We start from the raw sequence: 144,179 nt of genomic DNA on the forward strand, positions 1-144,179 counted from the left end.
AGCTCATCCTGACTCTGCTTACACTTGTACAAGTGGTATGTCAATATGAAATCACTAAGAACAACAATAAAACACACTCATATATGAGAGCACAGAGGGCTCTCTGCATTCTTTGTACTGTATACCTCAAACCATCATTTTTTTTAAATTTCTCCCTCCATAGCAGCTTTCCACAGTGAATACTGAAGCTGGAACCTTTGGTAGATGGCTTCCAAATTTTTCATATAATTATCTTTATCAATAGCTGTAATGAAGATATCACCAAGTTAAAAAAGAAATATGCCATAAAATCCTTGAAAATGTGAACCATTATTATTTGAACTAAAATTATCCTTAGTATTTGCCACACCGTCACTGTGAAGCATTGGCTGTATCAAATCAGTCTACTGCCTGACTGTTACAGGTCAAATAACACTTTTGACTGCTCCAAAAATGCCACCTACTGGTAAATTTGTGGAAAATCCATTTTCATTCAGAACAAAACCGAAGTTCCTCCTCAAGGCTTGCCAAACAGGCTTTGAGTATTAGTCGTTGTGTATCTGAGGATTTACAAACTCTTTGTCATCTTTGCAAATGTAGGTCATATCATTATCCTTTGAAAGGCATCCAGTAGTTCAAACAATTCAACTCACCTCCAGGTTTTTCTGCTTTAGAAAACAATAGAACAACAATAGAGTTTAACCTTTAAAATCATTGGGGGCTGTTCTTCCACAATCTGAAGTATAGTCTACAGTATAGCTATTTGCTGGCAAACTCTCCTAGTGTGTATATGCAGCATATACTGGCAAAAAAAAAGTGCTTTTGCCAAGATAGCTGTACCAGTTCCCTGAGTGAAATAAGCTATTACAGCAGAAGCATTTTTATAACAGTATTACTGCATCTATACAAGGGTTTTTGCTGATACAGAAAATATCCAGGGCCACCCAGAAGATTCAGGGGGCCTGGGGCAAAGCAATTTTGGGGGCCCCTTCCATAATCAAAAAATGCAATACTATAAAATACTATATTCTCATGGGGGCCCCTGCAGAGCCCAGGGCCTGGGCCAAATTGCCCCACTTGCCCCCTCCGCCCCACCCCCCTTCCCCGGGCAGCCCTGGAAATATCACAAAAATCACAATCCTAACCAACACTGGTATATGAGCAAAAGTTTTTAGTGTAAACCTGACCTCAGTGTATATATTCCCAATCTGACCTTTCAGTACTTGGAATCTGAGCCCAGCATCCACATACAGCAGAACAATTATGCTTTTAAAGAATAAAAGTTCATCATCACTTAATTTTGTTTTTCAAATAACTAAACTGACATTTCAGAAACACTGCTTATTTAACATAAAAAATAACATTATTTAAAGAATCTTGAGATTGCCATTTTAGCAGGAAATGATAGAATTGAACTACAGGAAAGTCATTCTGCATTTCAAAGAACACAGACAACTGAGAAGGCAACTTTCAGGTATGTTTCTGGTATCTGACTTCTTGCACCTTTCACTAATCTTAAAGAAAAAGGAATTTAAAATATATATACAGAGCTCTTCAATCAGGCCTCATCGTTAGTCTGACTAAAATGTTCTTGCTGTAAAGTGAGATCACTCATTTATTATTCATCTACATTTTTAACCATTTCAATCCAGTGTTATCATGGGGATAATAAGAATGCTGGGGAAGGCACAGCTTTAATTAAACTTCATGAACTAAGAGGTTCAGAACTAATGCATCCGATCCCATGAAAACTTCCATTAGATATAATGTAAGCTGCTCATAAATTGCCCTAATTTACCATTAGTGGCATTCTTCAACTTCAGACAAGCACTACTCTGTTACAGCGATTATCAAAGGTGTGCTGATCACTAAATCTCTTGCTAGCTGCCTGCTACAAGACCAATTTTCAGGAATTTTCAATCTGTAGTATAATTTGGTTGAGATGACTTTTTCACCTACTAACAGGATTTACACCAGAGGGGGGCAAACTATGGCCCGTGGGACCCTCCTGCCTGGCCCCTGAGCTCCTGCCCTGGATGCTCGCCCCTGGCCCTTCCAGAGCCGGTGCAACCCATTAGGCAACCTAGGCGGCCGCCTAGGGCACTAACATTTGTGGGGCGGTGACCACGGAGGCCTGATCTTCGGCCGCCCGGATTGTAGGCAGTATTTCAGGGGCGGGAGCTTCCACCGCCTCTGTAGGGGGCGCCATTTCGGGGGTGGGAACTTCCACCACCTAGGGCTCCAAAAAAGCTGGTGATGCTCCTGGGCCCTTTCCCTGCTGTTCCCCCTCCCCCATGGCCTCAGCTCACTCCGCCACCGGCACAATGCTCTGGGCGGGGGGACTGTGAACTCCTGGGGCAGCATAGCTGCAGAACTGGGGCCTGACCTGGTGCTCTGTGCTGCACAGTTAGGGTGACCAGATGTCCCAATTTTATAGGGACAGTCCTGATTTTTGGGTCTTTTCTTATATAGGCTCCTATTACCGCCATCCCCAGTCCCGATTTTTCACATTTGCTGTCTGGTCACCCTATGCTTGGTGGCGTTGCTGGCTCCAGCCGGGTGGCATGGTTGCCTGTCCTGGTGCTCTGGGCGGCGCAGCTGTAGTGCCACCAGCCACCGTGCTCCAGGCAGCGCAGTAAGGGGGCAGGGAGCAGGGGGGTTAGATAGAGGGCAGGGAAGTTTGGGGTGATGGTCAGGGGGCAGGGGTGTGGCTGGGGTCGGGCAGTCAGAAGGCAGGGAACAGGGGGGTTGAATGAGGGCGGGAGTTCCCAGGGGGCAGTCAAGAAGGAGGGGGGGTTGGATGGGGTGGCGGGGGGCAGTCAGGGGCAGGTAGGGTGACCAGATGTCCTGATTTTATAGGAACAGTCCAGATTTTGGGTTCTTTTTCTTATATAGTCTCCTATAACCCCCAGCCTCAGTCCTGATTTTTCACATTTGCTGTCTGGTCACTCTAGGGGCAGGGGTTCTGGGGGCGGTCAGGAGACAGGGAGAAGGACTGGTTGGATGGGGCAGGGGTCCCCGGGGGACAGTCAGGAATGAGAGGAGGGGTTGGATGGAGCGGTGGGGGGGCAGTCAGGGGCAGGTGTTCTGGGAGTGGCCAGGGAGAAGGGGTGGTTGGATGGGGCAGGGGTCCCGGGGGGGGCAGTCAGGAATGAGAAGAGGGGTTGGATGGGGTAGCAGGTGGCAGTCAGGGGCTGGGGTTCTGGGGGCTGTCAGGGGACAGGGAATGGGGGATTGGATGGGGCAGGAGTCCCCGGGGTGGGGCCTTCAGAGAGCGAGAAGCGGTAGGGGTCGATAGGGGATGGGGACAGGCCACTCCTGGCTGTTTGGGGAGGCACAGTCTCCACTAACTGGCCCTCCATACAATTTTAGAAACCCAGTTGTGGCCTTCTGGCCCAAAAGTTTGCCAGCCACTGATCTACACAATCAGCAGTTGCTTTATCAACTTTTCCTTACCTTACTTTGTTTGGTAATCCATCAATTGTTTCTTCTTTCTCTCATTGTAGTCATAGTACAACTGTGAGAAAGCTCCACAACAAAACTCCTATGACATCTTATCCTCTAGCAAAAGATTATATTATTGGGGTTTAATACTGTTTACCTTCTCATTATGTTACCCCATCCACTCCTCACTGGTGGAAGGAATTCTTTGTACTTCAAGCAAAAAAACAATAAAATATATTGTTTGCTAGGGTTTTTCCCCTCAAAGTGTAAATTTTACTAACTAATGTTAATGATAACTAATCATAAGTAGTACGATAATTATAAACAAGTGTATGGTAATTAGTTTGTATATGTTATATGGTATTTATTGATATTACATAGAAAATAGATGTGATGCACTGATCAATAACTTGTATGTGATATAGACCAGAAATACTGGTAAAAGAAGATTATACAACGTTTTTAAACCAATTGCTTTAAAAACCCACTGAGTTTGACTCTAGCACCTCTAATCAGGGTCAGCTGACATGCAAACTTAGATCCAGACACCTTGATCCTTAGGCTAACAAAGGTGTAGACCAGAACAAAGGGGTATTTGGAATGCTAGTTTTTGAGAGGCCACGTTGAGATGTTGAAACACCTTTGGGGGAGTGCAGGTGGAAGGTTATTAGAAGATACAAAACTCATTGTACAGAGAGCAGAGACTATTACACAAATGGTAAACCTAATCAAAACAATACGTTGTTAAAATGCTAATGTAAACTCCACCAGTTTGCCTGATATGACCATGAAATGAGTCACATTTTCAATGTAAAAAATAATCAGACCAAGAATCATAGAATATCAGAGTTGGAAGGGACCTCAGGAGGTCATCTAGTCCAACACCCTGCTCAAAGCAGAACCAATCCCCAACTAAATCATCCCAGCCAGGGCTTTCTCAAGCCTGACCTTAAAAACCTTTAAGGAAGGAGATTCCACCACCTCCCTAGGCAACCCATTCCAATGCTTCACCATCCTCCTAGTGAAAAAGTTTTTCCTAATATCCAACCTAAACCTCCCACACTGCAACTTGAGACCATTACTCCTTGTTCTGTCATCTAGTACCTCTAAGAACAGTTTAGATCCATCCTCTTTGGAACCTCCTTTCCGGTACTTGAAAGCAGCTATCAAATCCCCCCTCATTCTTCTCTTCTGCAGACTAAACAATCCCAGTTCCCTCAGCCTCTCCTCATAAATCATGTGCTTCAGCCCCCTAATCATTTTTATTGCCCTCCGCTGGACTCTCCAATTCTTCCACATCCTTCTTGTAGTGTGGGGCCCAAAACTAGACACAGTACTCCAGATGAGGCCTCACCAATGTCAAATAGAGGGAAATGATCATGTTCCTCTATCTGCTGGCAATACCCCAGCTTATACAGCCCAGAAATGCCATTAGCCTTCTTGGCAACAAGGGCACACTGTTGACTCATATCCAGCTTCTCGTCCACTGTAACCCCTAGGTCCTTTTCTGCAGAACTGCTGCCTAGCCATTCAGTCTAGTCTGTAGCAGTGCATGGGATTCTTCCATCCTAAGTGCAGGACTCTGCACTTGTCCTTGTTGAACCTCATCAGATTTCTTTTGGCCCATCCTCTAATTAGTCTAGCTCCCTCTGTATCCTATCCCTACCCTCCAGCGTATCTACCACTCCTCCTAGTTTAGTGTCATCTGCAAACTTGCTGAGGGTGTAGTCCACTCCATCCTCCCGATCAATAATGAAGATATTGTACAAAACCGGCCCCATGACCAACCCTTGGGGCACTCCACTTGATACCAGCTGCCAACTAGACATGGAGCCATTGATCACTACCCTTTGAGCCCGACGATCTAGCCAGCTTTCTAGCCACCTTATAATCCATTCATCCAGCCCATAATTCTTTAACTTTCCGGCAAGAATACTGTGGGCGATCATAACAAAAGCTTTGCTAAAGTCAAGGAATAACACATCCACTGCTTTTCCCTCATCCACAGACCCAGTTATCTCGTCATAGTAGGCAATTAGGTTAATCATGCATGACTTGTCCTTGGTGAATCCATGGTGACTGTTCCTGATCACTTTCCTCTCCTCTAAGTGCTTCAGAATTGATTCCTTGAGGACCTGCTCCATGATTTTTCTAGGGACGGAGGTAAGGCTGACTGGCCTGTAGTCCCCCGGATTCTCCTTCTTCCCTTTTTTAAAGATGGGTACTACATTAGCCTTTTTCCAGTCATCCGGGATCTCCCCAGATCGCCATGAGTTTTCAAAGATAATGGCCAATGGCTCTGCAATCACATCTGCCAACTCCTTTAGCACCCTCAGATGTAGCGCATCTGGCCCCATGGACTGGTGCTCGTCCAGCTTTTTTAAACAGTCCTGAACCACTTCATTCTCCACAGAGGGCTGGTCACCTCCTCCCCAAGCTGTGTTGCCCAGTGCAGTAGTTTGGAAGCTGACCTTGTTCGTGAAGACAGAAGCAAAAAAAGCATTGAGTACTTTAGCTTTTTCCACATCCTCTGTCACTAGGTTCCCTCCATCATTCAGTAAGGGGCCCACACTTTCCTTGACCTTCTTGTTGCTAACATACTGGAAGAAATCTGTCTTGTTACTCTTAACATCTCTTGCTAGCTGCAACTCCAAGTGTGATTTAGCCTTTCTGATTTCACTCCTGCATGCCTGAGCAATATTTTTATACTCCTCTCTGGTCATTTGTCCAATCTTCCACTTCTTGTAAGCTTCTTTTTTGTGTTTAAGATCAGCAAGCATTTCACTATTAAGCCAAGCTGGTTGCCTGCCATATTTACTTTTGTTTCTAGACATCTGGATGGTTTGTTCTTGCAACCTTAATATGGATTCTTTAAAATACAGCCAGCTCTTCTCCAAGAGAATGGGATCTAAGCTGGGAGGAAGACTTAGAACACCTGAACCAGATATGGCATCTGTGAGACTTGTTTGGCCAAAGACAATCATGAGAAGTTAGAGGGTGGGAGGCTTAAATGGCCTAGGAAGAAGAAGAAAGCACTTTCTACACAAGTAAAACAGTTATTTTTTGTAATTCACTGCACTGAAACCTAAATTGAGCCTAATGAGATTAGTCTGAAACTATGCAGAGCTCAATATGTCCTACACACTGTTTCTTTAACGTTAATGTCAGTTTCACTCTTTTATTATAAAAAAAAAGTGTTTTAATTAGACTGCTTGAACATCAGACCTGTCCTGGTAAAGGCAAAACAAGCTTCAACCTCTAAGAAAAAATAGTGAAGGAATCCAGCAATATTCAGGGCACAGGGGCCTGGCTCCACCAATATTCTGGGATGGGTATCTCCCTCAGCCCCACCTGCCGCCCCCATGTGCCTCCCCCAAACGTCCCTGCCTGCGCCCTGGGAAACGGGCGGCTGTCCCTGCAGCTCTGAGCTGCGCTGTGCTCTGCCGGCTTCTGGCATCAATTGCTGCAGCAGGGTCCTAGTGCATCCCCAACCACTAGTGCCAGGGCAGGCTGATCCTGACCCTGCCCTTCCACCTCAGATGGATGGACCCTTCCCTTTTCCAGCGGGACCCTCCACCTAAACAGGGGACCCCCCCCACCTGCGTCACCACTCCTGCCCCACACTGGGCAAGGAGCAGTACCATCCCCCACACCCAGTGAGGCTTCATCGAGGGGCAGCAGCGGAGGAGGAGGTGCACATGTGATGGCAGTTTTCCCCACATCGACCACAGGGGACATGAAGGGGCTTCTTGGACCTCCTGGGAGGGGACCTAGGAGCACATTCAGTGACAGTAGTGAGAGGTGAGTGTGCTGCCAGTGGGGGGCGGGGAGAGGGACCCCTCTTCCAGAGCTCGCTGCTGCCATCTGGGGGAGGGCTGGGGGAGGGTCCTCTTCTCTGTCTCCAGCCAGGGGCAGCCTTCCTGCACCCCAAACTCCTCATCCTTGGCCCCGCCCCACCCCATAGCCCGCACCCCCAGCCAGAGCCCTCAATCACCACCCCCTGCACCGCAACCCTCTGCTCCATCCCTGAGCCCCCTCCTGCACTGTTAACCCCTCATCCCTGGCCTCACCCCTGTACCCCAACCCTCTGCCTGAGCCCCTCCCACACCCCAAACCCCTCATCCCCAGCCCCTCCCCAGAGCCCTCACATTTTTACAGTATTTACAAAAATATATATTGGCTTACAAGGCAAGAGGGTGGGGGGCAGGACTTAGACCTATTCTGAGCACCACTAAAAATTATACAAACCTGCTACCCATGCTTAGTATTCACCATCTAACAGACCCGAAGAACCATGAACAAGAATGGAATTTAATAAGTGAAAGGCGGCAGAATTAATGATAGGAGATAAACTAATTAAGAACATAACTAATTAAAAGTTAATTATAGCATATTAAAGGACTGGTAATTCCACCTATTATTAACATTGCCTGACACTTTCCATTATAACATCTTGTTTCAGTTGCTCATATCTTTATCAAACTCTAACCATTTAGATTGAAGCTTTCCATGCCAGGTGTCTACCTTAGACTTTTTTTTCCCCCTTGAAATTTCAGCAAAGATAGTTTAGCTATTTCTGAGAACAAGACTAGAGAAAAATACATTGTTTTGCCCATGTTAAAAAAATTCTGGCAACCTTTTATTTGAGAAGCTCTAGCACTCCCATGCTTTGGAGCAGGAACCTGATATGTAGTATGGTGTGACCTTTGTGTCAGACGTGCCCTGGCCATCTCCATGAAAATCCACCCAAATTTCACCAAGACTTTGAAAAATTGCAGTTCACAGGTGCTTGCTAGAGCAGGGGTCAGCAACCTTTCAGAAGTGGTGTGCTGAGTCTTCATTCATTCACTCTAATTTAAGGTTTCGTGTGCTGGTAACACATTTTAAAGTTCTTAGAAGGTCTCTTTCTATAAATCTATAATATATAACTAACCTATTATTGTATGTAAAGTAAATAAGGTTTTTTAAATGTTTAAGAAGCTTCATTTAAAATTCAATAAAATGCAGACATCCCCCCCTCCGGACCAGTGGTCAGGACCCAGGCAGTGTGAGTGCCACTGAAAATTAGCTCACGTGCCGCCTTCGGCACCTGTGCCATAGGTTGCCTACCCCTGTGCTGGAGTTTTGCAGCTAAATTCCCCAAAGATTCCCTGCATCCTGTGTATGCTTCAGCCCTAGGTTTAGCAGGATATTGCTTGCAATTGCTGCTGTAGGCTGAATGGAGTTTATTTAGTACTGGAATTGAGAACGGGGTGTTTGTATCTCCTGTGTTCTTTGTTACCCTACTTCTGGGACCAAGCAGCATGAAGGAGGAAGCTGTCTGACTTGAATGTGGTGGGACAGGAACTGAACTGGGGCGGGGGAAATAGGTTGGGACATGGTACTGTGGGAAGGAACTGGGACTGGAGGCTGGCAGGGTTGGAGGAGAAGGACACTGGGAGCTGGGATGTGGGAAGACTGGAACTCTCTGGGCAACAAAACTGAGACTGAGAGCTGGGGGCAGAAATAAACTGTGAGGAGACTGACTGTCTGGATGAGGAGACTGGGACTGACAGCCAGCAGGGGAGACTGAGTCTGGCAAGCCTAGGAAACTGCAATGAGGACCTAGGGAAGGAAACAGGGGAGGGACTTGGATCCAATGTGCGGGGGGGAGGGTAACATCTGATGAAAAATCAGAGAGTGGAAACTGGGACTGGAAATCAGTAGATCAGAGGAAGAGAGGTGATGGGGAGGGGAGACAGATCAGATGAGGAACCAGTATGTGGGTAAGAACTGGGACTATCTGGACAAAGAGACAGTGACAAGGAGATGAGGGTGAGGATACAGAGATTGGAGAAGGAGCTGGGGAAGGGAGGCTGGGGCAGGAAACCAGTGGGGACAAGGAAAGTGGCTGTGAGGGAGATAGACCCATTGGAAAAGGAGCCAGAAGGTAGGGAACTGGGACTGGCTGGACAAGGAGCTGGGGCTGGGGATTAGGAATAGCTGGGTAAAAAGGCTGGGACTCATATGAGAAACCTGAGAAGTGGAGAATGGGACTGGTAGTGTGTGGGAGAGGGAATGGGACTTGGGCTAGGACTCAGGAGTGGGGAAGAGATAGGATTGAACAAAGACAGGTTGGAGAGAACAGTGCAGGAGTCAAGGCTGTGCAGGAGTCAAGCTAGTAGGGAAGGGACAGAACGGTATGTGCCCACTAGAGCACACTTCCCTCAATAGCCTGAAATGGAATGCAATATTCCTAAGTCTCACCATCCCTCTGCTATCAGCAGATATCTGTGAAACCCAATAAGGTGTCCCATACACCTCTAATGTTGGTCCACATAGAAGATGACAACCTACTATTGTTACCAGTTTACTCTGTTCCTTCAAATGACAGAAAATTAAGGTTCCAACCCCGCTGATGACCAATGTGGGTGCCAAAATGATACCACACAATCTAATTTCTGTTTTTTCAGTTATATTTTTAACTAGGTAATTAAACACTAACAAACTAAAGAACATTATGAAGGATGTAAAGTCAAGCACTCAAAAGATTAGCAATGCCAAAATTAAGGTTACCCGTGCAACTGCAATTTACAGTAACTCCTCACTTAACATCCTCCCACTTAATATTGTTTCACAGTTACGTTGCTGCTCAATTAGGGAACATGCTCATTTAAAGTTGTGCAATGCTCCCTTATAACGTTGTTTGGCTGCCTGCTCTGTCCACTATATGTAAGATTCTGTGGAAGAGCAATGACTTTACAAGGGAGCATTGCACAAGTTCCTCTTCACCGCCTCCTCCACCTCCCTCCCAGCGCTTCCCTCACCACCAAACAGCTGTTTGGTGGCGCTTAGGACTTTCTGGGAGGGAGGGAGGGGGAGAAGCGAGGAAGCACTGTGTCTCCACTACTCCTTCTGCTCCCTCCCAGAAAGTCCTAAGCGCTGCCAAACAGCTGTTTGGCGGCACTTAGGACTTTCAGGGGGGAGGGGAAGGAACGCGGAAGAGGCATGCTCCAGAAAGGAGGTGGAGTGGGGGTGGGAAGAGGTGGGCCTGGAGTGAAGCGGGGACAGGAAGAGGGGGGCCTGGAGCATCCCCTGGCAAAATCAGCGCCTGTTCTTCTCCAGGGGAGCTGCTGCTGCTGTGAAGATGCTTCCTAATGTCCTTGCCTGCAGAGGGCTGTGCCTGTGTGAGGTAAGCCAGAGGCGTTTCCCAACCACAGTCCAGTCCAATACTATACAGTATATAATGCCTTTCGTCTGCCCCCAAAAAATTTCCTCGGAACCTAACAGCATTTACATTAAATCTGTTGGGAAAATTGGATTTGTTTAACATCGTTTCACCTGAAGTTGCATTTTTCAGGAACAGAACTACAATGTTAAGTGAGGAGTTACTGTATGTGTATGGATTACGATAAGGTCTTCTAATTACATGATCACCTATTATTTTTTTCCACAGGACTTCTGCCTCATTCAGTGCAATTCTTCAAAACATTAAGTCAAATATTTCCCTTTCTATATTTCATCCTAGTTTTAGTCACTTGTAATACATGTATAATTCTCCACTGTAAGGTTTTTTGTTCTTATACAAACTGATAAATTCTTATCTGCCTTCTTAATTGTTGCTGATATCTTTTAATCCTCCCTGGTAAGTGCATCCCTCCAGTCCCCTAATTGTAGGCCAAATTATTTTCTCTGATAAGCATGCAAAATTTTCACTGAAGGTAATGAAGATGTCCTACATATATATGGCATAAGAATCCAATCTGGCCTTATGTTTGTTACCCTTCTCTGAACTGCTTCCAGATTGCCAGTATCTTAATGGTAAAAATCAACTGCCTACTCCAAGATGTGATGGCTCTGTGTACGCAACCCAAAACGGCATTGGTCATTTGTGCTGTCATATAAAACTGATTTGCTAACAGTATAATCTGTAAGTGTTTTTCAATAATACTGCTTCCCAGGTTTACCATTCCCACAGAACATCTGTGTTTCAGATTACTTTTCTCCAAGTGTGCTATTTTATGTTTTTCCAAAATAACTCTCCTTTTATTGTTGTTTATCTTTGTTTCTAATCTCTTATTGTGTCCTAATCTATGTCTGTGTATCCCATGACCAGTTTGCTCATTCAAAAACAAATGCACTTTATATTTCAGGTTTGAAAGAAAAAGGGTAGCAGGTGACTAACAGAAACCAGTTTCTAATATCAGGACGAATGCGTGGATGTTGTGAATCTCTAACCTTCCATGTAACTTGTCAAGAAATACCCAAACAAAGAGGGATGCCAAATAAATAAATCAGACCTTGCAAGCCTCACTCAGTTGAGGTATATTCTTTCATTTTGAATAGTTTTAAGGCATTCAGATTAGTCTTATATCCTGGGGGTGGAGGACATTTGATGTGTATGAGACATTTAAAAAATATCACTTATTTGAAATTGTCCCAGATGGAGACATAGTCCACAGGTGGCCTTTCAGGGGCCAGGCTGATCATACAGACCTCGCATTAGATTCACAGGGGGATTTAGGTGTGGCAATGCTGAGCCTAAACTTAGGTTCTAACTTCTGAGCATGCCTACCTGATGAGATGCTTAAGGTGAGACAGGTGGGGGAATATGCAGTTTGTGAGTCCTGCCAATGCTTAGGTGTAAGTTACATGCCAAAGAGCTCGGTGGTGTCAGAACATAGGCAGTTTTGTGCATGCCCACAGGCAGAAGATACCATGAGAATTAAGCAGCAGCTGAGCAGTGGTGTTATGAATGCCAGTGACACCTCAATGTTGGATTTAGGCACCTAAATCCCTCTTGTGAGTCTAGTCCAGTGTAGTCACATTAGTGCAAACTTCTAGTGTAGATGTACTGCACCTGTGTAAAGTGTCACAGCCTTTCAAAGAGTGGAAGACTTTCCTGAGTGTCTTTCAATTAAATATTTTTACTCTCGCTATTAATTTTTTGGAAGATTTTGTGAAAGTGATGTGGGAGAGGTGTGTTAATGATATCCAGCTAGGGTTACCAACTTTCTATTGGCACAAAACTGAACACCCCCACCACTTTCCTGAGGCCCTGCACACTGCTCACTACATTCCTCCTCTCCCGGTGGCTCACTCCCCCACACCCTCACCACTTTCACTGGGCAGGGGCAGGGGGTTGGAGTGTGGGAGGGGGTGAAGGCTCTAAATGGAAGCGCAGGCTCCAGGGTGGGGCCAGAAATGAGGGGTTTGGGGTGCGGGAGGGAGCTTCGGACCGGGACAGGGAGTTGGGGTACAGGGGGGAGTGAGGGCTCTGGCTGGGCGTGCAGGCTCTGGGATGGGTCTGGGGTTGAGGGGTTTGGGATGCAGAATGGGGCTGGGGAGTGGGGCTAAGGGATTCAGAATGTGGGAGGAGGCTGCAGGTTGAGGCAGGGGGTTGGGGTGTGGGAGGAGATGAGGGCTCGGGACTGGGAGTGCTGGCTCTGGGGTGAGACTGGGGATGAAAGGTTCAGGGTATGAGAGGGGACCCTGGGTTTAGAGGGGCTCAGAGCTGGGGCTGGGGATTGGGGCACGTGGTTGGGGCACAGGCTTATTTCCGGCAGCTCCTGGTCAGCGGTGCAGCGGGGGTGCTAAGGCAGGCTTCCTGACTGTCTTGGCACTGTGGACTGCGCTGTGCCCTGGAAGCGGCCAGCAGCAGGTCCGGCTGCTAGAGGGAGGAGTGCAGGCGGCAGGGCCGTCTTTACCCATACACAAAGTACGCAGCTGTGTAGGGCACCAGGAAATTTGGTGCCTCAAATTTCCTGGTGCCCTGTGCAGCTGCATGCTGCTCCAGCCCCTGCTCTGGCTCTTCCCCAGGGCCCTGGACTCTGCCCCAGCCCCACCCCCACTTCCCTGAGGACTTCAGAAGTGGTCGGGCCTGCTCTCACTGGTAAGTAGAGCGATCCAGCCCCAGCCTGCTCTGCTCCCCCGGCACCCAGCCAAGCCCAATGTTCCCCCCTACTCCCAAGCCTAGGAGCCAGGGGAGCAGTGCGGCTGGGGCGGGGTCACTTCACTTCCCGCAGGAAGTGGCCAGCCCCCTCCCTCCTGGAGGCCTGGGGCCATCCCCCCCACCAGTTCCCCCCAAAAAACAGACACCTGGTCACCCTATATCCAGCTTTTGCCACTAGCAACTCAAAGAAATTTCAACGCCTCTGCACACAGAGGTGCACTGTATCCCAATTTGCCAGTTTTACCTTAAACCACCATTCTTGTAAACCACACAGTACTTGTGAGCATGTATAATAAAATATAAGTAGGTTTATTTGAGAAAGATAAAGAGTTAACTAGAAAAGAGAGAGAGTGATCAAAACAACTGGTTACACAAAACAAAACCATAAAACGCAAACGTGGATCCATATTTGTCAATAGTTCCCTTTCATCTATAATAAAGTAGTTCTGTCTTTTGCAGAGCTGGCTTGTTTCACAAGAATCAGGATCCAAATGTTCATGAAAGCACCCTTGCTCACCAAGGGGTTTCGTCAATTCATGATTCCAGAGTGCTGCTTCCTTTTCTGTTCTACTGAAAACAGTCTTTTGTTTCTCTTCACTGACAAAACAAAGCTCTGTCTGTTGTAATGCTCCTTTTTCATGACTAAAAGGTTTTGATTGTTTGGAGGTGCCTCTGATGGTTTTCTAGTGATAGTTATGGGAGTGACCAAAGCTAGTCATTTGAGCTGGCATTACCTCCCTCTTGCGTGAATGGGTACATCACATCCTGGTGACTAATTTCTACTCCACGTCCATAAAGCCTACTTTCAACATAAATACATTAATTTATTCCTTAAATATTACTCATACATACCACTCAAAATCATCCTGTGTCTTGACAATTTACCAGCTTACTGTAAGTACCTCACATGACGTCACTTATGGATAAATATCCTGCAAGATATGTGTTTGGTGTAATGAGTTTGTCAGGTCTGAGGTGAGAACTGTTTACAAAAAACAGGGGAATCTTTGCCAAGGGGTCACAGATTGCCAGTGACTATTGAGAGGGGGCAGGGACACAGGGCCATGTGACCCCCCCCCCAGGTCACTGGGAGACGGTAAGGACATGGGGCTGTGTGACCTGCCCCATTCGCTGTCACTGAGAGGGGCAAGGGAAACAGTGCCGTTTGACCCCTCAGTTACTAGGTGGGTAGAGATGTGACCCCCTCATGCAGCCACTGTGGGAAGGGTAGAGATGCAGGGCTGTGTAACCCCCAGTCACTGTCACATGGTGGGGGTTAGGACATGGGGGGTTGGATTGGGCAGGAGTCCCCGGGGAGGGGGCACGATCCCATGCTGAGGGGAGGAGAGAACCAGTTGTTAATATTTTGGCAGCTCATCACTGCCTCAGCCCCACCCCACCACATGAATTTTGTTATGTGCACCAATATGGAGGTGATGTGTGACACATCACCAACAAAATTAATTCCACACATGGACATAAAAAATTAAAGGACATAAAAAACTGGTAGGGTCGTCTGAACCCCTGCCATGGGGGTCAGAGACATGTGACCCTGTGACTCCCCCCAATTGGGGAGGAGGATGGTTGTCCGACCCCTGCCTGTCATCCACACTTGGTGTCACTGGGGAAGCAGAGATGCTGCCACCCCTCTCCAGCGAGGTTGGGCCGTTCCTTGGGGCTCCCCGCCTACCCATCATGCCTGAGGACTGGCAGAGACCAGCATCGGAGAGGGGCGGAGAGCTGCCCAGGCTAAGAGGAGGGCGCTGGGTCAGCACCTCACTGGAGCTAGGGCGGCGTACAACAAGAGGAGGTGCCCTACATCTCCCGCGCTTTCCCTCTCCTCCCTCCCCCGCCCATTAAGCGCTTACACGCTCTATGCTCTCTCCCTCCACTACGCATCCACACAATTGACCAATCACAACGGGGCTGTCAGCGGCTTCCGCCAATGACTACTTCTCTCTCCTCGTCCGAAACAGCCCAATTACAAAACAGGAGACGGACCTGCCGGTAGTAGGTTTCCCCCAATCAGCAGCTCGATTTAGGCCACGGCCCAATCAGAGAGGAAGTCTCTTCGGTCTAGAACCAAAGGGCGCTCTGGAGCGGGGCGGTGGGGGACGGGCTGTGAGAGAAGCTCGGACAAGAGCGCGGCTGTGGCAGCTCCGCCTTCTTTTAGTGGGTGCGCGGCCGGCTCCCCCTCCCCTCCCTGCCCGGCCCGGCCGGTCTCTGTCGCTCGTTCCCTCTCGCAGCAATGGCGGCGGAGCAGGAGCAGCAGCAGCAGCAGTTCTATCTCCTCCTGGGCAACCTGCTGAGCCCGGACAACACGGTCCGCAAACAGGCCGAGGTGAGGGACTCCCGCTCGCGCCGGCCTGTTGGCCTCCCGGCGCCGCCGGAGGGGAACAGACAGCGGGGCTGGACCAGCCCCACGTGTGAGCAGCAGCTGGAGCGGTGACTCGCGGACGCGGCTGGTCTGCTCTGGCCGCGGCGGCCGTTTCGGCCGTTAGTTCGGGGGCGGGTTCAAATGGCAACTGTCCGAGGGTCTGCGCCCCACCCCGCCGTCCCCAGGGCCTGTGCCGCCGCCTCAACCCCCGGCGTGTGTTGTGGCCGCGCTGCTCCCCCTTAGGCCTCGCAGGGCCAGGGGCCTCCGCGGTTGGTGTCCCTGGCGGTCACCCTCTGCCCGGACTGCTCAGTCCGGCGGGGTAGGTCCCTCGGCGTGGCTGGGCACCGAGAGCGGGTACCGGCCCCGCCCCGCGTCCGTGACCTGCCCGCGAAGGGGGGCGGCGGGGCGGTTTGGAGGGTGTGTGTGTGTGTGTGTGTGTGTGTGTGTTGGGGGGGGAGGCAGCGGACACGGTGAAGCGCCGCGAGGGGCTGTGCTCTAGGATGAGGCCCGGGCTCTGAGAGATGCAAACAGGAGCCATTCACTCAGCTCGCCCCATCCAGCGCTTTGCACCCAGGAGCTCTTCGGGCAGCCGGGTCTTGTCGTTACTTCAGCTGCTGTCTCTCCTCCACTCCCCCGGTCCCCTCTTGTGGTGTAATCATCTTGTCTCACTACTTTGGAACTGGTCGTCTGTGGAGGGCCAGTAACGTCTAAGTGATGTTCTCCTAAACAAAGCGGTTTCTATGTAGTGAACGTTATTATCAGACACAACTTTTCACGTGTCGCTTCAGCAAAAATGCTTTGTAATTCGTAAACTCGGCTAATTCTCTCCCCCTCCCCGTAGTACTTAGAGTCACTATTGTCAACCTAATGGGAAATTTCTCTTCTATTGAATTAAATACCAGCATCAGGTTTAGACCATGAATTTCCATTGGATGGCTGTGCTGGGTCTTTTATCTCTTACATTACTTTAGCGGTCAGCAGAGTTCAGCACATTCTTTCATAAAGAATAATTGTGTTTATCCCCACATACCAAAAAGAAAATTCAGTCTATGATTATTTTTATTTCTGTTCATACATATTAAGAGCTCATTGAAGTTGAAAACTGTTTGTAAGTAGCAAAGCCACCAAATTTACAGTGAAGCAGCAGATGATCCCCCCACATTCTGGAATGTTGTGGTAAAATAAAGACTTTAAAGACATCATTGTGGGATGTGACTTTCCCATTTTGATGCCCAAAAGTATAGCAAAATTACACTTGTGCCCTAATTAGGTTTAAAAAAATTGACAAAGTATATTTGTTGCACAATGTATTAAAACCAATTAAAAGACAGTGGAAAATTGTGTAATAATTATAAAATAAGTCCTTTTTAGAATGGGATAAATAAAATTATTGGTTTGTATAGTTTACTTTGTGAAAAGTTTGCTTTGACTTAATGTGGGAGTTGACAAATGTGCAGTTGACACATGTAGTTAATCAAAACAAATATACTTATTTGATGTGACTAACTATACCAAACTGTTGAAAACTGTTGCTTTTGTATTCAAATACAGCAGAAACAGAGTAATACCCTGTACTTTTTTATTTAGGTACATTGATCTTGATGTTTGGTTTCTCTGTTTAGTCTAGACATAGCTGGATAATGAGTATTTCGTTTCTTATACCTAAAACAAATTTCTCTTCCCAATGTTGATTTATAAATTTAAAATGTCTTAATCTGTACTGTCTCAAAAATCAATCTGTGTCCAAAAATACACTCCCCAAATATGCTTTTGTTTGGGAATGAGTCATGTTTCTCTTGTGAATTTTTTTAGATTTTTTTCCTAATAAACGTACCCATAATTTATTTCTATCCTAAAATGATAATCTCAGCCTTGCAATATTTAGTTTGTTTAGTTTAAACAGTTAGAAATTCATCTACTGTTGGCAAACTGAACTGGTTACTAAGAGGTTAGGTAACTGTGAAAATACACTGAGTAGTATGATTTGATTTTACTCCAGGGAATGATGTTTCTGGTTTCATATTCTAGTTAGTTTACTTTTAGGGTCAAGATTTTGATTAATTCTAATAGGTAGATTTTTAAGTGACATTATGCATATTCCAGGAAAAAGTGTAGAGCAAGTGTATTCTTGCTCTATACAGAACTCTCATTAATGTCAGTTAGTTATGTGCTTAATATGACCATATTATTACCCTGAAAAATGGCTGTATCCTTAATTTGTCTTTATAGCTTAGACACAAGTAACAAAACCTTTTCATTCTTGAGCCCAAGTATGACACTTGTTCTTAAATTCCAGAACCTATGAAGGACAGCCATTTCAAATAAATGGGCAGGAGCTAGTGCTTAATTGCTTGTTGAATCTCTTATGACTGCTCTCTTAGAATTCATTGTTCCAGAATTTAGCCAGCCTAGATACCTTCAGCCTTTGTAAGTAAAGTGTGATTACATATGGTGTTGCAAGTTTGTTGCACTAATATCAGGTGTCAGTGGCTTGAAATTAGCGTAGAATGGGACTGTTTAGCTAATGTGCAAACCTAGTAAACTCTTAAAGACAATATCAAAAGCTTCTTATTAAATTTATTTCATAAAATACATGATTGAACACTTATTGGTATACAGCAGGGGTAGGCAACCTATGGCACGCGTGCCAAAGGCGGCACGCAAGCTGAATTTCAGCGGCACTCACACTGCCCAGGTCCTGGGCCCAGGTTCTGGGCACCGGTCCGGGGGGCTCTGCATTTTAATTTAATTTTAAGTGAAGCTTCTTAAACACTTTGAAAACCTTATTTACTTTACATACAACAATAGTTTAGTTATATATTATAGACTTAGAGAAAGAGACCTTCTAAAAACATTAAAATGTATTACTGGCAGGCGAAACCTTAAGTTAGAGTGAATAAATGAAGACTTGGCACACCGTTTCTGAAAGGTTGCCAACCCCTGGTATACAGTAACTCTTTGCTTAACGTTGTAGTTATGTTCCTGAAAAATGCAACTTTAAGTGAAATGATGTTAAATGAATCCAGTTTTCCCATAAGATTTAATGTAAATGGAGGGGGTTATGTTCCAAGGAAATTTTTGGGGGGCAGACAAAAGGCATTATGTACTGTACTGCGATGGTGAGGTGCCCCTGGCTTACCCGTGGAGCTCAGGGCTGGGAGTGCAGGGTCTGGGAGGAGTCAGGGTGTTGGGAGCATGCTCAGGGTGGGGGTGCGGGGTCTGGGTGGGAGTTAGGGTGCAGGAGGAGGCTCAGGGCTGGGGCAGGCAGGAGGTCTAGATCACTTACCTGGGGCAGCTCCTGTTTGGTGCAGGTGGCTCTGCGCAGCGCGGCACTGCCGGTCTGCAGCTCTAAAGCCCCTTTTGAAATGCGGCCCTGCAAGCATGGGCTGGAGGAGCAGGGGCAGTCCTCTGGCCCGTGCTCATAGGGCTGCATTCTGCAAGGGGCTTTAGAGCTGCAGGCCAGGGTCCTGGGGCCCCTAAAGTGCCTGTGTTCCAGGTGTCTCTGCCTGCTGGGAGGTGGGGGGACAGCTTCCCCACTCCCTCCCAGAAAGTCCTAAGTTCTGCCAAACAGCTGTTTGGTGGGGGGGGAAGCACTGGGAAGAAGGGAGGGGGAGGAGGCAGAGAAGAGGAACTTGTGCAAAGCTCCCTTATAAAGTCAGCCAAATGATGTTATAAGGGAGCATTGCACAACTTTAAACGAGTATGTTCCCTAATGGAGCAGCGACATAACTTTGAAACAATGTTAAGCGGGAGGACAGTAAGTAAGGAGTTACTGTACTATGTATCATGAATAGCTAGAACTTTTGAGTGCAAGTACTAGTAGCAACTGACTTGCTTTGTGGCTCAGGCAAGTCACTTGAGAACTTTATGCCACCATTTCTCTGTGTACAAATGGGAATAATTTTATCTAAAAGGAATGTTGAGGATTAACTGGTTAGTGTTATAAATATTTATAAAATTATGTTACAAATGAAAAGTACAGTTCAATGCACCAAGCTTATGTTTAGCATGTTTGTACTTACTAGCATGCAAAATTTAGTGCAGTCACTTTCCCTGTCATTAATTACTTTTTATTGTGTTACTACTGAGTAGTAATAGCTGTTAGAACTAAACTCTTAAATCAAACTGGATGCTTTAAAGAGGGCACGAGGACTGCTTGAGATTAGTTGCACAGCAAAATCCAGGTGCTTGGTACTATGTTAGTCTTCTGAATAGTGTGTATGATTTAAAAACTTATTTAATTCAAAATTTCAGGAAAAATATAACTGTCCCAAACTGATAACATTCTGTTATAATACTTTGCATCACTTATGCAATTGACTCAAACCATCTTGCTAAGAACTGGTTCCTTCGCTTCTTTCATCCAGTCTCAAAGAATAATGGACAGTTATGTTTATTGACTGCAGACTAAACTCCATAATATTTCCTTCCTTTGAATTTGGATCTCTCTAGTTTACATTTGACAAGTCTGCTAACTTATTTGTCTTGCTGCATCTAAGATTGTCATTGGACTATTCCAATGATTGGGATGTGGAGGATAGGCAGCAAATGTGAATTATAGAATAATAAAAAGCTCACAGTCTAAAAGAACAAATAATGTGAAGAGTATAACAATAGTAATGTAAATATTTCTTTTCCCCATGACCTTCCTCCTTGTTTTTATTTGGCAGCATTTTTAGAGCAGCGCAGTAGAAATGAGAGATTTGAAGGAAAAGGATTTTGTACTGGTCTCACAGTTTTTAGTTCAAGGAGGGCATTGCACTTATAAGGGGTGGTGTGATAGATGATTGTAGGTGAAGTGGACAAATGGAAGGTGGAGCTTGGTGCACTGGTGAGATGGGGGTGAGCTGGAGATGTTTGAAGAATAAAAAGAGGGGAGGGATAACGTTTATAGGTCATTAAAATGAGGACAAGATGCTTGAACCTAATGTAGTACAGTAGAACTTCTGTAGAACCAGAATTACAAACTGACCAGTCAACTACACACCTCATTTGGAACCAGAAGTATACAAGCAGGTAGCAGCAGAGACAAAAAAATAGCAAATACAGACGAGTCTCATCTTATGCACATTTAACATGCGTGAATTCAGCTTTGCACAATCAGCAAAAAAAAAGAGAAAAATAACAATTTAAATACTGTACCTGTAGTGCGGGCAATTCCACTGGCCATTACACTCAATGTAATTTTGACTATATGCAATTTTCACTTCACGCGCTGACAGCGGAACGTAACCCCAGCGTAAGATGAGACTTGCCTGTATAGTACTGTTAAAAGTAAACTACTTAAAGAGGAAAAGCAGCATTTTTCTTCTGCATAGTAAAGTTTCAAAGCTGTATTAAGTCAATGTTCAGTTGTAAACTTTTGAAAGAACAACCATAAAGTTTTTTGTTCAGAATTCTGAATGTTTCAGAGTTACAGTCAACTTCCGTTCCCGAGGTGTTCATAATTCTGAGGCTCTACTGTAGAAAGGGGGAAGTCAGTAGGAGTTCAGAGTGCAAATGGGAGGGAGTGGGGAATAGTTGCCCAACTCTAAAGGCACCACCACTGCCAGCAGCAGCATAGAAGTAAGTAAGGGTGGCAATGGGGTGCTAAGTCTGTTGTGAAAAGTGATGACGGTTTCTTCTCAAGCTCCCCCAGTATTAAACAGTAATTTTTTTTAAAAGTTTCTGCTTATAACATTTTAATAAAAAAATGTGTTAGTCTTAATTTAAAAGCGGTGAGAAAAGGTAAAGAAAATAAGGTTATCGATTTCTTTTTATACTGAACATTATTTAAATCCTGTGTTTTTAATTTATATGGGAGATGGCACTCTGAGGCTTGCTGTGTGAAAGGGGTCACCAATACAGAAAATTTGAGAACCACTGGTTTAGAGTGAAGGGACAAGTAGTTATGGACTGTAGTTATGGAGAGCAGTCACAGATAGAGTTGTTGGGAATGGGGCTGATGAGAACAGCTTTGTATTTTGTGCAGAAGTTATCTAAAAGTTTGTGTTAGGTGTTTACATGTGTGAACTTTGTTAGGATTTGAGTGGAAAAATGGGTAAAATATTTTAAAGGGATTACCTAACTTTTCTTTCTGAAAAATCTTACTACAAAGATGAAGTTCATTCTTATAAATAAAACTTGCTCACACATCTGAAATCTCAGTTGAAAATTCACACTTGGGTCACATTATTCTTCTGTCTAGAAAAGCTTCTGATATTTGGTCCCAGTCTTAACTTAGGTCTTTGAAATAAATCTTCATTACAGGCCTGAGTTAGAGATACAGTACAGTCTTTCTGAAAGTGTATTAGCCAATTTCATTCCAGGTGGTAGGATTCATATTACCAAGCCTTTTTTAATTTTACAAAATAGTCCAAATATTTACTATATTTGTCACAATGTACTCTGTCAGCTTAATTTTATGTATATGATGCACTATCCTTTTATTTAATAATTTGCAATGGATTCGCCGACTGGAGCAATTAAGGTACTTAATGTTAATGCCTTTTGTATGTTTTCCAGCAGTCACTTGCTGGTAGTAACCTCTACTCTTTTCTTTGTGTAGGAAACATATGAGACTATTCCAGGCCAGTCCAAGATCACATTCCTTTTACAAGCCATCAGGAATGCTGCTGCTGCTGAAGAGGTTTGTGTTAAGAATCATTCTGCAAAGTGTTCAGAAGGTTACTGGGTGGGGAGGTAAGGGTTTGGAGAAGGAGGGGTGTGTGTGAGAGCTGTTTTATTGCAGGGATGAGTGACTGAGTGACAAATCTAGCATTGTGTTTTTTTTGTTGTTTTTTTAAGTAGTGAGTCATCCTGAATTCAGCACATTTAGAAAGAGCTGGGTTTAGATTTCATTCATATGTAGCTCATTGTATATATGTATCTGTGGATTTGTTGTACATTCTTTCTAAGTTTCCTAATTACTAATTCTGTTTTGGGGATTTACAATGGCTGCCTGTACCTGCCTTGCTTTCTCTGTGTACATTATTTCAAATGAATTAACAAATGGTCCTTTTTCTTAGAAAAGCTTATCCACAATATTTATTACATGAACTTATATGTACGTATTACAGTAGTGTTGCCTATATCTGGTTGACAAATTACACTTAAAAACAAGGCCTTAGAATGAAGTAACCCTTGGGCTGACATTTCTAACATTTTAGACAAAAAGTGAATTGCTTGGAAAGAATGCTTAAGTTCTGTTTGACTACTTAAGGTAGCTGACCATGAGGGAAAGGTGTTTTTAAAGTGTTAACTATTCACATATATTTTGTGCTGTACTGGGGGAAAAAATTCTATAATTGATCAGAAAGTCTGGCATTAGTTTAGAACTTGGGTTTGTGTAACTATCAAACACTAAATGAAGTTGGCTTGTGTACTATAACGTAAAAAAGTTTACCAAGTGTGTCTCTCAGGTACTCCCTTTGGGAGTGTTTACACATTGCAGAATGTCCTGCAGTTCAGAAGTAATCAATCTTACAAGAAGTACTTATCCTTTGATACCTGGACACGTAAAGTGGAGAACCACTAACTTAACATCAGAAAATTCAAAATCATTTTAGAAATGTAAAAGAGTACTTAATTTTTCAATATGGAGCTTTAATTAGAAACTTATTGCTGAATCATGAAAGATATTATCATTTAGAATTCCTCTATAAATATTGGAAGAAAAACATGAGAGCAGCAGTGTTATCCTAGTCAGGCAATGATCCCCTTTATATATAATCACATTTTTTCCTTAGCTTAAAAACTTTACATATTTAATGGTACTGCTAATCTCCCAGATGCCAAACCACCTTCCTTTTACATGCTTTCTCAATATTAAGCACCTCTGATCTTGGACGAGAATTAAGCATCTTATGAGTCTGAATCTATTATTGCTGGTTGCTAGCTGCATAAAGCTGAGAGTGCTTAATTCTTGTCCAAGATCAGAGATGCGTAAAGCCTTGTGCTTCAGAGATGTCTTCTGAGTTCAGAATATTATGGAACCCTCTTTCATGTGTTTATATCTGTCAGGGAAAATGAGGTACTTTAGAAAGTTGCCTTGGGCTCTAGATGCCATATTTATATATATGTGTATGTATATGTATATGTATGTGTATGTATAATTAGAGAACTTGTGCAGATTGAGCAGCTTTCATGTTATTTGTCTAAACTTGTGCTCATAAAATCCCATTTGATTACATTCTCCATAAAGTATTATTTTATTGCTTTTCAAATCTCTAATAAATGGTAAATTGGCAAGAATCAGGGTGGTCTTGGGTTTTCAGGAACTCCACAGTCCTGATGCTGATCAACCTTGTGGCCTTTGGGTGAGTAACAGCACTTTGCCCCCCCCTGTAAAATAAGAATAATACTTCCACTCTTTAAGGGATGTTGTGAACATTAATTAGCTAATGTTAGTCCTTTAGATCCTCAAAGCTATGTATAATGTCCTGATTATTTTGAATCCATGTTTAGTATGGGCTGAGGGGTGAAAACATTATCTTCTAAGGTAGTTATTTATCAAATTTTAATGTAGAGTTGAGAGTGTATATATAACTTCTGCTTAACTACAAAAAGTAGTTTGTTTTTAAAAAAAAACAAAAGATAGTTGAAAACAGTTAAAGAAGAGTAGAATGAGAAAGTGTCCATTTAAAAGTGAGGCAACTAGGTTCAATTTTTTAATTGACAGCTATTTTAGAAATTACTGTAAGCCCTTTTAATAGTATGCTGACATTTTAAAGAAAATTAAAATATTTAGGGGGGTCCTGCCCCCATTTGTTGTTTAGAAGGGTCTTTTTCTGAGGCTTCAGGATGCTATCACCAAACATTCAGGTTCACCTTCTTCCTCTCCCTCTTTTTCCCTGTGCGCGCTTGTGCCAGCTTCCTGTTCAGTTTCATCTTTGATTCTGCTGGTACCAGTAATCACTTTTTCTTTTTTAAAGGGGATTAATATTTCATAAGTCCTCCTCATTGTGCACTCTGTTGACTAATGGATCTTGGATTACTGGTTTCAGCAACTAGGGATATTGTGATCTTAGAATACTGGATCCACAGGCAGGATCCATGGCAGGATTTTGTTTGATCCAGTTATGGATTTGTGGATGTTTTCCTTTACAGAACATGGATTGCATTATGAAATATACGCTTCCCTGAAATTCTTGTCCGATTCCCCAATGAATGTGGATGATGATGTCTGTAAATCCAAAGTGGGTCCTGTCTAGTTGCATGCATGAATGAGCAATGTAGTAAATCATTTTAAGAGTCTCTCTAGCACCCATCAACATAGTAGCTTATTTCTGAAGCAGTGTGGGGCAGAGCACTAGGCTGGGACTTGGGAGACCTGGATTCTGTTCCTGGTTCTGTGACTGGCCTGGTGGTGTGATCTTATGCCTTAGTTTCCACATCTTTAAAATGAGGGTGATAATACTTACACCTCCTTTATAAGGGAGGTTTGAGATCTACTTATGAAAAGTTATGAGCTAGATATTTGTATTGGCTTTATATTTCTTTATTAATTTATCTTTGTGTTATGTATTTGTGGGGTTGGACACTTGACCAGTTTGAAAATAATTGGTCAGTTGACCAGTCAAATACTGGTCAGACAATGTCTCGTGTCAGTAATAGTAAAGGATTTTAAAGCACTAATTTATTAAAACAACAGTAAGGGGAAAAAAACCTTTGATCTCCAATAAGTTTAGCTTTAGATACTTAAGCCTAATTACAAAAAAGCAAATTACTCAGCTGAGTTATTTCAGTTGAGAATAATGTGAAGCACAGTGAAATTACTTTCTAAAAAGTGAAAGAATTGTTACCTTTTTTAGCGATGTTAGCTTAGTATTTACACGTGAACTTTATTCAAGGCTGAACAGTTAGGGGGAAAAAAATCTAAACAGAAATAAAACACACAGCAACTATCAAAAAGTCATTTTTAAATGCACTTATTCTAGGTGGGCAGCAGAGCAACCCTTAAATTATCTTGCTTTACATTATCAATATCTTTAGCAGAATCTCCTCCATTTGATGCATATTCAGTCAACTCTTCATCTGTTGTTTTCTTTTCTAATCTTAATATAGTCTTGATATGTACAGTGGTATTGTAACTTTGTCTGAGGATATTAGAGAGACAAGTTGAAAGTGATCTCTCTATATCTAACCTATCAGTCCTCATCCCCCAAGGAACCCTGCACAACACTTTCAAAAGACAAGCCTCGGAGCTTAAATTCATAACCTTGTGTGACACTAAAAATCATGGCCTTAAATAAAGACACTGGTGTGACGGGATCCCTGGGATATAACTTGGCACTGGGGTACCGCTGTGCTCCCTTAACTCTCCAGCCTGGGCTCTCTCTCAGTGCTTTGTTAGTGACAAGCAGCAAACTCCTACAGGTGCTGCTATCACTCCACACAAGAGCATGTGGAGTCCCACACCCAGTTAGATTGCATAAATGCTCCCAAAGCACTCACGAAACACAGAGAAAGGCACCTGCCAATTCCCCCCGGCTCCCTAGCGTGGCACTCCACGGACTATGCTGTCTTGCCCTGGTCAGAAGCCTGACCAGCATAAGTTTATTACCCAGTCCGCTCCTCCTTCAGTGTGGAGAGGACATGTACCAGCCTTTGTACCTGAGCTGAGATTTCCCATGAACTTCAACCAAACCACAGTTTTAGGTAAAATATAAAACAGATTGTAAGTGATTATACATGGTAGGCATTAAAGGTCAGATAATTACCAAAGAAGAAAAAAGTAAATACATAGTCTAAATCTTAAAACTTATTAGATTAGGCAATATTTAGAGCAAGCAGTCCCGTCCGTCCCCCCCCCCCCCCGGATGTTACAGTTCTTAATACACAGACTTCTCCAAGAAGCCTGGGCTAATCTCCTCAGATGAAGTTTTTGTCTTCTCATGGTTCGTGTTGCTTCCAGCATAGGTTGGGGAGGAGAAAGGCAAAGGAATGTTGCTTTGTTCCCTATTTTATATCCTTAGTTCGTGTACCTAGAAGACACTTGCCCAGATGTGCCCTAGTGGGTTTTGCTGAGTCACTGGGTTGAGCAGTCCCCTTAGTCTTCCGCAACTATCATTGAATTGTAAATCTATTTATTACAACTCTCCTGCTGATTAATGGTCATTGAGAACCCCTCTGGGAGCAGTTTGCCTTTTTTATATGTTCCTAACAATCTTCCAACCTATTTCAGTAACAACCATGCAGCAAAATACACACTAATGTTACACATATTTGGGTAGAACAATGGGTTTCATCAGATCATGACCTTTCATATGGTATCTTACGTGGCGTACTTTGTATGAAATCTATCATAACTATGTGATGGTGTGAATATGGGGGTGCCAGGGTGCTGCTTTGAGGTACAGAATGCCACAAGTAGATTTATGGCTTATTAAAACAATCTAACTAAGCCCCCCCTTTTTTTTGGTCCCATGACTGCAGGGGTGTTACTAGCTACTTCACCTTGAAGGTTCCCTTAAAATACATGCTAATTGCTTATGCTGAACTATCTGTTCAGTCTTGTATTTAGCTGTGATACTCATAGTACCTTTTCCAGACCTGGAGAAGAGCTCTGTATAGCTTGAAAGCTTCACTCACCAGCAAAAGTAGGTCCAATAAAAGGTATTACTTCACCCAGCTTGCCTTTTTAGTCCTGAAACACTGTTTCCAGCTTCCAGTTTATTTCTAGGTTTTAAAAGTATGATTCTCCAAACCATCCAGTTTTTTTTTGCATGTTCAGTAGCACACAGAAGGACTAAAATAACTTATGCCACTGTAGCTACATTGCAGACACACAACCTTTTTCACTGTCATGGAGCAAACTGTTTCGATTCAACTCCTGGGACAACACTCCATGTTGTCTTATTACTTGATGGGCTGCTGCTTGTTTTATAATTTGCTGCCTCTGTCAGAATTGTTTGTTCATTTGTATATCCTTGAAAGTATGCAACAGCTGCAATGAAGTCATATGCTGAATCAGTCATTATCAGCAAGGTCTTGGCCCTGGAAGCATGGATCAAGAAGATAGGCAGCATTTGTGCCAGAGTGATCACTGGATTTTCTGTGATACTATTTTGTCTGTCTGTTTTCAGCTTTTGTAAGTGGACTTTGTTCAGTATTCTCACAGATGTTTCTTAATGTTCAGGAGCTTGTTTTTCACATCAGACAATGCCGAACTATCATTTCATAATCTGAATGGACTGTGCTATGGGTTCAAGCAATGAAGTTAATTTTGAGTTGTGCATCCGAAAGATTGACAAGAATGTCAATGCAGATTACTCTGGGGTAACACCTGTCTGCTCTTTCTTTAGCAGTGGCCGACTGAAATCTTCTTGCATATATGAAGATTTTTGATACATTTAATAGAAGATGCGCCTCAAGTATGATACGGCAAGTGCTATATTAAATGTTGCTCAGAAATGACTGCGGCACTCATTTGTTTTGGGGAAAAATTTGGCAATGCTTTTCACTTTTTACATGTAATGAGAAAATTTTCAGATCTGCAACATAACCAATGAAAAGCTACATTGTATGGGCAGCAAATCCATAACTCAAGGCGTGGATATTCAATCTGCAATGCCCAAGAAACTTTGATGTCAGCAGCATTGTTAGTCACACCAAAAGAACCTTCCAGGGATCCAAGTCATTCATTACCTTGGGAGAATTCAATTTTGTGTTTTTTATAAACTTTGGATAATATTGATCTTGATTTTTCAGTATTTTTATCCATTTCCAGTTTCTCAGTTGTATGAAATTTTGGGTTTAAACACTTTTTAAAAAAATTTTTTAGTCCAATTTAAATGTTCGCAGTTGTGGGAAATTATGGGCAGGTGAGGCAATAATTTAATAATGGTCTCTAAGTTCTTAAGCAGCATTTTTCTTTCTTTGCCTATCTGTAGATGTTGATTATTATCAATGGAAATGTTTTTCATTGAGTTTGGTGAAATCAACGTTTACTGACAGTGATAAAAATCTAATCCTTCCAACTCTTATTATATTTTTTTAAACTGGTCAGCAATATATTGGGCTGTGTGGTGAAGCTCAGTTGTGCATTGGAGTGAGTAAAACACTGGATGTTGAGTTAACATGAAGTAGTGAATGTTGCTCCATCCATCAAGATACTAGAGATGCAAGGAGCTTACTCAAGAAGAGCACTAACTTTTTCACACTGCCCATTTTGGCATTCAGAAGACTTCTACAAGCCATTTCCTACTCAGTGATTTGTAAATTGAAAACTTTTTAGCATACAGAGATTTTCAACTATATATGAAATGGTGTACTGCAAATATAAATAGCTCTAGCAGTCATATTCATTTGTTTTTTCTAGTGATGGGACCAAAAACCTTTTTAATATCAGTTTGATGAACATCTAAGGAATTTTCCACTGGGTTGTAATTTTCAATGCTGGAGCAGATGAAGTAGCAAATTTCTTATTAGAAGATGAAGAAATGGGATTAGCTTCGCTTTTTGTCATAATCTCACTATCTTCTTCAGAAGACATTGTTCATGATGCTACTGCTGAAGATGAAGTCGGAGAATGCACTGAAGAAAATTCTGCTGCCTGCAGACTAGGTTTCCCTTTTTGCTGTTTGACTGAAGTATCTCTCTTTGGCAGTAGGTGGACATCTCATATGAGTTCAACAAGTTTCTCTGTTTTATCAAGGCATCATGTACTCAGAGCAGAACACTTACGGTTAGCTTAACAGTTTTTCCATGTCTAGTAAAATTTCCATACAAATGATTTTAGCTTTCCTGACTCTGTGTAATTTATTATGTCATTATAATGTCTCTATTGCTGGAATGCTTTCTGGTTTATGAAGTATCCCTTGTAGTTCAACCAGTAGCCAATCAATATTTTTGGGCATGTTTCCCCTGCATCTTGGGGAAACTATGGACTCCCAGATCGCATAGGGTATGTCTACACAGCAGTGTAAGTCTAAGGTTAGTGAGACTCAAGACAGCTGACCTGGGTCAGTGAACCCAGGGCTTGAGAGTGTCTACACTGCATTCTAACCCTAGGTTAAGGATTTTCTGACCCATGCTCAAGCCTAGGGCTTTGGCATCCACACTGCAGTGCACAGATCCACGTCAAGGTAATTCTGTCCCAGAGTGCCTCGTGTGCCCCTTCCTCCTCCTCCTCCTCCCCCCCCTTACCCACCTCCCATGTCGACACTATTCCTGTTGAATGTGTTGAGCTAACTTCTTTATCTTTGTCTAGTCAGTTCAGATTATAAGATCTTCAAGACAGGGACCATGTATTTTAACTTGTTTAATGTGCTTTGTAAACTACCATGTATACTGATGGCCTGTTACAAAAATAAAGATATACATACATATAATGTTTGGTTTTGGAAGATCCTAGCCAATCAAGATGTTCCACTTTCAGTTAGTTCCCAGCAGGTGCCATTAACATCTAGTAAAGTGAGTGATCAAAACATTTAAGTAGACTTGGTAAAAGGTGGCACCAGGATGCAATCAAAGATAGACCAGTGCCCCCATCAGGGTGTTCTTGCTGGAATGTTTGCAACATTTGACCATTATTCAAATAGGTATTTAATTTATCATTATTACCAATTGACTGACTTTCCTATGTATTTCTACATCAGAATCAGATACTTTAATATTTTTATTTATAAAAAATATAAATTATCCATCCAGAGTTACTTTTGTCATAATTGAAAAGTACATACTAAGGAAAAATAAATTTATCTGCTTCCCCAAACCAGAAAGAGCAGAAAAAGAACCCTGCTGCAACCATTGATCCAGGTATCTTCTTAATAAAATTGATAAATTTCCACTTCTGCTGATGTTTTGTGGGGTAAACCTGCCATCTGTGAACAAACTTTAATAAGTTCACAGTTCCTTCTTCATTTCTTGGGATAACTGAGATTGCTTTACAACAGTAGTTTTTTCATTTGCGGATCCTTAAAAAATATGTCAAATGGAATTGTGGACTTCTTTCTAAATTTTAGACACCACAGGTTGAAAACCACTGTTCTGTGGTAACAGCAACTTTTTGCAGACCCCTTAGACATCATCTGTGGACCCCCCAGGAGTCCACAGACCACAAATTAATAACCACTGCTTTACAGAATATTCAGCTACAGTGTAACTTACTAAACATAATCAAAGCTCCTTTCATTTGACAGAACTTGTATTCCTCTGCATACGCTAGCACTTGTTTTCTATTGTGAGCAAAAAATGACATTTTACAGTGACCCTGAAGTTGTATATGCTTTTGATTGAGCTCACTCAATGAGATTTAAGCATGTGCTTAAAGTTAAGAAAATGGCTAAAAGTTGTAGGGGGGGCAGGGTGGAGAGAGTATTAGAGTTCAAATGAGTGGGATGTTTGGATCTGAATATCAAAATTAATGTTCTTGTGGAAAAAGAGTGCAAAATTTGCTGAGACGCTTCATGCAAAATCACCTTTTTGGGTACGTTAGGACACATCTGTTTTAGTTTAAAAAAACCTGAAATCTGTGTGAAAAGACAGTGCTGCATTTTAGAAAGGATTGATGAGATCGTTTTTATTTTTTAAAAATCTACATCTGAACTATGTACGCGCTTTATTCTCTTTTCAAGTAAATAATTTGATTAAACGACTTATCAAACAGATTGTTGTGTATAAAAGTGTAACATTTTCTAGGAGTAGAACTAATATCTTGCTTATGAGACTTCTTCCAAGAAACACATAGTAATATATACAATATCTTTTTGCAATAGGCTAGACAAATGGCAGCTGTCCTTCTACGACGCTTGTTGTCCTCTGCATTTGAGGAAGTCTATCCAGCTCTTTCACCAGATGGTCAAACTGCCATCAAAAGTGAACTGCTGTTGATTATTCAGATGGAAACACAGTCTAGTATGAGGAAAAAAATCTGTGACATTGTTGCTGAGCTGGCCAGGAATTTAATAGGTATGTTATGTATATGCAATGGTCACTACCTATATGTAAATATCTGCATTGTATTTTGCTTCCTAATCTCAAGTAGAATTTCAAAGTACAATAGCTAACTTTTTTAAAAGAAAGCAAGTCTAGACAGAAGTGAAGTAAAATGGTTAGATATTTAATATTGCCACTTTAAAACAAAACATAATGATCTGAGTTTGTACTATGTTGCCCTTTATCTGTAGGGTCCTACCAAGTTCACGGCCATGAAAAACATGTCACGGACCGTGAAATAAGCCCTCCCCTATGAAATCTAGCCGTTGGAGGAGGAGCAGGGCTGGTGTGCCTGAGCTGGGAGCTCCTAACATTCCCTGGGCACCAGCGAATAGTTCCCAGGGTGGGCAGGGACAGGACTTGCTCTTCCCCTGCATAGCCACTTTCGGGGGGAGATCAGATCCACCTCCAGCTACTCTCCTGCAGGAAGCTCCAGGGCTGTTGCCCAGATGCAGAACTTCCTGTAGCAGGGGAAAGTATTCGGAGGTGGGTCTGATCTCACCTCTGAGAGTGGCCATGCAGGGGAAGAGCAAGTCCTGTCCCTTCCCAGCCCAGACTAGCAGCTTGGAGCCCCCGGCTGAGGTGCTCGCAGCAGCATGGGGCATTAGACCACCTCCAAGAACCTCCTGGAGCTGCAGGAAGCGCCATGGCTGCTGCCTTTAGAGCCCAGCTCTGAAAGCAGCACAGAAGGTAGGGTGGCAACCTCCCTATAACAGTTTTGTATCTCCTCCCCACACAAAACACCCCTTTTTGGGTCAGGACTCCCACAGTTACAGAACTCTGAAATTTCAGATAAACATCTGAAAATGTGAAATCCTGTGGGTGTGAAATTGACTAGAATGGACCATGAATTTGGTAGGGCCCTAGTTATCCATGTAGAGGCGACTTCAGATGGCACAGTTAAGGAAATGTAATTGGAATTTGGTATGATTTTCTTAAGTTTCACTTCCTTGACTCTTCAGTTGTGCGCCAGAGACTTTATTGAATTAGTTCTTATTATATGTGAATGTTTGTTTTTTCATAAGAGTAAATGCTGATCTCTGTACCTTGGTGTGTTTTGCTTGTCAGATACCCATCTCCTTTTTTTACCGATTTTATGCTATGGCCTTTATACAAATGCAATTTAATTTTGTTCGGAATCTTATTTGAAAAAAAAAAAGACTTTTAAATGTACTGTTTTTTACGAAGTCTGAATATGCACCAGTTTGCTCCTGTTGAAATGTTGCTCTTAATTTCAACTAACTTAAATTCTGCTCACAGTCCTGATTTAGATGAATGCTAGAAGAGTGTGCAAAGGCTTTGCACAACTGATATCCTAGTATATTAACTGCTGTAAGTTGTATTTGAAACTTAAGCCACCTTTAATGTTTATTTTTCCTGTAAACTTTGACTTTTTTTCCTAGATGAGGATGGCAATAACCAGTGGCCAGAAGGTCTGAAGTTCTTATTTGATTCCGTCAGCTCTCAGAATGTGGGACTGCGTGAGGCCGCTCTGCATATTTTTTGGTATGCTTCTGGACCTCAGTGCGCTTGGGTTTTTAGCTAAATCAATGCTTGTAAGAAGAGCAAGATAGGAGAAACTAATAGCTTACAATTGATTGTGTCCTGTTTATATTCTGGTATATGGCATATTACTTGACATCGAGAAAAGAGGGTAGGGCATTTGTTACTGAGTTTAAGTATATCTTAACATGTCATTTGCAGTCTGTTAAGGTCTTAAACCTATCTAAAATGCGTTAATGCAGGTGTTCTTCATCATCTTTAGGAACTTTCCTGGGATTTTTGGGAATCAGCAACAACACTATTTAGAGGTCATTAAGCGGATGTTGGTTCAATGTATGCAAGATCAGGAGCATCCAACGGTAATACACATGTTCTTCTATAGAATCATAAGAGGGGAGGATGATACCATAATTAGGGTGCTAGTTTAGGACTCTGTGGACTGGAGTTCAGTTCCCTGCTCTGCCATAAATTTCCTTTCTGACCCTGAGCAAATCCCAGAGGGGTAACATTTTCAAAAGTGCCTAAGTCATGTTGGAAGTAAGTCAGATTACTTTCCTTCAGACTTACTTCTTAAGTGCCTATATTAGTTTTAAAGTGGGACTTAGCCTACTAAGTAACTTACTTAGTTTTAAAAATTTTACCGTTTGTCTTTCAGTTCCCCCTCTGTAAAAATGGTGAATAATACTACCTCATAGGAGTGTTGTAAAGATAAAGTAATGAAGGAAAGAGATAATTTGTGACAAGATTTCTGATGGATGAGTTTATTGAAGCCCTTGGTGAAAAACACATCCACTTAGAAAAATTCATTATATTTGCAAACTAAAAGTGAATCTAAAATGTAGCCTTTCCTACAGTGGCTCTGGTGTGACATATTTGCAGCTAGTTTAAAAACCATATCAAATATGAAAGCACTCAAATGTGTCTATACCATTACAAACTCTAATCTTAGCCTGAAACAGCCTTTTTTCTTCCCCCCTCCCCCCCTTCCCTCTAGGTTAGGATGTTGTCTGCAAGGGCTGCAGCTGCATTTGTACTTGCTAATGAGCACAATCTTCCTCTTCTGAAACATTTTGCAGACTTGCTACCTGGAGTCTTGCAGGTAAGAAACCACACAGAAGGTGTATTATCACTGTCGCCTATAATTGCTTAACGTGAGCACAAGCCGTTGATTTGTAAACTCCTTAGTGGCTTGTGAATTCTTGTATGTTCCACATCGTTTTCTCTTCCCAATCAGTTTTTTGTTCACATAGGGCATGTCTACACACAGTGCTGCAGCAGTGCAGCCACACTGATGTAGCGCATCTAGTGAAGGCATTCTATGCAGATGGCAGAGAGTTCTCCCATTAGCATAATAAAACCACCTCCGCAAGTGGAGGTAGCGATGTAGGCAGGAGAAGCTGCCGATATAGTGCTGTCCACGCCAGCGGTTATGTCAGTATAACTTGCATCGCTCGGGGTTGATTTAGTCACTTCTTGAGCGACATAAATTATGCCAACACAAGCTGTAATGTTGACATAGTCTGAAACTGTAAGCTCTTTGGCACAGAGACTTTTGTTGTTTGCCCACCCTCAAATACACGTTGGGTGCTGTTGTAACACAATAAATAGGGTCTAAGATAAAACACTCTTTTATGATTAAATTTCTATGGGAAATCATAGTTTATTTTAGTGTGATCAATAGCTTAAATGTTAACAGTAACATTTGAGCAGTAAACATGAATTGAATTAATTTATGGTAGAGTCTTTGCTGGTGTATGTTAAAAAAGAATTATGTTCAATCGTATATTAGAAAATGCAAGATTATGAAATTGTAAATAGTAAGCAGGATGTTAGACATCTGCTAACGATAAGTATTTTTAAATCAGGAGGTTCAAATAACTTGCATGCAAAATTACTCAGTTGGCTGGAGAGATCTCTGGCTCAGTAATCACTTTTTAATAAATCTTGGAAATCTAGGAAATTCCAGAAGTCAGGAAAAGTACTAATATTACGTACTGTTATTCAAAAAGGGCAGGCACAATAGACTAACGGTCCCATGACTACCTAGGTTAACATCTATCCCAGGCAAAATAATGAAAACTGACCTGGTATTTAGTGAACAAAGAAGTAAATGTTGAAAATATAATTAATGCTAATCAACATGAATTTATGGGAAATAGGTTTGTCAAACCTGATTTTCATTTTTGATGAGATTGCAAGTTTGGTTAATATATAGACTTTTTTGTAAGATGTTTTGTGGAACATCCTGATTTTAGAAAACCCTAGAACTATGCAACATCAAAGTATACGCTAAATGAATTGCTAACAGACCATCTCAAACTAATTAGCAATAGGAATTGCCATCAAATGGGCGTATTCCTCATGGGATGTTGCAGGAATTGGTTCTAGGTCTGATACCGTCTGAGTCTTTCAATTATCTGGAAGAAAATATGAAGTCGCTGCCAGTAACATTTGCTGCTGATGGCTCACAGATTGCGTGATAAGTGAGGATAAGACAGTCATACAGAGCGATCTAGATCACTTGGCAAGGTCTGCCAGTTCGTACAGAATATTTAATACAGCCAAGTGCAAGGTCATCCATGTAGGAACAAGGAATGGGAGTGTATCTTAGAAAGCAGTGATTCTGCAAAAGATTTAGGGGTCATAGCAGAAAAGCAATTGAACATGAGCTTCTAATACAAGATTGTGGCAAAAAAGGCTAATGTCATCTTTGGATGTATAAATAGGGGAATAGTGAGTTGGAGTAGGGAAATTATTTTATTGTTCTGGCACTGGTGAGATTGATACTGGAATACTGTGTTCAGTTCTGATGTCCATATTTTTAAAAGGATGTTGAAAAATTGGAGTTCAGAAAAGAGCCACAAAATGACTTGTGGGCTTGGGGGAAAAAAAATGTCTTACAGTGAGACTTAAACTAAACAGATTGAGCTCCTTATCAATAAGCTTGAGAGAGGACTTGATTTGTATATGAAAAAACCTTTGCTGAGAGAAAATACCAGGTATTATAGAGCTCTTTAGCCTAGCAGAGAAAGGCATAACAAAAGCCAGTGGCTGGAAGCTGAAGCCAGACAAATTCAAATTAGAAATGTCAGTTAACAGTGAAAGAAATTAGCCATTAGAACAAAATATGAAGGGAAATGGTGGATTCTGTCTTTTGAAGTCTTAAGACTGGATGCCTTTCTATAAGATATGCTTTAGTCAAACAGAAGCTGTGGGGCTCAGTACAGGATTAACTGGGTAAAATTCAATGGCCTGTGATACACAGGTCAAACCAAATGTTCTTTTGGTCTCTTCTGGCTCTAGAGGATCAGAATGGAAACTCACTTGTGATTCAAGCTGGCTTATGTTTGTTTTGAAAGGGATAAAGCTGTGCAGGAGTTGGAGTTAAAGGGTATATAGTTTGAGGAAAAGCTAAATGGAGTAGATTGAGCTCTACTTGGTCAGGTAGTATGGTACAGATGGCCATACTTCCTTATAAAAGGAAGCAGGTAATAGCATGTTTGGTACAGTGATTGTAGCAGCCATAGTGAGTTTCGTGCCATTCATATTGCATAGTGCAGTTCAGAGTAGGATAAGAGGGATAAAGGCAACCTTTGTTGCTAGGGTCAGGAGGATGACTACTTGTTGCTGCAGGCAATTGAAGCTGTAAACATAGCCTCCTTTACTCTGATAAGTTGAACCTAAATTTTCTGCCAAGATTCCTACCTTCTGCAGCAGACTGGAAATTCTGTAGCAGCTTCATTTAAATGAAAAATTGAGCATGTTTTAACTGTGGAAATGAATACAGGAACACCTGTTTGTTTGATACTGAAATCAGTTTTTTACTCAAGAGTTTCAGTTGCCTGTCAAATTTTGTTTTGACAACATAATTGTTTTAGTAGCTGAATATAATACAATTAGGGCTTTCGGCCAGTGGAAAGAAGCAAGAAGGAATTGTGGGATAATCATCCTGTTCATACTAAAATGTTAAGCAGTAAAGTAGTTAATACAGACACAGATAGGTCTGAAAACTAAAGATGGCAAACGGCCTGTTTGGATGCATGTGTGCAGTTTACCCCATCAGAGCTTCAGTTTGAGGCCTTCTCAAGATTCAGCAAACACTATATTGATTGCATGTGGTTCATGATTTCAAGATTTCCTTTGCGACCTTAAGAGATGGCTACATATTTGTAATTGAAAACTCATTCTAGTCCACAGTTTTGTGGTAAGGATGGATTCTATGGGTATGGTAAACAGAATATGTAGATCCCTGGTTATAAATAGGAAATGAGAAGTGTTGGGATAGTTGTGGATGACCTTTGGAAGCAGCTAGAAAAGAATTCTGCTGCTGTTGAAGTTCATTCTACTGATTGGCTAGTGGGAAGGATTTGAAATGTTATAACCATGATTAAAGCTTGGCTTTGGACACCAGTGACATGTTCTGGATGACCAGTTAGGTCTTTAGATATCAAGGCCTGAAAAAAGTATAATTTGAACTTCAGCTCCTTAATTCACAGATGAGCTGCTAAATACAAGAACTTTCTGACTTTCAAAGGAAATGAGGAACCCGCACCTCCAACTGACTTTTTAGTGATTTGGGTGCTCAGTACTTCCGAAAACTAACTAGGCCATTTATATTTAATGTAGAATATGAATTTGGGCATGTGACTTCAGATACCAGGTTTGAAAATATTGACTTTTGGCTGTACAGCTGCTCAAACTTGCAATGGATGGACAAGTAGGACTTTAATCACTGAAAAATGAAGAAAAATCCCTGTGTACATTATACAAATGCCAGGGCCAGACGGGTGGAGCGTACTAACTAATGATGACCTGTCTTGACTAAGCAGTATCTTCCATGATGGAATTTAAACTGTTGAGATCCTAATTATGTTGAAAAGCAATATTGTATTATATATTGAACACCCAAATACAATTACCAAATACAACAAGAGGTGACTGCCAAAGGAACCAAAGTGCCTTTTTTAAGATAAAAAGAGCAAAAGACTTGTGTTTACCTTTGAAATTCAGATCATATTGTGCCCTATTTTTCTGGAAGAACGTAAACATGACTGAAGAACTAGGGGGATTTTGATACTACAGGGTCAAGAGAACACTGTCTAACCAATTGAAAGGCAAGGAAGTTTTACTTAACGTTACATTTTTAACATATAACTTTAGACAGTTGCTGGTTGCTTAGGAAGTCTTTACAAAATTTTGAATACATTTTCCATTCCCATGCCCTTCAGTTGAGGGCTAACAAGAGTCCCATTGTAATTTCAGATTCTTCAGCAAAAGCAAGGAAGAATAAGCTTGATATCCCTGGTATTTCTAAGTTGTTGTTTATCTTAAAGCTGCATTTATACAACAGAGAAACAGAATGAGCATGAATTTGTTTTTTCCTTGCGGATTACCTTCAATACCTTCAGTTACTAGTTAGTAAGATGTTGAAGTATTAGACATGCTTTTTGGGAGTTATACCTGTTAAACTGCTAAATGCAATTTTGCCATTTGAGCACTACTGACTACTGTTATGGTTTGATTTTATGAAGGTAAGTGTCTGTCTCCTCCCATCGTGTTGGCTCTGCTTATATTAACACCAGCGGGAGCTAGTCACACACACAAGAAATAGACCTCATAAACTTTAACTCCAGTAAACAGCCAGAATTAATGTTTTTGCAGAATCTCTTCATAACTCAGTGTTTTAGTAGCATCAGTAAAAAGCAAATATTTTAATTTCATCCTAATTTTTTTATAGGCTGTAAATGACTCCTGTTACCAAAATGATGACTCCGTTCTAAAATCCCTTGTAGAGATTGCAGATACTGTTCCGAAATATTTACGTCCACACTTAGAACCAACATTACAGCTAAGCCTGAAGGTAAATCTGGAAATTACTGAGAGCAAATTTTCATTTGTTAAACTTTTGGTCTAACCATTCAGCTTTAATCCTGGCAGTTGTGTGGAGACACCAATCTCAATAACATGCAACGTCAGCTGGCCCTGGAAGTAATAGTGACGCTATCAGAAACTGCTGCTGCTATGCTGAGAAGACATACCAACATTGTTGCACAAGCTAGTAAGTAAAATACTCCTGTTTATCTATTAAGTAACTTGCCTCCTTTTTAAAATGCTAAACCAATGTCCTATGTGTTAACTAGCACAATAACCTCGCTAGACTTTCAGCGTTGCAAAACATTTATCACCATCTGCAAGCCCCTAAATCAGTTTCCCAAAACTCTTGATGAAGGCCACTTCTTGGCAACTTTGAGCTGTTTTTCCTTCTCTCTCATGATTTGTGAAGCCTCCAATCTGCAGCTGCATAACACTTCTGTAGCAACTACAGCAAATGCTTACAGGGAAAGTGATATTGGGGAAAACATTTGATGTGTTTTTACTTAGCAGTCACTAGATGGAGTCCAAACTTTTGCACTATACAAACCCAACTATGGATACCCGAACTACTAAAGTCCTAAATTCACAGCTTCTGTTTAGGCATCTAAGTGGCCTCATTTTTCCAAATGCTAAGGGCCCCCGGTTACCTGTTAATGGGAGTTGTGGTTATGCTGCATCTTTGAAAATCCAAGCAGTTTTATCAGATGCTTAAATATGGGGTTAAGTTCAATCCAAAATACTGATTAAAATATAGATTAGTGCCTGTCTTAAAGAGTTACAATGCCAAACGTGGCACACACTTCTGGACACTAAAAATAACTTTCTTGGCTGGACAACCCAACAACAGAGTACTGTTTTTATATGGATAACTAAATTCATTTTGCTCCACCTGTCAGATTTTTTTTGTGAGCAGACAGAGCATTGAAATAAACAAGTCATGCTCTCTGAGACTTTTTTCCCCACACACTGGTAGTTGAATAGATTTTGGTGCACCATATACTAAGTCTCTGGAAATTACATAAAAGCAACTTGCTATTTTATTCTCCTGCAAGTTTGAAAAGTGCTGCTTTATGCTCGTAACTGTTTAAGAGATGTTAATCATCTAGGAAGACAGTAAAAAATTAGGATTGGCCATCTTATATATAATATTCTTATATAGAAGGACAAAACTGTGGCAGTCAATGACTTCTACGTAGTGTGCATGAAAAGCAAGCCTTTTATAGAAGTGTTTTTCAGGAGTCCTTTATATTAAATGTTACTATTCTCAGTAGGCTTAAATGTTTTAAACCATTCGCTAGAGTCATTTATACTCTTCCAGGTTTTTGGAATCTTTGAGTCTTGGTGCCAGTGACAATGTATGGTTGAGATTCTGATTTTATCTGGATTTGAACAGTGGTGTATAAGCCTCCACGCTACTGCATATGTATGCTTACAAGTCATGCACATGTGTGCTTGAAAAGCCTATCATCTCAGGTATAATCCTTTGAAGCAGCTTACTTTTAGTGCCTTCACACAAGGTTTCTGATAGTCCATCACATTCAAACTTTGGTTGGGTATGCAAGAGGTTAGCTAGGTGGGCAGATTAAAGCACTTTGAGAATTTTGTAGACACAGTGCAATTTTTTTTGGCTTACTGTACATACCCACAATTGGTTAACTCAGTACATAGCCTGAGTGCTCCTGGGTTCTTTGCCAGGTTCTCTCACAGCATCTCTATTTGTTACCCGGGGTTATCTGAACCCAAAGCTGTGGTAACTAATCTGTTTTCCAGGCAGTGTCAAGAGGGGAGGGATAGCTCAGTGGTTTGAACATTGGCCTGCTAAACCCAGAGTTGTGAGTTCAGTCTTTGTGGGGGCCACTTAGGGATCTGGGACAAAATCATTACTTGGTCCTGCTAGTGAAGGCAGGGAGCTGGACTTCATGACCTTTCAAGGTCCCTTCCAGTTCTAGGAGATAGGCTATCTCCATTATAAAATAAGTCAGTGGGTGACTCAGCACCTGTATCTGATAAATTATTGGTACGCACAAGAGTGCTTCCACCCAACAATCCTTGTTTTTATTGAGTATAAAGCACACATCAAAACTAGCAGGAGTCTAGATGTGAAGCACTTCAGATTATAGCTATCCAAAGCCTGAGGTGGTATAAAGTTATAGTAACAGGTTACCAGTGCTCAACCTTTCTCCTAGCCACTGGGGAGTTAGGTGTCAGTCTCCTAGCTTGTAAAAATCTTCAGACTTCTCCAAAGCTTCTCCAAAGTACACTCTCTAACTAAACTTTTTATAGGTTCTCTAGACCAAGCACAACTCATAATAGGCTAACAATCTTACCTAGCAGCTGCGAATAATAATTCATTCTACTTATCAGCCAAGCAGCTTCAGCAAGAAATTTACAAATGCAGATACCCAAATCTAGGTCTGTTTTCTGTCCTTTCACTGTAAATATCCTGTTAGTAACACTCTGCTGTTTGTGTGGCTGTCTTGTCTGCCTAAGCAGGGCTGAATTAATCCTACGTGGTGTCCTTGCTTCCAGCCCATGGGGCTAAGTACGCAAGATGGCTGCAAGTTATGTCAAGTCAACTTCTCTTGTAATACAGTTGGCTAGGAGACTGTCCCATCCTGGTGGATGTTGACCTGGCCTTGGTGTACACTCCTGCATCACCTCTTCTGTGGACCACAGCAATGCAGTATATACTTTGGTATGAAGCCATCAGCAAAACACTAGCAAGGTTGGAATGCCACAGCATGCCTCCTCAGCAGCACAGGCTATTGTGAGCACATGAAACAAGTTTTGTGTGTTCTGTGCTGGCTTCCATACAATATAAAGTAAAGTTTAAGGTCGTGGTCCTTATCTTCAAGGCATGCAATGACCTGGGCCCAGCCTTTCTAAAAGATGGCATAAAGCTCCAGGATGAGGACTGTGGCTGAAAACTGCTCATTGGGTACAGTTGAACTTTTTACTATGAGTGATGTTTGTCGATGCAAGAGCGCTTTCTCAGCAGCTTGTCTAAGACTGTAACTAACTCCTTAAGGCAGTTGTCCCCAAACTTTTGAGGGGTTGTGTCTCTTCCTCTCCTCCCCCCCCACCCCCGCTAGGGCTTGCGGAGAGACGCAGCCTGGGGTAGGAAGGCTGGGGCCGGGAGTGAAGCTGGAGCTGTGGCCAGAGGCTGAGCAGAACTGCAGCAGGGGCTGACAGCTGGGCTCTCAGCCAGGTGCAGTTCCGCTCCTGCCCCAGCCTTGGCCTTAGGCGGGGAACATTGCTGAGGCTGGGAGCAGGGCAGAAGCTAGGGGTGTGGCTGTGGGTGGGACTGGAGCAGAGCTGGGGGCAGGGAAGGTGTGAGTGGTGCTCCCTCCCTGCCCGCCATTGGGGCTGGTCTGGGCCTCACAGCACCCTGCCCCCGAAGGTTCCTCTGGGTCCCCCAGTTTGATAGCCCTTAGGGCAGAAGTCCTCACAGACATACTACCTCTCATTCAAATTGCAAGGCACGTTTCTTGCTGTCTCTAATATAAACATAGCCACATGTAAATAGTGTGTAAACAAATAAAAACCCTACCAAACATTACACTGCACACACAATTCTCTTGAGAGGCAGAGCAGCAAGTGACAGAAGTTAATCATGTTGTTTAATGGAAGACATTCAGATACTGTGGTGATGAGGGTGTAGCTATTTAGAAGCTAAGGTTCCATATTTACAGAGTAAACTTCCATTTTTCAAATGCAGGGGTGAACAAATTGACAATTGATGGATTAAGTGTCCGAGGTTCTTCATATCTTGAGCTCTTCTGAAAGTTCTAGGGTACTTTCTGTGGTAAAAGCCCATTTCTAAAGGGCTTATATCTTCTTTGTTCAAAAAGAAGACAAAGCAGAACAGAAGGGCTACACACCTGTGATCCAAAACAGGTGATCAGGTTGTCAAGATGATTGAAAATCTAAATATGTGCAGCCATTGAGAATTACTTACTGTTCTGTTTGCTATATTTCAGTCAATAGCTTTTTAAGTTTTCATCTATGCCAGGTATACTGTCTGTGCACCCAGAGCTCATCATGGAGGGCAGGAAAACAGGGAAATGGTCTTCTGTAGTCAGTCATCAGACTTTTTTATTGGCCAAAATTTGGAGGATTCCTTATCAAAGTTTCCATAAATCAGTCCAAGCACATCTTAACTCTAATGCCATGTTTAGAAATATTTGACAAACCTTTCCAATGGCTGTTGGCAGCCTTTACTTTACCAATGTGATCTTGACCTTTGCAAATTAAAATTCTGAAGAAGAACTCTGTTGTAATTTATTTTTGGTAATGAAAGGGTATTCCTAATTTCTAGTCCATTGTTTTTACTGCATATGAAGCAAAATGTTCTGAAGAATGTCCTCTCCTAAACTCATTCGGTGCTATAGATTAAATGTTACTTTAGTATACTGTAATTTAATTGGGATGACTATCAGATTTTCATTTTGTATTTAGTTCCTCAGATGTTAGCAATGATGGTTGACTTAGAAGAAGATGAAGATTGGGCAAATGCAGATGAGCTTGAAGATGATGATTTTGACAGGTATTTGACAAACCAGCTTGTCTCAATTAAAAAGAAACCCCATAGCATACAGGTGACCTGGGTGTTTGCAAGATGGGAGGCAGCTTGTTTGCAATCCTGCATTCCCACGCTCTGCCTGTCCACTACTACCAGCAGCAGCACGCACATTTCTCCTTTTTACAGATAGTGGAAGTGAAAATAGAAGCCTTGTGATATAAATTGGCACCACAACTGGCAGAAAATAATTTAGAGGTCTAGAATTACATTACTGGTGTCGGAAGGAAAAGGATCAGAAGCAGTTTATTCTTGGACAGGAATATTGCTAAAAGGGAGAGTGAGCAGAAGTAGCAGTCTGTTTGTTTTTTATATATACACCTCTACCCTGATATAACACTAATTTGGATATAATGCAGCAAAGCAGTGCTCTGGTGGGGTGGGGGGACTGCGCACTCCGGCAGGTCAAAGCAAGTTTGATAGAAGGCGGTAAGATTTGTTTGGCTCCCGAGGACAGTGTTGTATTGGGGTAGAGGTGTATATCTATATGGGTCTATAGATCTAGATCTAGATCTAGATAGATCTAATCTATATTATTTGAATAACTAGCTTTCGGTGTAAATAAATGTTTCTTTATAACTGAAAGACTCTAAATATAAGCATTTATATCTTTCAGCATTCAAATTTAAACTTTATTTGCTTGCAGGGATCATTCACATTCAGAGATTGGAGAAAGTGTATTTCCTCATACACTTTTCGAATGAACTGTTGGACCGGTTGTCTTTTTACCCTAGACTTTGAATTAATCATGACTCTCTTCTTTTTTAAACACTAACTTTAGCAATGCAGTTGCTGGTGAGAGTGCGTTGGACAGAATGGCATGTGGCCTTGGAGGGAAACTTGTTCTCCCTATGATTAAAGAACATATTATGCAAATGCTCCAGATCCGTAAGTAACTTGATGTATTGTTTTAGAGTCTAGCTTGAATAATTTTTGTAAAGGCCTGTCAGCTACGTAGCGCTTTCTGTTAATTATCCTTTTGTATTATTATAGGTGCATATAAAACTCTGGTATCATAGATAGACTTGTAATTTATTTTTTATCCAAAATGAATTGTCAAAAATCTGTCTAATGTGATGAATGTACTCCGCTTTCAGTGGCCAAGAATAGAGGAACTATTTTATTAAAAGTAGTGAAGTAACCTCAACAGCTTCCCTTTAAAACTTCAGACTTTCTTTGGATTAGTCATAATGAGGGAAAATGTCTGTTACATTGAAGAATTTTGATCTATATAGGACTTTTGAGTTTTAGAAATACTCACTGCATATGAGCAGTATGAAATTTCCCACTAATTCAGTAGAATATTGAGGATGAGTTTGGCTAGATAAATGTGCTACAGATTGTCACAATTGGTAATTGACACTTCTGGCATCCTCTGCAGACAGCACCAAGGGTTATTTTGGATACTGACTTCTCTTTTTTTATCCCCCTTTTTTTTTTTTTTAAGAGACAGTCCCTCTAGATGTTTAGAGTTTGGGCATCTTGCTAAGGCATTTTGAGGCTGTGTAAACTGCCTCTTCCAATCCTCTAACTTTACAGGACTCTAGTCTGCAAGCATCTCAATCCTATTTTTTCCCAAGCATTTAAAAAAAAAAGGCACACTGATTTAAAAAAAAAAAAACATATTAAGGTGCAGAGCTCATACATGGATAAGAACAAATCACACACTGAAATATGGTAGTAACCACTATGGTGTTCAAGTTGGGTTTTGCCATACTGATCCACCTTATAGTAGTATGGATCCTCCATACACCCTGGCCAGCCATCTATCTTCTCCTCACTTCCAAGTATCCATAATGTTTGATTGTGCAACAGGATTGCTCATTAATCATATTTTGCACATTTTGGTTTATTGCACCTTAGAAGGCATGCTGAATTTGAACAGCCAGGCATATGGGTTGAAGAAGGCCCAGACCTCCTGGGTATCCTCTCCTACTTTAATAACATTAACACCAGTCAGAACACACCTGAAAGCCATTCTTCATTTTTGCACCCTGATAACAAACATTTTAGTGTCAGTAGGTAATACTCCACATCAAGGTTTACAGCTATAGCGGGCAACACTAGATTTGAATGTCATCTAAGTCTCAAACTACTGGTGCCTTCTTGTGCTGTTTAATTTCTGAAATGAAAGTTATTCATTGTACAAAACTGCTTGGATACTTTGGAAACTGATTAATCTTTTGGTGTTCAATACCTTCAGAAGTAGCAGGTACCTAGAGTCTTTATGTAGCCCCTTGGAGGCTGGGGGCTGGGTCTCATAAGAGTTGGAAGCACTCATTCTCAACTGATTTGCTAGTCAGTATGCCCTGATCCTTCCATTGAGCAGGGATGCAGCAATCTGGGTTGAGCTATAGTGACAGGTGAGGCACGTGCTGTGTTGGGAAGGAGAGCCTGTTGCAATATTTATTCGGTGAAGTGGCATTGGTAAGCTAATAGGAGGGGAGGGCTCTTGTTTGCAGACAGGGAATAGAGGAGAGACGGCAAGGTTTTCTGATACTAAAACTTCAAAAACAATTCCTTATTTAATCAACTGTTAAAGATGAACTACAAAGTTTTTGTTTCACTTCTTTAGAAGTAAAGTTCCAGTCTTTTCTCACAAACTTTCCTTACATAAATTTAAGGTTGAAAGTTTTCTCCTCGGGGTGGGATGCCAGAATGTGAGCCCCCAACAGGTTTAAGTATCATTTCTCCTGACATCACATGAATGAATGCATGCAGGCATGCATACTATTAGGAGCGAGTTGGAAGGAAGACATACAATGGGATCTTAATGAATTAGGTAAAAGCAGTCAACTTGAGCAGCAGCAAAAATGAAAGCACTAACTACTGCTTCCCAGCATCCACTATCAGAACTAGCACTTTCTAGGCTAGCTGTAAGATGCAAATCCTACCATATTTTGCTTATAATGAAGCAAGCTGCAACTAGAATTCCAGTCTATAGTGGTGGTAGATTGGTTAAGTTTGCAGGAGTTGGAAACTTTTATCTTGTGTCTGTTTAGGACAATCCTGTGAGTGGTGGGTTGGTACTACACAATTACTATATTTACATTATCCTTTATATTTTCTATGGTATAGAAGAAAGATCAGCCATCTAGACTACTGGGGTTTATGAAACAGTAGAGTAGTGGGAGTGGATAGTCCACTTTACCTCACTATAATATGTCTGACCAGAGTACAGTGGTTTAAAAAAAAAAAAAAAAAGCCAGATGTTGAAGTAACTACATATTTTTTACTTGACTAATTTATTTGGGTTGGGAGAGCTGCAGGTAGCTCTTTACTTTGGTGCTGCATAGTACTGTGGAGTATATGGTACACTGCTTTACAGCAAGTAACAAAAACGGACCTTCATACTGTCCCAAACTATCTCATAATTGAGTAGATGTGTGTGAGAGTAGCATTAGGGATAGTGGTAGTAAGAGCCAAAGTGCCCTTTACAAGTTGTAGCAGTAGAGACCTGGTATCACTAATTCAAAATTCTTGACTTTTGGTGTCAAGCGGAGTCTTTGTCTACCTTCTTCCTACAGCAAAGCAGGGAAAGAGTAGGATGTTTGACAGATTTGGCTGTATCTTTCCTTGTATGTTCTATTTTTCAAACCCTCTTTGTTGTAGTATAAGGAAGATCATTGTGGGCAAAAGAGTATTGCTAATGCATATTCTCCACTCTAAAGGAAAGCTGTTAAGGAGAGATGGAGGTCAGTGTCAGTCCACGCTAATAGGCCAAACGTTTTAAAAAGAGTGAACGTTAAATTCCTAAATCCATATCTGTTGATAGTAGGATTGAATAGGGTACATGATGACATTAGAAAGTTGGTGTGTGGGAGGAGGGACGGGAGGGGGGGAATTCTTTTTGTCTTTAAATTGGAATGTTCAGTGCTCTCTTACCTAGATTTTTTTTTTCTCTTTCAAACACTGAAGAAGAGGGGCATGCAGAAGGGTATGGAAATCACTGGTAGCGAAATGAAAGATGTCTTTTCCTGAACCTTTCCTAGTTGACTGACTTAACTATTTCCAGACAGTAACAGTAGGGATGAGGGATCAATAGTTTAGAATTTCTGTGTTCAGTTTTGGGCAGAAGGATTTGTCCCCGATTTCCTCAAACTAGCCAGAAAAAAAAGATGTCTGGGTACATGCAGGGTTGGGAGGGAGCAGTTCTGACATGCGTAGATTAAGTATCCAGACGTGCTCTTTTACAGTTTTAAAATGAGACCTTCTGTATTCCTGTCTTTCCCTATTCTTATTTTCCAAAATGGATACCTTATTTTCCATGTAATGTCTTCTTACACAGCTGATTGGAAATACAGGCATGCTGGTTTGATGGCTCTGTCAGCTATTGGAGAAGGTTGTCATCAACAGATGGAGGGAATTCTAAATGAGATAGTTAACTTCGTTTTACTTTTCCTCCAGGATCCTGTAAGTTTAATGCAGTTGATAGATCAAAATTTGTCATTTAACTTCTGCTTTTATAAACACTTACTATTTGAGGGGAATGTTATTTCAGCATCCAAGAGTGAGATATGCAGCCTGTAATGCAGTTGGACAAATGGCTACAGACTTTGCCCCTGGTTTCCAAAAGAAATTCCACGAAAAGGCAAGTAATAGACAATCCAAGATAAATTTTTGTTTCATTTGGAAACTTGTTCTGAACATTAACTATTCTGTTGTAGGTAATTGCAGCTCTTCTGCAAACCATGGAAGATCAGGGCAACCAGCGTGTTCAGGCTCATGCAGCTGCTGCACTCATTAACTTTACTGAAGATTGTCCGAAATCACTGCTTATTCCCTATCTGGATAATTTAGTGAAGCATCTTCATTCCACCATGGTGATTAAATTGCAAGAGGTATAATATGCTTAATGATTTAGGGGTGTCTTTTTTTAATTGCTTTGCTAAAGTCTTCTGTCAAGTTTGCAAAACACATTTATTATCCTACAGTAATTTTTTGACTCGTGTGTGTGGTGTAAAAAAAAAAAAAAAAAAAAAAAAAAAAAAAGCTGATATGAAATTCGCATTCAGTACCCATCAGTATCAAAAACCGAACATTGTAAATAGTGATATGTAGACTACAACGATATTTTCAGAATTATAATCTGTACAAAAGCCACATTTGGAGGTGGAACAAAATTTTAATTGAAAATTTGTAAATGGCGTAACCATCTTTCTTTCTTTTTTTATCCCAAAGTTAATACAGAAAGGCACTAAACTGGTTTTGGAACAAGTTGTGACTTCCATTGCATCAGTTGCAGATACAGCAGAGGAGAAATTTGTTCCTTACTATGACTTATTTATGCCCTCTCTAAAACACATTGTTGAGAATGCTGTACAGAAAGAACTTAGACTTTTAAGAGGAAAAACTATTGAATGCATCAGCCTAATTGGCCTTGCTGTTGGTAAGGAAAAGGTAAGTCTTTAAGATACATACTGTTAAATGTCAAGTCAAAGAGAATCTATTTTTTTTTTTTAAAGCCTCTTCACATAATGCTATGTTGCACTGACTGCTCAGCCTTCAGATTTGTTGTTGTCTGTCATACTTCCAAGTTCCTTTAACTGGGGAGGTAAATATTTCAGCTGGCTTCATTTGAATGGTTTTAGTTCTGTGCCTCATGTTGGTCTTTTATGCTGTATTTCAAAGATTACTACCTTGTAATTTAATCTTGGCTAGATTCAGAAGTATGATATATTCTCCATAATGTTAGACCCTGATTCTTAGGATGGGCAGCTTTGTCTGACATGGCCTTATGTGTGGGTGGAGCTTTTCCTATTGCATAAATCCAGGATTCTAAAAGGAAGATAAGGCTTTGTAACCTTGGGAAAAGGGAGCAGATCATTTTCTCTTCCTGTTCCCTGGCCCTTATTAAATATTTTAATTTAAAATATTGGCATATGAAGCTTAGTTTGTGTTTTGGGTGTTTTAAAGCAGGTATCTGAAAACATTAACTTTCATAGCTTTCTGTGCGCTTCTAGTAGTGCCACCAGAACTGGTTTGCAGTTTGCTGATTGTTTGTTCGGTATTCTTTATGTAAGAACCCAGATGAAACTGACAGTGAAGTTGCAGCAAAGAATTATGGGAAGGAGTGTAGGAATATTATACAGTACACTGTCATTTATCCAAGTGGCCTAAGGGACAGCTGAAATTTTCAGATATCTGGGCATTTGGATAAACGGAAGTGCTGTTAACTACTAGGGCTATATGGGGGAAACTAGATTTGAATAACAAGGATTTTCAGATAACTGCAATTATATTGTATTCCTTGAATCAGGTGGATAATGTAGGGAGCAGCTGAGAACACAAACATGACATGTAGTCATGTTGCTTAAAGCACTACTAGAAGTTGCTCAGATAGTATGGTGATGAGTTCAGTGTAAGGACAGAATGTGCTGTAGGTTGTGTGTATATTCTCTGTACTCAAGATGTCTGACATTCAGAATGTTTACTAGCTAGTGCTGCCAGCTTCTCCAGATTCTGGAGTGAAATCAGAATAGACAGGAAAAACACTCCTAGGAAGTTTGGCTTCCCATGTCTTTCTGTATAAATGCTAAGAATTAGTATTTATGCCCCTTTATGAAGTGGATTGAGAATGAAGATAAAAAGCACTTAGAATTCTATCTCCATCTGCAAGAAAAATGAGGGTCATATGGTGATTTATAATAGAACTTGAGTCTCATGCCTCCCAATCCAATGTGCTCTCTGCAGAAGGAGAAGCCAACTAGCTTTATGTTAGAGCAGGGATGAGCAACCTTTGGCAATCGGCTCGCCAGGGTAAGCACCACGGTGGGCCGGGCTGGTTTGTTTACCTGCTGCATCCACAGGTTTGGCTGATCGCGGCTCCGTGCTCCAGGCCAATGGGGGATGGTGGGAAGCGGCGGACAGCACATCCCTCAGCCAGTACCGCTTCCCACAGCCCCCATTGGCCTAGAGCGGTGAACCACAGCCAGTTGGAGCCGCAATCGGCCGAACCTGCGGATGCAGCAGGTAAACAAACTGGCCCATCCTGCCAGGGTGCTTACCCTGGCGAGCCATGTGCCAAAGGTTGCCAATCTGTGCTTTAGAGCATTGGTTCTCAACCTATTTACCATTGTGGGCTGCATCCACACAATATATACGTACCCACTATATGTACATCTAAAAATTTTTTTTCAGTATTTGTTATGACAACATATGATTCAAATTGATATAGTACCTTTCATTTCAACACTCAAAATGTTCTTGGTAGATTTTTGCCAAATTACCAAAATAAGTCAAAACATTAATTGTTAAAATTATTGAATTTACCGGAAGGATGGCATGGCAATGGAGTATTGCCACCTTCATTTCTGTGCTGCTGCTGGCAGTGTGTCTGAGCACCTGGAGAGCATGGCTGCAGAGATGGGAAGCCCTTTCTGGTGCGGGGGCCCCCTCAGTCAGAGACTGTTTTTCCTTCCCCATCCCTTCCCCCCCCACCCCCCAAAAAAAAAACAAAAAAAAACACCCCAAACCAACCAGCCGAACAAAAAAACTACTGGGCTGGGACACATGCCTGCCTGGCAAAGACAGGGTTGCATGTGCAGGGCAGACCGGCCCCACCCAGGGACTGCCCTTCAGTGGACCTGGACTGCCTCCTAGCACTTACCCCACCCTATCCATGGACTGTTCCCCAATATTTAGCCACCCTGTCAAAGAACTGCCACCAGTCCCCCCCACCTAGTCTGTCCCCCATGCACTAATTGCACCCTCCTCCCCACTCCCGCTGGTCTCCTACCTCAGTTGTGCAGCCTGCCCTGCTCACCTGCTACTGCAGTTCTAGTGCTGGGGAGCCTGCTCCAGTTGGAGTTACTGGACCCATAATCCTGTGGGAGGCATCGAGTATTCTGGCCTGCTGCTGATCCTGATCCTGCTGGGGGTGGCCTGATGCGACTGGGCCTGATCCAACTGGCAGGGCTGATACTGGGTCTGATCCTGTGACACTCCATTTTTGGATGCCCCCCACTGGCACAAGTACCCCTCCTTCCCTGTCCTAGTTATGGCCTTGAAGATGTCACATGGGCCGCAGCTGTTTGCTGATTGGTTGAGAACCACTGCCTTAGAGCTTGACCGTAGTTAAGGTTCACATCTTCAGTGGAAGATTACTCTCAAGAAAATACTCCTCTCTTATACTGTTGTAGGAATTTTTACTTTTAAGTTAAGTTATTCATTGTTTTTAGAGAAATTTATGTGCCTCAACTTAAAATAAGCGCTGTTTAATTTGAAACTTCACATGTGGGTATATTTTATTTCTAGTTTATGCAGGATGCATCAGATGTGATGCAGCTGTTGTTGAAGACGCAGACAGACTTCAGTGATCTGGAAGATGATGACCCCCAGGTATGTCAGAAGATGCTCACTTGTAACACATCTGTTGATGCCTAATACTTAGTGTCCATTACCCTCTTGCTTTTTTTATAGAAAATTTCTGAAGGGTCACATGCAACATAGAAGTGTGTAACTGCTTCTTAAAAAAAAAAAAAATTGGTTGTCAAGCTCTTTTTGCCACAGAGAACCACTCTCCTAAGGCTACTACAATGCATGGGATCTGCATAGTGCAGAGGTGATTTGAAAAGTGAAATTCCTTAAAATGAAAGGATTTGAGAATCGAGAATTAAGAAACCTGACCTGCAATGCAGATTCCTCCATACAGGGAATGGAGGGAAATGGTACATGGAGTACCAGCATCAGACTTCAGCATATGAGTCTCTGTAATGAATAATCTCTTTAGCACTGGATCCATTAATTATATTCTTACAGTAAATAGTTACTGTTTTATTGTGGTTTTACTGTGAAAATGACTACAAAGGAATTAAGATTTATATTTAACTTCCATATCAAATTGCTCAACCTATGTCACTTTGTTTTTTTCTAACTGGTAATACTGCAAATTCTACTTGAGATCTGAAAACCCAAGTGGTCATTTTTCATATCACTTCTACACCAGTAATATTGTAGTTTGACCATAGCAAACTAACTTGTTGATGCACAAGGTAGAATAAAATTTAGCTCTATTGTGCTGCATTTTCTCAACAGCATCATTATTACTAAAATTTGTCAGGAAGAAAATATCTTCTCCCTCTGTCTGAAGATTTGTGATAAATAACATTTTCATATTTACTGTACTGGTTTCTGACCTCCTAGGCCAAGATACATTGCATCAGTGCGTCTTCCCAAAAATACTAGAGGCAGTTCAGAATTCTCCGTGAGGCTCTAGTCTTAACTTCTTTTCACCCTCGTACCAGATTCTCTGCCAATGGCTGTGCGAACAGCAGTTCAATGCTATCTTATCTATTGCAGCCCTAGCTTTAAAGGATGATTTTGAGACAGCAGCTAGCAAAATCTTTTTCTCACCTTATCCTTTTGGCTACCCTCTGACCTCCTTCATCCATTTATTGCCCCTCTCCCTATGGCTGAGCTTGCCAATCGAAGCAAGCAGAGGGGCTCCATTTGTGAAGACTCTTGAGAGATACTCTTGAGAGAGTTCTGTCACAGCTGCTTTAAGTCTGTGGACCCTTACTGTACTGGGTAAGTCTGTTGGGTCTGTTGCTTCCCTGCCATACTGTTTAAGACTTCTCTGGATACACTTCTGTTTGGCAGTCAGTTCTCTTCATAAATTGGGACAGATAAAACCAAACTAAAATTTTACTCTTTTTAAAAAAAAAAAACAAAACTTTGAATAAGCAAAACTGGTATACCCACACTAGATAAACAGTTGAAGAGGGGAAAAGGGTCCAAAACAGTCTTTGGCAGGTCAAGTTTTTTGGTTTGACCTTATTAGTCGCTTTATAGCGGTCTCTATCACCTCAGAAGCTTGCCTTGCTGAGAAGAATCATTTCAGAGTGGATTAGAGCACTCTATTACCTAGTTACATGTTCTGTATTTTGAGGATTTATTTATTTTTTTCCTGGATCTTGTCTCTTCGTGAGTGTATCTGAAAATTGGTTCCCTTGAAACACATACAGTAGATCACTAGTCATGTACCTTTTTGGAGTTGAAGCTTCAGTAAATCTTAACTTTGCAAATTACATACTTTTCTTTGAAAGAAACTTACTGTTGGAGACCCTGAGGGCCAAAGTGGTTCCACTCTGTGGGCACTACTCTGTACTAGAGCCAGCAGATTGGGAGCTTGAAGATAAAGGATTTCCTAGTCAATGCTTTGAGTGTACAGATTCATGTGTGGTGATGTATAACAGCTATGTCTTTCTAGAACCACTTGCAGGTAAAATTTACTTTTCCTTGCATTGAGCTACATTTTGTGCAGTTGAGCAATGTATAAATAAAATATAGCAAATGTGTATGGGCAAGACAAGGTTTTGAAAACAAACAAAATAGCTGTGTCCTTGAGCCAATCATTGGCCTTTGAGTCAGCATTGTTCATCTTGGGAAGACCTCCCTGGAATCCAACATGAAAAAAACAACTATCCAGCATTTATACAGCATCGTCCACAGATGCACAGTGGGCTGTCTTGGATGCCCCCAAACATAAGCTTTCTTGGCACAGTGAACCATGCAACACCTGAGCCTAGTAAGCTTGGCTCCAGAGGTGGTATGGAAACCCAAAATCAGGTAGCTCTTCATACAGCATGGTTATGTGGGAGTTCCTGGTAGTGACAGTCTTTTTCTTCCATTCTGTTAGATCCGGTAAGCTGATCTCAATGAAGTGTGTGCGGCACTGTCTAGATAGGATTTCTGTTGCACAGTTGGTGGCAGGGTGCATCCCAGTGTCAAGTGTGGCATTTGCTGTACCTTGGTGCTCAGTTTGTTTGCATTCTGATGCTGGTTGTCAGCAGGATAAATATTTACTAGGATTAGTAACATACACAATTTTTGTTGGCTTCAACGTGCCTGTAACAGTTCTCGTGGAACGATTAAGCTCTTTTCTGTTAATTTAGTGTGTGCAGAATTTAACCAAACTGAGACACAATGTTCTCCAGCTGAATAGCAGAGAGTGAGCCCCAAATTATGCAATGTTAGCATACTAGATCCCAGATAGACCTTACCAGTTTAGGTTTTTGCTCTTGATGTTTTGGGCTACTTCTGGGGGGTGGGGGGAGAGGTGTGTATGTGAGTGATTGATCTTGGATGACCGCTAGGTACACTGGCTTTGGATCACATGCCAACCACTAACCATTCAAAAAGATGTTTAAGCTCAGGTTGGCTCTGCGCATGCCATAAATGGAAGCATGTTGACATGGTCTTTGATCTTGATCATGGAAATGAAAACCAAGTACAATGCCCGTAAACCACCTGGAGATGGTATTTGGTAGGTCATTTATGGGTACATTAAATAAAGTTGGTGCCAGCACCAAGCCTTGTGGGAGTCCATTCTTTTGTAATCTCCAGGTGCTGGTTTTGTGGCCCAGAGCCACCTGAAAATGCTAGTGATGGTACAGTAGGTCAAAATTATTAGGGGGCTGGTACGCAGCAACTTTAAAGTTGTTGAGCCTTATGATGTCATAGTAGTCAGATGTAGATGGTAGACTCCACATTGGTAAGTTGGGTCCTACATAAGTGGCTCAACCATGGTTTTTTCACGAAGGCTGTAATTTGAGATAAAAATCAGATATTATAGCTGACTAGTAATAAAGGAATTAATGTGGGTTTGCTAACAGTAGATCACACCAACGTTGTGGCAGGAGGCAATGTTTTAAAAAAAGTGCTTTGTAACTCTTAAGCAATGGACATTCAACTGTAACACCTTGAGGGAAGTGTCAAAATGTATAGCTTTTCCTTGTCTTTGTCTATATCATCCGTAATTGTCATCCAATAATCTGACAACAATAGATTTTAATCACTTTTGTGTTATACTGCAGTGCATTTCCTCCCATTTTGTTTTAATACATATTGAAAAACGGTAATGAGTGTGCTTATGTGAGTTTTAAAACTGCTCTCACAGATATCTTACATGATCTCTGCATGGGCTAGAATGTGCAAAATCCTTGGAAAAGAATTTCAGCAATACCTTCCTGTTGTCATGGGGCCTTTAATGAAGACTGCGTCAATTAAGCCTGAAGTTGCTCTACTAGACAGTAGGTTATAACAATTACTTTATTTTGAAAAATCTTTTAAATAAAAGATTTGGCAGCATTTGTAGAACTATTTCTTTTTTCTTTCTGCAACAGCCCAAGATATGGAGAATATGAGTGATGATGATGGTTGGGAATTTGTAAACCTAGGAGACCAGCAAAGTTTTGGAATTAAAACTGCAGGCCTTGAAGAAAAAGCAACTGCATGCCAGATGCTGGTGGGTATTGGGAAATCATGGTCAGCTACTTCTTGCTAGGTTTTAAATTAATAGTTAAAAGTCAATAATGAAATCTGAATCCCATATGTATAAGTATCTTATTCTTGCAGTACTAGGGTGTGGTTGGGCAAACTTTTTTGTGGCTAAAGATAACTCATTCATCCTCAACTTACTGCTTGCATTCAAATTTAAGTAGTTTTCATTTTTACGTTCATATTGCTGTAGTTTAGGTTTCAAACTCTGCAGATGACTTAAATACATAGGATTTTTTCTATTGGTCTTAAGTTCTGTTAACTTTTACAAAAATTAAGCCTTGGGACAAATGTAACGAGTGTCCTTTCAGATGTTAGCAAAAGGAGCCCTAGAAAGAGAAAATTCTGTTATGTATCATAAAGTATACACATTTAGTCTAAAAAATATTCAGCCACTAGTGAAAAAATATACTCTGCCATCTAACTCTTTCCAGATATCACGGCATTCTAACATGGCTTTTCCGTTAACTCTGACCTTACTCTGGTTGTCTATTATCCTCCTTTGAACATTTCATAGTTTAAAATTTTAGTAATACTTTTACACTAGTGCTGATAATGTTAAAATTACCTTTTTTGTTTCAGGTTTGCTATGCTAAGGAATTAAAAGAAGGATTTGTAGAGTACACAGAGCAAGTTGTAAAACTGATGGTTCCTTTGTTGAAATTCTATTTCCATGATGATATCCTTTTTAATATAAAAATAGAAATTAACTAGCAGTTTTACTTCAAAAAAAAAAACAAACCCAAAACTTCAGCTATGCTAGTCATCTTTCCATGAATATGGAGGAAGTAAGTTCAGCAGTGTTTTATTCTAGTATCAGGAAGGTGTCTATAGCAGGGGTCGGCAACCTGTGGCAGAGCCGATTTTGTCTGGCACGCGGCTGCCAGCCGGAGTCCCGGCCTCCGGCCCCGCTCAGCTTGCTGCCAGCTGAGTGAACGGAACCCCAGGCCGGCAGGAGGCTGAGTGGGGACAGGAGCTGCAGAGCCAGAGCACAGCGAGGGGGGAGCCGGGGGGGGGATGCACGGGGACTGCTGCCCACATTCAGCTGGGGGTGGATCTCAGGAGGGGGCAGTCAGAGGACAAGGAGCAGGGTGGGGTTGAGGTTTCTGACTGGGGCAGGTGGGTTGGGAAGTGAGGGGGAGTGGATGGGGGCAGGGCAAGGTCAGGGCTTTCCCCTCTTTTTTGATTGTTGAAATATGGGGAGCTTGGGGACGCATGGGGGCTGGCACCCGCATATATCCACTACAGCCTATAGGAGCCCCCAAGGGGGCACTGGGCTGCAGCCTGGGCAGGGGGGGCGTGGCTGCTCCCTGCGAGCGGCGGCACTGCTGCCGCCTTTGCAGGGCTGCTGCCCCCCTGCACCACGCCAGCTCCTCCATGGCTGGGGCTTGCTGCTGCTGCAAGCAAGGACTCTCTGGCTCTCCTGTGCCTCCAGAAGGCGGCTCTTTCCTGCCTAGCTGCTGCAGCAGCCCAAATCCGGCAAAGTCAGTGAGTGGACTTGGGGCGGGGGCCACCGAGGTGGGGTGGGTAGGGCTCACAGGGGGTCTGTGCACCCTCCAGGGGAGTTCAGGGGGTGGGGAGGGGGGAACTGGTCTGGAGAGCAGCCCCTGGGCAGTCTTGCTCCTGGGGTCTGTAAAGGCTCATTGGGATTTGCCCCCCAATGAACCGGGGTGTGTGTGTGGGGGGGGGGGAGAACAAGATTCAAGTTTCACTTAGGGTGCAAAATATCCTTGCGCTGCCCCTACCCCAGGGGGTGTGTGCACCCCAGGTTAAGAACGACTGCAGTAAACTGATAAGATCTGCATTTTAATTTAATTTTAAATGAAGCTTCTTAAACATTTTAAAAAACTTGTTTAGTTTACATGCAAGAATAGTTTATAGCAGGGAATCCTTTCAGAAGTGGTGTGCCGAGTCTTCATTTATTCACTCTAATTTAAGGTTTCGCGTGCTGGTAATACATTTTAATGTTTTTTATAAGGTCTCTCTCTGCAAGTCTATATATTATATAACTAAACTAGTGTTGTACTGTAAAATAAACAAGGTTTTCAAAATGTTTAAGAAGCTTCATTTAAAATTAAATTAAAATGTTGTTCTTTGAGAGATGTCCCTGTAGGTGCTCCACTCTAGGTGTCGGTGCTCCTCTGCGCCTTTGATTGGAGATTTTTTGCAGCAGTACTCGTAGCGGCCACGCATGCCTAGAACCTGTCACTCACTCTGAGTATGTCACTAGTGAGCATGCATGGCCAGTACCCTCAGTTCCTTCTCTACCACCCCCGGCTTGAGATGGAGCTCAACAGACTCCTTCAGATTTTGTTTCCCATCTCAAAATATTATAGTTAGTTTTTTTTCCTGTTAGTTAGTGTTACCTACCTTTCTTCATTCTATTAAAAAAAAAAAAAAAAAAATTCTCTCAGCCACTTCAAATATGGCTGGCTCCACAGGCTTCAAGCGCTGCTCTTCCTGTAAGGACGCTGTCCCTCTCTTGGATGGTCATCCCCAGTGTATAAAATGCTTGGGGAAACTCATATTCTCCAAAAATGCACTCACTGCGCTAAGTTAAGTTCCAGAGCGAGGAAGGATAGACAGTTGAAGCTAAAACTTACCTTGCTTCAAAAATCCCTGCAGTCCGCCTCAGACCCCGGTGCGGACTCTGCCTCCGATCTCAGACTCAGCTCTAATCCTTCAAAAAAGCTGAAGAAAACAACTAAACGGGAGCACCCAAAAGCTACACAAAACTTTACTGACAAACCCTCCCCTGTCCAATCCACGGTCTCCTTACCGGTGTTTCCCCGCCTGAGTACGTTTGACGAGCCGGGCTCCTCCGGTACTGCGCTAAACCCGCCTGTGCTTTCGGCGGCAGCATGAGGCTCTGGTGCTGAGGCGACAGGCTTTCAGTTGCCTGCCTCGATTATGGCACCTGTCGGCACCGCGATGAATGCGGCACCGTCAACTCAGGCACCTGCTATTGATAGCACAGCACCAGCATTACTATCGCTTCCTGGCACGGAGCCAAGATTAAGAACTCCGGTGTTAGCCCGGGTTACCTCACAGGATTTATATCAGCCTTCGCCTCTGGCTGCCCCAGCACTGCAGTTTACCCACTCAAGTGACCTCCTAGTGTCTCCTACACTGCAATCACCTTTTCTTGGGGATGCTTTCTCCCTGACAAATGAGTCAGGGTCTGAGCAGCCTTCCTCCAGTGAAGAGGAGTCTGAACTACAGGGTAATGTTCCAGGACAATCGCAATTCTACCCTCAGAGTCCTGTCACACGCTTACACAGGAAAATTGTCCCAAGCCACCCTCAAGATCCCGCCTCCTGGTGTGTTAACCCCTGGATGGCACCACCTGTGCCTTTTCCATCACTATGGCAGCATTGGGCTCGGTGGCAGTCTTTCCCTCGGCAGCATGTACGCTACTCTACTCAGACTAGACGCGAACGTCCGAATCCTATGACTCACTTGGTGGCACCCTCCCATACTCAGGATCAATTAATTCCACCTCCTGATCCAGTATTACCTGACGTATCGACTGGTCCAATACCTGAGGAGGCGTTACTTCCTTCCCCTCCCCCACCATCAGACAACTTTTCAAGATTCCAAGATCTCTTCAAAAGAGTTGCCAGTGAGCTTAGAATCAATCTGGAGGAAGTACCTGACCAACAACATGAGCTAACGGACATCCTGCAACCATCTTTGTCATCCAGACTGGCATTACCAATTAATCCGGCCCTTTTGGAACCTGCTAAATCCATCTGGCAGACTCCAGCCACAAGCCAGCCTACCTGCAAACAAGCAGCCCGTAAATACTTCATTCCCTCAAAGTGCTCTGAATTCCTTTTCTCACATCCTGCGCCAAATTCATTGGTAGTGGACGCAGCCAATCAGAGAAACAAACAACAGTATTTCCGCCATACCCCGGCCAACAAAGAAGGCAAACGCCTAGATCTGCTGGGTTGCAAGGTGTATGCCTCTTCAACGTTACAATTTCGAATTGCCAACTATACCGCAATTCTAGCAAAGTACGACCATAGAAACCAGAAGTTCATGGACTTTATTGAACACATCCCAGACAACAAGAAACAACAGTTTACAACTTTAGTCTCCGAGGGCCAAATCATATCCCGCACGGCTCTCCAAGCAGCTCTGGATTCAGCCAATACTGCGGCAAGATCCACCGCTACGGCAGTGGTCATGCACCGAGGATCATGGCTTTCATCTTCTCTCTTTCCTCACGAGGTTCAGAGCATCATAGAGGATCTTCCTTTTGATGGTGACAAACTCTTTGCTTCCACCACTAATGAGGTACTTCACTCCATGAGGGACTCAAGGGCAACTCTTCGGTCCTAAGGTATCCAAAGCCCTACAAACAGAAGGTGACAGTACAGATATCAACCTTACCACTGCCCGCACTACCCCTTATATACTCAGCATTTCCCGAGATCTCAGGATCATCAACAACACCACCAACGCCAGAGGCCTAGATACCAGTGGCATTGCCCCAACTTCCTCAAAATAATAAGCAAATTTGAACCTTTGGTCGAGGGTCTCGTAAACGTCGCCCCAACTCCACCGTATGCACTCCCCACAACTATCTTTGGATACCGTCTGCAGCCATTTTTACACCAATAGCAGAATATTACCACCAACAAGTGGGTTCTAGAGGTCATCACAACGGGGTATTCCATCCCTTTCCTCTCTTTACCTCCTACCCACACACCCTCCCCATCCCTCTTCAAGGACACCTTTCACGAGCCACACCTCCAGCAAGAAGTACAACATCTCCTTCATCTGGGTGGTATCGAACTTGTGCCCGAATGCCACAAGGGGAAAGGATTCTACTCCCCTTATTTCCTAACACAACCGTTTTCTTCGTTTTACCCTTGGCTCGACACATTACCAATACAGAGTTCTACCATTTGGCCTTTTTGCTGCCCCTCGAGTTTTCTCCAAGCTCCTAGCGGTAGTCACGGCCTACCTCAGGAAACAAGGGTTTATAATATTTCCTTACCTAGACGATTGCGTCCTCAAGGCCTCCACATACACTGAGGCCCTCCAATTCACAAAGATCACCATTGAGTGCTTTCAATCCCTGGGCTTGCAAATAAACGAAAACAAATCCACATTAAGTCCTACCCAATGCCTGGACTTTATAGGAGCGACCCTCGACTCCAGAACCGGACGGGCATCCCTGCGACCCGACCGATTCAATACCATGAAACTGCTGGCTACAAGGCTTCACAGCAGCCCTCGAGTAGCCGCCCGAGACTGCCTCCAACTACTGGGGCACATGTCGTCGTGCACTTTCGTGGTCCAGAATGCACGTCTCCACACGAGGTGCTTCCACGCTTGGCTGGCCATGGTTTACAAACCGAACGTGCCCTCAATAAACAAGCAGTTAACCATACCTTACCGCGTCAAGGACTCTTTCACATGGTGGACAGTCCCCAACAACCTCTGTTCTGGAGTCCCCTTCCTCCAGACTCCACCAACTGTGATGATGAAGACTGATGCATCCCTCACCGGCTGGGGAGCCCATATATCTCACCGAACAGCCCACGGGCTATGGTCTCACTCCAAAACCTCCTTACACATAAACGTTCTAGAACTTCGAGCTATCCGGAATGCTTGTCGTTGCTTCCTCCCACTAATCAAGAATCAGCATGTACGCAGACAACATTGCCTGCATGTTCTGTGTCAACAGACAAGGGGGGGGGGCTCGTTCCCACTCTTTGTTTAGAGGGCATGAAACTCTGGAACTGGTGCCTTGCGAACCGCATCCACATAGCTGCCTATATCCCTGGTGTGCTGAACACCACTGCCGACGAGCTAAGCAGACGTTTTCCTTCGGAACACGAATGGGAGATAGACAGCAGTCATTCTCAACATATTTTGCACTTGGGGCTACCCAACCATAGATCTCTTCACAACCCCGGAAAACATGAAATGCCTTAACTTCTGTTCCAGGGTGGGACTGGGCAAACACTCCCTAGGGGGCGCATTCATGATCTCCTGGCACCGGCCCCTCATTTATGCTTTTCCCCCAATACCGTTGCTCACAGGGTACTCACGAAGATACGAACGGATCATGCCAGGATAATCTTGATCGCACCCTCATGGCCGAGACAACCGTGGTTCCCATTCCTCACCAGAATGTCAATTCAACCACCAGTCTCCCTACCTCTCATCCCCAACCTCTTATCACAGCAGCACGGCCAGCTTCTCCACCCCAATCTCTCCATGCTTCACCTCAAAGCTTGGTACCTGCATGGTTCTCCCAATGAGAACTAGACTGTTCCGACCAAGTACAGAGGGTACTTCTACACAGCAGAACGCAATCCACCCGTACCACCTACCTCCGGAAATGGAAAAGATTCACAAAATGGTGCTTAACCAAACAACTGTCTCCTACCTCTGCACCTCTTCCCTGCATACTTGATTATCTATTGGATGTTAAGCAATCCGGCCTGTCATTCAGCTCTATTAGAGTCCACTTAGCTGCCATCACAACCTTTCATAGCACAGTTGACAATACCTCAGTTGTCGCTCGTCCCATCACCAAACGTTTCCTGAAGGGACTCCAAACCCTATATCCAGACATGGGATCTTCACCTAGTATTGTCCTGTTTAACTCATCAACCCTTTGAGCCCTTAGCCACCTGCTCCCTTTTGCACCTCTCGATGAAAACAGCCTTTTTGGTGGCCATTACCTCTGCCGGGCGGGCGAGATAGCAGCCCTTATGGCAGATCCACCATATACGCTCTTCTTCAAGGACAAAGTTACTCTGTTTACACCTGAAATTCCTTCCAAAAGTTCATACTTCATTTCACCTCAGTGAACCAATACACCTACCAACTTTCTTCCCGAAACCGCATGCAAACTCCTTCGAGGCCACAGTGCACACACTTGATGTGCGTAGGGCCTTATCCTTTTATCTGGACAGAACTAAATCCTTCAGAAACTCTCCTAGACTCTTTGTCTCCATCGCGGACCGTTCCAAGGGCGTGGCTATCTCTACCCAGAGGCTTTTGAAATGGATCTCTGATTGCATACGCCTTTGTTATCTGATAAAGCACATTACACCTCCAGCATTGATCAGGACACACTCCACTAGATCTATATCTACCTCGGTAGCCTTTCTACGCGAAGTACCCTTGTCTGACATTTGTAGGGGGGCCATCTGGTCCTCCCATCATACATTTGTTACTCACTGTGCCCTTACTCAAGGCCCTCTCTCTGACACTAGATTAGGCAGGGCAGTATTGTCTATGGCATTCCTGCCAGATCTGAAGTCCCTCCCTCCTTGAGATGCACTGCTTTGAAGTCACCTAGAGTGGAGCACCCACAGGGACATCTCTCGAAGAAGAGGAGGTTACTCATCTTGTGCAGTAACTGACGTTCTTCGAGATGAGTGTCCCTGTGGGTGCTCCACTACCCACCCTCCTCCCCTCTACTTCGGAGTTGGGGTAACCTCCGTTGTAGAGAAGGAACTGAGGGTACCGGCTGTGCATGCTCACTAGTGACGTACTCAGAGTGAGTGACAGGTTCTAAGCATGCATGGCCGCTACGAGTACTGCTGCAAAAAAATCTCTGATCAAAGGCGCAGGGGCGCACCGACACATAGAGTGGAGCACCCACAGGGACACATCTCGAAGAACATCAGTTACTGCACAAGGTGAGTAACCTCCTCATCTTACGCCACTGACCCACTCAGCCCGCTGCTGGTCTGGGGTTCTGTTCACCTAGGCCGGCAGTGGGCTGAGTGGGGCCTGCGGCCGGGACCCCAGCTGGGAAGGGTCTGGCAGCCAGAACCCCAGATCGGCAGCGGGCTGTGTGAGGCTGGTGGCTGGGACCCCGGACCAGCAGTGGGCTAAGCGGCTCAGCTCACTGCTACTCAGGGGTTCCATACTCTGGCTCCTGCCAGCCGGGATCCCGGCTGCTGGACCCGCTCAGCCCAGTGCTGGTCTGGGGTCCTGGCCCTGCCCACATACAGTGGGGTACCTACCTTCCCCCTGGTTCTGGCCCATTCTCTTCCTCTCTCTGCACTGAGCTGAGAGTTGGAGTGGACCGAGCACAGGGCTGGGGGTGAAGGGTCTGGCCAGGAGCTAAAATGAAGGAGGGGGCTCAAGGTTGAGGCAGGAGGTTTGGGTGTGGGGGCACTTACCTGGGCAGCTCCCATGTGGTATGAGGGGTGCAGGTGGGAATGTGAGTGAGGGTGCAGGGGCTCTTGTTTGGTGCTCAGGGTGGGGGTGGGGATGTGCAGGGTGCATGGGATGTAGGGGGGGCAAGAGTCAGGGCTGGGGGCATGTGAGGGGGGTGCAGGTGTCAGGGTAGGGGGGCTGGGTATGTGTGGGGGTGCCAGTCAGGGCTGGGATCATAGGGGGTGTCAAGGAGTCAGAGGGCTGGGTGGTACAGGGCTCAGGGCAGGGGCCTGGGTGTGTGTGCGAGGGGCTCAGGGCAGAGGACTGGGTGACTGCATCCCCCAGAACCCCCAATCCCTCCGGCTCCTTGTCCCAGCTACCTCCTCCTGGGACCCCACACCCTATCTAAGTCTCCCTGCCCCTTTATCTCCTGACTGCCCCCCTAGGACCCTACCCCCACCTGTCCCTTGACTGCCCCAACCCTTATCCACACCCCCACACCCAGACAGACCCCCTGGACTCCCATGCCTATCTAATTGCTCTCTGCCCCCTGACAGGATCCCCAGAACTCTGGACCCATACAACCCCCACACCCGCTCCTTGTCTGCCCCAACCCCTCTCCACACTCCTACCTCCTGGCAGTCCCCCCCAGAACTCCTGACTCATCCAACCCCCCCAGCTCCTTGTCCCCTGACCGTCCCCTCCAGAGGACCCCCCCAACTGCTCCCCCAGGACCCTCTTTGCTCCCTGTCCCCTGATTCTCCTGACCCCTATCCACTCCCCAAACAGACCCCTGGACTCATATGCACCATCCAACCCCCCCTGCTCCCTGACTGCCCCCTCCAGAGACCCTGACCCCTGACCACCCCCCAGTATACCACCCCCCCATCCTGCTCCCTGTCCCTTGACTGCCCACCCCTTAACCAACCTCCCCCCCCCCGAGCCCTGGAGCCGACCCCTTTACCATGAGGCTCCTCGCTTATCCGGAGCCCTGCCGCTGCCGCCCCCACCGCGCTCAGCCCTGCTCCGCCCCGCCCCTCAGCACTGTGCGCACGGCAGCAGGGCTCTGGGTGAGCGGGGAGCGTCTTTCCTTCCCCACGGAGCCAAACACTGCCCCGCGGGAGCGCATGGCCCCAGTCCCCAGAATGCTGCGTGGGTGGCAGCAGGGCTCTGCGAGAAGGCGGCAGAGGGGCTGGCAGCTTGCTGCGCTAGGCCAGCGCTCCGACACAGGACCGTGGACCCTGCGGCTTGCCGCGTTGGCAGGATTTTTAATGACACACGGAGTCCCAGCAGGCAGCTGTGTGCCATTAAAAATTGGCACGTATGCCATAGATTTCCAACCCCTGGTTTATAGACTTTCTAAAAATGTTGAAATATATTATCGGCACGCGAAACCTTAAATTAGAGTGAATAAATGAAGACTCGGCACACCACTTCTCAAAGGTTGCTGACCCCTGGTCTATAGCTAACCTCACTTTCAGTATTGTATAAATCGGGAGTTTAAATTTCTCCAACCTGATCCATTGCAAACAAGGTGTCAGTCCAGCAGTCAATGCTACTTTGACCAGTTCTTTAAATTCTTTGTTCATCGGCTTGGGCGTCTAGTTTCAGTACGTATGCAAATTAGAGTTTGGGTCATAACTTCCCAATCTTACAGTATGCACTCACCTCTGCATCTATTTCGTCCAACTAATAAGCAGCACTGGCTATCTAAATGTCTGCCTTCAGCTCTTATCTAATGAAAAGCCTCCATAACATAACTCAGAGCATGAAGAATTAAATAGGGTGGGTAATTTCCAAAACAACAGTGATGTATTATTTTGGTAGCTGTTTACTAGTCTTGCCACAATGGGCAAGGACAGTTTTTTACAACCTAAATATTTAGCATATGTTGTGCTTCTAGATTCATAGCTTTTTTCAAATTGCGCCATTAAAGGAGGCTGTTAGCTTTGGCAGAAATGTGCTATATTTAAATTTATGTATTTCTCCTATACTTCGTTGCCTGTCAGGTAAATAGTACAGGTACCAGCACAGCCACTTAACATGACAAATATGTTCTATGCCTGTCTTTCTAAGCTAGTCCAGTTCCTTTGGCAGATATGGCTTTTTTGGTTCTTTAAAGGAAAATTAAATAAGTAAATGTTAGTTGCAGCATGAATCAAGAAGCCAAGGAAATGCTTAGATAGCTCTTCTTCAACCTTAGTTTACGTTGTAAATCTTTAAAACTTTTATATAGCAAACATAAGTTTTTTACACCAAGTCTCTTTGATTAAATGTCTGAGCAGTTATGAAAATGAGTGTTTGAGCTTGGTGACTGGTCTTCGTTTAAGATGGGAATTAGTACCTTTTTTGTAGTATGTTTCTGGATACTCATGTCATAAAAATACTTCAGTTTGATCTCAATTACCCAGTATTTCCTTAATAATCAAACGTGTTCGTGTGGCAGCAGCAGAATCTATGCCTCTTCTCCTTGACTGTGCTAGAGTTCGTGGGCCAGAGTATCTCACACAAATGTGGCATTTCATGTGTGATGCGCTTATCAAAGCTATAGGGACAGAACCTGATTCAGATGTACTTTCAGAAATAATGCATTCATTTGCAAAGGTGACCTTTTTTTCCTTCATAGAAATGTTTATGCCATTATCATTATTATTGAAAACTTGTATATATTTTTTAGTGTCAAGGAAATTTCGTGCTTACCGTAAGTTTAAATGACTAGTACAGGAGATTTTTCCAACAGTTACCTATCACTTGACTATATATATTTTGTTAGCTTAGTTTAATGTGACTTATTTTCATAGCTAATTATTGAAAATATCCATTGAATCTTATAAATATAGTTGTTTTTCTGGATTAGGGAACACAGTTTTTCACTTGCATAGATATTTGTTTAAAAACATTAATACTGAATATCAAACACAAATCTAGAAAAAAGCTAAACAATTTTACTTATAATATGGATCTACCTGTAAAATGTCAGTTCCTTAATTTTATAAGCCTAGAATTAACTTTTTTTTAAAAGAACTTTCGTATTTTCTCTTTTGACAGTGGTAATTGGAAGTATAGCTCTAGTCAATGTTTTCAACATGTTAAAATTTCACTGCCACTATTTAAATAGTAACTATTTAATGTTACAAAACTTCTATTTTGAACATACTGTATTTCACTAGTGCATTGAGGTAATGGGAGATGGATGCCTTAACAATGAACATTTTGAAGAACTTGGAGGAATATTGAAAGGAAAACTAGAAGAGCACTTTAAAAATCAAGAGTTAAGACAGGGTAAGTTAGTGCTACCTTCGGTGTATTAGAAGTTTCATAATTTGCACTAAAGATAGCTCTCTAAAGCAAAGATTCTCAACATCTCGTATTGACTGCTTCTTCAGTTATCCTCTCCTGAGTTTCCTCACCTTGAGATCCAGCAGCGGTAAGCTGAAACTAGATACATTCAGACTAGAAATGAGGTGCAAACTGTAACTAGTAATTGACCTTTGAAACAGCTTACCAAAGGATGTATTCTCCATCGTTTGAAATCTTTTCCAAAAAATGTTGTAGCTCAATCAGAAGTTGATGTAGAAATCACTAGGTGAAATTCTAAGACAGTCACTAGATGATAAGAATTGTCCCTTCTGGCCTTCAATCTGCAACAACCTCCCAATCCTACAGCAGTGACTGTTTTTGGTATCCCTTTTCCCTGCTTTTCTGGTCTACTTGCTTTTCCCAGACCAAGGTTTCCCTTCTCCCATGCTCCCTCACATACTTGCTCCTAACCTGTTCAGTGCATTTTCCTTACTTGCCCAATGTCTCCTTCAGGCATTCTGACAGAAGGTCCTGAGTGCTTCACCCTGCAAGTGTTTCTGGAGTCCTCTTTTATCCATTACTACATTTTTGTCAACTGTTCTGTGCTTTTGCAGGAGTGGGTCCTAGTGAAAACATCTAAACCTTATAGTTTGCACTTATTCCTTTTAATTTAGTGAAAAGACAAGATGAAGACTATGATGAACAAGTTGAAGAGTCATTACAAGATGAAGTAAGTTATTTCTTTTTTCTTTGTTTAAAAAAAATAAAAATTTAGACACTTTCAAATTCCACAGAGCAGCAGCTATGTGGAGACAGACATTACATTACACCACAGTGACATACTGCTGAGTTGAAACAAACACCACCAAATCCTTTGAAACTTGCCCATATGTATCCGCAGTATTGGAGGAAGTGCATCTTTGACATGTTTCCTCAGAAATTTCTAACAAGCATTGTCCATTGGTGCTACGGCGTGTGCTGGAACTTGAAGATATATCCTAACTGCTGTTGGAACAGGTTTAGAGCAGAGCTTTTCCTTACTTATTTCCTCTTTTGAAGAGCTTTCTCTTCTAAATAAGATTGCTTTTTTTAATACTTTTTCAATCATTGTTCTATTCCAAGTATTGTCCAAGGTTCAGTCCAATTGTCCTGCTTTTCATCTTTGTGCCTTTTGAGCCTGTGTGGTGTTGCTAACCCAAGCAACAGCATGACTCAAGGTCAGGCAGGCTGCAAGCCATTTGCCTCCTTCAGTGTCATCATATGTGTTGCTGATTGTTAGCTGTCATCACTGCCTGGGTGGAGACTGTAGAATCTGAAAGTACTGGGAAGGAAACTTCTAACTATTTAGGCAGTGGAGTAAGGAGACCAGGAGCAGGGGGGTTGGATAGAGGGCAGGGGAGTTTGGGGTGGTGGTTAGGGGGTGGGGGTGTGGATAGGGGTCGGGGTGGTCAGAGAATGTGGAACAAGGGGGTTGAATGGAGACAGGAGTCCGGGGGGGCAGTCAGGAATGAGAGGAGGGGTGGATGGGGCACCAGGGGGCAGTCGGGGGCAGGGGTTCCGGAGGCGGTCGGGGGACATGGAGAAGGGGTGGTTGGATGGGGAAGGGGTCCTGGGAGAGGCAGTTGGGAATGAGAGGAGGGGTTGGATGGGGTGGTGGGGGCAGGTGGGGGCTCCAGGGGCTGTCAGGAGACAGGGAATGGGGGGGTTAGATAGGGGCTGGGGCCAGGCCATGCCTGGCTGTTTGTTTGAGGAGGCACAGCCTCCGCTAACTGGTCCTCCATACAATTTTGGAAACCTGATGCAGCCCTCAGACCAAAAAGTTTTCCCACCCCTGATTTAGCTTCTGGGTTATTTGGGCACTAGATTGGAGGAGGAGTCCAAAAGATTATATTGGAAAGCAGGAAACATTCCACATGGAAAACTTCTTTGAATGAAGTCGTGGAAAAATTCTACTTTGTTAGAAAAGAATAGACTGGAGGTGGTCCTCCATCCTTTCTAATTTTTGAGTATTTAATAGTCAAAACTTGCACTGAGTTCACTGTTCATCTAGCTGCCGGTTCAGCTTTTCACTTTTTCAAAGCATGGATCATGAATTTTCATTCATCTTGTGGTTACAAAGCTTATTCTGGATTCTCCCTCCAGTGTATGAATATAGTCTTTGTTCTGTTTCTACAGTGCCTAGCACAGTAAGATCCTAGTGCATGACTAGGACTCAGAGGTGTTACCCCAGGACCAATAAATTAATCATACTAATGCTCATAGATCCACTGTTTTGAGCTTAGGGGCACATCAGTTTTAAAAGTTTCCAAAATGCTCCTTTACAATGTCTATATCAAAAAATGAACGATTCTTACTTGACACTCCAGACACATTTATGAAAGCCTTATTTCCTCAATTTGTTCCCCTAGATCTGTGCCCCGTTTGAGAGCAGTCCTGCAGTGGCTTTAGCTACTAACTTCTCACGCACCACCTGAAGGTCACAACTGCTTGTTAATTTCCAGAACTGAGAAACCATATGGGCAATTCTCTAACGCAAAAAAGTGGTGACTTTCTCCAAAAATCAGTCATTAGGGTTTGTCCATATGGATCCACACACCTCAGCCCATTCCAACTAGTCTCTCTTGTTCGGGCTATTCAGTTAATTGAAGGAACGGAGTGTGATTGGGATCCATGACCCCTCTTAAATTCTCACAACTAAACAATGGGATACAAGTGGTCTTTCATTGAAAAGAAAATGAGAGGAGTTTACTGCGAGTTACTGCTATACATCTTGTCATTTCAAAATATATAGAACACATTTTTTTCTTTTTACCAAGAAAAATAACCTGAGGTAAAATTGTTCCCATGAACTTGTCATGAGAAATTCTGAAGAGGAATGACTTAAATAGAGTAATCTTACTAAGCGCACTAACTTCTTCTTTGAATAGTGTCCCTATGGTTATTCTACTTCAGGATGTGTGCATGCCTATACTTTTTGATCCCTGAGTCCACACCTGCAACATAGATATCTTTGGGCTCTGGTGAATGGGCTTTGAGCTTGGCCCTGGGCCCCAGTAAGTCTAACACGAGCCCTGGTGACCCATTAAAATGGGTTCTTGACCCACAGTTTGAGAACCCCTGGGTTATGCCCAAGATCCCAGGCTTCAAACTCTGCCTGGCCTGCCATAGGCCCTTTCCTTGCAGTGATAGGCATTCAGTATGTCTCCACTGCCTGGGAGAGACTTGTGTCCCTGCCAAACGTACGATCTCCAACTTTTTTGATCTGCTTTTAACTCCTGAGTAGATCAGGCTAAAACTCTTGTTGATGGAACATTCTCTGAGACTCTAGGGTCCAAATCACCACCTTATACATTGGATCTGGTTGTTCAGAGCGGCCTGGTGCATCACAGTTGCTATGGTAAGCAAACCTGCGGGTCCTCCAGAACCATCCAGACTCCAGAAAAAAAAAGACCCCATTTTACAGAGCAGGTTAAGAGCAAGGAGAAGTCTTGATCTGAGTCTGTCTTCATGTCCTGGCACAGGAATTGGTGAGGCTCTTACCCACTCTGGTCACAAGACTGCAGCATCAGCTAAGAAGACCACACTGCATACCAAGAAGCCATTGGTAAACAATCTAGAGTGGTGTCAGCGCTGGACTCCGTACCTTCAAAGCAAATGGATTTTAAAGCAGAGCTGAAACTGTTGTTGATACAGTCTTATGTACCCAGCTGAGATGGGACTGTGGATTGCACTTCAGTACCCTTGCCTGTATCGCACTATATACTGAGTCCCAAGGGTCATTCTCCAGCTCCTCTGGTGCCATCCTGGCTCCTTTTCCATGAGGACCTTCAGATTTGGGAAGAACTCAAATTGGTTTTACTGAGGGATACTGAAAGAGTTCTCTCTGGTACCAACTTTATCTTCTGGAGTCAACTTACCCTCCAGTCCTGCCATCTACAGTAACCCATCCTCTGGTACCAACACAGTCAATGCCTAACACAGTTTGAGGGTACTGAGAGGGACTTTCAGCTGGTACCCCCATCCTCCAGTACAGTCTTGCTGCCCAATTGAGTCTTGGCCTCCACATGCAGTAACCAGACCCTTTGTCAACTCAGTAATGGAGACTGGAAACTGTTGGTACCAGTACCGCTTGCCCCTCTGATGGGCACTGCGGTGGGCACTTCATCTGATTCAGAAGTTTCCAAAGTTACTCCACCTTTCTGTTCTAGCCTTCCTCCCTTAAGGTGCACCCCAAGGAAGAAATTACACCCAGCAACATTGTGGTCCTGCCCTTTCCTTATGCCCCATGAGAGTTGGCTTATTGGAACCCAAGGGCCCCTTATGATGATCAGCTCTGCAGGGTCCCTTTTTTGTAAGAGAGCATGCCAAGAGCAACAACTGAGATCCTCAGGTCCTGCTCCATAGGAGGAACTTGCAGAGGAGCAAGAGCCAGCTGGAGAAGCAGAAATACCACCTTCCCACAAATCCTCTTCCTCACTAGATGAGGCTGTTATGTGTCTCTCACCATCTTATGCTGATAATTTCAAAGCCTTTCAAAACCTTATAAAACAAATAGCAGAGAACTTACACATTCAGTTTGAGGAGATACAGGAACATTCTACATATATCTCGGAGCAAAATCACTTTGCCCATCAATGATGCTCTGCTGGCCCAGCCTGTATGAGGTGGCATGGTAGCTAGAATTTGCCACACATGTATAAATGAGCTGACACATACTATATACCTCCCAAAGGTTTGGAGAATTTTTTTCTCCCATCCTATACCTAACTCTCTGGTGATTGAGGCCATTAATGAACAAAATAGGCAACATTGGTCCTGTTCAACACTATCTGATGAGCTGAAATGGCTGGACATTCTGGACTGTAAAAGGTACTCCTTGGCCTCTTTGCTATTCAGAATACTCAGTTACCAAGCCCTGATGGCAAAATACAATTTTACACTTTATTCAAAAAGTACATCTTTTTTTGAACAGATGCTACAGGGGAAACAATTTCAAGCGCTCCTAATGGAAGGCGAGACAGTCACAAACATTTTTCCAAACTTCACTCAATGCCGCCATGAAGTTCAGCCTCATTTTGACATTACATCAGAATTCTCAAACCATAGCAAGGGCTTGCCTTCAATTCCTGGGCCAAATGGCAACCTGTACATTTGTTATCCACTTAGCAGTGGCAGATTAGCCACTGGCCTGTGCCCAGGGGCCCCCCAAAAAAAATTCTCTGGGCAGCAGAAGCCCCCAGCACCCTCTGACCCCGTCCCTGGCAGAAGCCGCAGGACAGTCAGGGCAGGAGAAGCCCTAGTGCTCCGACCTGGCCCCTGCAGAAGGGCAGGGGAAGCCCCAGCACCTGGACCTCCACTGTGGCCCTGTGACTGGGGGAACTCTCACTTCCTGCTGCAGGTGCAGGGACAAAGCTGGTCCATTCTTGGGGCTGCAGTCAGGGGAGGAGGGTGCAGAAAGAAGCAAATGGGTTGTGGAGAGTTGCAGTGGCAGGGAGTGCAACAGGGGGACTGTGGGTGAAAAGGCATGGGTCCTGGAGAAGGTGCAGAATGGGTATGGGACTGAAGGTGGGGAGGACCGACTCTTCCCCCCCCCCCCCCCGCTCCGCCCTCCAGCACACTTGCTCTGGCCCAGGACCCCAGGAAACCTTAATCCACGTCTGCCACTTAGCAAGATTACACTCTCGGTGTCTTCAAGCCTGGCTGAGAAATATTGACACCCTCCAAAAAAAGTCTACTCAAGACTGTGTCCATACCTCAGAGGTCATTCGTTCCCTTAATTGGCTAAAAGATCCCCAAAAAGTATGCATGGAGTTATGTTCTTACAACCTCCACCCACAAGGATCATCCCTACAGATGCTTTCCTGCTGGGCTGGGTTATGCACTTCATGACTTCACAGCTTGGCAAATGGAATCCGCAGAAAGTGATCCTGCATATCAACATATTAGAGCTCAGAGGTCCATTACTCTTCTACTCAACATCAAGGGCACTCGAGCAGAATCATTCTGGATAGCAAAGCAGTAGTATATTATATCAGTCATCAAGGAGGAGCAAGATAACAGCTCTTCGGTGCTGAATCCATATCATACCACCTACAGATTTCATCAGTTTCACTACCAGGACTTCAGAATAGTGGCAGATTCCCTCAGCAGGCATTTCTACCTCTGTCACAAGTGGGAGCTAAACAACATGGTATTCTGAAAGATGTGTCATACCTGGGGTCATCTGGAGATAAATCTTTGTATCAGCATCCCAAGTGATGTGCAGACAACTGTTTGAGGGGAAGGCAAAGCCCCCATTCAATGTGACACTGTAGTCATCCTTTGGCTTCATGTATTGCTATACGCTTGTCCCCAAAGCCATTACTGCTCAAGGTCCTGAATAAGTTGAAACAAAAGCCATCCTTATAACATCATCATGGCCAAGATACAGGTATGGTTCCCCGAGTTGATTCATATGTCTTGACAGAGGATCCCCTTCTCCTGACAATGGATTGTCTCACTCAAGCGTCAAGATCCATCTCCTGCCCCAGTCTCTCAGTGCTTCATCACAAGACATGACTATTAAATGATTCTTTGGTGTAGAACAAAACTTTGCCCTAGAGATACAAAGAGTATTTAATTTTCCTTTATAGTGGGTTTTCTATCTACAGAAGTGGAAACTGTCAGGCTTGGTACAGCCCCTGATCTATACCTTCTCTCATATTTTGTCTGATGTACTTGCAGTTATCTGCTAAATTTAAAAATCACAGAATTATTGTTGAGTTCAGTTTAAGTTCATGTGGCTCCCATCAGCTTCTCTCTCTCCCAGACCCACACCCATTGAGGGATTTTTATTCTTTATCTACCCAAACACAACGAGGTTCATTAGGGGCCTGTTCCACACTTTTCCTCTTATTAAGAAATCTATTCCACCATGGGACCTCAACTTAGTCCTTAATGTGCTGAGGAAACCCCCATTTGAACCTGTGGAGAGCTTTTTCCTCCTTTTGGCCCTCCACACTGTGTTCTTTATAGCAGCTACCTCAGTGGGGTGGGTTAGGGGAGCTGGGATAGCTGATGGCTGATCCACCACACTCTATATTCTATTGCTAAGCAGTGGCACTATGTCCACACTCTCACTTCCTACTTTAAGTTTCTTTAAGTTTCCACATTAATCAGGAGATTGAGTTACTGGTATTTTATCCCAAGTCTCTTTGAGGGAAGTGAGGCTGTATACACTAGATGTAAGAAGAGCTCCATCTTTACCTCAACAGAACTAAGCACTTCAGGGCTTCTCCAGGGCTTTTTCTCTCAATCGCACAACTAATGACAGGGCACCCAATCTCCACCCAAAACCCATTCAGACTGTGTTTAGGATGCTTCCTAATCTGTTCATGAAGCATATTCCCCTTCTATCAGGCTGAGCCCTGGTGGAGTGGAATCATAATTGTGGCCTTTCTGAAAAACCTACCTATCTCAGACATCTGCAGGGCAGTCCTTCTAGTCTTCAGTCCACATGTTTTCTCAGCACTGTGCTCTCATGCCTGCTACCAGAGCTGATATGACTTTTGGTGATGCTGTTTTTTGGTTTATACTGAATCCATCTCCTGTGTAATTGAGGGTACTGCTTGGGAATCTCTTGAAGTGGAACACTACTTGATGGAGAGGTAACTTACGTGGTACAGAAAGTGGAGTTCTTTGAGATGTGTTCCTATGGGAGCCCACTACCTGCCCTCCTTCCCTTCTCACTGGACTTTGGTGATTGAGAAGGAACTGGAGCAGCTGAGAGTCTCATCCCCTTATATCCAAGCACAAGCATATCTAGAGAATATGTATGAACACTAGAAAAATTCCAGTCAAGAGTTCATGGATACACACATGTCCTGAAGCAGAGCCTCCTTAGTGGGGCACATCTCCAAGAGCTTCAGTTACTGTACAAGGTAGTTTTTCTTACTGATTTTAAAAATAATAACTTTTTAAAGTAACATGGGTGAGTTAACGTACACACCAAAGTTTATTTTGGACTTTGGTTACTTCATGACAGTGCAGAAGTAGCCTGAAGTTGCAGTCTCCACTTTGTCCTGCAGGGCAGCTTGTCACGCTGTGTGAGATGTGAAAATATTGGCATGCTAGTAGTGTGGCCATCAGAGGCTAGACTCAGTTGACATTTTGCTTTCTGTCTGTTGCTATGGCTGTAATGTGTAGAATAGGAGTGGAGCACTGATTAAAGCAACCATACTGAGAGTGATAAAACTCCCAAAAGGAGTCAGAGGGGATCTTGCTAGGGCCAATTCTTCAATCCTCACATAAGTCCCATTTAAGGTGTGTGTGTATGTGAGAGAGAGAAAATCTGCAGGATTAAGCCCTTTAATTCATTGTAATTTTGGAGGGTAAAGATGCACTATGCAGGGGGACAATAATAGAGAATAAGAGGTTTCAAATTGTCCAGGTTATTGCAGCAGAAGGAAGGAAGAGCTCAGAGTAGAAAACAGGCTATAATATAATTGATGTCATTGTAAAGACTGAGGCATCAGGAAGCTATAGGAAAGGTCCTCATCTAAGGGGGTTGCTTAGGGAAACAGTCAGATTTGATTCCATGGTGCAAAGTGGCTGATGTCATAGTAAAATGTTTTGTGTTTTTACACTTTTGATAGTGCATTGTTACTCTCTCACTTCTGAAACAAATCCTTCTGACGTAACGTAGTTGGGAACCAAGGTGAAGTAGTTCTGTCACTGGATAGTGGTATAAATCTTCTGAATTATTTGTGTCTAGTTATCAGAAAGTGTCCAATTTAAATTGCTTTAGTTCAAAATTCAGAAGTTTTAATATTTGATATGGTTTCTATCTTCTGAGATAGCAATAATATCAGAAGTATCCTTTCTGATCAGCAATTTTTTCTTCTTAGGATGACAGCGATGTTTATATTCTGACTAAAGTGTCAGATATCTTGCACTCAATATTCAGCAGCTACCAGGAGAAGGTGTTGCTATGGTTTGAACAACTGCTACCACTAATTGTCAATTTAATTGTAAGTATCTTGGATTCTTTCCATTTAAATCTGATTTGTTATGGTACATGGATAAGATCTCATGCTGGCATGGCAAATTATTTTTAGAGCACTGAATGCCTTGTTGTACAAAACATAGGCATGCTCTCCCCCAAGAAATTTATAGTCTAGACAAATACAATCAAACAAATTTGTCACCTGGTTCTTTATCATACAGCAGTGCATTTGTTTCTTTTTCACTAACCCTTCTGTCATAGATCATTGCTGATATGCTTCCCAGAAGTATTTTGGAGAGAGATTTGAAAGAGGAAGTGCACCAGGTAGAAGGAACTTTAATGGAACAAGACTCAAAAAAGAATGAGAAGGGGGTTAGTGGGAATAGTTAGGCATGAGATAAGGGGGTATAAAACTTCTGTATTCAACATATATTAGTCATTTATTAGTCTAACTCAGTGGTCAACAACCAATTGACGGCCATCGACTGGTCAATCCTAGAGGATCTCCCAGTCGATCATGATCTCCGGTGGTGAAGCATGGCCGTTGCTAAAGCAGACTCCCTACCCTGGCCCCATGCTGCTCCTGGAAGCAGCCAGTGTGGGGGGGAGAGGAGGGGCAGGGGTCTCCCTCTGCATGCTGGTCCTGCCTGCAAACCATCCCCGCAGTTGGGAGAGCTGCAGGGGTGGTGCTTGCAGAGAGGGGCAGAGCATGAGCCATGTGCCCCTGCCCCTCCCACCTCTGCAGGGACACGCTGGCCCCTTCTGGGAATGGTATGCGGCTGGGGTAGGCAGGGAGCCTATTTTAGCCTCACTGGGCCGGCCACCGACCGAGAGCTGCTGGAGGTAAGTGCTGCCTTGTGGGAGGCTGCACCAACTCCCAGTCCTGAGCCCCCTCCTGGAGCCAGCACCCCATGCCCCCTCCTGCATCCTGAACTCCCTCCAGCACCCCAAGCCCCCTCTCGTACCCCCAACGCTCTGCCCCAGCCTGGAGCCCACTCCTGCACCCAAACTCCATCCTAGAGCTTGCACCCCTCACCCCCTCCTGCACCCTTGCCCCAGGCTCAGCCCAGAACCCCCTCATACTGTGAACCCCCCAGTTCAGAGCCCGCACCGCCTCCCAAACCCCACCCCTGTGAAAGTGAGTGAGGGTAGGGGAGAACACGGGGAAGGGGAGGAATGGAGTGTGTGGGACAGGGCTTTGGGGAAGGGATGGAGTAGATCCTGGGTTGCCTTTCGATTCAAGAAGTGATCTTGGGCATAAAAAGGTTGGAGACTGCTGGTCTAACTGCTCTCCTCAAACTGCAAAAGTTACCTTTTGATTTTGTCTTTGTGGTGTTGCAATCAGTGTCATTAGAGGAACAGATTCCTATGTAAAGATTAAATTCAGGTCAACCCATGTAGCACTTGAAATGGAGCTTAAATTCCACAATTAAAAACATTTGATTTTGATATCATTCATCTTTTTGTATGCATCATGGCAGTTGATTAACAGTTACACTCTGAGGTGGCTTAGAAAATTAATTTTTTTACGTAGTGTCCACATAGGCCATGGCCAGACAGACAGTGGGGGTTATGCATTTTTGATGACATCGTAGAGCACTGCAGCCCATCCTCATTCAAATATGCTGAATACTTCCTGAGGCCAATGCTACAGTCAATATGTGACAACAGCCCAGAGGTTAGGCAAGCAGCTGCCTATGGTGTTGGAGTTATGGCACAGTTTGGTGGGGAGAGCTATCGTCCTTTTTGCACAGGTATGTATATTCATGCATTACTTTCTATTCCTGTAAAACTAACTCCAGAGATTATAATACTTATGCTAAAAACATGAGATTCTGCCAGGAAATGTCAACTCCATGTTAATGAATGATCATATTCTCGTATCTCCGGTATTGGAATAAAATGCCAGTGAGTGTTTTAGGGAGGGTGGTGATCAGTATTTAAGAAAAAAGGGAGAGGGGGGAGAGAATAGGTGACCTAAGCTATCCAAATTTGTGGTCCTATCCTGCTTAATCACATTTTTGTTTGCAAACACATTTGTACTGAAAAATGTAAAAACACATTCACTAAGCAATATTTTGCTCTTAAATAAGCACAAGTGTATATCCAGTAAAAAACTGACTTGTACACAGTAACTGACTTTATAAAAGATGGATGCAGCTACATATGTCTGAAAGCAAGATTGAGCCCTCTGCTTTGTATGTCTGGAGAAATTGTATAGAAACATGTAATAAGAAGGGGGCCTTAAGTATGATTGAAGTAACCTGCACTTTCCTTGTGTGTGAAGCAGAGGAATCTAACACTTGTGACTTAGAGCAGTTTAATAATTTATACTTATCACAGGTGCTTTTTCCTGAATTTCTGCTCTCTAACTCTAGCTGCATTTTGAATTTAGAAGGTTGAGCTACAACTGAAACAATCATAACTAAAAAATACTATCTTCTGGTGCTCTTCACACCAGAGCCAGTTAGGTTAATTTTTAAGGTGCTCTAGTATGGAGAAAGTAGTGCTGTAGTATGGAGATAGTGTTTTGTGTTTCATTTATCGTCAACTTCTTCAAATATCTGTTCTTAGACAAGACACTTCAATTAAATCTGATAATCCATTGGTTTAGATAACAAAAATGTAGTATGGACAAAATGACAATTGGCTCTGAATATTTCTGTAGGAATGGGCTAGAAATTTTGCATATTTACTCCACTTATCAACAGTCAATTACTGTATAATTTACATCATTATTAATTAAATTCTCCATCCTATAGCCCTCAGGGAGAAGCAGTAATGATAAAGAATTACCTATAAACTGCATTCTGTCTAATTTCAAGTATTAGGAAATAGTTATAGGTGGAAAAAAAGTGTAATGTGAATCTGTTAGATGAGCTTTGTTGTGACCCAAGAATCAGTTAGGAGTGAGTTGGGCGCGGAACCTGCTTGGTCTTAAATTCCTTAGTTTTGGAACTTTCTGCCAAAGGTTCCGTTTGGCTGCCTTTAATGAATAATACTTGCCGAAAATCAATAGTATTTCCATATCTTGGACTTAATTTTTTTTATCTTTTATCCTTATTCTTTGTACGGTATCTGGAAACTGATCCTTTTTGGCAATCGGTCACATCACCCCTGCAGACATTTGGCTTTCCCCTTCAGTTTGAGTTGGCCTAGTATATTTGAGTAGATTGGCTCTTTATTTTTACTTCACTTGATTTTACTGTATGGTTCACAGACACTAATTGTTAGGTATTTCAAGATGTATTAAATATAATTAATTTTAAAATGAATAAGTGTGCTGCAATGGAAAAATCATGCTGTAACTAGGCATAATAAAAATTGTTTGCATAAGAATCTGTGGATTCCCAAGGATTTAGTATTTCCATAGATTTTGCTATAGTCTTGTTTTCAGGTCTTCTTTGTAATAAATATTTCTCTACTGTTTGGTCCAGACATTGTTCCTATTATGGCTTTGGAATTACATGTAGAGATTTGTCACTCTACAACAGATTATGCAGCTGCAGCACCTGGTTTTAATTTGGACATTTTGGGCCCAAGAGTAGACCAAAGATTGGAATCTAGGAGATCCTGATAAATGGCAGGATGGTTGTGTTATGGAGAGGAAGAAGCACTGGAAATCCAAGATGAATAGGGTAGGAGGGGAACAAGGAAAATAGGCTGCAGGGAACAAATCTGGAGGCAAACTATGAAATCAGCAACTGAAAATGATTGTAGAATGATGAGGGGAGAAGCAAGTCCCAAAGCAAGCCAGAATATGATGATATACTTTTAAAAGGTACCACTGTATGTAGGTCTGCGGCCCAGAGAGGTCACTGAGTTTCGGTTCTAAAATCAGCACATGTTAATAAATAAGGCTATGTTTTAGTCACTGTTAGTTTAGTAAAAGTCACGGACAGTCATGGACAGTAAACAAAAATTTATGGCCCATGACTTTTACTAAAAGTACCAATGAATAAAACTTTAGGGGGCCCCTTGTGTGCTGGGGGAGGGTGGTCTGGCTTCTTTGGGGTGGGGGGAGGAATGTGTGGCGGCGAGTGGCCCGGGACCCCTGCTCGTGTTGCGGGTGGGGTGTTGGCAGGGCCGCAGGCTCCCTACCTAGCTCCGTGCATCTCCGCCACTCCCCCAGCAGCAACAGAGTTTGGATGTGGGAAGGGGTTGGGGCACCGGATGAGGTGAGGCAGGCTCTGGGTGGCACTTACCTGGGGGGCTTCCCGGAAGCAGCAACATCTCCCTCATTCAGCTGCTAGACGGAAGCATGGGCAGGTAGCCCTGCGCACTGCTGCCTTCTGTAGGCACTGGCCCTGCAGCTCCCATTGGCTGCCGTTCCCAGCCAATGGGAGTTGCCCAGCCAGCACTCTCCACCTAGCAGCTGAGCAAAGGGGATGTCACTGCTTCCGGGGAGGCCCCCAGGTACGTGTTACCCAGAGCCTGCCTGCCTCACCCTGTTTGGTGCCCCAGTCCCCCTCCACACCCAAACCTCTGCTGTGGGGGCCTGAGACTGCAGCGGCTGGTGCGCTTGGTGCAGGGGCTGCCTGAGCTGTCCCTGAGCCAGGTGCACCAGCCGCTGCACAAGTCATGCAGGTCATGGAATCCATTACCTTTTGTGACAAACTCGCAGCCTTTTTCAAAAGTGTAGTTCTGTCTTGGAGAATCTGTGGTAGTAGATTGAAACAGTTGCGCCATGAAAGAGCTGAACCTCTGCATGCACTTCAATGGAATGTTAATTTCACATCCTAATGTGAACAGGCTTAAAAATGAAGCCGTGACTGCTGGGTCTAACTTGGTTTGAGGTGGACTTTACTGAAGTGAGGTATTCAGAGTGAGATAATCTTTTCTAAGTTTAGTGAATATATGCGAACAGTGCTGTTCATCCACTCTACATCAAATAATAACTCCTATAAATGGTAAAAATATGGGCCTGCCCAAAGAAAGTTAACTTTTTAATGTTCATTGCCAAACACTAAACCCTTTCTTGAATTTAAAATTTGCCTGTCATCTAAAAATACATTCATTCTCCTATGGAATAACTACTTGTAAGGATCAATGTGTCCAAAAAATTCTATTTTCATTCCTAAATACTTACATCTATTTTACGTACATTGATTATATATGAAATCGCATAATAGAGCAAAATAGAAGCCATGGATTTCAGGAAGGTGGATTTTGGTAAGCTCAGAGAGCTGATAAGGTAAGATGTGGAGAAACTGGAGAAGGTCCAGAGAAGAGCAACAAGAATGATAAAAGGTCTAGAGAAAATGACCTAGAAGGAAGGCTGAAAGAAATGAGTTTGTTTAGTTTGGAAAAGAGGAGACAGAGGGGACATGGTAGCAGTTTTTAGGTATCTAAAAGGGTGTCCTAAGGAGGGAGAGAGAAAACTTGTTCATCCTCCCAGATGGCTCTTTTTGGTTCTTAAAGCCTGACATGTCCAGGAAAATATGGATGTATGTTAACTCTACCTAAAGTGGTTTTTTATAAAAAGATGGGCCTGAACTAGAAATGAGCTCCGTTTCACATGTGTAGGTCCCTGCCATGCCCTGGGGGTGTGCTTAGGTGACCAGATGTCTCGATTTTTATAGGGACTGTCCCAAATTTGGGGTCTTTTTTTCTTATATAGGCTCCTATTACCCTCCCATCCCCATCCTGATTTTTCACACTTACTGTCTGGTCACCCTAGGGTGTGCACATGTGTGGGTCTCAGCTGCTCCCTGCCCCCCTCATTGAAGCAGATGTGCAGGGTTACTGCCCTGGGAAGTGCAGGGCACCAGTGGATATAGGGTTGGCTGCAGAAAGGGCATGGAGCGGGGCTAGCTGGAGGCCAGGGGTGCAGGGCTGGCTGTGGGCAAGGCAGGAGGGTGTGGGGTTGGCTGGAGACGGGGTGGGGGGCTGACTGGAGGTAGGGGCTGGCTGTGGGCAGGGTGGTGGGTACTCACGGGGAGAGCGGCTTGGAGCAGCCCAAGCAGCAGGACGCAGCCCAGGCCCAACAGAGCAGCTGGGGACCCACCAGGCAGCAGCGGGAGCCCCAGGGCCAGGGGAGCAGTAGCAGCAACAGGGCTAGGCAGCGGCCTGCATGGCTCACGCAGTTCCCCTGGCAGCCAGAGGAGGAATTACATCACTTCCCGGCCGGAGCCCATCAAAGCCGCAGCGTCCCTTTGCAGGGAAGTGGGTTAACAACTGGTTCTAAAACTGCTTAAAAATTTAACAACTGGCTTGCATGGACCAGGAGCTCACCACTGGTTATAGTGGACCACAAGCTAAATATGAGTCAACAGTGTGATGCTTTTGCAAAAAAAGCAAACATGATTCTGGGATGTATTAACAGGTGTGTTGTGAACAAGACACAGTCATAAATGATCATAAGAGCGGCCATACTTGGTCAGACCAAAGGTCCGTCTAGCCCAGGATCCTGTCTTCCAACAGTGGCCAATACCAGGTGTCCCAAAGGGAGTGAACAAAGCAGGTAATCATCAAGTGATCCATCCCCTGTTACCCATTCCCAGCTTCTGGCAGAGGCTAGGAACACCATCTCTGCCCATCCTGTCTGATAACCATTGATGGATGTATCCTCCATGAACTTACCTAGTTTGTTTTTTGAACCCTTTTATAGTCTTGGCCTGCAGAATGTTCTCTGGCAAAGAGTTCCAGAGACTGACTGCTTTGAATGAAAAAAATCTTCCTTTAGTTTGTTTTAAACCTGCTGCTTATTAATTTCATTTGGTGACTTAATTCTTGTGTTATGAGGAGTAAATAATTATTTACTTTCTCCACACCAATCATGATTTTATAGACTTCTATCGTATCCCCCCTTAGTAGTCTCTTTTCCAAGCTGAAAAGTCTGTCTTATTAATCTCTCCTCATACGGAAGCTGTTCCGTACCCCTCCTAATTTTTGTTGTCCTTTTCTGACCCTTTTGCAGTTCCAATACCTTTTTTGAGATGGGGCGACCACATCTGCATGCAGTATTCCAGATGTGGGTGTACCATGGAATTATAGAGGCAGTATGTTTTCTGTTTTATCTATCTCTTTCTTAATGATTCCCAACATTCTGTTTGCTTTTTTGACTTCTGTTGCACATTGAGTGCATGTTTTCAGAGAACTATCCACAATGACTCCCAAGATCTTTCTTGAGTGGTAACCATTAATTTACACCCTATCATTTTATATGTGTCGTTGGGATTGTTTTTCAATGTTGATTACTTTTTATTTATTAACATTGAATTTCATCTGCCATTTTGTTTCCCAGACACTCAGTTTTCAGAGATTCTTTTGTAGCTCTTCACAGTCTGCCTGGAGCTTACCTATCTTGAGTAGTTTTATATCATCTGCAAATTTTGCCCCGTTTGTTTACCCCTTTTTCCGGATGATTTATGAATGTATTGTAATGGACTGATCCCAGTATAGACCCCAGGGGAATACCATTATTCACCTCTCTCCATTCTGAAAACTGACCATTTATTCCTACCCTTTGTTTTACTATCTTTTAACCGGTTACCAATCCATCAGAGGACCTTCTCTCTTATCCCATGACAGCTTGCAAATAACATCAGCTTATAAGGTAGGGGAAATTCAGGGCCTTACGGCTGATCTACCTTATACAGTGTTCCATAAAATTAAGGTGACTCTTTGGAAGGAACTTGGGGTGCAGCCTAAAATTGTTTCCAGTTTTCACTTAACTGGAAGATGAATCAATGGATTTTTTTCCCAAGACCTGCTTTGGAGGGAAGCTAAATTTTACACTATGGATGTAGTTTGGGCTCTTTCATGTGATCTGGATAGCACAAGACTCTTCAGGAGCTCCCCCAGACTGTAGCCTTTGCAGACAGTATTAAGAGTCAAGCTTTTTCCACCCAAAGATTGTCTACGTAAATATCCAGCTGTTTTAGAATGTGATAGCTAAGTTAAATCCACCCAGGCAGGTTAAAGCCTATTCCATCCGGGATCAGGCAACCTCCTTGAGAAGCATTCCTATTTCAGAAATTTGCAAGATGGCTACAGGGGATCAGTCCACACTTTTATCTAGCACTGTTCCTTAGTTGACGCTTCAAGATCAGATGTCCTTTTTCATAAAGCAGTGCTACAATTTTTGTTTAAATACGACTCTCAGACCCACCTCATAATTCTGAGGTAACAGCTTCCTAGTCACCAGAAGAGGAATCCATGTTGAAAATCACTTGGAAGTAACGTTTGATGGTCTTCAGTAACTGGCTCTTCAAGATGTGTTGTCCAGATGGATTCCACAACTCACCCTACTTACCTGCTTCTACAGAATATTATAGCTACAGTATGCTGTACTACTGGCAATGGAGCTGAGGAATTGTTGGACCTGCTCCATTTTTATGTTCGGGGAGGGGGCCATGCAAACATCCAAGATGCAGGCACAGTCCCAATGGACACTGATAGCTAAAAACAATTTGTCATATGCCTGGGGTGCATGTGCACCAGAAGTGGAATTCATGTGAACACAGTTAGTGAAGATGACTGTTTATTCTTCGACTAATTGTTCCCATGTGTGCTTCAGTTCAGGGTGTGCATTTGCCCATGCGCTTTTGTGGGAGATTTTGTCAGCAGCATCCGTGGGTCTGCTCCTTCACCTACACATTCTTGTACTCTGAAGGAAGGATTATAGGGAAGAGTGGACCCACTGCCACTCCCGATTCCTGCTCAACTGCTTGTGGCTCAAGATGGAACGTTGGGTGTCACTTAGCTGTGTGGGTAACTTGCTAATTTTTCTTACTCTTTTTAATATTTTCTTCCTAGTTTTAGCACAATTTGTGCTGGGGGGAGGGGTCCCCTTCTCTCTCTTTTTCCCCCCAATTTGGGCCTATCATTCAACATAACTTGTTAGGAAACTCATTCAGCATAGCCTTCCATCTGTAGCCTTTCCTAACCACTTATGCCCAAGACTCCAGATTTCAAGCACTGTCAGACCTGCTCACAGATCTTTCTCCTGCAGCAACAGACATTCTAGCTGCCTCTGCTGTCTTGATAAGACTCACGCCCCTTTCAAATGTAAGATCTGCACTGCATTCAAAGGCAGATTTAAACTGAGGAGGCTAGAGTAAAACTCCTTCTTATAAAACCTTCTTTGAGACCTACAAGATCTGAGGTGCCCTCCCACCCCATCCTTCCCTGGTACATCAGCTTCAGCTGCTCAAAGCACCACAGTGACCATGGGGGCCCTTCAGAGTCTTCCAGACCACCAAAAAAAGACCCTATTCTCCAGAACAAAAAACAAAAGGAGGGGGAAGTCACCTTCTCAAACTCCATCTAAAGATACCTCACATCCTGGTATGAGTACTGTATCTTCTATCCTCCTCCTGGTACAAAGACCCCAGCACAGGTTCAAAAGAGTTCTCTGAGTACCAAGCAGCCAGCCAGCCAGCCAGCCAGCAGCAAACAGGAGCATCATCGGTACTGGACTCAGTGCCTCTGAAGCACAAGAACTCCTTAAACACCTACGAGCCCAAATCTTCAGTACAGTCTCTGGTACTTCCCAGTGTGCTGACTCCCGAGGAACGCTATCCAGATCCATGGTACCATCTAGGTTCCTCTCTCACGAAAATGTTTGGTTCTCAGAGTCTGAATCGCTTCTCAGGTTATTGGTCACTCACTGGCTCCCAGTACCAACACAACCACTGGTACCAACACCTTGCCCTTCTGATGGTTCATGCACTCATTGTTAGGTATCGCTTCAGGGTTCCTCCAACTACCTTTCCTCTTTTGGGATATGTCCTGAGGAAGACGCTCCCAACGGGAGATACACTTGGCAACACTGGCAGGATCAATCTTGGAGTACTACCCCCTTTTCCTTACATCTAACCACAGTGGACTTATTGGAAACCATAGGCCTCCTAATGTGAGCAGTTTTAAAGGATACTCTCATGTAAGAGAGCACATTAGGGAACAGCAACCACCAACACCAGGTCTTATCCCACACAGGGATTCTCCAGAGGAGTAGAAGCTAATTGCAGAAGTGGCCAACAACCTCCTTCCCACAGATCTTTCTGGTCACTAGACACAACTCTCCCCCCTTCCCACTGCCTTCCAGTGCAGATGATTTCAGGGCCTTCCAGGAATTTATTAAAAGGATTGCAGAAGCCTTACAAATCTTGCTAAAGAGATACAGGAACATCAACATTTCTTTCAGGACATTCTCCAAGGCAAAATCACCTTGCCCATCAACACTGATGTCACCAGCCCATGTGGTGTGATAAACTCCAGCTACCATACCACCCACTTGTAAGAGGACTGATTGAAAAGATACTGTATTCACCCCCAAGGGCTCAAAGTACTTTCTTCCACTGAAGCCCCACCTATTTGGTTGTTGATGCTGTTAACAAAAGGAACAGACAACACCACTGTCTAGATCAGTGCTGTCTGACAAGGAGCTGAGAGGGCTAGATCCTTTTAGCTGAAAGAGTTACCCCTCTGCCACTTTGCAATTCAGAGTAGTCAGCTACCAAGCCCTGGTGGCAAAATATAATTTCCCAAAATATTCTAAGTTCTCGCATTTTATTGAACTTCTGTCATAGGACTAGGAGGAGTAGTTTCAAACCCCCATCACAGATGATTGCCAAGGCCTCACTCAATGCTGCCAATGCAGCTATGCACTATATGGCTATTGGTATAGTCATGTGTTGAGTTTTTGGTTCCAATCTTCCAGCCTACTCCAAAAAGTAGAAAACACTGGAGAATCTTCCTTTCTGGGTCTTAAGCTGTTTACTAATATTGCAGACTGGTCCCTCCATTCACAAAAAGACTTCTGGGCATCATTGCAGTCCCTCAGCATCTACACACCTGCAGCAAAAAGAAAATTCAGTATGCTGGAAATGCAGCTCCATAGGCTTGCCCAGTCCACTGTAGCCCACGAGATTTGTGGAACCTCTTAGAAAGAAGCCCAGATTCTCTAAGAAAGGGCTATCCTTCAGTTACATAAGTGTCTGACTTTCTCAGAACAGTTGTTTTGACCAATTGGTCAAGAGTCATGACCTGTCTCCCATTCCAGACCATATGTTATACCAATCCCCCCTCAACACCGCATGGTGCTCCTTTCCCATTGCCTGCCTAAGAACTTATCACCTCTGACAGATGGATCCTGGAAGTGTTTTCAGTGGGCTGTTCCATTCAGTTCAATCGCCTCTTCCCCATCCTCTTTCCATCCCACTTCAGGTATGCTGCTTATGGGACTCTCCTAAAACAGACAATACAGTCCCTTCTAACTATGGGGGCGATCAAACCTGTTCCACTGGACTTCATCAGAAAAGGAGTACTTAGTCCCCAAGAAGAATGGATGTTGGAGACAGGACATTGAAACTCTTCATCTTCTTCCAGCATTTCAGAATGGTAACTCTCAGTAATAACCCCCTTTTGATCTGGGAGATTGACTTGTCTCTCAATCTTCAGGATGCTTATTTTCCTATATGTACCCCTCACGCAGGTGTTTCTTTTGTTTTAAGATTGGCAGGGACCACTCCCAATACAGTTTCCTACCTTTTGGCCTTTCCACCACCTTAAGGGCCTTTATCCAAGTTCTCTTAGCTATTGTAGCCCATTGCCATATCTGTCTTTTCCTGTCTGGATGACTGACTTTCTGAAGGATCCCTTGTTTCTGAAGGTACAGTCAGCAACCGGCAAGGCCCTATCACTGTTCCACTCTTTGGGTCTCTGCCTCGATGGAGAAGTCTGCGCTGAAACACACACAACAAATAGACTTCATAGGGGCCACTCTGGACTCCATTACCTCAGAGCATGTTTTCCCACAGGCAGGTTTGTTAGAAAGTCCAGGCTTGTTTTTACAATGTAACGGAGCCTACACACCACAGCAAAAGGCTTGCCTTCAACTCCTGGGCCACATAGCAGCCTGTACCTTGCTGTAATACTGTTGGCAAGATTACACTCCCATTGTCTTCAAGCCTGGTTAAGGGCAGTTTACACACGGATTAAACAGTTTATCCAACTGACTATCAATACTCCAGATGGTCCTCAACTTCTCTCAACAGGTGTGGGGGCAAAAAGTCTGTGTGGGAGTTACATTTCACTTTCAAGACTTTACAGCTTGGGGCAAGTTGAATCCCACAGGAGGCCACTGTAGTCACATTTTAGAATTGGGGAGTCCATTATGCTTGCCATTGCTTGATACTCCATATTAGGAGCCACTCAGTGCTGAATAACAATGTATTATGTAAATCGTTGAGGAGCAAGATCCTGATCTTTGTGCACAGAATCCACAACATAATGGAACTGGTGTATATCTGAGCACACAGATCAGTGGTTCATCTACCGGGGCTATAGAACACTGTAGCAGACTCCCTGAGCAAGGTTTTCTGCCATGACCATGCATGAGTGGGAGTTCAATGATGCAGTATTCTGGAAGATTTCTTACCTGAGGTCTTCCAGAGATTTTTGATGCCATAAACATGAAGTCCTGACTATCTTGCTTGAGAAGAGGACATGATCACAGCTTGCTGGAAGATAAGGCCAAGAGATAGCAAGAGCATGTACTCTTATATTTTTTTTCTCGTGACATCATTACTTCCTCAAAGTCCTGAACAGGTTGAAACAGGAGCGATCAAGGACCATCTTCATAATGCCATTGTGGCCAAAGCAGATATGGTTCTAACTGCTCTTCCAACTGTCCCTGCAACCACCCCTCTGCCTTCCTTTGACAGCAGATCTAACCCAGGTGTCAGGATACACTGTCCATCCCAACTTCTTGTCACTTCATTTCAGGGCATCATTGCTAATAGCTCTCTGGACCTCTAGTATAGACCAGAACTGCTCTCCAAACAGCAATGTGCAATAGTAGAAAATGCAACTATGTTCTTTGTAATGGAAGAGTCGAAATGTGTCCAGATCTGGTGCAGTCTCTGACCTGTACCTCCTCTCAAGTCTTCCCTTTCCAACATTCTTGAGTACCTGCTAAACATGAAAACCACGGGGTTATCATTGAGCTCAGTTAAGGTTTAACTGGCTGTCATTGCAGCCTTCTTTCCCTCCTTCCGTTCCTCCCCCTCCCCACCTTCCCAGTTGAAGAGTTTTCGTTCTTCACTCACCTGACTATTGCAAGGTTCGTTAAAGTCTGTTTAACCTTTTTCCTACCTCAAGGAACCTACTCTTCTATGGACCTCAACTTAGTTTTCAATGCACTGAGGGGAAAAAACCCATTTGAACCTATGGGTGGGCTGTTCCCTCCTTCATTTATCTTTCATGATCTTTCCTATAGCCATCACCTTGGCTTGGAGAGCTGTGGGCCCTTATGGCTGACCTAGTGTACGTGGTATTCATCATGACATGGTAACATTACGTTCCTATCCTCATTTCCTATCTAAGGTAATATTCAGAGTTCCATATTAATCAGGACACTCACCTATCAGTGTCTTGTCCCAGCCCTCGCTCTTCAAGAGAAGAAGCTAGTCTCCATATGCTAGACATAAGGTAAAAAACTGGAGCTCTTCTTGACAGGACTAAACCCTTCAGGGCTTCTCCTAGACTTTTCATCACTATCACAGAATGAATGAAAGAGGATCCAATCTCCTCCCACAGGCTGTTTAAGTGGGTGTTGGGATGCTTATTAACCTGTTACAATGCCTCAGAGGTACATCATTGTCCTAGTGATTGCTTATTCCACCAGAGCCCAGTCTACCTCTGTAGCCTTACTGAAGAAGGTGTTCGTCTCAGATATTTGCAAAGCTGCAACCTGGTCATCAGTGCATATGTTTTTCCAGAACTATGCTATTTGGCATGCTTCCAGAGCCGGCCTAACTTTTGGTGACTGTTTTATGTTCCATACTGAATCCACCTCCTGAGCAGCCTCCTCCATAATTGATGTACTGCTTGAGAATCTCCTGCTGTGGAGCACCACAGGGATAACTGATCGAGGGACAGGTTTAATTAGGTTGTAATTACAGTAATTGGACTTCTCCGGTGGAGCACCCACAGTGACAAACTACTATTTGCCCTCCTTGCCCTCTGCTTCAGTCATTCTTTTGGACTTCCTAGTTGAGAAGGAATTGGAGCTGCAGTGGGCCTGCTTTTCTCTATATACCCTTACACTGGAGCATGAGGACATGTAGTACACAAGTGCGGACCCTCAGGCACTACTGATTACATCTCCAATCAAGCATGCATAGGCACATGCACATCCTGAAATGGAGCCTCCATAGGGACAAAACATTTTGAACGCTAGTTACTGTACAAAGTAAGTAACCACCTTCCCTAGCTTTTTCAGGCGAGTTTATTTCTGCTTGTGTCATCTGAGTAGTGTAAAGTGGATTTAGCAGACAGGATAATGTGGCCCTTCTGAACTTTTTTTATTGCCTATTTTAAGAAGTGCATATATGTAACATATAACAAATACATATATTCTCTTGCTCAGTATATGCTGTGTCATCAGGTTCTTAATCTAGTTGAGTGGTTCTCAAACTTTAGCAACTCAAGGACCTCCATTTTGATGTAAAATTTCTCAGGGACCTCCAAGCCCCCTGCTCAGCCCCCACTCCAGCCCTTCCACCAAGGTCTACCCCCACCCTACTTCTTCCCGGCTCCGTTCCACCTACGCCCCTCCTCTTCCCTGCCTCTTTCTGCCCCTCCCCTGAGCACGCCCCATGCCAGTGCCTCCTGCATGTTGGGAACAGTGGTTCAGGAGGCACTGGGAGGGTGGAGGAAGAGTTAATCGGCAGGGTCTGCGGACCTATTGGAGTACCCTCAAGGACCCCCATTTGAGAAATGCTAATCTAGTCGAGCTTTGCCATTTGTGTACTTTTACTAAGCCAATTTGAGACTGTAAATTTAAAACTGTATATAGTTAAAAAAAAAAAAATTCTACCCATTACAAGTAACATTACCACAACTGAAGGGCTATGGACAATGTTTTATTACCGTTCAGGTTAATGTTGGATGTTCGGTAGCTGTCAGTTTCATTGCTTCCCTTGAATAGTCAATCAATTTTGTGTGCCTTTTACGTAGTCAGTACGTATTTTTATGTCTTTCACACAGCAACAAGGCTGCAGGGGAGAAATCCTCTTTAAAATGTAAGATTGGAAAGCCACAAAAGAAGCGGAGAGACTTAAACAGATGAATTATTTGAAACTACATTTAACTTTTTTTAAACTACCCATATTTAAAGTTAAGCTTGTCTGCAAGAGGTTTAGTGCTCTAGTGTGAAACACTATTGCTCAAGTGCAAGCATTTAACTTGGCTATACATGAGGTTTTTTCCTAATTTTGCACTTTTACAGAGGCGCTTCCATTGCTGGTGAGAGTTATTCAGTCACCAGATGCCAAAACCAAAGAGAACGTCAATGCAACAGAGAACTGTATTTCAGCCGTAGGGAAGATCATGAAGTTCAAACCTGATTGTGTAAATGTTGAGGAAGTCCTGCCACACTGGTTATCATGGCTTCCGCTACATGAAGACAAAGAAGAAGCTGTTCATACTTTCAGTTACCTGTGTGACCTAATTGAGAGGTAAGGTTAAAATGTACCTTGATATAATGCATAAAATAAGCATACTTGCAGCCTGCTTATTTTTCTTGTACACATTCTGTAATAATGGGACTTATACTCATTTTTATTTCTCTAGCAGATGTATACACATTATCTTGAACATGAAAATTAATGTCATTCTTTCATATTCCATTAGTAAGGCTACGATTTTGTCATGGATATTTTTAGTAAAAGTCACGAACCGGTCACAGGCAATAAAGAAAAATTAATGGAAGCCAGTGACCTGTCCCTGACTCTTACTAAAAAAATATCTATGATAAAATGGGAAGGGGCTGGGCAGCTGCAGGATCTTTCAGGTGTTCCTGGAGCAGCTATATAAGAAGTAAACAGTGAAACAATGCAAATAGTCCAGTTTGAGTACAGTGATGGTATCTCCCTTATTGCAGTTCTGAAGTAGTGGCAATCAGTGAAGTCTTAGTGAATTTTAAAACTACCTAAATAGGTTCTCTCTCCTTCCAGTGTTCTCAGTATAGATTTCCAGTCTTGGAAGTGCTTACAAACTGTATGAAAGCCCAGAATCTTCTGGAAAGTTTTGACCATTGGGTGATATGTAGACTTCTTTTCAAAGATCGGTAGGCAGCCCACAATCCATGCATTCAGCTGTTGACAGCTTTATTCTGTCACAAAACTGGGAAAACACAGAGACCTTCAACCTCATGCTGATCGGTGTAAGGTTTGCAATCAAGAAATAGATGGTAAATGATCACTGATAAATATCCCAACTTCTGATATAGCTAAAAACTTGCTACCTGAATTCTCCACCTTAATCAAAACAAAACGGAATCCTACTAAAAGTGGAAACACAGGCAAATTGCTGAGGAGAACAAAAGAATAGCATAAGCATGTAGGGACAAAGAAAGGATAAGCATACAGTGTATTACATCTTGAAGGCAATAAGATTCTTTAAATATATTAGGAGCAAGAGAAGAATGAAGGAAAGTGTAGGTTCTCTGCATAGCAGGGAAGGAGAGCTAATAACTGATGACATCAGGAAGCTGACATGTTTAATGTTGTTTTGCTTCATTCTTCATTAAAAAGGTTAATGTTGACCAGATAATCAACACAATTAATATTAACAACAAGATGGAAGGAACACAAGCCAAAATAGGGAAAGAAGGGGTTAAAGAATATTTAAGAATATAAGAATGGCCATGGTCAGACTAATGGCCATCTAGCTTGGTATCCTGTCTTCCAACAGTGGCCAGTGCCAGATGCTTGAGAGGGAATGAACAGAACAGAGCGATTTATTGCATGGTCCATCCCCTGTTGTCCAGTCTCAGCTTATGGCAGTTGATGGTTTTGGAATACCTGGAGCATGGGGTTGTCTCTGACCATCTTGGCTAGTAGGCATTGATGGACTTATCCTCCACGAACTTACCTAATTCTTTTTTGAACCCAGTTACACATTTGGCCTTCACAATCTACTCTGGCAATGAGTTCAACTAGTTGACTGTGTGTTGTATGAAGTTCCTCCTTATGTTTGTTTTAAATCTGCTGCCTATTAATTTCATTGGGTGACCCTTGATTCTTGTGTTATGTGAAGGGGTATAGAACTCTTCCCTATTCACTTTCTCCCCACCATTCATGATTATATAGACCTGTATCATACCCCCCCTTAGTCATCTCTTTTCCAAGCTGAACCGTTCCAGTCTTTCATCTCTCCTCAGATGGAAGCTGTTCCATACCCCTAATCATTTTTGTTGGCCTTCTCTGTACTTTTTGTGATACTAATATATCATTTTTGAGATGGGACAACTGGAACTGCATGCAGTATTCAAGATGTGAACATACCATGGATTTATATAGCAGCTTTGTTTCCTCTGTTATAGTCTGTCCCTTTCCTAAGAGTTCCTAAAATGGTTAGCTTTTTTGACTGCCACTGCACATTGAATGGATATTTTTAGAGAACTATCCACTGTGACTCCAAGATCTAACCTGAGTGTTAATATACTCGTTCATTAGCCCGTTCGTTTATAAGCTCTTCCTCTCCCCCCCCCCCCCCAAACATAGTTAGGTAAAAATAGCAAAAACTGACTTTCATAAGACGACCCTATATTTCAGGGGTTGGCAAACTTTGGACCCTGGCCCATTAGGGTAAGCCGCTAGTGGGCCTGGACGTTTTGTTTACCTTGATCATTCACAGGCTTGGAGCCCCTCAGTTACCAGTGTCTGTGGCTTGCTGTTCCCAGCCAATAGGAGCTGCAGGAAGGCAGCTCCATTGGCTGGGAATGGCAAACCATGGCCACAGTGAGCCGAAGGGCTCCATGCCGGCAGATACTCCCAAGTAAATAAAACGACAGTGTATTAGATAATCAATTCAATGATTCCACAGAGTTTTTAAAATCCATCAAATTTTGGTGTAGACCTGGTTATAAACCGACCCCCGCTCTTTGATGCGTCACCTTTTTACCAAAAATATTCAGCTTGTGAACGAGTATATACGGTAATTTAGACTCCATTTTGAATGTATAGTCAGGATTGTTTTCCAATGTGTATTACTTTGAATTTATCAACATTGAATTTCATCTGCAATTTTGTTGCTCCATTCACCCAGTTTTATGCAATCCCTTGGTAGCTTTTGCAGTCAATTTTGGATTTAATTATCTTGAGGAATTTTATGTCACTTTCAAATTTTGCCACCTCATTGTTCACTCCATTTTCCAGATCACTTATGAATATGTTGAACAGTTCTGGTCCCAGTACAGATTCTTGAGGCCCCTGCTATTTGCCTTATTTCTTCTTTCCTGCCCTCTTGTTTCTTATATTTTAACTAATTACTGATCCATGAGAGAACCTTACCTCTTATCTCATGACTGCTTAGTTTACTTAAGAGCCTTAGGTGTGGGACCTAGTCAAAGGCTTTCAGAAAGTCCAGGTACACTATATGTACTGAATCACCTTTGTCCACATGCTTGCTGACATTCTGAGAATTCTAATAGATTGAGGCATGACTTCCTTTTACAAAAGCCATGTTGGCTCTTCCCCAGCATGTTGTGTTCATCTATGTGCCTGATAATTCTTTCCTTTACTATAGCTTCAGCCATTTTGCCTGATATTGAAGTCAGGCTTACCAGCCTGTAATTGCCAGGGTCATCTCTGGAGTCTTTTTTATAAAAATTGGTTACATGCTCTGTCCTCCAGTCATCTGGTGACCTTAAGTGATAGATTACATACCGTAGTCAGTAGTTCTGCAATTTCATATTTATTTCCTTGAACTCTTGGGTGAATACCATCTGGTTCTGATGACTTATTACTATTTAACTTATCAATTTGTTCCAAAATCACCTCTATTGAGACCTCAGTTTGGGACAGCTCAGGTGTGGGAATCTCCCTTACGTTCCTCTGCAGTGAAGTGATGCAAAGAATTAATTTAGCATCTCTGCAATGGCAGAGATAAGTTAGATAAATTCAGTATAATCAAGTTGGCAGGGTCTGATGAAATTCATTTAGGGTACTTAAGGAACTAGCTGCAGCAATCTCAGAACTGTTAGCAGTTATCTTTGAGAACTCATGGAGGGTGGGTGAGGTCCCAGAGGACAGTTTAGGTCCCAGAGAATTGGAGAAGGGCAAACATATAGTACCTATCATTAAAAAGGGGAACAAAGAGGACCCACAGAATTATAGTCTAACTTAATACCTAGAAAGATACTGAAACAAATATTCAACAATCAGTTTGTAAGCATTTAGGGGATAATAGGATTATAAGGAATAGCCAAATTATCAAGAACAAGTCATACCAAATCCACTTAATTCTTTTATGGGGTTAATGGCCTAGAAACTGTTTTTCAGTGACTGGTCCATGGACCAGTGCTAGTCCCTGAGGTCTCCCTGGCACAGTTTAGGAAGGCAGTAAGCCGGTCTCTGAAATCAAAAAGGTGGAGAAACACTGGCCTAGAGGGTGGGGAAGCGGTAGACATGATATACAGTATCTTGATTTTTAGTAAGGCTTTCAATACAGTCCAATGTGACATTCTCAAAAGGAAACTAGGGAAGTGCACTCTAGATGAATTTACTAGATAACTGAAAGACTGCATTCAGAGTATTATCAGTGGTTTGGTATCACACTGTTGTGGGGGAGCATATCTAGCAGGGTCCTGCAGGGGTCAGTCCTGGGTCCAGTATTAATCAATATTTTCATTAATGACTTGAAAGGGAGGTTATATTTATAAAATTTTCTGATGACACCAAACCGGGAAGGATTGCAAGCACTTTGGAGGACAGGATTAGAATTCAAAAGAACATTGATAAATTGAAGAATTGGTCTGAAATCAACCAGATGAAATTCAATAAAGACAAGGGCAAAGTACTACACTTAAGGAAAAATCAAATGCACAACTGCAAAATGGGGAATTAACTGGCAAGGTGGTAGTACTGCTGAAAAGAATCGGTTATAGTGGATCACAATTTTAATATAAGTCAACAGTGTAATTCAGTTGTGAAAAAGGCTGATATTCTGGGGTCTATTAAGAGGTGTGTTTGTAAGTAGGACGGTGGAGGTAATAGTCCCACTTGACTCAGCACTGGTGAGGCCTCAGCTGGAATAGTGTGTTGAGTTCTGGGTGTCACACTTTAGGAAAGATGTGGACAATTTGAGAGAGTCCAGAGGAGAGCAACAAAAATAAGTTTAGAAAACCAGACCTATAAGGAAAAGTTTTAAAAAGAAAAGGCTTGGCATGTTTAGTATTGAGAAAAGGCTGAGAGTGACCCTGCGAACAGTCTTTAAATATGCCAAGGGCTGTTATAAAGAGGATGGTGACCAACTTGTTTTCCATATCCACTGAAGGTAGGACACGAGGTTATGGGTTTAATCTGTAGCAATGGAAATTTAGGTTGGAGATTAGGAAAAACTTTCTAACTGTAAAGGGTAGTTAAGCACTAGAAAAGGCTTCCGAGGGTGGTTGTGGTACCCTCATCATTGGAGGTTAAGAACATGTTGGACAAACCTGCCAGGGATTACCTAGGCTTATTTGGTCCTGCCTAAGTGTAGGGGGCTTGTTTTTCCTCAGTGCAGGGGGCTGGACTTGAGGTCCCTTCCAGCCCTATGATTAGATCTTTCATTTTTGGCTTACAATCATAGAGCAGATTGTGATGAGAACTCATGGAGTATCTAAAGTGTCAAATCTCATGATGCTTAGTATAAACCAAAGTTTGAAACTGAAATGGTACTGGTGGCATTGGTAGATATCCTGGTGATGGATAATTGTGTGCCCATGCTGATACTGTTAGATCTGTCAGCAGCCTTCAATACCATTTGAGGCTGTCTTATTCTCCCTGACTTTTACATAACTCCCTTTAATCTTCTCAACTCCTTTGATTGACTAGCACTAACCCTTTTCATATTTCAGAGTCCTTGCATTGTGACATTCCTCACTCTAGGTAAGGGTCTCAAACTCAAATGGCCACAAGGGCCACATGAGGACTAGTACATTGGCCTGAGGGTTGCATTACTGACATCTTCCTCTTGCTGCCCTCAGCCCTGTCCCCACTCCACTCCTTCCATGAAGCCCTGCCCCTGCCCTGCCTCTTCCAACCCCTTCCCCAAAATCTGCACCCCCTCCTTGCCCCCAGGGAGTGCAGGAGGGGTGTGGCAGGGGCTCAGGGCAGGGGATCGGGGTGCAGGAGAGGTGCAGTTGGGGGCTTAGGGCAGGGCATTGGGATGCAGGGTGCAGCAAGGGATTCAGGGTGGGGGTCAGGTGCAAGGTGCGGCAGGCGGCTCAGGGGAGGGGGTTCAACTGCAGGAAGGGTTCAGGGGCAGGCTTTGGCGCATACCAGGGGCAAGGCAGGCTCCCTGCTTGCCTGCCCTGCCCCCGCGCTGCTCCGGGAAGCGGATGGAACCTGGGGAAGGAGGGGCGCAGGGGTGTGTGTGTGGTGGTGTTGCTTCAGGCATCGCCCCTAGCAGCTTCCATTCATTGGCCAGGAACGTGCCCTGCCCTCCCCCCGTGTGCATCGGGCTGAAGCTGCTCTAGGTAAATGCTGGGGCGGGGGGGCGCGGCGCGAGGAGCTCGTGGGCTGCGTGTTTGAAACCCCTGTTCTAGGTCAAGGGAAGCTGGTTGGCTTTCCTTTTGGAGCCAGTCAGTACCACTTTACATCAGCTCTGGGAGGGAGGGAGGGAGTAAATCAGTTGAAAATATACAAAGCCTTCCCTACCATAGTGCTCGAGTCCCTGCTGTATGGACTTTCCCAACATAACAGTATTAAACTTCCAACACATAGTGGGCTGGCTTGCTTTGCTGAAGCCTATCTAAGGCACATAACTTTTCTGCTAAAGTGTAGCCCAACTTTATAAATAAGGAATGGTCAAATTAGCCAGATCTTAAAATTAGAAAAATAGAATTTCCTTCTAGAACAGGATGCATTTAATGATGATGAATAACTTCAGATATGAATGTGCAGTTCTAATCAGGAATGTCTTGAAAAGCAATTAACTTACATACACACAATCTACATTTATCTTTTTAATTAGAATGCTAACGCTGGCATATTTTGTAACGTGTATATTTTTTTTGATCTCCATCAGTAACAACCCAATTGTCCTTGGTCACAACAACTCTAATCTTCCCAGAATATTCAGTATAATTGCGGATGGTGAAATTCATGAAGCAATTAAACATGAAGATCCATGTACTAAACGGTTGGCTAATGTTGTTCGTCAAGTGCAGGTGAATGCAAATTTATTTTGTTATAAAGGGAATCATTGTAGTTTGCTCTGTGAGATGCAGGAATTGTAAAACTAGTATTCAGAACCTATTCTCCATAATAAACATGATACTGCAACTGGTGTTCATCCAAGAAGAAGTATTCCAAGTGGATTCCTAATATGTTAGATTATGCAAATTCAGTGCAACAATCCAGATTAATCTTGATAACACTATGTAAGGTACTTGAACTAGAGGGTGTATCTCTTTTTATGACCCATAATTTTTGAAGCATTCATAAAAAATTTAAACACTTGGAACGATGGCATGGTTTACCTTTTACATCCCTCCTTCTGTTTTTTTATTTTACCTTCTCAGATTTGCACTACACTTCTTAATTTCTAAATGTTATATTTTGCATGAAAGCCAAAAGTTATTAAAATGACCCAGAAGTTGGGCAGCTACAGGGCACAGGTATGCAGGCTCATTCAAGAAGAACCTTGCAAATTCCATGTTGGAGACTGAGTTGAGCTGAGCTGTCTGCTACCTCTACTATACAGTGTCATTCACTGCATTGTGGGTTTCAAGGAAAACTGCTTGTGTAAGGGCATTAAAAAAAGGCAAAACCTACAAATTAAGTAGTGCTATAAGATGAGGGCAATAGAAGGAGGGCAGTACTGAAATGTATTTATTTTAGGTTTTTTAGATAATAGAAGCACCTCCTTCAAACTCTGGTTGACTTGTACAAAATATAAAATTCAAAATAAAATCACATTAAATTACTCAAGTGTCTGCCATCACTCCCAACCACAAATCTTAATTATCATATGCCAATAGCCTTGTCCAGCCCATACTCAGATGGCAAAGATGAACTTTTTATGATAATACAACTAATTGGTGAAGCAAGGCTTTGACTGGAAGGCAGTTTTTCCACCTTCATAATTATGGGGAAATAAAGTGGCCTTGCTTGATCAAGAAATTGCATCTCTAAGTAAACTTGCATAGTTGCTAGCTACCCCCCTGTGGAAACTGATGGTGGAGCAATGAACATAGGTTACTCCCAGGGGAATTCTGCATCCAAAAAAAAAATTAGTGCACAATATTTTGAAGTTTTTGCATATTTTTTGTCAAAATAACACTATATATTCAGGCCACTTTCAATTATTTTGCTAATTTATTTCAAAATAGCTTGTCAGGAAGTATTCCTGTAACAAGACAGATGACAAAAAAATTCCCACAGGAGTAGAGTTAAAGAAACTCCTATGACAACCCAGTTCCTGTGTCTCTGCCCCTTTCCCACCCCCGAGCCCAGCTGCGTGGCCAGACACCCACACCTCCTTGCCCTCCAGAGCCCAGCTACCAGGCCAGACACCCTCATTCCCCAGAGACCAGCCATAGGACCAGACAATCGCATGTCTCTGGAGCCCAGTCACAGGACCCCCCCCGATCTAGACACCCCACAGCCCCTCTCTCCCAGGAGCCTAGCCTCAGGGCCAGATACCTACACCTATCCCCCCACAGAGCCCAGTCACTTGCCCCTCCTCCCCACAGCCTCTCTCTCCCAAGAGCCTAGCTGCAGGGCCAGATACCTGCACCCTCCCACCCCCCACAGAGCCCAGTCACTTGCCGCCCGCTCCCCGCCCCACACACACACAACCAACCAGAGCCCAGGGATCCAGAGAGAGAAACAGCCTGATAGTGGGCCTTGGGCTTGTATGGAGTTTCCTGCACACTGCCTCCTTCCTTCAGGGCATGCCAGGAACTAGCTGCTGGGAACTCTTCAGCTCAGTCTCTCTTCCCCCAGGAGTGTATTCTATTTGTGAGCTGGGCTCTGCTGGGTCCAGTGGCCCCTAGTGGCAGCTGGCAGCTCTGCAAACACCAATTCTGTGAGGGAGAAAAAAGGAAATTCTATGCAGCACATTTTGTGCAACTTCTGCATTGTGCAGTGGCACAGAATTATCCTAGGAGTAAGAGGGACACATAGGCTGCTTGAGGCAATGATATCTGATTGAGAATGGCAATGTTAAAATTAAAAACTTCCCCTTTATCAGGGAGTACTGCAGAACTTAAATGTCAGGTATTTTCCATAGGCTATGAGATTCTAATATTGTACCAAAACTAATAAAATAAAGGCCCATATTTAAGTGTTAAATTGTCTTTGAACTCTGAATCTCATAGTACACCATGTCTTTACATTTCTTTGTCATTGGACCCAATGGATCCTTTTTTAAATATGGTGTGAAAAGACTAAATTAAGACCTTGAATGTAGAACTAATGTTAAAATATATCAAATGTAAATGTTAACTTTTGACAGCTTGTTTAAACACATTAAATGAGCTTTTAAATAAATATCAAAAGTTGCTGTAGAGATGTAAACCAGTTATCTGCAATAAATATCTGCTTGACCTCCTTTGCCATACTGAGACAAGTTTAGTCCCTGCTCCAAAACCTCTGTCTGCTGTGCTGAATAAATATTTCCCACTTATCTGAGTGCTTTTTATTTGGAAGGATTATCATACCTTCAAAATATATTTGGTACCATTAAAATAAATCACCTTTGTGGTGACAAGCAAAATAGTGTGCACTACACACCAGTGTGGAGATGAAAAATTATGGCTAAGGATACTGCTGCTCTTATGAAAGTACCATGTGATTTATCCATGGTCAGGCAGAGTAAATAACCTGTTTGTAGCCTTATTCAAAAGAGAACAAATTGTCATGCTATTTAGAAGAATGAAGGGCTGCATCTAGCCTGCTGTGACTTGTACTTTGTTTATTCTAGGGAGTCGCTAAGAATTTCAAACCCAATTGCTTAGGCCATGTCTTCATGCAGACTTGCACCAGTTTAACTAAATCGTTTTTTAAAAAAGCATTTGTTAAGCTAATGCAAGTTTGAGTGTTGGCAAGGACTTTGTCTATTCTCTTTGGCATAACCTAGAACGGATGGGCAGTTTGAGGGGCGTCACATCCAGCCAGCCAGATCATTTTATTTTGCCTGCCACAGTCCAGCTTGGGGCAGGAAGGAGGTGGGGTGGGACAGTACATCTCCTATGATGTTGCAGCAAGAGCCATGTGGGGAGCCAGATCCAGCACAGTGACACAGAAGTAGTGTGTGCAGGCCAGGCTCCCTCCAGGGCCTCCCCACTACTGCTGGTGGTACAGACCCTACATCTACATTCTCTTCTCCCCCCCCCCGCGCCCATGTCACTATTCGGTATTCTGTGGCAGGGTCTGACACACACCCCCACCCCATACCTCTCACTTGCCAAAGGGGTTTTGTGCTTTTTGTGGCTCCTCTATTTACCTGTAAATTGCCCATCCCTCTCCTAAAGTATGTAGGCTCAATGGATATTGACTTTGAAAGACTAATGAAAACAAATGGCTGACATATAATTTCTAAGTCTCTATTCAGTGAAGATACCTTTTATTTTTCATTTGTTTTCCAGACCTCTGAAGGACTATGGACAGAATGCATATCACAGCTCAGTGCAGACCAACAGGCAGCTATACAGGAGCTCCTGAACTCTGCTTGAAGGGCCTTAATTATCATCTGCAAGAAAACTAACTCCAAATAAACATTTATCCTGTTGTTTAGGTTTCTTTGTTTTGTTTTTGAGCAAAAAAGAACTGTAGAGCGTGTAGGCCATTCTTTTGCAATCTACAGTCAGTGGCAGCACGAAGAATCACTCTTTCAGAGTGGTGTTTAAATCAATTTCTATCCCACAACACTGAAGAAGCTCCCTGTAATCCCTACAATAGCACTGAAGAGTATTTTTCTAATGGTATAAGCCACCTGTGTGATGGTGAAAAGGAGACAAGTTGAATTTTCTCATTAGATAAAATGAATTAAAAAACAGTTTTAAGACCAGTTATTCAGCAGTAATGTATGTTACAGCAGATAACATTTCTATACATCTAGTGTTAATTGTATTAATTGGAGTGAGTCGTTTTTAGGGTAGAAAGTGCCCTTCTACCCAGCAAACCTCTAGATCAAAAGATGAAAAATTGAAGATGAATATCAAGCATGAAGACCTCATTGATGTCACTGTTTTCCAAAAAAGGCTTGTTTAGTGACTCAGTGAGAAGCTGTTCAGCTTCCAGCCCTTGAATGTGAAGTGTCTTTGGCATGTCTGGCAGTATCTCATTCACTCCTCAATAAATGACATTCAAATACAATAAGAAGCTTGTGTAAAAGTTCAGTGCTGTGTGGTTCTTATTCATTCAATTTCCTCCTATGAAAAGATACAAGAACAAGTGTTACACATAATTTTAAGATGTTTAAAATTTTCTGTACAATTTGTCTAACTCACACTTCATGCTTTCTTGTTTCTTGGATTTTAACCATTCAACTTTTTTCTGATTCAAAGAACTACATACTATGTAGAATTCAAATTTAGAGACATGAGCCTTGGGTACAGTGAGTTTACATATCTTTACCATAAGCTGTTTCATTTTCAGATCCAATTGCATATTTGTAATTTATGAACAGTTGGCTAATATTGTTCCAGTTGCGGATGTACAACAGGTCTGTGATAGCCAAGCAAACTTTCAGTAATAAATTAAATGTATGCAGTTACATTTGTGGAGATATAATTGGCAGCCTATCCTGAAAGGAGAAAATTCGTGTGTGAATGTTTTATTGGTTCATCTCATACTAGCAATACATGGCTTATTGTTTCATATATACAGTTTTTCTAAAATCTTATTTCTAATTTAAACTTCAGTGTGAACACTTTGCAGTTTGTACTAACATTTTTTATATAAATACTAAACTTCTGCTTAGATCAGAAAGCTAACCTAAGAATTAAAGACTTTTCACTAAGTGACTTGCAGCAGTCTCTTAAAACGTACTGTGTAAATGCATTAAGTGAAATGGAAGAGTGCAAGTTTGATGCTTAATGAGAGAGGAAAAAAGCTGCCCTATATATTAAGGATATGATTGTCACAGATTTTGAGACTTTTAACAGACTTCCATGACTTTCAGCTTCAGCTCTGGCTCAGGCAGTCAGTCCCTCGCAACGCTAGGGCTCTGGCTTCCATTGCCAGTGTCCTGCCCAGGAATTTTAGCAGAAGTCCTTGTGCCAAAATCTTAACCTTAATTATAAAATCAATTTCTATTATGAATAAGCCCTCAAACTGTTAAAACACAACTATACATCAAAATATAACCTGTATAAGAAAATTCTACCCAAAATCAATTTTTAAAGTAGCTCTGTTTTCATGGCAAAGTTTGTCATTTCAATCCTGACTGAGAAGTCAATGATTTTTTTGAAAATACAAATGAATAACTATGCTACTGCTAAGAGTGCAGATCTGCCTATAGACAGAATATGTAGTTTGTAACCAGTAATTTTATCAGAACCCCATTCTATTTTTCTGTTGAGTGTTTGTGGTGATTAAATTTTTTTTAATTTGAGTACAGCTCCAGTTATTTTCAAGGAGTTCACACTGGAAAGTGGACATGTGGGGATTTGAACCTGTTGCTGTGGAAAATGTTTCAGTAAATGGTATATCCAGCATAGTTGTAGCCATGTCAGTCCCAGGATATTAGAGAGGCAAGGTAGGTGAGGTAATATCTTTTATTGCCCCAACTTCTGTTGGTGAGAGAGAGATGAATTTTCAAGCCACACTGAGATCTCACTAAGAGCTCTGTGTGACTCAAAAGCCTCTCTCTCTCTCTCTCCCCCTCCATGAGAAGTTGGTCCGATAAAATATCTCACTCACCTTGTGTCTCCTAGTAAATCTGATTGTCTCAAAAGTACAAATATCTGGCTACAAAAATAGTCTCTTTGGTGTGTGTTCAGCATTTATTCATTTCTAGATTCTCACCTCTTCCTACAATCTGACATTTGAGCTAAATCTCTTGTCAAATATTGAATGCATTTCACAGTTGTCCATGAGAGTCCAGGTTTGGAACATAACCCTTTTGCCCTTTTTCTGGAAGTGCAAAAAGCAGTGGTTAAGTACTTGTTCCCAGACTATTGCCATGCTAACTTCAAAGCTGACTTTTCAAGCAGCAGTGAATAAAACCTTTTTTACCCATAAAGGACCGAAATTTGAGTGTAGGGGAGCATTCCCCCCCCCTCTTTCCTTTCCCCCTCCCTATGATAGCAGTGCAGGCCAACTGAAACAAGCAGACAGAGGAGCACTATTTTGTAAAAAGACCTCAGGAGTCACACAGGAGCTCTGCTGCAATTGCTTCCAGGTTGTTGACCCTCATGTTGTCAGGGCCAGGGGATTAGGCTAGAAAGCATGTGGTAGCTGCCATATCTGCCTGACATCAGCTTTATTTGGCCACAAGGGTATCAAAATCCCTGCAACCCTTTTCCCATATAACTTCAGATGTGAAAAGCTGCTCATTCTCCTCCCATATACTTAAATTTTGTCTTGGTAACTATCTCCTTAATATTCCTTCCTCTTCCTTGGGTGAAGTCTTTAGGGAGGAGCAGGAAACTCTCAAAGTGAAAAAATTCAGTTCAGTCCTGGAATTTGAGAATCCTAGAACCCCCTGAAAATTGTCTTCTCTAACCTCAGTATTCCCAAAGCAGGAAAGGTAACAAATGTCAGTTACCAAGTGTAATTCATCCATTTTCCCCCTGCAAATCTTGTGCTCGTGATGTAATGCATGGAGACCACAGATAAATAAGACTGTTTGTACACCTGGAATTATTCCCATTGCAAAATACAAAGGAAGTGAAGTCAAGTCATAGAAAATTATTCCAGACCCTTAAGTGGCAGAAGCAGGAAGCCCATGTAGTGACAGGGTCTGAACACCAAATTACTGACTGTAAATTCCAGTTCTTCAAGTGCTTGCTCATATCTATTCCAGTTAAGTGTGTGCGCGCCACGTGCACGTTCATCAGAAGACTTTTACCCCAGCAACACTCGGTGGGTCAGTCAGGCGCCCCCTGGAGTGGCACTGCCATGGCGCCAGATATATACCCCTGCCGACCCAACCGCCCCTCAGTTCCTTCTTACCGCCCATGTCGGTTGTTGGAACAGTGGAGTACGGTTTCACTGACCTCCACCTCCCTAGCTACTCATAGTTCTCTAGTTATTTTGTTGTGTATATAGTTAGTTATAGTTAATTTTTATTGTTCATAGTTAGTGTATAGTTGAGGGGTTCGGAGATTAGCCTCTTCCCCGCACCTGGTGCTGGGGCCCAATCTTGGTTCACCGGGTTTCAAACCGTGCTTGGCCTGTCATAAGCTGATGCCGACAGGAGATCCACACGACTCCTGCCTTAAGTGCCTTGGGGAATCTCACCTGACAGGTAAGTGTCACATTTGCAAGGCTTTTAAGCCGAGAACAAAAAAGGAGCGGGACTTTCGGCTAAAGCATGGGGGCAGCTCTTACCCCTCCGCCTTCAGCACCGAGCGCTGGTCAATCGGCGGGCAGAAGCACCTCGGCATCAGACTGCGCTGGTACTGCCAAGGCCTCTCAGCACCGGCCATCACCGGCACAGAAGTTGACTCGGCACCACTCTCTCTCCCCGAGGTCGAGAGAGCCTAAGACTCCTGCTGCTTCCGTGCCACCTGCACCGCAGCCAGAGAGCTCGTCTAAGTCAGATCGCGCGGCACCAACGACGTCGGCACTGTCGATTCTGGTCCCACGAGGGCCGTCGAATCTGGTGCCTGACAGCTCCCCAGCATGCGTTGAGCTTACTGTTCCTTCCACGCTGGAGACATTCTCAATGGCGAGGGATCTGATTGCCGTGACAGTCGACGCTGCCTCAACCCCTGGCACTGCCGGTGTGGGTAATACAGTCTGTTGGCAAGCCTGCCTTGATAAGACCATCGGTCGGCACAGCAGAGCGGCACTGTTCACTATCACGGTCCCGCAGACGCTCCAAGTCCCATCGGCGCTCGCAGTCCTGGTACCGTTCTCGGTACTGGTTGCACTCGTGGCATCGGTTGGTATCACGTTCGCCGGCCCGCTACTCTCAGCACTGTTCCAGCTCCAGGCACCGTAACTCCCGTAGCTGCTCCCGACGTCGAACCTCGAGATCTTGGTCGACTTCCCGGCACCGCTCCGGTCGCGGGTCCCGATCTCGTCCCTGGTACCGGTACGCCTCCCGGTACCATTCCCTGGTGCTGAGTAGGGCAAGGTCCGCTAGAGACAGAGACTCTGCCCAGGGCTTTTCAGCACCTCCATGGCCATTCAGACACGCATCGGTGTTGTCCCACGCGGACAGCTCTTATGCTCAGGACTGTGATTCTGATGTGCCCACCAGAGTCTTCCAAGAGGCCCAGGACCAAGGACCCCATCAGTGGTCTTTCTGGACACTTTGGGTGTAACCAAGGCGTACCAGTAGTTCCATCCCACTCTGTCTCATCAAAGCACCGAGTGCCAGAGCCGACGGTTAGCCGTCCCCCTCCGACTGCTGCGGAGGAAGCCCCAGTTCACTCACCAGACTCCCAGGTTCCTCTGGAGCAGGAGATCGCCCAAGAGCAACAGGCCACCCAGGACCTGCTTGTCGCCGGGATCTAGTCTTCTTCTCCAGATGAGGTGGTGGCAGGAACCTCCTCGGGCCCTTCTCCAATCGACCTGAGAGCCCATCAGGACCTCCTAAGGAGGGTAGCACTCAATATGAACCTCCAGGTGGAGGAGGTCCCAGAGGTAGAAGACCCGGTAGTGGACATTCTATCAGCGGATGCCCCTACTAGAGTGGCCCTATCGTTTATTCGGACCATGCAGGCCAATGCCGATACTATATGGCAGTCCCCAGCCTCTATCCCTCCTGCGGCCAGGGGAGTCAAGCATAAATATATGGTGCCCTCTAAAGGGTATGAGTATTTGTATGTCCATCCTTCTCCCTGCTCACTAGTCATCCAGTCCGTTAATGAGAGGGAACACCACGGCCAGCAGGCGCCAAGCCCCGAAATCAAAGGAGGCTAGGTGAATGGACCTACTCAGCAGCAAGGTGTACTTGGCAGGGGCCTACCGCTCCAGGTGGCAGATCAACAAGCCTTGCTTAGCTGCTATAATTAGAACACCTGGGTGGCAGTGGGTAAGTTTACGGAGCTTCTCCTTCAAGACTCCCGCCAAGAGTTCGCTGCCCTCTTGGAGGAAGGGAAAAAGGTGGCCAGAACTTCCCTCCAGGCCTCGTTGGATGCAGCAGTCTCAGCAGCCAGGACTCTGGCCTTGGGTATTGCCATGAAGCGCATCTCATGGCTTCAGGTTTCAAACCTCCCACTGGAGCTGCAGTATACCATTCAGGACTTACGATTTGATGGTAAAGGCCTCTTCTCAGAAAAGACTGACCCCAGGCTGCAAACCCTGAAGGACAACAGGGTCATAATGCGCTCTCTCGGCATGCATATGCTGGTGACCCAACACAGGCCCTTCCGTCCCCAGCCTCACCGCCCATACTCCTGTGCCTAGACAAAGACAGGACTTTGGCAGGCGGCGCGGCCGAGGTGGTCGCAGACGACCGTCAGGACCCCAAGGGGGCCAAAATCAAGGTCCCTCGAAACCACCACCGGGACCAAAGATGAACTTTTTGAAGGTGCGCCCGAGGGTGGCGTACCAGTTACAGGCCAGGATCCCTCTCCTCCCTTTTCCAACCGTCTCTCCTTCTTCCTCCCGGCGTGGTCCCAGTTAACTTCAGATCGCTGAGTCCTATGCACGGTGGAGTATGGGTACCACCTCCAATTTATTTCAACCCTTCCCTCCCACCCTCCAACCCTGTCCCTCTTCAGGGACCCCTCTCACGAGCAATTCCTCTTACAAGAGGTGCAGACGCTCCTCGCCATAGGAGCCATAGAGGATGTACCGATGGACGAAAGGGGCAAGGTGTTTTACTCCCATTATTTCCTAATCCTCAAGTCGAAGGGAGGTCTCAGACCTGTCCTAGACCTGCGAGGACTCAACCAGTTTATGATAAAATTGAAGTTCCGCATGGTATCCCTGGGGACCATTATCCCGTCCTTGGATCCTGGAGACTGGTATGCCGCCCTCGATATGAAGGACGCGTACTTTCGCATCTCCATCTTTCCTCTGCACAGGAGATACCTCTGCTTTGTAGCCAACCGTCAGCACTTCCAGTTTATGGTCCTGCCGTTTGGCCTTTCTGCAGCCCCAAAGGTATTTACAAAGTGTATGGCTGTAGTCGCCGCCCACCTCCGCCGACATTGGATACACGTTTTTCCGTATCTGGACGATTGGCTCATCCGAAGGGCCTCAGAGACACAAGTCACTCAGCATGTGGGCATCGTCAAGGACCTATTCACACATCTAGGCCTGATGATCAATGTAGAAAAATCTACTCTGGTTCCCACGCAGAGGTTAGACTTCATGGGAGCTATCCTGGACTCCAATCTAGCCAGAGCCTGCTTACCACAGCCGCGGTTTCAGGCAATGGCAACAATCATCCGAGGTCTGCAGAATTTCCTGACGACCTCGGGTCACATTTGTCTCTGTCTCCTGGGTCACATGATGTCATAAACAGATAGCTAAGGGTTAATGTCTCTTTCACCTATAAAAGGGTTAACAAGCAGTGACCTAAAACACCTGACCAGAGGACCAATCAGAAAACAAGACTTTTTTTCAAATCTGGGTGGAGGGAAGTTTTGGGTGTGAGTTCTTTGTTCTTTGTCTTGGGTCTGACCCTCTCGGCTCTGAGAGTGATTTTTCTATCTCCTGGCTTTCTAATCTTCTGTTTCCAAGTTGTAAGTACAAGGATAGTAAGACAATAGGTTTATATTGTTTTCTTTTGTATTTACGTGTGTGTAGTTGCTGGAGTGTTTTGAATTGTATTCTTTTTGGATAAGGCTGTTTGTTCATTTTTTTTCCTTTAAGCAATTGACCCTGTATATTGCCACCTTGATACAGAGACTATATATTATGTCCTTTTTCACTCTTTTTATATAAAGCTTTCTTTTTAAGACCTGTTGGAGTTTTTCTTTAGTGGGGACTCCAGGGAATTGAGTCTGCAGCTCACCAGGGAATTGGTGGGAGGAAGAAGTCAGGGGGAAAATCTCTTTGTGTTAGATTTACTAAGCCTGACTTTGCATACCCTCTGGGTAAGGGGGAAGAGAGATTAGCTCTCTCGGTACTTGTGTTTCCAGGACTGGAAGCAGGGAATCTCCTAGGGTCGTCCAGGGAGGGGAGCCTGGGAGGAAGTAACCAGGAAACAAGGGGAGGGGGTTATTTCCCTTTGTTGTAGGACTCAAGGCATCTGAGTCTGGGGATCCCCCAGGGAAGGTTTTGGGGAGACCGCGGTGAGCTAGGCACTGTATAATTCCTGGCTGGTGACAGCTTTACCAGATCTAAGCTGGTAATTAACCTTAGGGGAATTCATGCTAACACCCATATTTTGGACACTAAGGTCCAGATCTGGGAAGAAATGTTATGACACATGGCTGCCTGCATGTTTGTAACCAAACATGCCAGGTTCCGCCTCCGTCCTCTCCAAGTTTGGCTCAACTCGGTATACCGCCCGGGCAGGAACCCAATAGACACAATAGTCACCATTCCCTCATGCACCCTAAGCTCCCTAGAATGGTGGCTAACTCCCTCCCTGGTGTGTGCAGAGATGCCGTTCCATCTGCCCCAGCCCTCAATGTCCCTGACGACGGACGCGTCATCTCTCGACTGGGGTGCTCACCTCGGTCACCTTCATACTCAAGGCCTTTGGTCTTCTCAGAGCTGGCATTACACATAAATGTCCGAGAACTGAGAACAGTCCGCCTGGCGTGCCAGGCATTCCAGCAACAGTTGCGAGGCCGTTGTCTCAGTGTTTACAGACAACACAATGGCCATGTACTACATAAACAGGGAGGGACACGGTTCTCCCCCCTTTGTCAGGAGGCCATCCAACTCGGACTTTTGCATAGCCCACTCGATAGATCTGGTAGCGTCCTTTCTCCCAGGCGTTCAGAACACCCTGGCGGATTGACTCAGCAGGTCTTTCCTGTCTCACGAGTGGTCGATCCGCCCGGATGTTATGCATTCTGTTTTCCAGAAGTGGGGATTTCCCCACATCGACCTGTTCGCTTCCTGCGAGAACAAGAAATGCCAGATGTTCTGCCCCTTCCAAGGTTTGTCCCCGGGATTGATCTTGGACGCTTTCCTGATGCCGTGGAAGAGCCAGCTCCTTTATGCCTTCCCACCATTGCCGCTGGTTCACAAGATCCTGCTGAAACTCCGCAGGGACAGAGTGCGCATCATCATGATCGCTCTAGCGTGGCCCAGGCAGCACTAGTACACCACGTTGCTCGACCTGTCGACAGCCAACCCAATTACCCTGCCACTCTACCCAGACCTCATAACTCAGGACCATGGCAGGCTTCGCCACCCGGACCTGCAGGCTCTTCACCTCACGGCGTGGCTGCTGCGTGGCTAAACCAGTCAGAGTTATGTTGCTCTGAATCAGTACAAGAAGTTCTTCTGGATAGCAGGAAGCCTTCCACCCGGTCAATGTACCTGGCCGAGTGGAAGAGTTTCTCCTGCTGGTGCGAAACGCTTAATCTTACTCCCACTGAGGTCTCGATCCCCTCTATTTTGGACTACCTCTGGTCTCTCAAACAGCAGGGCCTAGCATATCATCACTGAGGGTACATTTGGCAGCCATCTCTACTTTCCACCCAGGCGAATGTGGTCGTTCCGTGTTCTCACACCCTATGGTTTCGAGGTCCTCAAGGGTTTGGAGCACTTATACCCTCAAGTACGCTGCCCAGCCCTGACCTGGGACCTCAACCTGGTTTTAACCAGACTTATGTCTCCCCCATTCGAGCCTTTAGCAACCTGTTTGCTGCTATACCTGTCTTGGAAGACAGTTTTCCTCATAGCCATTACATCGGCCAGACGAATCTCCGAGCTTAGGGCTCTTAACGGTGGATCCGCCATACATTGTGTTCCACAAAGACAAGGTGCAGTTGCGACCGCACCCGGCTTTCCTCCGTAAGGTGGTTTCGGCCTTTCATGTTAACCAGGACATCTTTCTCCCAGTCTTCTTCCCGAAGCCACACTCAACGCGACAGGAGCAACAATTGCACTCCCTGGATGTCCATAGAGCGCTTGCATTTTATATTGAGTGGACAAAACCATTTCGTATAACTCCCCAACTCTTTGTCGCAGTAGCAGACCGAATGAAAGGCCTATCTGTTTGTTTCCTCTCAGAGGATCTCATCCTGGGTGACAGCGTGCATCCGCACTTGTTATGATTTGGCTCATATTTCCCCAATCCACATCACCGTGCATTCTACCAGGGCTTAGGCTTCATCTGCCGCCTTCCTGGCTCGTGTAGCTATCCAGGAGATATGTCACGCAGCTACTTGGTCCTTAGTCCACACCTTTGCTTCGCATTATGCTCTGGTTCAACAGTCAAGAGATGATGCAGCCTTTGGCTCAGCAGTTTTACATTCTGCCACATCTCTCTGACCCCACCACTTAGTAAGGCTTGGGAATCATCCATTCCAGTTAGGTATGAGGAAGCACTCGAAGAAGAAAAGACAGTTACTCACCTTTGTAACTGTTGTTCTTCGAGATGGGTTGCTCATATCCATTCCAAACCCGCCCTCCTTCTCCACTGTCAGAGTAGCCAGCAAGAAGGAACTGAGGGGCAGTTGGGTTGGCAGGGGTATACAGCACCATGGTGGCACCACTCCAGGGGGTGCCCGGCCGACCCACCGAGTGTTGCTGGGGTTAAAATCTTCCGACAACATGCACGCGGCGCACGCACACCTAACTGGAATGGATATGAGCAACACATCTCGAAGAACAACAGTGAGTAACCTTTTTTTCAGGATGATGAGTTGTACTTGAGCTCACAATGTGTAGTGGACATGGTCAAAGTCCAGGCACGTTTCAGACCAGCATGCTAGAGATTAGAGCAGTCAGTTTTGCCTTTCAGACTTCCAGAATCTCCCGAAGAAGGAGCACTTCCTTATCCAGTCACAACAGAACAAATGTGGCATACATAAACCAGGGAATACAAAAAATAGCAGCTCATCTGGTCTCCATCAGTTGATCCACATAAGAGACTGATAATTAACAGGACTGGCTGAGTATCAAAAGACAATGCATAGTGGCTCTTGAACCAAGTTTTCCATTAATATCCTGTGAGCTAGGCTACCTCAGCTTGACCTATTTGCAACCAGTGAAAGCTCACTAGGGAAGACAGATAACTGGGAACAGATTCTGGTTCACAGATGACTACATTGCTTATCAAAAATCCTTCCATCATTCAGGTCACCCAAATTGCTCAAAAGCATGGTGATAATCAGACCTGTAGGGCTGCCACAGACTAAATCCATCTTTGCCTGCAGGATCCCAACTCAAGTTAGCTGAACCTCACAGCTATTGAGCAGTAAGCCCTAACCAAGTTCACATACTTTTCCAAAGTAGTATGTAGCCTCCCACAGGCTGCCTACCCTTTTGGCCTATGCAAGAGTATGGATAAGATTCTCCTGCTGATGTCAAAATAAAAAGGTTCGCCCTAAAGAGAGAGGCAGTCCCGCTCTTCTGGATTTCTTACAGCTGTGCCTAGGCCGAAGGATTCCCACTCTTGCATCTCAGTTTTGATGCTAACCAATATCAAATATAGCCTCATCCAAATATTTGGAAAATCAGCTAGTGATACCAAGGTCCCTTAAGTTAAAATTAGTCCAAACTAACAGTGAACATGAAACCTGCCTACATTGCTACAAACTCACGATTCATCCTATTTGCATAGATAGAATTAATTTCCCTGTATTTCTTCTCCGTAAAATATTCTTCCTGAGCCCAATCACAATGAGCAAGAAGAGGCTCTGAAATCACTGCTTGTTCCTTACTGCATAATCTGTTGGAATAAGGTGGTACTTCATACTCCAGAGGCACTTATTACCATGGCCAGCCTTTCCTTCTACTGGAAAATTAATTGCTTGGCTTTACCCAAAGCCTAAAGAGCTGGAGGAAAGAAAAAAAATTCCAGAGCAGATTCTTGAGCAGAAGGGACATCAGGTACTACTAAGGATCAGAGGGTAGCCGTGTTAGTCTGGATCTGTAAAAGCAGCAAAGAATCCTGTGGCACCTTATAGACTAACAGACGTTTTGGAGCATGAGCTTTCGTGGGTGAATACCCACTTCCTCAGATGCATGTAATGGAAATATCCAGGGGCAGGTATATATATGTGTGCTAGCAAGCAAGCTAGAGATAACGAGGTCAATTCAATCAGGGAGGATGAGGCCCTGTTCTAGCAGTTGAGGTGTGAAAACCAAGAGAGGAGAAACTGGTTCTGTAATTGGCAAGCCATTCACAGTCTTTGTTCAATCCTGAGCTGATGGTGTCAAATTTGCAGATGAACTGAAGCTCAGCAGTTTCTCTTTGAAGTCTGGTCTTGAAGTTTTTTTGCTGCAGGATGGCCACCTTAAGGTCTGCTATAGTGTGGCCAGGGAGGTTGAAGTGCTCTCCTACAGGTTTTTGTATATTGCCATTCCTAATGTCTGATTTGTGTCCATTTATCCTTTTCTCTACGGAAAAGGATAAATGGACACAAATCAGACATTAGGAATGGCAATATACAAAAACCTGTAGGAGAGCACTTCAACCTCCCTGGCCACACTATAGCAGACCTTAAGGTGGCCATCCTGCAGCAAAAAAACTTCAGGACCAGACTTCAAAGAGAAACTGCTGAGCTTCAGTTCATCTGCAAATTTGACACCATCAGCTCAGGATTGAACAAAGACTGTGAATGGCTTGCCAATTACAGAACCAGTTTCTCCTCTCTTGGTTTTCACACCTCAACTGCTAGAACAGGGCCTCATCCTCCCTGATTGAATTGACCTCGTTATCTCTAGCTTGCTTGCTAGCACACATATATATACCTGCCCCTGGATATTTCCATTACATGCATCTGAGGAAGTGGGTATTCACCCACGAAAGCTCATGCTCCAAAACGTCTGTTAGTCTATAAGGTGCCACAGGATTCTTTGCTGCTTTTACAGGTACTACTAAGAAAATCTACAGTACCTGCCATTTGATCATGCAATAATTTTAAAAATAAACACTAGAGGCTTGACTGCTAATCCTCAGCAGTAGCATTTTTTGGATAACTCTACTAATATTGCTTGCTATGTTTCAGATTTGGGAATGTCACAATCAACAATGGAAAAAAGTCAGTTTCCTTCCTGAGACTGACATCTCTTGTCTGCTCCATTCAAGAAATGTATGTGTCTATCTCTTCAGAATCTGTTATTTAATTATATATAATAATCTTGATAGAAGATGAAGAAGAAACAGTCTGAGAATTGTGCCTCTCCCAGAGGGGCTGGAAAAAGGGAGGCCTGTAGAATTTTTATCTCCCATGCTGCCAGTACTTGTGTGTGTAATTTCATCGTCAGAACTTAGATGTTGAAAGCCCACCCGCTCCCTTCCTATTGTCTATTTAGTTACTACTCATCCAGTGTTTGTTTACAGCTTTGGAAGCACACACCTGGCAGATGCAACGTGAGAAAAACTGAGCTACCTTCTGTATATACAGGAAGAGGTGCAGCCCCAAAGTTTGAGGGTGGGGGATAGATCAGTTCCAGAAAGACTAAGGTAACATTCTCCATTTTATTAGATAAGAGGTTTGATTCATTCAGTAAATGTACACCTATAAAGGCATTCTTGTATCTGAGGATTTGAAGTTCCCATTAGTGGTAGTGTCAAACCTCTAAAATGTAACACATTGATCTAGATAAGTGAATGTGAACTTTGTCTACAAAATTAGAGCCATATGTACTTACACTAATCTGACAGAATTCCTTTTTGTATAGACAGATAAGGCAGAAAGCTTGGCTACAAATGTAAAAAATGGAAGATTACTGACAATGTATTGTTACATTTTAGTATATAAAATGTAAAGTTCTTATTGCAAAGTGATAAATATAGGGACATAAAATGACAACATGTAAAGACATTACAAGTAGCTTACTATTGTTAAACAGCATGTAACATTTTGTAAGGTAGCTATATTTCCAAGGAAATGTAATCTTCTGGATCTGCTGTGCTTCACTAATTTGTAATGTTAGGATTTACTAATGTCAGTCATTTTTACTGATTAGAAATTACCTCTAGATTAAGAAAACCACCACAAATACTAAATTTAAAGATGGCCAAACAGATTTTTTTTCAAGGTGTGACAGTGGAGAACAAGATTCTCCCCCCTCACCCCGCCAAATCTTTACTTACTCTGATCTGTCTGAACTTTTGGATTTATCAGAATTCCAAATCTATTTCCTCATCACCAAATCTTAACACTAATCAAAATAACTTTCCAGTTCAGCATTGGAAATGTACTTAAAAATAATTTAGGCATCTGATGAATGTGGATGTTTGACTTTTATATAATAGTTTAGCTTATTTTGTTTAACATTTGATGCTGAAATTTAACAATACTCAGTTAACACACTGCTTGGGCCAGATCTCTTGCCCACCTTAAATCCTGTTTGTATTGCACCCACCATGCAAGGGTACTCAAAGGTGCTTTGAGGCCGCAGCAAAGGCTTGATTTCCTTTGCGGAATCCTGGGCTATCATAGTAAGCCCCTCTTGGCTCCTCTGGCTTAGGTGAGTATGATGCCAGCTGTAAGAGTGGTTCCTTAGGGAATCATTATCCACTGGTACAAATCAAAGCTGCCCTGAGGCTACTCTAATTAGTGATGCACTAGTTCAGATATGAAGTGCCACCTGAAGCTGATCTAGTGCACCTGCAATCTAGCTTTTTGTCTAATGCAATGACCAGATTCCTTTGCAGATATGGGGGGGGGAGTATTAAGTCCCTTCTCTTTAATGTCCCTTTTTAAAATGTGTACTTTTTCTAACCAGTCACTGAAATGTTTTAATACTAGCCACCTTAGTGCATTCTTCACAAAATTTCACCTAAAGCCAGTATGCTGTGCGATGTTATATGTTGTAATAGAGTTCACATAACAGTTCACTATTCAGTTCATATACCAGTTTTAAAACTTTATTTATGAAATTCTCAACAAAACTTTGAATAAAAGTGATACATATGAGTATTAACTTCAAATGGGGAATATTTCAGCAGTATCCACACTTGTTTGAATTACCATAACTAAAACGATCCATTTTCACAAGTTCATTGTGAACCAAATATCCCACATCAATGTTTTATCTTTTTTGAAATGGCAGTGAAGTTCTTAAAAACAAGTAAAATGCAAAACCATCTGTTGGGAAGCTAATATCTCTGAAATAAGTAAAATAATAAATTTGTCTTAGTCCAGATTAAACTAGCAATGCTTGTTCCAAGACAGAGCGTGGATATTCTGGAAAGTTTAAGATGATTACATTTTACTTCTCTGCTAGACAAGGTTAGTTCCTTCTGGCCAGTAGATGGAGATAATACAATTGAACATTAGACTTCTCACTTGTATTTAAAAAGCTTGCTAGTTCAGTCCCTGGATTTATCCATTCACAATGGAAAAGGTAGAAGTCTGAACGAAGGAAACATTTGTACAGTTTTCTGAAACTCTGCCTATGAGAAACCTTTTTTACACCAGGGCTAAGTTAGCTTTTGTCTGCTTCAGAGGTGCCTGTGCAGGACAGTTAACATCTTTCAAAGGATACTTACAGAAAAGCACAGGAAGAATAATTACAGAAAAGTAGCAGAAAAATGGATTATATTGATTAGACATGAGCACAAAAATAACAAGTGTGAATTCTGCAAGTTAACAATTTGTGACTGAATGCATCTGCTATAATACTGGATTCACTCTCTGCTTCTATCAAGGTACAGATTTGCGGTATCAGCCTCAAAAAGGCCTTATCTTGCTAGGGAAAAGGCCAAGTTTAGGTCAGGGTTTGTTCATACCTTTAGCTCAACTTTTTTAGTAGGTCAAGTTATATTGTTGAATCAAACTAAAGGGAGTACCCTGCAACTACACTAGGAGAAGTAGTCTATTTTATATCTATTTTAGCCCAACTGAAGCTTGTCCTCTCTTCCTAGTCTAGACAAAGCCCAAGGGGCCAAGAAGAGAAGATACTAATGAAGCTCCTTGGGAAAGTGCCTCAAATTGCCTTGCATGAATTCCAAATTCCACCATACTAGCTGGAGTGCTATCTAGTTTTAGTACTGACTCGTCTGTTATCTACTGGATAAAAAAGGAATTGTTGTTTTGGATTTCCTGCTCAACAGCTACTCTGAGGAGTAAGTATAGTAACCACTACTATGGGGACCAGTTCCTAGGTTAAGGACTATTTATAAAAGATGGACCAGTCCAGATCTAATGCACCCGAGGGTGCTGAGGGAGTTGGCTGTTTTGATTTGCAGAGACATTGGTCATTATCTCTGAAAACTCGTGGTGATTGGGGGATGTCCCAGATGATTGGAAAAGCCAAATATAATGCCCATCATTAAAAAAGGGAAGAAGGAGAATCTGGGGCACTACAGACCAGTCAGCCTCACCTCAGTCCCTGGAAAAATCATGGAGCAGTTCTTCAGGGAATCCATTCTGAAGCAATTGGAGGAGAGTAAGGTGATCAGGAACAATCAACATGGATTCACCAAGGGCAAGTCATGCCTGACCAACCTGATTGCCTTCTATGATGAGAGAACTGGCTCTGTGGATATGGGGAAAGCAGTGGATATGCTATATCATGACATTAGCAAAGCTTTTGATACGGTCTCCCACAGTATTCTTGCCAGCAAGTTAAATTAGTATGGATTGGATGAATGGACTATAAGGTGGATAGAAAGCTGTCTAGATTGTCGGGCTCAATGGGTAGTGATCAATGGCTCAATGTCTAGTTGGCAGCTAGTATCAAGCTGAGTGCCCCAAGGATCAGTCCTGGGGCCAGGTTTGTTCAACATCTTCCTTAACGATCTGGGTGATGGCATAGACTGCACCTTCAGCAAGTTTGTGGATGATATTAAGCCGGGAGGAGAGAGAGCTACACTGGAAGGTAGGGATAGGGTCCAGAGTGACCTAGGCAAATTGGAGGATTGGGGTAAAAGAAATCTGATAGGGTTCAACAAGGACAAGTGCAGAGTCCTGCACTTAAGATGGAAGAATCCCATGCACTGCTACAGTCTGGGGACTGACTGGCAAAGCGGCAGTTCAGCAGAAAAGGACCTGGGGATTACAGTGGATGAAAATCTGAATGAGTCAGTAGTGTGTCCTTGTTGCCAAGAAGGTTAACGGCATATTGGGTTGCATTAGTAGGAGCACTGCCAGGAGATTGAGGAAAGTGATTATTCCCCTCTGCTCGTCATTGGTGAGGCCACATCCATAGTATTGCATCTAGTTTAGGGCCCCCCACTACAGAAAGGATGTGGACAAATTGGAGAGAGTCCAGCGGAGGCCAATGAAAATGATTAGGGGGCTGGTGCACATGACTTATGAGGAGAGGCTGAGGGAACTGGGCTTATTTAGTCCACAGAAGAGAAGAGTGAGGGGGGATTTGATAACGGCCTTCAACTACCTGAAGAGGGGCTCCAAAGAGGATGGAGCTCGGCTGTTCTCAGTGGTGGCAGATGACAGAACAAGAAGCATTGTTCTCAAGTTGCAGTGAGGGAGGTCTGGGTTGGATATTAGGGAAAACTATTTTACTAGAAGTATGGTAAAACACTGGAATTGGTTACCTAGGGAAGTAGTGGAATCTCCATCCTTAGAGGTTTTTAAGGCCCAGCTTGACAAAGCCCTGGCTGGGATGGTTTAGTTAGGGTTGGTCCTACTTTGAGCAGGGGGTTGGACTAGATGACCTCCTTAGGGTTGGAAGAGACCTCATCTTCTATGATTCCTACACTCCAGGCTGTTAATGCTCATGTGGACTCCCATCTTCCTCAGAATGAGGAAGGAAGTTAAGGATGTGCACCTTAATGGTGGGTATGAACCTGGAGAAATGTTTTTAGGCAGAGGTAGGCAAACTTTTTGGCCTGAGAGCCACATCTGGGTGGGGAAATTGTATGCAGGACCATGAATGTAGGGTTGAGGTGCGGGAAGGGATGTGGTGTGCAGGGAGGGGCTCAGGGCAGGTGGTTGGGGTGCGGCGGGGGCTCGGCAGGGTGTTGAGGGCAGGAGGGATTCGGGGTGTGGGCTTCGGCCTGGCACTGCATACCATGAGCATTTCTGGTGTGGCAGCAGTGTGCAGTGGGGCTAAGGCAGGCTCCCTGCCTGTCCTGGACCCATGCTGCTCCTGGAAGTGGAAAGCATGTCCAGCAATGGCTACTGGGGGTGGGGTGGGGCAGGCGACTCCACCGCTTGCTGTCCTCACCTGCAGGTACCAACCCCGAAGCACCCATTGGCCGTGGTTCCCCATTCCCAGCCAATGGGAGCTGCAGGGGGCGATGCCTGCAGGCGAGGGCAGCGTGTGGCAGAGCTCTCTGCCCCCCTCTCCTCCAGGGGCAGCAAAGACGTAGTGCCAGCCGCTTCCAGGAGCAGCACGGGACCAGGGCAGGCAGGGAGCCTGCCTTAGCCAAGCTGTACCACAGAGCTGGCAATCCCACGGGCCGGATTGAAAGCCCCGATGGGCTGGACGCCCCCATGGACTGTAGTTTGCCCTCCCTGACCTCTAGTCTTAAAGGCATCAAGGAACTAACATGGTATCTTTCGCATATTATCCTAATGATTCTGCTTCTGTTACATCTTTCCAACCTCCACCCTTTGTCTTGTCTAGATTGTGAACTCCTTTTGAGCATGGACTGTCTCTGTTTGTACAGTGCCTAGCACAGTATGGCCCTGATCCTGATTTAGAGTGTTTGTGAAATTATTTGTAGTACAGTACCCCCAGTCTGCATCTTGTCATTTCACTAGTTTCCATGGCATATGTTTGAGAGAGCAAGCAGCTGGTTACAGGAGAAACCATTTGTGTGTTGATAGCAAAGTGTGTAAAAGTCTGTTTTTTCCAAATACAAACAATTTTGTAATTTAAATTGGACTTCTTGATTGCAATCAGATTTTATTTAAATGCAGGTTTACTTTTAACAATAAACCTATTTAAATTTAAATTTGAAATTGACAACGTGTTAAGGCCTAAATTTACTATCTATTAAAATAATTTAGATTAAATAAAAAATCAGTATTAAGAAGTACATGCTTGCTGCCAAAGTGTTCTTTGACTTTCTTTTTAAAAAAAAAAAACAAAAAACTACTGAACTGGGGGAAATCACTGCTGAAGTACCTGGAACCAGTTTGTTGAAGTGCTAAACCAGCTTTTGACAGCAGTTAGCTTCTTCTGGAAGTCTGTTTGTTTTTTCAAGTAGTTCAGTGCATGACTAGTTCATTCGAAGCTAAGAAAGCAATTAGGAGTAGATTAAGATCTAGTCTATACAAATGCTACAAGTTGATGTAAGTTCCACTAGTTAAGTTACGTAAGTTACATAATTTAAGTTGCCGTCGCTTACACTGAATTAAAGCGGTAGCTACACCTTACTATGTTGATGGGAGATGCTCTCCCATCAACATACCTTCCACCTCTCATTGATGTGGATTAAGTAAGTTGACCAGAGAGCGCTCTCCCATCAACTTTATTGCTTCTTCACTAGACCCGCTAAATTGACGCTGCTGCATCAATGGGAGCTGCGCCAATTTAGCAGCAATTTTGTTCTTCTCTTCCAATATAAGAACAAAACTAGGTGTAAGAGGATGAGATATACAAATTCTAGTATCTTGAAGGACATGATGACCAGGAACAATCAGTTCACTTCACTAACTAGAGATAATACTTTCTCTGTTCAATAAATCAGTTAAATTTTAAAAGCAAAATGTTTTGCTAAAAAAAAAAAAAAATTCTTGGGTATCCAGCACATTTAAGGTAGTTTTATTTCACTAATAAAAATGCTGGTTTTGTGCATTTTTGATGGAATTCAAATTTCCATTAAACTAGAATGGAAATCACTTGTAAAATTTAAATCACTAAAATCACTTGTAAAAATTAATCTAAGTAAGAAATTCATCATTCACTATTTTCTAAGATCATACAAATGTAAAAATCAAGAATCTGAATAAATGTATGTTAAGCTATATAATTGCTTGAATAAATGTATATAGATGTAGTATATCCTGTTTACCACAAAGAAGCATCAAATTTCATTTAAAGACTACGTTTAGTTGCAAAGCAACATGTTTAATGGTTACCAACTAATACAAACCTACATTTCTTTAGGAAAATACTAAAGTACAATTGCAAAACATTAAAATCTGATTTTTAAATCAAGATTTCCTGCTTGCTGATTTAAATCATGATTTTAAAATTGGTTATTCAAATCAATCCTCCCTTGTAAACAGTGCCTAGCACATTGTGAATGTTATTAAACTATGAATAATACATACTCAGTTGAAAGTCTCTGGGCAAAGATAAGGGGTAAAAAAAAAATTGGGGTGATGTCATAGTGGGGGGAGGTCTACTTTGGATCATAAAACCAGGAAAAGGAGATGGATGAGCCATTTCTAGAACAAATAACAGAAATATCCAAAACGGAAGACCTGGTAGTAATGGGGGAGTGTAACTACCCACACATCTGTTGGAAAATGTCAAAACACAATATTTCCAATAAGTTCTTAGAATATATTGGAAAACTTTTTGTTTCAGAATGGTAGAGGAAATAATGAGAGGACAGTTAATTTTAGACTTGATTCTGACCACCAGGAAAGCATTGGTAGCAGATCTGAAGTTGGAAGGCAATTTGGGTGAAAGTGTTCATTAAATGATACATTTCATGATACTATGGAAAGGAAGGAGTAAAACCAGCAGAATTAAAGATAAGGGACTTCAAAAAAGCAGATTTTACAAACTCAGAGTAAGGTCCGAAAGGAAGAAAATCTAAGGGAAAAAATGTCAGGAGAGGTTGACAGTTTCTCAAAAGAATTTTAAAGGGATAACTGTAAACTATCCCAATGCAAAGAAAAGATAGGAAGAACAGTAAGAGGCCATGAGGAACTCTTGAATGACCTGAAATATCAAAAATGAGTCCTACACAAAGTGGAGACATAGTAGAATTTGCTAAGGAATACAAAAGAATAGCACAAGTATGTAGGGACAAAATCAGAATGACTGAGGCCCAGAATGAGTTTCAGCTAGCAAGGGGCATAAAGGGCAATAAGAACAGGTCCTTAATCTTTCTTGTGCCTAATGTATTTGAAGGGAAGTATAGGAGAGCTAATAATTGATTACATCAAGAAGGCTGCAATGTTTAATGCTTGTATTACTTCAGTCTTCACTAAAAATGTTAATGACGATCAGATATCCAACACAAAATTAGCAGTAAGGAAGGAATATAAGCCAAAATAGGAAAAACAGGTTAAAGAATATTTAGGAAAGTTAGATGTATTGAAGTTGGCAGGGCTTAATGAAATTCATCATGTGGTACTTAAGGAACTAGCTGAAGCAATCTTGGAACTATTAATGCTTATCTTCGAGAACTCATGAAGGCTGGGTGAGTCCCAGGGGACTGGAGAAGAGTAGACATATTACCTATCTTTAAAAACGGGAAGAAAAAGGACCTGGGGAATTAAAGACCAGTCAACCCAATTGTTTCAGTATCTGTCAACAGTTAATCAATTTGTAAGCACCCAGAGGATAACAGAGTTATAAGGAATAGGCAGCCTGGATTTGTCAAAAACAAATCCTATCAAACCAACCTAATTTCCTTCTTTGACAGGCTTTGTGGATAGGGAGAAGTAGATGATGTGATTTTTAGTAAGGCTTTTGACAGTCCCACATGACAGTCTTAAACAAATTAGGGAAGTGCACACTAGATGAATTTAGTATAAGGTGGGTGCACAACTGGTTGAAAGACTGCATGCAAAGAGCAGTTATCAATGGTGGTTCTTGGAGTTGATGCAGATGTGTATTCCAAGTAGGTATGAGCACTGCCCACATGCCATAGCTGGAGACTTTTGCCAAGCAGTACTAGTAGAGGGTGGTGCTTGCACTTCATGCCTGTAGCCCCTCTCCTGGCTATATGAGGTGGCACCACCTCAAGTACTCTCAGTTCCTTCTCGATGCCTGTCTGCTTGAGTCGGAGCTCTGTGTGATTGCTGTTTCACAGCCTTGCAATTTATCTCTTAGCCTAGGTTTTTATTGTACATGGTTAAGTTAGTCAGTAGCATTAGTTAAAAGTTATAGTATATAGTATAGTGTCAGTGGTTGTGCTCTCCGGTGATGCCCCCAACAGATTTCACGCATTGTCCTTCGTGTGAAGTGCTAATTCCTAACAGTGACCCCTATATGTGGTGCTTGCTCTGCCTTCGCAAAGCCCACTTTAAGGAGAGCTGTTTGATTTGTAGATCATTCAAGAAGAGGACTCAGGTGGCATGGGACCTTCACCTTAAGCAGCACCTGCTTCATCAGGTCATGAAGCCTGACCTGGTACGGAGGCTTTCTTCAGGCCACAGATCACTGCCTGGCTCAGAGAGTGCTGTTGCCTCGGTTCCAGGGCAGGGGCCTCTCTGAAAAGGTGCAGGAGTTGTTCTACATCATCGGTGCCAAAGAAGAGGTCATATAAGACCAATAAGGAGTCTTGCTCCAGGTCCCAGGGCAACTCTTTTGTCTCCCCCATGGAGAGCATGGACTGGCATGGGTGCCTCTGACCTTCCTTGGTACAGGATAGGGAGGGCAGACACCGCATACCATCAACTTTGGTTCCAGCCTCCAGGCATCCAGTATCAATGGAAGAAATGCAGTACTGACCGTGTCAGTGGTGTCAGCGTACCAGGCTTCGGTGGACCTACTCTGCCTTTCAGTCCCATCTTCACTACTGGTCCAAGACTGTGAGGCTGGTGCCTGTGATGACCCCTCAGTTGGAGTGTTGCATTGTCAAAGTCTTGGCACCGCACTATGAAACACCCCTTCCTGGGTTAGTATGGACATGGTTCCTGAGACAGGACAAGGTTATTTGGTACAAGGCCCTTCCTTGGCTTCAGATGGTTCCATGGAGGTTGAAACCGCCCTCCATGTGGAAGCATGTGCGTGCTCCAGTACCCTTATTTGCACCAGGACTGACCTTGCCTGTGGCACCAATCTTTTCAATATTGGTAGTGCTGATGACATTGGGGGTGCCGATCCTGACCTCATTCTGGGCTCCAGATGAGTCAGATTGCCTGTTGGTTGCCCCTTACATGTCTTTGGTCCCAGGACTTCTCTGCTTCAGAGTTGAGCTCCTTGTCCTCCCACTCCACTCCACCTGAGGGGGTCCAGAGGCCACCAGTGTACCAACATTGCTACCAAAGTTGGCATATGAACCCTGAGGCTGGGATGGAGGTTCCTGTCCTGGTGGCTGGCCCTACTGGTCACCAATGCCTTATCCATACCAGTACCTGCCTTGTCTCATTGGGAAACCGCTTGTTCCTGGAGGTCTCACTCATCGTCCAAATCAAGTGTGAGATTGACTACTCATGCAGCACTAGTGGCTGCGAACTAGTCACAAGTCCAGACGCCTGCAGTTCCCCTTCCTATGGAGTCACCAGAGTTTCCCTATCTGGAGATACTGCCTCAACCAACAGCCTTGTCCTCATCCCCAGACAATGCGGTGTTGCCTGGCTCATCCCAGAGACTTCAAGGCATATCAAGACCTTTTATCTCTGTGGCCTCAATCCTGGGTATTCAGGCAGGTTTGTCCAGAAGAATGCTCATAAACTCATGGACATTCTCCAGCCCTTTGTCCCTAGGCCAGTGGCCCTCCTGATTAATGAGTTGCTCCTTGAGGTACACTGGCCTTGGTACTGCCGGTGGCCAAGCACTTGAGGAAATGCTATTTTGTGCCTGTACTGGGATATGAAGGATTTTATTCCCACCCAGCCCTCAACTCCCTAGTGGTCACAGTGGTAAATGACAGGGCCCAGCAGGACAGGTTAAAGTCCTCCTCCAAGGACAGAGATTGGAGGTGCCTGGACCTTCCAGGCAGTAAGATATACACATCATCACTACAGATGATGATAATTGTGAACCAGCAAGTCCTGCTCACATGGGCGGCAGGCATAACAGGCCAAGGGAGGCTAAACTTCCCAAAACCCAGGCTGTGACCCTACCCATGCTCCACCTCCAGGCCCTGCTCTTGCATCCTGCTCTTCCCCTGTGACCCATGCTGCTCCTCTTCCCACCATCACTCCATCTCTCCCCCAAAGCCAATGGGGGATTGGGGTGGTGCATGCTGGAGCTTGAGGTGGTGTGGGCTGGGGCTCAGGGCTCCTTGGGTGGGTGGGTGGCTTGGACAGGTGGCCACAAGGCTTGGGACAGGCAGCCCTGGGGCAGGGGCTAGGGTGGGTGGCCCCAGGTGGCTTGGGTGGGGCTGGGGCTGGCCAGGGCAGCTTGGCTGGGCCAATCAGGGTTCCTCTGGCTCCAGCAGGCAGGGCCTCAGGCAGAAGAGTCAAAGCAGGGGTCTAGCCTCCCTGAACATGGGGTTCACATGCTGACCATGCCTGCTGGCCAAATATAACTTCCTGAATTAGTCCACTATGGACAAATTTGAGGAACAGTTGCCCAAGGCTTCCCGAGATGAGTTTCAGGCATTTGTTGCTGAGGGTTGCTTAGTGACTAAAACATCTCTGCTATCTGCCCTTGTTGCAGTGATCACTTCAGCCAGAGCCATGGCCTCAGCAATTACTGTGAGGGCTTCCTGGTTCCAGAACTCGGGAATCATGCTGGAGATCTAGTAAGCCCTTGAGGACTTGCTGTTCAGTGGCTGAACCTTGCTTTCGGACAAGACTGATGAAACCCTGCATTCCTTTAAGGACTCAAGGGCTATTTTCAGGTCTCGGGGGAGGAGGAATACTTGACCTACACAGAAATGCCATTACAGAGCATAGCAACAGCAGCCATACAGGTCACAGCACCCCTTTGTGCAACCCTTCTCCCCCAAGACACCGAGACTACCCTAGGAAGAGGGCTAAGTCTCACAAGAGGAAGCACTTGAGCTCAGGGCCCAGTCGCACTGCACTCCTTTTGGCATCCACTGAGTGCTCATTTTGACTTGGTCCAGAGCACTTTTCCAGTTGTCCTCCTTCCTCCCTTGTCATCCCCCTATTCTTTCAGGGACAGGCTTTTCTACTTCCCCTTCCTGTCCCTCTTCACAAATCTCTCTCATAAGACATTTCTTATTGAGCGGGTAAGCTCTCTGCTCGTGTTGGTGAAGATTCTGCAAAAACACCAGTTTCATGCGTTCTACTCCTGGTATTTCCTGATATCGAAATCTAAGGGTGGGATGAGGCCCATACTTCTGCAGACTCAACGAGTTCATCAAATATGTGAGGTTCTGCACAGTCATTCTTATCTGCTTTCCTCCTTGTTTTGTCTCAGAATGACTGGATTGTATGTGGACCTTCAAGACACCTACTTCCACATGGCCATTCTACTGAGTCACAGGATATATCTTTACTTCATAGTAAGAGACTGACCAGTCAGTCCGTAACTATGATATTCAGATCTTTGCCACTTTCAGTACAGTACTGAAAGTGGCAATCAGACACCATGGGAACTGGAAGTAAGCTACCAGGCAGCAGCGGAGACGAACAAACAAATCAGCAAATACTGTACTATGCCTGTATTGCATCTTAAAGTTGGCAGTCATTTACAGTAGGAGGTCGGTGAATGCTGTTTTCCCCTCTCTCTCCCCCCTCGCTGGGAGGGGAACAAGCTTGCAAGCTCAGAGCCCGGGGAAATAAACTTCTTGAGATGCTACTGAAACCTGGCCTGGAGTGTAAGCTGCTGGACTCAGACCCTGAGCACCTGCCTGCACACTGCGCTCTGGAGCAGTGGCTCAGTTTTAAAGGACCACAGCCTGCACTGTGTACCCACTGATACTGTGGTGTCCCAGGGTGCCTCAGTCATCACTCTTGCAGATGGGGGGGGGGGCTAGAACCAGCTGCCTGTCCCCACCCCCATTTGCTAGGCAGTCACTGCAGAGCTCTGAGTTCAGAGTTATGAACAACCTCCATTCCCGAGGTGTCTAACTCTAAGGTTCTACTGTACATGGCTCTTGGACTGGAGGATGCAGGCAGAGAAGTCCTTTCAGAAATCTTGTCACCGTGGTGTTGCAGAAACCAATTTTCCTTGGAAAGGTGGATGAAACACTGATATTACTGCCAAGTGCACTCTCTTGGGAACTAAATGCTGAGCCTGATTCCTGAAGGTGTAACAGATACTCCAAGATGTCCTGGATGGAAGCCTCTGCTGACTCTGTCCCATGGGGCCAAGGACTATATGGAAAACCTTTTCCACTTAGCCAAGTAGTTCGTTCTAGTGGAAGGCTTCCTGTTATGTAGGATCTGTTGGACAGCCTTTAATAGTCCTTTCCTGTTGCCACACCCAAAGTTTGTAGCCAAGGTGGTCTTTGTTTCATTTGAACGAGGCGGTATATTTGCCTTTATTTTTCCCCAAGCTGCATTCCTATCTGGAGGAGCAATGCCTCCATATGCTAGACATTAGATGTTGTCTAGCCTTCTATCTGAACAGGACTGAATAGTTTTGTGCTTCATCTCTTCGGTTCATATCTCATGCAGACTGCATGAAGGGTCAAGCAGTCTCTGCGCAGACCATCTCTAGATGGATAATGTCTTGTATCAACGCTGCTTATGATAGGGTTGGCTAAGTCTCCTCAGCAGATACAGCCACATTTGACAACAGCACAGGCTATGTTGGTGGTATTCCTCACTGATATTTCCATATCGGACATTTGTAGGGCAGCCACATAGTCATCCGTACATGCATTTATGGACTATTACACAATCACTGCTTCTTCCAGAGCCGACACTAATGTTGCAAGAATGATCTGTGATTCTTACTCAGGTAGACTCTGAGCTCCACCTCTAGATAGGGGTACTGCTTGCTAATAACCTACTTGGAATACACATCTACATCTATTTGAAGAATAAATGGTTACTTACTGTAACTGATTCTTTGAGATGTGATGCAGATATTTAGTCTGTGACCCACCCTCGATCCTGTGTGTGAAAGAACTGAGGGAGATCAGGGGGCCCTACCTTTTATATAGCCGAGGAGATACTATGGGCACTGCTAGGTAAAAATTTCTGGTGCATGCACACACCTGCTTGGAATACACATCTGCATCATATCTTGAAGGACCACTATTTCTTTGCTGTCAAACCGAGAAGGCTTATCTTATGGGGTCCCACAAGGGTCAGTCTGGGGGCTGGTACTATTCAATATTTTCACAATGACTTGAAGTGGAGAGGATGTTTATAAAATTTCCAGTTGACTCCAAGCTTGGAGGGGTTGCAAGCACTGTGGAGGACAGGATTAGAATTCAAAAGAACAGTGACAAATTGAAGAATTGGTCAGAAATCAACAAGATGAAATTCCATAAAGATAAGAGCAGAGTATTTTACTTAGGAAAGAAAAATCAAATGTACTACAAAATGGGAATAACTGCCTAGGAAGTAGATAGAACTACTGAAAAAGATCTAAGGCTGATATTGAGCTGCAAATTAAATGAGTCAAAAATGTGATACCGTTGCAAAAAGGCTGATGTCATTCTGGGGTTTTTTAACAGGGGAGGTAATTGTCCTGCTCTACTTGGCACTGGTCAGGCCTCAGCTGGAGTACTATGTTTATTTCTAGGTGCCATACTTTAGAAAAGATGGGGACAAATTGGAGAGCAACAAAAATGATAAAAGGTTTAGAAAAACTTACCTATGAGGAAAGGATAAAAAAAACCTAGGCATGTTTAGTCTTGAGAAAATAATATAACCTCAGAGCAACAGGAAAGAATTATTGAAGCACTGCAGGAGAAGGCTAATAATCTTGAGGAAAGATCAAGGAGAAACAATTGGAGACTTGTGAGCCTTCCAGAGGGACTGGAAAAAGGGAGGCCCTATATGGAGTTCCCCAAACATTTCAATCCAAACATGTGGGTTTAGATAAAACATGCATTAACTATAGAAAATAGATTTTAATTGATTACAAGTAATGGCATAAAAGTCACAATTGGTTACAAAGAAATAAAAGGTAAAACATAATTAATACATAAGTGAATTCAAAGCAAAAGTCTGTCTCACCACAATTTCCAACGGTCTTACTGGCTGACTCTTTGTCAGGGTCTTCCTCCCGTCCAATGCTGCTTCCTTTCTTCTTCAGGTGGTGTTGATGCCATTGGTAGAGAGAAAGGGAGAGATGGTTTGGGACATCTGCTCTGTTCCCTTAGTCACTTCTTGCACAAGAATCATTTCCAGTTGAGGTTCAGGAAACAAAGTCTGGGTGGACAGGAATCTTAAGTTACTTCTGTCAAAATGTAATTTTTTTGTTTTTTGCTCATACCTTTTCGCCTGCCGGAGTGTATCCACTTAATCAGGTGATGGTCCATTTGATCTCGTTGATACCTGGCTGAGGCGTTGACTAGCATTTTATCTCTGGGGAACTGGTTTGTAACTGCCCACCAGGACACGTTGGACCATGTATCAGTAATATCACACAGTGGAATGTTACAACTTTACATACAATGTTGTCATATATATTTTACCAAGAAAATAAATCAGCACATCATGAGTTTTCATATGACATCTCACAAGGTATATTTTGTACAAGTTTCATCATAATCCTCTAAAAGGGGTTAAACATATGGTTAAAAACTGTCACACACTCCCACTTCCAGAAGAGACTGAAATAATATGGTCTTATGAGATGGGTCCCTAAAGAAGGATGGGGAAAAGGGAAGAAAGTGATTGAGAGAAACCTCTCCATTACTGGGGTGTGCACCCATGTGTCTGACACAATGCTTTTTGCACACAGTTTCTCACAATTCTTGATTTCTAGGCTTGATGTCTTCATGCTCTCTTCTTTCTGCAGCTCATGAAGGTGGATTTGAATTTTGGAATTGCAGAGTCTGGCCACCCCCGCAGTTCCTGCTTGCTTCTAGTTTCTCTGTCTCTGTAGCAGTGTGTGGTCAGTGGGTTTTACAGCTCCTGCCTTCATATCTGCCTGAGCGGATTTTTTTCTGGTCAAAATTTGAGGAGTTGTGAACAGTGATCTCCCTTCCAGCTCTATCTTTCTCGTGGCCAGTTTTTTACAGGGGTGTTTGAACTTCCTTGAGTCTAGCTGTAGTGTCTCTCGGCTGACTCCTCTGCATCTTCCAGGTATGGCAGAGTAGCTTAAAAAGCACTGAATGAAATCCAAACGGCACTCTAGCTATGTGATGGTCATCCTAGACTTGACAGATGGTGAGTTGTACCCAGCTTGCACGTTGGGGCTATGATTCAGACAGTTATCACTGGAGCAGCTGCAAATCTGACATATGGAAAATGGAGTCTATGGGTGGAACAATGCGAGGTTCCAAGGACACTTACATTAATGATTTAGAACAGTGGTTCTCAAACTTTAGCAAGCCAAGGACCCCCATTTTGATTTAAAATTTTTCATGGATCCCCAAGTCCCCTCCTCTGCTTAGCCCCAGGTCCTCCTCCCACCTCTCCAAGCCCTATTCCAGTGGCACAGCCAGCATGGAATATTTGGGTGAGGCCTGGCTTCTGGTGGGCAGGCAATTATGGGGGCTGGAGGCCCCGATCCCCTGAAGCCAGTCTTGCAGGGGGCAATGGATGGACCATTTGGCCAAGGGCTCCCTGTGGACTTGGGCATGCATCCAGCTGCAGGAGGAAATGCTACTCTCCAGCGCTGGGAGGGAGAAGGAGTTGATCAGCAGGGCTGGCAGCCTCAGACATGACTCACAGACCCCCTGGAGTACCATTACAGATCCAAGTTTGAGAAATGCTGATTTTGAAGAAAATATAAAATGATCCCTGATAGTTTGCAGATTGCACACAAACTGGGGGAGAGGTAAATAATGAAGAGGACAGGTCACTGCTTAAAGCAATCTAAGGGTCAGATTAACTAACCATTGGAATAATTTACCAAAGATCATGGTGAATTCTCCATCACTGATAATTTTTAAATCAAGGTTGGATTTTTCCCTAAAATACATGCTCTAGGAATTATTTTGGGAAAGTAAATGGCCTGTGGTAGACAAGAGGTCAGACTTCTGGCCTTGGAATCTGAAATCCACCTCAGGGCAGAGGCCATCTAAATGGATTGTGTTCTCTATATTAAGAACTACTATTTGTAGGCAGGTAGCCTTAACAGCCCTTTCAGCCTGGGATAGGAATCTTTTGTGTATTTACTCCCTTTCTAAAATATGCATAATAGTCACACATACTTGTACTACATTCCCCTCACAAATCAGTAGCTATATTGGAGGCCTCTTTGGGAGCACTCTTAAGTCTAGATTGTTACTACTTGTTAGGTCTATAGAATTAGTGATCTGTTTAAGTTATTTAATGAGGGAGAAAAAGTAGGTTACTTACCAGCAAATGGAAAATGTGAGCATATCCCTACATCCATCCTCTTCTGTTTCTTTGAAGCCTCTGAGTAATCGGGACAGGCATTTAGGGAATGAGAGAGTGGGGCCATCCCTCTTGATAAATTTGGCATTTATCTGTTCATGCATTGAAGTGTGTGGCCTTCTTTTAGTGTTAAAAGCTAGTGCTTTTAATGGGTTCCTAGATTTGCTTGGATCTATTGAAACAATATATTTGGGGAGTCACCAGGAACTGGAGTATCTATTTTTAACAGGCTGTAGGGTTTGCTCTGCAGGATAGTTTTCCCCTGCCCCACTCCATGCAGCCGGCATTTGTTCTGCCTTAGCAACCCTCAGCCCCTCTTCTGGAGCTGGGATCTAAACTCTGGATCTCCTATCTGGAGCACCAGCCCATATATATTGGTGCCTCGACTTTTGTAGCTATTCTAGGTCAACAATCTGAAAAGGCAAATTAAAATGCTCAAACCCGCATCGATATTCTTCTAAAGGAGCTAAATATTTTCAGAGCTGGCTCTTTGACAACCAACCCCGGAGCCCTTACTCACGGAGCAACCCCTATGCCCCTCAAAAAGTGTTTTCCTTGCAGGCAGGGGATGGCTTGGAAACCTGCTTTGTTACTGGCCCTGGCCCTTCCACGCAACCGGCCTCAACTGCCACTCCAGGGCAGGGGGGCACAGAGCCAACGTTGGCACGGAGCCGAGCGCCTTTCCCACCCCCGTGGATGCCCGGGGAGGGCTGAGAGGAGACCGACACTTTGGACCCTACAGCGTCCAATTGCTCTGGAACCAGCCCGCCAATAGCAGGCGGGCGGCAAGAGGCAACTGCCCCCTCCCTGCCGCTGGGCGCTGAGCCCCGGGCTGCCGCCGCGCCAGGGGCGGAGAGGAGCGGCCGTGGCAGGCAGGGCGCGCTGCTGAACGCTGGAGGGGGCTCTCGGCCGCCTGCTCCTCCTGCCGGCGGCTCCCTCTGGCCACTTCCCCCTCCGGGAGGGGTAGCGGCAGCAGCGAGCGGCGTCCAGTTCCCGCTTCCCCCGGTACGCAGGAGGCAGCGGGGCTCCGGTCCCTCCCTTCCCCCGCGCCCAGCCCAGCCCAGCCGCCGCCCTCTCAGCGCCGAGCCAGTCAGGCGGACATGGCGCCCCTGCTTCAGCTGCCCCCCTGCTGCCCTGCCCCCGCCGCCTCCCCGCGGAGCCTTTAATGGCTCGGACCTCCGGCAGCCGAGCCCGACTCCTCCTGCGCCAGCCAGAGGGAGCCTAGCGAGCGGGAGCCGAGCAGCCCCCGCGCTGCGCACGGTGAGAGCCGCCCGGGGAACAATGGGCTGCTGGGGGTGGGGGGCGACTGCACCGAGCGGCCCCGGCGGGTGTGCGGACCGAGCGCAGCGGGGTGGGTGGAAGGAGCCGCCTCGCCCCCGCCCCCAGCCGGTGCCTGCAGCGGGGCGCTGGCCGCTGGGGAGAGACGCAGTCCCTGCGATGCGCTGGGGGCCCCGCCGGCGTGCAGTTGCTTGGCGCCGGGCTGCGGCCGGAGCAGAAGTTGGTGCCTTTTGGTTGTTCCCCGTTGCGCGGGAAGTTGCTGGTGGGAGGAGGGGACGGCTGCCCGGGGCTGTGCGTGGGTGCGAGCCCCCGTGGTTGCAGCCCCGGGATGAGGGGGCCTTTGGGGACCCCGCCCCCACCCCCTTGTCCCGGAGCGGGCGCGGAGCTGCTGCCAGCCTGGCGGGATGTGCTCAGGGATCGGGCTGAGCGGGGGCGCTCCCTGGGGGTCGGACAGACGGGGGCAGAGCCAGTCTCGCGTAGACAATTGACTGGGAGAGGGGCGCGTTCAGAGCCCCGCTCCGGGAGCAGCGCTACCCGGGTAGGGAGGTTCCCTCGGGGAACAAGGCGCTTTGGTGTCTTTATTGAAAGGCCTTCCCAAATCCTCGGTGTGATCGGCGTCACATCTGCACATCCAGCCCGAATGGCACCATTCATGGCCATGCCTGGGGCTGGAAGCGTGTGTATGTTAAAGCAGGCTTGATATTCACCCAGTATCTAGTGTAGTGCTTTAACCCTCTGGGTCCCCGCTCCCGTATGTCTTCTTGAGCAAACAAATAACAGGAGTGCGGATAAATCTCATATACTGTAAAAGGCAAAATGGTCACCTGCAGATAGCAATACAATTTGTGGTGACTTCAGCGGCCTCCTTTCCCACTAGTTCTGGAATAATTTGTAGCCAGAACTTCCTCCAGTTTCAAAATTAGAGATGCAGTTTATTTTTCTGCACTGGTTCTGAACAATGTTAATAGTGCGTTAACTGTCCAAGGAACGCTTAAGTAAAAGGAGCTCATTTCCATATGAGCAGCATTTAGTTTCTGCTGTTAGTGAAAAATTGGGGTTCTTCAAACTGTAATTCGTGGGCAATAGGGTTTCATCTTTATAATTGTTGTTTAAAAACAACAGCAAAAACTCCTAGGAGCAATGTAGTACTTGGCTGTTTTATTGCTGAACTAAAATAAATGGAATGTTTAGTGTTTTTCAATTATAGTCTCTTTACAAACCTGCCTTCAAGTAGATTAGTCCCTGAAGGGGATGAAAAGATAACTGTTTAAGGAAGGGTATCACTCAGCTGTTATATTATTATTTTTATCTTCTAGATATGCAGAGTTTTTCTCCTTGTATTCCTTCCAATTTATTTTTACAGGAGGCAGTTGATATTGGAGTTAATCCAACCAAAATAAATTCTTAGAGTACATTAAAAAAAAACCCTCAAATCTGTTTTAATAAATCTGCTGTCTGTTCTAATGAAGCTTTCTTCAATATTTCAGTATCCAGCTGAGGTGTGGAGGATACTTTGTTTTATAATTGGTCAGATTATAGAAGATCTGTTCAACTGTGCTTCTATATTGGCCATATGCCAGAATCTTGAAGTCCTCCCCAGATTGAACTAAAGTGAAGCAGGTTAGTACTTTGTGCTGACCAAGGTAGAATATTGCATGCTGGGGTTTGTGGTTTCTGTGGACTGAACCTCATTTCAAGATGTGGGTATCTGGGGACCAGGCTGTTAGGTGACCTCACTTTATTCTGCCCCCTTACCAGGGGTGAAAGTAACTTAAAGGACTTGCGGGTACTCCAGAGTCCTGCAAAGGGGGAGGGGCCTCAACTGGAAGAGGCATGGCCTCTATCAGAAGAGGTGGGGCCTTTAAATCCCAGGGCTTTTAAATCAGGATTTAAAGGGCTCGGGGATTCAGCTGAAGTTAGGAGCCCTGGGGTTTGGGCAGGGGTGAAAGTAATTTACATTTACAAGCAACCCACCTCTCTTACGTACTTCATGGATTCCTCCATTGCATGACATAGATAAGAGAAAATAAAGCTACTATTACTACTACCAGTATCATCTGTAATAAAACTTTACTATTGTAATAAGCCTGAAAAAGTGAAAACTCACTGTCACATTTTTCTCCATGTCTTCCCTCCTCTTCCAGCCAGACTGCAGACACTAGGCTCCATGCTTTCTCCCTGCCTGGCACTGAGCAGCAACTGCAGGGGTTTCCCTCTAGCTTGCAGCAGGGAGACTGGCTGAGGGAGGGAGAAGCCTGCCTCCTGCATAAGAACAGTTTAAACTCAGCTGTTCCCTGCACGGTTCAGTAACATTTGAAAGAGGATCTGCAAGCAGTTTGGACATCACAACCATGATCCTCTGCTGGGGAGGGAATGAGATAGATTTGAACTTGGAAATGGTTCCTGATTTTGATTGTGTTTTGTGTATAGTAGATCCCCTCACCCCGGGGGCAGAAAAGAACTGCCCCTGCCATGGTCACACACACCCTCCCCACCCCAACAACAACTGGGAGTGAAATTAACAAGGATACCAGAAACAGCTTCTAACCCTGGGGGCTGAACTGCGCAGGGAACAACTGAGTTTAAACTGTTCTTATGCAGGCAGCAGCAGCAGACATCTCAGCCAGTGTTCCTACTGCAAGCTAGAGCCTAGAAGAGAAACCCTGCAGGGGGGAGGAGGGGAGGAATGCAGAGCCTGGCTGGAGGAGTGGGAGGGAGGAGACAAGAAACCAGTGTGACAGTGACTTTTCCCTTTCCACCTGTTTTTATTAGCTCTGGATTTAAGTGATGGAGCCACTTACTAATACACTTGTATTTGTTGTGTGTATTAGTATTGGAGACAAGATCCCCTCATCAAGGGGGCAGACAAGGACTGCCCCTGCCATGGTCAAACACACCCTCCCCACCGCTACTGTGAGTGAAATTAACAAGGATGCCAGAAACCACTCCTAACCCCGAGGGCTGAACCACTCAGGGAACAGCTGAGTTTAAACTATTCTTATGCAAGGGGCAGGCTTCTCCCTCCTTCAGCCAGTCTCCTTTTCTTACCGGTCCTCCGTACCTGCCCATACCCACTTACTTTCACCTCTGCCACTTACCAAGTAGCAATGTCTTCTCTTGTTCTGAATGAGACATAGTTTACCTATTTTTGTCTTGTTTGTGAATTAAATTCTCAATTATTCCTTTACTGCAGGATCAGATAGTAGAACTGCATGATGGGATGTGGAAAATAGCCTTTTTAAAAAAGGTTCTGTTGATAAGTAGCAAAAGGTTCAATGGAAGTTATTAAAGAACATGTTAAAAGTACATGATTAATGTCCTAAGAGAAACAGACTCTATCTGAAAGTTTCAGCACTCTGTCCAAATATCTTTTTAGCTCCTGTCTTTCACACTTAAGTTTAATTCTTTTGATAGAAGTAAGAGATTTTTATTATCTAGTATTTTTACAAGTAACACCGAGTATTATTATAATGGAAAGAAAGTGACCCACATAAACAACAAGAGTTTGTGACTTTAAAATCACAAAAATTGGTAGGGGAATGAGGAGTAGTACTAGAAACTAATTATTTTTGAATGCCTTAATTTCAAGTTGAAAATGTCCCTTTTGAAGTTGAGATAAAGGTTACACAATGAATAACATAATTTTTTAAAACAAGCTACTAGTAACCAAGCTCTTATGACAGTTTAAATGTTCAAAGAATAGTATACCAATTAGAGATGACGGTGAACAAGATTTTTTCCTTAATAGAATAGTAGGTTTACAAAGATATTAATAAGACAGTTTTAGTGTGCCATCATAAAATTTCCCCCCAACCCTGATGTTAGGTCAGATTCATTTTACTTTACAAATAAAATCATGCTTTCATTTTAGAAATCAAGACAGTTAGCAATTCTGTATTATCTTGGGCCTGGCATTACCCAAACACAAATTTTAAGGTCAGAAATAAATCCTGATAATATGGTAGATTTAGTTCACTGAAAGGGCAAGGTTTATAGTTTTCAGGGGTTGTGAGTGTTTACCAGATTCTGACATTTAAAGTTTGTGAATGGACTATTGAATTAAGGTTGAGCCGAAGGAGAAGTTCACTTTGCTGGTGGTGAAGAAGCCATTGAGAGACTAATTACTGGTGTTTATAAAGGTCACCAGGCTCAGTCAGCTTTAAATTTGTGCAAAATGTCACTAAGTTTGGCCCACAGAAATGCAGATGGATTTGTCAGTTAGGTCAACCTCTTCATCTAATGTGTATGTGGCAGGGGTCTGCTGCATATGGGAATTTTGACCTTTGCTGTAATAAAGTCTTGCTGATTAAAGGCATAGGTGCTGGAACAACTTTTATAGTGGGGTTGCTGAAAGCAATTGAACAAAACTGTAAGCCCTGTGTATAATGGAAACCACTTCAAACCATGGGGTGCTGCTGCATCCCTAATTCCAGCACCTATGATTAAAGGTTATGAAAATGAAAACATGATATGCTTGTTTAGGGAATTTAGGAAGTAGAGTTTAAAACTAAGCATTGTCTGAAACCAGAAATGAAAAGTGTTTGTTTTTTTAGACTGAAAAATGGGCTTTGGGAAGAGAAAAACATCTGCCTTGTGTAATAGCTAACTACAATGTGGTCCTAGATAAAGGGCCTGATTTTTCAGAGGTGCCGTCTCTGCTTTTATTGACTTCATTTGGAGCTGTGGTTGCTCAAGCTTGTGAAAACGAGTGTCTGTGAATCCTATAAAATAAAATCAGTGTTGTCTATAGATAACTATGATATATAGAATGGAATGAACCAAACAAAACCCTTGAGTTTTGAAATCTAAAACAAATGTATATTTTGGATAGATTTTTGCACAGTTTGTATTTGCTGATTTATTATATCACTGGTCTTGAGGAATAGTTGTGAGGTGAAATGATTTAGTATAACTATACAAAAATGGATAGGAACTTTAATGAGTTCATTCTCATTTTTCATCCATATATTCTCTTGAGTTTGCTTTGAGGCCAGAATAAATGTGTGCAGATTGTGGGGCACTGAAATTACCATAATGAAAGTACTAAGAGCAAAGGATATACCCATGTTTCTAATGTCTTGTTTTATTTTTTAAATTGCCCTTTCAGGCTCGTGCTCTCATTGGCTGATAGACTTTAAGGTCAGAAGGAACCATTATGGTCTTCTGGTCTGACCTCCTGCACAATGCAGGCCACAGAATCTCACCTATCCACTCCTGTGACAAACTCCTAACCTATGTCTGAGTTACTGAAGTCCTCAAATCATGGTTTAAGGACTTCAAAGTGCAGAGAATCCTCTAGCAAACGACTCGTGCCCCACGCTGCAGAGGAAGGCAAAAAACCTCCATGGCCTCTGCCAATCTGCCCTGGAGGAAAATTCCTTCCTGACCCCAAATATGGCAATCAGCTAAACCCTGAGCATGTGGGCAAGATTCACCAGCCAGACACCCAAGAAAGAAATTCTCTGTAGTAACTCAAATTTGTAGAAGTCAAAACGAAATGTTGCACAATCCCGTGGTGAGCTTTTTCAGAATGAACGGATAGCTTGTGATAGACTCCCAATAACACTTCTTCAGTCACAAGGTATTAATTACTATAGAAATCTTGCAGCAGATTTGTCATTTGAGCCTCGTCATTAACGAATAAGCCTTGTTGGCATTCAGACTGTTTTAATTTGAGATATTATTCACAGTCTACAAATGCTAGAAATGATACCATGATTTACAAAACCCAGTCTGTCTACTCTGTGATCTACGAACAGGAGAAGACATAGTCATCGCTGTGTTGCATGACCGTCTCATAAACAAACTAGGGAAATACAACCTAGATGGAACTACTATATGGTGGGTGCATAATTGATTGGAAAATAGTTCCCAGAGAGTAGTTATCCGTGGCTCACAGTCATGCTGGAAGGGCATAATGAGTGAGGTCCTGCCCGGATCTGTTCTGAGTCCAGTTCTGTTCAATATCTTCATCAATGATTTAGGGCTGGTCTACACTAGGGGAGGGGATCGATCTAAGATACTTCGACTTCAGCTATGTTATTCACGTAGCTGAAATTGCGTATCTTAGATCGATTTACCTACCATCCTCACGGCGCGGGATCGGTGTTCGCAGCTCCCCCTGTCGACTCCGCTACCGCCATTCGCATTGGTGGAGTTCCGGAGTCGACAGGAGTGCTTTTGGGGATCGATATATCGCATTTAGATGAGACGCGATATATCGATCCCCGAGAAATCGATTGCTACCTGCCGATACAGCGAGTAGTGAAGATGTAGCCTTAGGTAATGGCATACAGAGTACACTTATAAAGTTTGTGGATGATACCAAGCTGGGAGGGGTTGCAGGTGCTTTGGAGGATAGGATTAAAATCCAAAATGATCTGAACTAACTGGAGAAATGGTCTGAAGTAAATAGGATGAAATTCAATAAGGACAAATGCAAAGTACTCCACTTAGGAAGGAACACTCAGTTGCACACATACAAAATGGGCAGTGACTGCCTGGGAAGGAGTACTGCAGAAAGGGATCTGGGGGTCATAGTGGATCACAAGCTAAATATGAGTCAACAGTGTAATGCTGTTGCAAAAAAAAAAAAAAAGGCAAACATCATTCTGGGATGTATTAGCAAGATTATTGTAAGTAAGACACGAGAAGTAATAAATCCGCTCTACTCTGTGCTGATTAGGCCTCCACTGGAATATTGTGTCCAGTTCTGGGTGCCACATTTCAGGGAAGATGTGGACAAATTGGAGAATGTCCAGAGAAGAGCAACAAAAATGATTAAAGGTCTAGAAAACATAATCTGTGAGGGAAGATTGAAAAAAATGGGTTTGGTTAGTCTGGAGAAGAGCAAACTGAGAGGGGACATAAGTTTTCAAATACGTAAAAGGTTGTTACAAGGAGGGAGAAAAATTGTTTTTCTTAACCTCTGAGGATAGGACAAGAAGCAATGGGCTTAAATTGCAGGAAAGGCGGTTTAGGTTGGACATCAGGGAAAAACTTCCTAACTGTCAGAGCGGTTCAGTGCTGGAATAAATTGCCTAGGGAGGTTGTGGAATCTCCATCATTGGGGATTTTTAAGAGCAGGTTGGACAAACACCTGTCAGGGATGGTCTCGGTAATACTTAGTCCTTCCTGCCTTTAGTGCAGGGGACTGGACTAGATGACCTCTCAAGGTCCCTTCCAGTTCTGTGATTCTGTGGCCTTTAGGAGTTTACATCCTGAATTATGTAGGTGTACCCTGTTTGTTTTGCACAAAGTATAAGTGAAAAAATATTGTTTAATAGCATTTTAAATCTGAAAACCAAACGACAGTGTACTGATAATTAACTTAATTAATCCCAAAACATTATATAGAAAAGAAACAAATAGCATGAGTTAGTATGTCAGGGTTTCAATGTAAAATTAAATGAATGGAAAATGCCATCTGCTAATGATTTACCGTATTCCATTCTGTGGAGAGTCTAAATCGGAAACGGTGTAAAAAAGAAGAGTGATAAGAATATTGAACAGAATTTTCCATAATGCAGTGGTTTCCTTTACACTTTCCTTTTAAACAAAAGGAAAATATGACACCTAGGCTCCAATTTGCCCTCCTCCCTCCCCCCCCCAAAAAAAAGTTTGTCCATGTTGTCAAGAAGGAGAAAAAACTGAAAAGCTCTGTTTAGATGGTTCTTCATAGTTTCCTGTCCCCTCTCTCTCATATAGTCGCCTTATACCAGTTTGTGCAGTTACTTCTTAATTAAATTGTTGGATAGTGGGGTTTGGCAATTGCAAGCATAGACCTCAAGCTTGCAAAGTGTAGCATTTTGGTGTACAGATGGTTGTGTTTGGAGCTCCGGTGAAACCAGCAGGCTCTAGAGGTTTCAGAGTGGTAGCTGTGTTAGTCTGTATCAGCAAAAAGAATGAGGAGTTCTTGTGACACCTTGGAGACTAACAAATTTCTTTGGGCATAAGCTTTGTGGTCTAAAACCCTCTTCATGAGATGCATGCAGTGGAAAATACAGTAAGAAGATGTATATACACAGAGTATGAAAAAAAAATAGGTGTTGTCATACCAGTTATAACAAGACTAATCAATAAGGTGGGCTGTTATCAGTAGTAGGAAAAAAACTTTTGTAGTGATAATTAGGATGGACCATTTCCAACAGTTGACAAGAAGGTGTGAGTAACAGTAGGGTAAAAAATTAGCATGGGGCAATAGCTTTACTTTGTGTTATGACCCATCCACTTCTAGTCTTCATTCAAGCCTAATTTAATGATGTCCAGTTTGCAAATTAATTCCAATTCAGCAGTTTCTCGTTGCAGTCTGTTTTTTGATGTTTTTTTGTTGGAGTATTGTGACTTTTAGGTCTGTAAATTGAGTGACCAGGGAGGTTGAATAGTTCTCCGACTGGTTTTTAAATGTTATAATTCTTGAAGTCTGATTTGTGTCCATTTATTCTTTTGCGTAGAGACTGTTCGGTTTGGCTAATGTACATGGCAGAGGGGCGTTGCTGGCACATGATGGCATATATTACATTGGTAGAGGTGCAGGTGAACGAGCCTCTGATAGTGTGGCTGATGTGATTAGGTCCTGTGATGGTGTCCTTGTGAATATGTGGACAGAGTTGGCAACGTGCTTTGTTACAGGGATAGGTTCCTGGGTTAGTGTTTTTGTTGTGTGGCGTGTGGTTGCTGGTGAGTATTTGCTTCAGGTTGGGGGGCTATCTGTAAGTGACGACTGGCCTGTCTCCGAAGATCTGTGAGAGTGAGGGATCATCCTTCAGAATAGGTTGTAGATCCTTGATGATGTGCTGGAGAGGTTTTAGTTGGGGGCTGAAGGTGACGGCTAGTGGCATTCTGTTACTTTCTTTGTTGGGCCTGTCCTGGAGTAGGTGACTTCTGGGTATTCTGGCTCTGTCAATCTGTTTCTTCACTTCAGGAGATGGATATTATAGTTTTAAGAACGCTTGATAGCAATCTTGTAGCTGTTTGTCTCTCTCCGAGGGATTGGAGCAAATGTGCTTGTATCTTAGAGCTTGGCTATAGACAGTGGATCGTGTGATGTGGTCTGGGTGAAAACTGGAGGCATATAGGTAAGTACAGCGGTCGGTAGGTTTCCGGTATAAGGTGGTGTTTATGTGATCATTGCTTATTAGCACTGTAGTGTCCAGGAAGTGGATCTCTTGTGTGGGCTGGTCCAGGCTGAGGTTAATGGTGGGATGGAAATTGTTGAAATCATGGTGGAATTACTCAAGAGCTTCTTTTCCATGGGTCCAGTTGATGAAGATGTCATCAGTGTAGTGCAAGTAGAGTAGGGGCGTTAGGGGACGAGAGCTGAGGAAGTGTTGTTCTAAGTCGGCCATAAAAATGTTGGCATACTGTGGGGCCATGTGGGTACCCATAGCAGTGCCGCTGACTTGAGGGTATACATTGTTGTGGGTGAAGACCAAAGTCACAAAGTTCAGCCACTAGGTTTGCTGTGACATTATCAGGGAGACTGCTCCTGACGGCTTGTAGTCTATCTTCGTGTGGAACGTTGATGTAGAGGGCTTCTACATCCATGGTGGCCGGGATGGTGTCTTCTGGAAGATCACCAATGGATTGTAGTTTCCTCAGGACGTCAGTGATTTCTCGAAAATAGCTAGGAGTGCTGGTAATGCTCCATGATGCAGGGCCTTAGTAGTAGTTCTTTGGTCTTAGTTTGAAGCTTGAAAATAGTATATAAAAGTTTGTAATTTTGTGGCCTGAAAATTGGTCTCTTGTGATGCCTACAATAAGGGAATCAATAATATTTCTTTAATATATAAATAATACATATTAACATAATCACTGGAATATATACATAGCAGAGCTAACTATATGATTGTGTTGCTATAATTTTAATCTTCCTGCATTCCAGTGTCTCTACAGTTTAATGGTGTTCACTTGTGTGTTTGTACACAATATTTATTGTAAATGTTTTAGGGCTGGGGGCATCTTCATGTTCTTTGTGAAATATCTAGTATAATATTGAATGCTGTGAAAGATAATTAATACTGAAAACTGAACATAAAAGGGAGGATCTGAAAAATGTTTATCTGCTAAATAGTGGAAGGGGAACATTAAATATCCTATTTCTTGAACCAAGCAGAGAATATCCTGAAAATGCCTCAATAGCAACTTTAAGAACAAAGGGACAAAGCAGGTGGGCTGCTAGCCTAATGGAAGAAAATAGTCAAGTGATTCTGCTATTTAAAAAAAAAAGAAAGGCATTGCAAGAGAGCACTACTCACTTTTCTGCATTTATTAATGCATTTGAATTGAGAAATAAGTCACCAGCGGAACAATACCTAAAAAGAATCTATTTGATCAAAACTTGAGAGGTGGTAATGTGGTTATTCAGGAAAGGCTTGGGGCTGTAAAATTTCACTTCCAAACTAATTTTTCTTTCTAAGAAGAAACTGAACTCAGTACTAACAAAGGCTTGCCACAAGAGGAAGCCCTACCAAAGGCCTTGTTGACATTAAGGAATTTTGCACCCAATGCCATTACAGGGTTAAATACAGTGATGTAACTACACTTGTACTAATTTCCTTACTGGAAACAAGGCCAATGACAGAAGCCAAACTAAGAAAAGACAATGCATTGTATGTAATTCCTGCTTTAATTTGGAGAGCATGAATATATGATAAGGCAGTAGACAAAAGACCCAGGAATGTTTCTACCTGCAGTGAGACACCAGGTGTCAAACTGGTTTTGGAGAAACAACCAGCAGCTGATACTTGATGGTTTTCCACTTGGAAAAACAAATACAATAAAGCTATTCCAATCTCTATGAATGCAGAGAAAATATATGGTGGAGTAGTGAGGTTATACCTTACCTAATTGTTTGCTAAGGTATGGACTACCTGTGCGTTTTAAACAGTGGATATAAATAGTTTACCAGAATCATATGGGAGGGGTGTGGGTATGAAAAAGAGGTCAGAATCACACCCCCTCTTATTCTGCAAGTGAGGCAGAGATACTTTGTCTTGTTCCTTCAGTTTAGAGCAAAAAAGGAGAATTTGGACATGTGTAATCCCTGGTAAGTGCATGTTATGGGTCACCTTATGTGCTGACAGGGGGAATATAATATAGTTCATGCTTTTACCTCTGGAGGGCTCTGATTCAAACCCCAGTGTGTCTGCCAAGAGATCAGCCATCACCCGTTCATGCTAA

General features: G+C 43.7%; 2 protein-coding genes across 3 annotated transcripts in view; both read left to right on the top strand.

The window, feature by feature from the left end:
* The first annotated feature begins 15,386 nt into the window (after window positions 1-15,386).
* On the top strand, window positions 15,387-103,864 carry IPO5 (importin 5). Its single transcript, XM_030567694.1, has 26 exons — window positions 15,387-15,695; window positions 22,279-22,359; window positions 31,430-31,622; window positions 33,053-33,155; window positions 33,415-33,511; window positions 34,147-34,251; window positions 38,890-39,012; window positions 39,090-39,210; window positions 43,485-43,572; window positions 44,387-44,493; window positions 47,894-48,018; window positions 48,107-48,196; window positions 48,273-48,446; window positions 48,787-49,005; window positions 51,862-51,945; window positions 55,505-55,637; window positions 55,731-55,852; window positions 56,467-56,563; window positions 66,455-66,627; window positions 67,194-67,305; window positions 67,998-68,053; window positions 76,209-76,331; window positions 77,841-78,060; window positions 91,545-91,773; window positions 98,330-98,471; window positions 101,895-103,864. The coding sequence occupies exons 1-26, from the start codon at window positions 15,603-15,605 to the stop codon at window positions 101,979-101,981; spliced, it is 3,297 nt and encodes a 1,098-aa protein (XP_030423554.1). The 5' UTR covers window positions 15,387-15,602; the 3' UTR covers window positions 101,982-103,864.
* Window positions 103,865-132,758: 28,894 nt separating this feature from the next.
* The window catches only part of FARP1 (FERM, ARH/RhoGEF and pleckstrin domain protein 1), a 396,739-nt gene continuing 385,318 nt past the window's right edge, over window positions 132,759-144,179 (top strand). For both annotated transcript variants that reach the window (XM_030567707.1, XM_030567716.1), the window contains exon 1: window positions 132,759-132,980. The gene's annotated coding sequence lies outside the window, so the exon portion shown is untranslated. The remainder of the gene's footprint in view (window positions 132,981-144,179) is intronic.

Source organism: Gopherus evgoodei, chromosome 1 (genome assembly GCF_007399415.2).
Source record: "Gopherus evgoodei ecotype Sinaloan lineage chromosome 1, rGopEvg1_v1.p, whole genome shotgun sequence".
Taxonomy (NCBI): Eukaryota; Metazoa; Chordata; order Testudines; family Testudinidae; genus Gopherus; species Gopherus evgoodei.

Coding starts and splice junctions, on each gene's coding strand:
- IPO5 (XM_030567694.1), top strand. CDS start 15,603: ATGGCGGCGGAGCAGGAGCAGCAGCAGCAGCAGTTCTATCTCCTCCTG. Junction 43,573..44,386: donor GAAGATGATGATTTTGACAG/GTATTTGACAAA, acceptor CACTAACTTTAG/CAATGCAGTTGCTGGTGAGA. Junction 68,054..76,208: donor AAGAGTCATTACAAGATGAA/GTAAGTTATTTC, acceptor TTTTCTTCTTAG/GATGACAGCGATGTTTATAT.